Genomic DNA, 144,179 nt, shown 5'->3' with positions numbered 1-144,179 from the left:
TGTAACAAAATATATCTAGCAGTCAAGGAGATCAGCAAGAAAGGAACTAACTGATGTTGTTACTGATGGATTACTAGCTTTGAGTAGCAAGAGCCACAGATTGATACATATGCATTACATCTCTGCTATAGCTAAATTAGACTGAACAAGCCTAACAAGTAACAGATCAGCCAGACGATAAGAACAGCAACATGCCAGCAAGTTAGTACTATTAACAGCATTTCACACTCTACTCCTTCCTGAAGCCGTTTGAAAAACAAGTGATGCTGACAAATTTAAAGCAGAACAGGAGGCCAAATTAAAAACATTATGGTCAAGCAGACCTGGTATGCTTTAAAGCTTGCAAGGTGATTTTCCAAACTTCCTGGTGGCTTTGGGCTTTTCAATAGTGTGAAGACAGCTTGCTGGTCTTGAGTGCAAGTAGAAGCTCTGGATACTTTTGTAGACAAAGACTAAACCATTTTTTTTCCTCCGAATAAATAAATAAATACATAAATATATAAATACATAAATAAATTCCTCAGCCTTGGCCATTTATAAAACCAGATATGGATATAACATCAGCTATGGGGTTTAGGAGTGCATCACCCTTGTGGAACCAGTCAAACTGAAATACGAACCCAAAATCAAGTGTTTTTTTCACTGGTATACTGGAGGAAACAGAAGAAACCAGAGCTCTGTTGTTTTGAATTTCTCAGATTTTGGTTCAGACCTTTCATGTAATACAGACAATGGACTGACTTCTTATCACTCCAAAGGGCAGTGACAGGGGATCATTTTGATGTTTTACTTATCAAAGATTCTATGATTCCCACTCCCTCCTCTTTCTCTAATATCAGATAAAACCTTGAGGTCTCTCTACTCTTGTTCTTGCACAGAGTTGGGTCTCTGCTGTCACTTCCATTTTATTGATGGGCACTCAAAATACTTCGGACTTGTAGGCAATTTTGAAAGATCATGGAGCAAAACCTGCCTTGCCTGGTGTTTAGCTCAGTGAATGAGCATCCCTCTGAAAATTCATCACTTCATTCAGCCTACTCTGTGGAATGTCTTCTTATATAATTTCATCAGAGTTTTTTTACTGATAGTATTTTTACTGATTTTTACTGATATTTTCAGACACTAGAATCCATTTTTTCCAGCACTAGCTACTCCATGGGTTGAGACAAGCAGCATATCCAGGAATTCCTAGTCTCAGTGCCCTCTGACCATGTTCTCACTGAAATTCTTCTTTTTCCCCCACCTTTGAGGAGCCTTTGCATGTATTTTCTATCTTCTGGAGACTTGTGAAGGTGTGGCAGATTCAATCCCACTGGAATCAGATCTATACATGTGGAAGGGGTGTGGAAAGGAGTAGCCTGAGGGGGTTTTAGGGCTCTATTAATGCTGCAGCACAGAAAACTTGCCCAATGTCAGCTCTACTGATGTTAAATCTGGAGGTTAAAGCCTCAGGGCAGCATGACTGAGTAGACAATGACATTAGGGCGTTTCTCCTGTGAGGAAAGGTTGAGGGAGCTGGGAGTGTTCTATCTAGGGAACAGAAGGCTTAAAGAAGATCTTACCAACATATATAAAGACCTGAAGGGAGGCTGCAAAAATGTTGGAATCAGGATCTTTTCAGTGGATCCCAGTGACAGAACCAGAGGCGGTGGGTACAAACTGAAACACAGGAGGTTCTTCCTGAACATCAAGGAACCCTTTTTTGTACTGTGAGAATGACTAAGCACTGACAAAATATGTCCAGAGAGATGCTGGATCTCCTTCCTTGAAGATATTTAAAACCTATCTGGACATGATCCTGAGCAACCAGCTCTTGATGACTCTGCTTGAGAAGGAGGGTCAGGTAAGATGATCTCCGGAGCTTCCTTCCAACTTCATCAAGACTGATTCTGCATGATTTAGTGTCACTGAAATCAGTGTTTATCTTCCAGAAATACTTACTTTGCCAAAGAGGAACATAAAGAGGTTCAACAAGGATAAGTGCAGAGTCCTTCATCTGGGAAGGAATAATAAACTGCACTAGTACAGCTTAGGGGGTGATCTGCTGGAGAGCAGCCCTGTGGAGAAGGACTTGGGAGTCCTGGTGGACTACAAGTTATCCATGGGTCAGCAATGTGCCCTTGTGGCCAAGAAGGCCAATGGGTTCCTGAGGTGCATTAAGAGGAGTGTGTTCAGCAGATCGAGAGAGGTTCTCCTCCTCCTCTACTCTGCCCTTGTGAGACCTCACCCAGAATATTGCATCCAGTTTTGGGCTCCTCAGATCAAGAGGGACAGGGATCTGCTGGAGGGAATCCAATGGAGGGCTACCAGGATGATTAAGGGACTGGAACATGTGTCCTGTGAAGAGAGGCTGAGAGCCCTGGGTGTTTTTAGTCTGGAGAAGAGAAGACTGAGAGGGGATTCAATAAATGTTTATAAATACCTGAGGGCTGGGTGTCAAGAGGGAGGGGACAGGCTCTTCTCTGTTGTGCCCTGTGACAGGACAAGGGGTAATGGATATAACTACAACACAGGAGGTTCCACCTCAATATGAGGAGGAACTTCTTTAATGTGAGGGTCACAGAGCACTGGAACAGGCTGCCCAGAGAGGTTGTGGAGTCTCCTTCTCTGAAGACTTTCAAGAGCCATCTGGATGTGTTCCTGCACAACCTGTGCTAGATTCTGTGGTCATGCTTGGCAGTGGGGTTGGATTCGATCTCTGGAGGTCACTTCCAGCCCTCACATCCTGTGATCCTGTGAACTGGTATAATTATGTTATGGAAATATTTTGCCTGAAGGGTTCAGGCTGCTCTGATACCATGACATCACAAATGTAACATGTATGTATTGGTTTGAAATAGATGCTGAATTTCATCCCAAGGAAAGGACAGCACAGAAATAATTTTTAATACCTAATGCTGTAAATATATTAGTGAAGCAAAACCACTATCCTTAAAACAGATGGAATAACCCCCCAGCCATTGCCAATGTCTCTCTAAATGCATCTTTAGCAAAAAGTTAACAATTTTCTAGAATTAAGTATTTATAGACATATGGGAATACCAATATTGCCCTTCATCAATATGGTTTTGAAGAACTATTTGAGATGGCAAGTTGGTATGTAACGTTCTAGGACTCAGGAACATGAAATAACCAAATGATGTGCAACACATTTAAAATTATTGAAAGGACTTACACGTATTGCAGCATGTAATGGAGCTGTCAGGCAGACTAGATTTCTCACTTGGTTGCTACTGTTGTCTCACTGCACTTTAATATGACAAAGCTCTCTGCTTTCTCTAGGATGACTGATTGCTGCATTCTGTCCAGTTCTGTGACAAATATTACTCCTCCATTGCAAGAAATATTTAGGCAGTAGCAGGAAAAGTCTGAGTCTCAGTTAACTTGAAAGACCTACCTGACAGGGATGCAGCAGTTCAAATGATCCTGGCAACATAAGTCCTGGTAGGAAGGGCAGGCCTTTACTTTCAAAACAAAGACTTGGGTTTTTTTGTGGTTTGGTAAGATGCTGAGATTGTTTATCTAGATAGGGCTGTAGGAAAGGCTCAGACCAAGCACAGAACATTTTTTGTAGTTGTCTGTGAGTAATCTACAAAGGGTCAAGGACTGGAAGGAATGGGAAAACGTGTGCCTCAGGTCAGAAATCATCTGCTGTGAATGTGATCAGTAGACTGCAGGGCTAATAACCAAAGGAAAGAGCTGCAGTAAGCAAGCCATTCACAGTGCACAGGCTTTACTGATCCTACAGGATCCTGTGTCTGTGCTGCTATGCTTTCTGGAGCTCCGTCCATTAGGATTATTTAAGCACATGGAAGCTATAAGTGCTTTTGTAACAATGCTGTTTTTCACTGGTGCCAGGTCTAGCCACGGAGTGGACTTTCTTGTACTGTGAAGTAGTTTGATACAATGGGGCTAAGCATACTGTAAATGCCAAGACCAAGTACAGCAAAAGGAAAGGGCTGGACCATGGCCAGGAAATACATAGGTTTGCTGGGGAGCAGTGGGGCAACACTCATAGCTTCTGGCACTTTCCACACTTGTCAGAGCCCTGGGGTAGGGTGCAGCCAGTTGAGTGTGTCTCTCCTCTGTGGAATTGCTGTACTTTGCCTTTGCAGTAGTCTTCCGCAACAGTGTGCTAGCTGTGTTCCCCAGGGGCACCGCTGCATGTAGCTTCATTGAGCTTTTGCAATTCAGCATGGAGCCAAGCATTCTGTCTTGCCTCTGCCTGACACTTGATGCTGGGAACTGGGCAGCAGTGGAATTTTTCATTTCATTAAGTATTCACACTTTCTTCCCCATTCTTACTGTTGTTGTTTCTGAACATGACAAACAATAATCATAAAACAAAAGTGTTTTTGCCTGGCAAAGCAGCACTTTCACAGCCAACATCAAAGGTGGGGTTTAGCGATCATTAGTGCAATGACGCACTTCAACGTGATCAAAGCAATCAGTGTCCAGACACAATAAAGAGGATGGAGCTGTGATTCAGCTCCTCCACAAAAGGCAAAGATAAAGAGATATGGGGAGAGGGTGAGAGGTTGGTAAGTATATGAGGGCATGCAGCTGAGATATCCTTTTATATCAAAACCAATTTTCATATCCAATTATACCTCTGAGCTTTCAGCCTAACATCACTGTCATCTCTGGCTTTCAACTGACATCACAGATTTTAGAATTGAAAAAGATACCATAAAACATGTCTCACCTGAAATTTCTCCTGAAGTTTGTCACTGCAGATGGGTAACTCTTTCAGGGCTGGGATATTTGCTCTGGCTTTATTGATCCTGCTAGCCAGTCGCATTCACATTGGGTGAGGAACTCTTTAGCTGCTACCTAGTCAACAAAATAGCCTTTTAGCTTACCACCTGGTGCGGAGTGGAAATCTGAGTGTAGAGAGAATAGACTTTGTCCTGTTGGGTGTCCATAGCCAGGGAAACAAACACCACTGAAGGCGGGTGTAAAGATGTCATTCACTAGGCCTCCTTAAGGGCCTCCTTTAGGCTTTCAGATTTGTGCAGCTCAGGCTACAAAAATGCACTTGGAAAATTTCATAGGAACCCCTCACATTTTGCCTGAAATACCCAGCCCTGTCTTAAAGTCCTCCAGACGTATGGACTCTTCTATATGCCAAGGGCATTGTCCCAGTGACTAATTACATCAGTTTCATGTTCCCTCTTCTCTGAATTCAGGTTCAAACTTAGAGATTTGTGGGTGAGACATGAGGATAGGAGTTGAAGAAGGCTGGGAGAGTTTGTGGCTTGGAATTTTTGGGTGAGGGCAGGCTTTGGGAGGCAGGAGGGATTGAATTAACAAGACTTCAGATTCTGAAAGTCTGATCTTAAAGTTCACAGCCTGTGACCACAACTGAGACATTCTGTCTTCTCTTGTGTAATGTAAGAACAAAAGCTTCTTAAGCCTTTCTCTGGAAGATGGATTTTCCACACTCCAAATGTCTTGTAAAGTTTGGCTTGTAAATGTTCTAACAGGTATCTTGAGGTAGAATACAAAGAAAAGATCAAATCCAGCAAAAAGAAAGAGATTCAGTGACTTAGCAGGGCAGAACACTGTTTTTGGAAGCACCAAAGCAGAAAAAAAAAATTCTGTGTGTTGTGTCAACAGAAAAATAAATATGAGATTGTCAGCTGCTAAGGGAGTAAGAAAGGGAAGCAAATGAGTCATGTGTTGAGGAAGAGAATCCATGATATTCACAGAGGTTACATAACAATTCAGTAACAGAATGAGGATGTTTTCAAGGGGGAGGAAAATATTTTGCTTGAAAAGATGACACGAATAATAAAGATTAAGGCAGAGAGCTGTTTGTGTTGATACTGAGTGTAAAACTGATGCAGTTTCTCCTACTCTCACAAAGCTTCATCAGTGTATACAAGTGAGTAATGCAGTTCTTCTTCTGTGTCATGGAATGGACAGCATTCCTATTTTGCTTTTTTTATACATATCCACCCTCTTCTGGCTAATAGCAGCATAGGCTGTTCTACCTACTGGAAACCCTTTAATTTCACCAACCTCCTACTGTAGAAGTAAAATAGGGTTTCTTGCTCAAGAGCTCTGAAGTCATACGATGAGAGAGCATAATAGGCCTGTTGTTTTTCAGCACTGAGCAAAACACCTGCATAATTCTTGGAAAAAGCAGGGTACTCAGTACAGGATTCCTGGGGGCTAGTATGGAGAGTGGAGGATACAAATCAGCAAGCAGAGTGTGCTGGGTACAACTATAACCTGATCTGAAAAAAACCTGAGCACTTTTTGCTGCCAGAGTTTTTCTGCTCTGAGCACTCTCTCCTCTGCCAGTACTCTAGGTTCTTTCATTTGGAAACAGAAAAAAGTAAACATGCATGTTTGTGATCACTGGCCTGGTGGCCAAAGTGTCTTCCTGAGTGGCCCTGTCTTGCATTGAGAAGGAGATGACCATGCTGAACGGGGCACTGCCAGAGGTTCTGCCCTTATCTTCAAAGGTGACAGGTTTTAACATTAGTCCCACAGGTTTTAACATTAGTCCCCATCTTACCCAGACCATTTGGCACCTATGCACACCAATGTGTGCCCATACTGTGCACAGCTGGGCAACTCCTTTCTGCTTATGCCTGCAGCCACAGCTGAGGTCAGTGGGACCTATGTTGGCAAACTCTCGCAATGAAGGCAGAGTTGGACATGTGGCTCGAGCATGTGCAGCTTTCTGGGTCCTCAGCTTCAAGAGTGTGTGTGCCCTTCTCATCTTCAAAATGGAATTTTAGTGTGTAATGTTGATTGCAATTTCTGAAGAACGTAGCCCAGGCTCTCCAGTGGAGCAAACTGGCATGGCTCCCCTTATCTGTCTAGGCGCTGGCTGATCACTGTCTTTCTCCATTATTCATTGCTCAGTCCCTTTCCTGCTCTGCCCATATCTTGACTCAGTGTGCACTTGGAAGAGGGAAGTGGAATGTTCTGGTTTATAATATTTGGAATATTTTACCCAGTTTTGGGCTCCCCAGTTCAAGAGGGACAGGGATCTACTCAAGAGAGTCCAACAGACAGTTACCAGGATGATTAAGGGACCGGAGCATGTGCCCTGTGAAGAGAGGTTGAGAGCCCTGGGTGTTTTTAGTCTGGAGAAGAGAAGATAGAAAGGGGATTCAATAAATGTTTATAAATACCTGAGGGCTGGGTGTCAAGAGGGAGGGGACAGGCTCTTCTCCCTTGTGCCCTGTGATAGAACAAGGGGTAATGGATATAAACTACAGTACAGGAGGTTCCACCTCAATATGAGGAGGAACTTCTTTAATGTGAGGGTCACAGAGCACTGGAACAGGCTGCCCAGAGGGGCTGTGGAGTCTCCTTCTCTGAAGACTTTCAAGAGCCATCTGGATGTGTTCCTTTGCAACCTGTGCTAGATTCTGTGGTCCTGCTCTGGCAGGCGGGTTGGACTTGATGATCTTCGAAGGTCCCTTCCAACCCCTAACATCCTATGATCCTATGATCTTAGGATACATTGTAATGGTTTGAATCAGAACAAAACAGGTCAAACTGAACAGTGGGTTAACCTGGCTATTTTCCCAACACAGAAGTGAGGGAAAAGTCACACAGAAAAACTCAGGATTGAGCCAGAAAAAAAAAACCTAAACAACAACCAAACCCCCCCCAAAAAACCAACCAAACAAAAAAAAAAAAAAAATCCCAAAGTGAGATGAGTAGAGTTTACTGATCAAAATCAGATAAACAGAGTACAAAATGCATAATTACTTTTAATTACCTTAGCCTATTTGCAGAAAAAGCATGGCTCAAAGGAGCAGCAAGCAGAAGCAAGTGAGGCAAAAGCCCAAGCCAGAAAACTACACCCCCCCAGCCCTCCTTGTCCTGCTGTCATCCCAGCAGTAATGACCAACACCACAGAACCTGGAAGCCAGAAGCTGCAACTGGAACAGGAAGCCTCCCGTGTTGCAATCTGAACTTCAAGCTCCATGATACTTTGCTCCAGTTAGCGCTTTCATTTTTTTGAAGCTGGCATGACTGCAGCATGGTATGAATAACAGCATTAGGTTCAACTCAATCCATGACATAAGTGTAAATTAAGGCATAGAAGTACAGCTTTGAAAACAGACCCTTTCTCATTTTCCTGTGGAATAATGACTCTTCCTCAGGAATTCTGCTTGCCAGCATTGGGAAAGCAGGCTGCAGGTCACGTGGTGTGGCCCTCCAGAGTATATTTTGTTCATGCTATTAACAAGGAATTCTCTGCTCCACTCTGCTCTCCTCAAATAGACAGTGAATATTTTCATAAGATCACCTGTTACAGATATGATTATGAAAAAAATAATATGGCAAATATGATATTTGGCCCCCCTGGCCAGAGACACATTCTCTGGCCTTGGCAGTGTGCCTGCCTCTCCTGTGGTGGAGAGCCTGAGGGACCTGCCTGGTATTTGCATACAGATTCAGAGTATGAGGTATGCTTGTGTGTAACTCTGGGTGATTAGCTGGGAAAAGGCCCCAGTGAAGTGCATGTATGCGGGATGCAAAGTGCACCTGTGTGCCAAGCAGCCATACTGCAATGGGGAAATGTGGACAAGCAGCAGTATTTCTGCTGGAGAAGGAGAATATTTTCCTCACAGAGGCAGGTACTAGCTGGGAATTCCTGGGCAGCAGATGCACTGTGATGAGAGGGTGACACCACCACCCACAATCGTGCTTTATCTTTCAGACCAGTGGTTTATTTGAAACCTGTTTCCAACTGACCTGACAAATTCATTTCCAAGGAAACAACAGATGGCAGCAGACAGATGGCTCAGTAACTTCAAAGCCTCTCCAGAGAAAGGAAGTGAACTATCTTGACATTAGGAAAGAATGGGATCGTAGTATCTGCATTAGCTGAAAACAAGTTTTAGGAAGACATGTTGCAGGCAGGATTTTTTGTAGTTATGATCTCCACTGGCATAACTCCACCATTCTCAAACCCCTTTATTTTGAAATGGTATTTTGAGCCAACTTTCAAATGTCATGATTGTAGATGTTTTCTTGGCATCATCTTGGTCAAAACATGATACTGCCTGATGCTTCTGTTTCTTGTCTGCAAAACATAGACGAAACCCCTCCACTGGTCCTGTGATTTTAGGTAGAAGGCTCCTTGACAGAAAATTTTTCCATATTTTCCTTTTTCTTTCCTCAGGGTGCCAGACCCTACTCTTACTGGAACTGTACATATGTAAGAAGTAAAGTTTGAAGGTCTGGATTCTTTTTCTACAAATTGACGAATAAGAGAGTGTCAAATTAGACTTTTAGTATCTTTGTCTTGCCTCTTTTTCTTTTGCTGTTGTTGTTGTTTCTATTCTATTTATTTGATTTTCCTTGTTGCAGTTGTAATTCTGTCTGTCCCCTCAATTGAACTGATTCTTTTGATATCTTTTTTGTTGTTGTGGGTTTTTGTTTGTGTTTTGTTTTTGTTTTGTTTTATTTTTTGGGTTTGGTTGTTTGTTTTTTTTTCTCCATTTTCCCTTCCTCTTGGATATTTTAGTGCTGTAACTTTTTGGAATAATTAATTTTTTTCCCCCTCTGCATTCTTATGGTGTGGTAGAAAGCCCAGCACATGCTAGAACCTGTTCTTCAGAGTCCATACAATCTTCTGAGAAGGTGATCAAATGATCAAAAAGAACAAAAAGGCTGTCTGTCTGGTCACCTGGTGCATTCTCATTAAGCAGTCTCAGGAGAGGGAAGGCTTGTGACACAGCACAAATTCTGTTTGGAGTGAAACGGAGAGTTGAAGTCGTGTGTATAGATAAGCATTTTATTTCCCTCACCTGGGGTAAATCACAGCTCAACTCGGTCAAGCTCTGTGCTTATGAAGCTTGTGTAAGGAGAAATCAGATCAGTTTTCCTTGTTTCAAGAAGCCTAGTCCCTCTGTACTACCTGCATTTCTTCAAGAGTTAGAAGGCAGTTGGCAGTCCTGAACTACTACTTTTGCTTTGCTAGTGAGAGCAAGGTTGGCCACTTGGAGCTGCTGCAGTTACAGAGAAGTTATGCTTCTTCTGATGGTGATGGGACTAGACTGAGCTCAGCCTAACTTCATTAGTGTTTCAAATGGAGGAAGGGTATGGAGTAACAGAGTGTGGGTACTTTGCAGTCAGAGAGAAATGTATAAAATATGGGCAAAAGTGAGGTGAGAAGGTTCTCCTTGTCATTCAGCATAAAATTACATTGAACACAGAAGAAGAAAACAAACAGTGTGAGGTTTATTGTCCTGTGGGAAGACGCAAATAAAATGAGGAAAGAAACAGTCCTTAGTATGAAACCTGTGAGTTGTGACACAATGCAGACAGAGCAAGGAGTGAGTTGAGGAGCAAAACCTGTTATGCCCATTGAAATAAGCGTGCAGAAAATGACCAGATTGAACTTCAGCAGTTACCACAGGCCATTCGCTGACCAGAAATCCTTAGGTGGGTATTGCAGTGCAGGTCCCTCAGACACAATAGGGCAGACTACACTGAAAGAGAGTGTGACTAGTACCTGTAAAGGTGGGTTTGGCACAGCTGTGACCCAAAGAGACAGAAGTGTGCTAGGATGGAAATGACTGACCACTGCAGGTCTCCCATAATTTGTAAGGGGGTTCTTTGAAATACACAGGCTTGGGAAAATTCTGGCTCTGCTGGCCACTACAGAAAGTTTATACAAACTTAGAAGGCATGAGAAGATGAGAGCAAAGCCATGTTGTCCCTTTTTTTACCAAAGTATTCTTACTGTACTGATACCTATCATCATTTCTGAGCAGGACTCACCAGTAAGAGCTATCCTGCTTACAGAATGTAGCCTAAGGTCAGGTGGGGTCTGGGGACTGATGGATGTCATTACATCCCTCTAGCAGACAGATGGGCTCAGCCATACTATTGTTCATGCCAGTGATGGTTTTGATCCTGGGCTGGTTGCTGGATGATGTAGGTGAGATTCCAGCAAAAGCAGTGATGTCCCTTATACAACAGAAGCTGCCCTACTAGTAGAAGGAGGGACCTACAAAAACATGTGGTATTGACACAAGCTACTGCAGATGGAAAAGTGTCGTGGTTTACCAAGCTCCATGCAGCTCCTCACATAACTGCCCCCTCCCAACACTGTCCACTTTGCTGACAGTGGAACGGGAAGGGCAATCAGGAGAAAAAAAGGCAAAATCCCATGGACTGAAACTGGTTCTCTGGTGCAGCTGCAGCTGCTGTCGGGGTCTGAGTAGCTGCAGTGCCTGCCAGACTGTTTTTTGGCCCAGAGACCTTCCTTTCCCCCTCAGGGTGTCAAAAAGGGTTCGACAGGCCTGAGCCAGGTTCCAGCACATTTCAGTGATTTGTCTGTCTTGGGAATTGCCAGAATGACAACATATTTTTTCCAAATATTTTACTTTTTTGTCAGGATTATTCATTACCAACCTGGGTGAAAGGATAGAGTGTACCATCAACAAGTTTGCTGGTGACACAGAACTGGGAAGGGTGCCTGACACACCAAAAGGCTGTGCTGCCTTTCAGCATGACCTGGACAGGCTGGAGATCTGGGCAGAAAGGGTGCAGTTCCGCCGCTTGCCCACTAGATGGAGACTCGACAAGAGGCTTGCGGCTTGCAACTATAAACAGAGATATTTATAATGTTATCACGAGGCAAGTTAGGCTAGAAATATCACGTGGCTATGTGCGGGCGCTTTGAATAGAAGGTTACTGAATACTGAACACATGAGAGATACATTCTTTCTGTGTAGCGAGGCAAGTTGCTGGGTTACACTGGCTCGCTGCTTATCTGTCCGAGGCTGCTCATATCCGGACGGCGACTTTCTTTCTCCCTCCCGGCTCTGTGGGCAGGGGCAAGGCTTGCTTTCTCCTTCCAGTGTCTGCGGGGAGTGGCTGCTTGATTTCCGTCTCCTCCCGCGGTCTGCGGGGTTGGAGAGGTTCCCTGAACAGAGGATCGGTTCTCTGCGCAGCGGGGCCGGGTCCTTTCGGGGGTCTGCCCTCGTGATTCGAGGTGGCAGTTCCTGGTAGGTGGGTTTCGGTGGGGGGAGCGGTGTAAGCGACGCTTTCCCCCTCAGCTCGGCTCGAAGTGAGCTGACTGTGCCGGACATCGGCAACTGCTTTCCATTTAAATTACAATGCTGCAGTCTTTGCCTTTGACTTCAAAGGAGAGGCTATCTTTTGCTCTCTCTTTCCCTCGGGGAAATCCCAGGTGCTTTGCCCTGACGACACAGAGCTTGTGGAGTGGCTACAGCTCCTTTTCTGTCCCGCAAACGGCAAGGGCTACGCAAGATGTGTTTCTGCTTATGGCGGCTTATGGCTACTTAATTAGCTTGCAGCAGATCTGGACTGCCTGGCTCGGGCTAGTCTTTTCCCTTTTGGGTTACAGCTTACCCTTTCTCTTGGGGCTTCCTCAGTCCTTTCGACTGGGCTTGATCTCACCCTCTCTTGGGCGTATGATGCTGAGATTCTGCCTCAGCGAAGGGGTCATCCTGTTTGCTGGTTCCTCGAGCAGCTCGGTGAGCTGGCTTCTGTCCGTATGCAGACACTTCTAGTGCGCTTGCGTGTGGGATTGAGAAGACGTGGGGTTTGCCGAGCTTCTGTGGCTCAGCCAAAGCGAGAGAAAGCAAAAGGAGAGAGCAAAGTAGTAAACAAATGGACTAATACTTATAGATTCCTCGAGGCTGGATCTGGCCAATGGGCACACTCGTCAACAACCTGCTTCAACCTATAGAAAGGGTGAAGCTAGAATTATGCCCTTAGATGGCAAGAGCATGAGCATGCCATGAGATGTGTGCCTGCAGTTGTTTACCCCTTAGGAGACAGGTTGGCGTCTGCTGCCTTTGTCCTCCTCTCCTGAAAGGAGGGTGGAAGGGGGGACTTACCAGAACATGTTTGGACAAGTTTGCTGGTACCTGGAGGCATAATTCTGGGTATGTGGTCCCTTCACCACAGACATTTACTGAAAAGCTTCTTCCAGAAGTCTGTCTCCAGTCAGGAGCCTTTTCTCAGCACACAGGGAGCAGGACCTGGTTTCAGCAGGCACCTGGCTGTTAGGGCTATTGAGCAGTGCAGCAGAGCAATTTGGGGAGTCCAGTACTCCAGGTCTTTAAAATGAGAGTCAACACTTAAAGAAAAAAAAAATTAAAAACCAGCTGCAATCTAGCTAGTAAGAAAAATGCTGTTGCTGAACAGAACTTTTTTCTGGATGTGTAAGAGGCAAGGTGGTATAGCAAACATGTAATATCTACTGTCCACAGGGGTTTTGATAAACCTCAACCATGTTCTTGGAGGTCTGGTGATAAGAACAGGAAGGAAAGGGAATTCACGTCATATGCCACTCACATTCTGCTATTAAAGCTTTCTTAGAGCTCATTAACACTTTCTTGGAGAAATCTTGGAAGTTTTCAGGTGCAAGAGAGAAAGTCAGACAAAATCTGGACTTTGTGAGACCCTTCCTATGCACTTAACAGAGGTCATCAGTGGTCCCACACACAAACAAGTCATGAGCTCTTTCTACCTGGTAAAGGGAAAATAGCTCTCTTCCTTCCCTGTTAAAGAAGGCAATTTTTTGGTAGTATGTTTTGACTATATGTTCAGAACTTAGCATCAGTCTTGTAAGTTTGCCTTTTGTCTCTGACAAGACAGGATCAGATAAATAATTGGAAGAGGAATTGGCATTGGAATGGCACATGTTTGGGAATTTTTATGGTACCCCTCAAGGTGAATCACCACATGCACAGACTGGCTGTGACATGCCAGGTACCCCCACCTCTGACCCCTGTGGTGTAAAATGGCACTGACATGAGCCTCAGTGAGCGCATTGCCAAAGGTTGCACAGAATGTGTGCCTAAGTGGAAATGGTGCCCTCATCCCCTGGGACACCTTATCTCAACAGTAACAGCCTTCCTGCTACCCTTAGTCAGGTTTTTCTCTGCTTCAACACTAGCTCATGTTCCTATTTCCCCTATTTCATGTTCCCCAATTAGCAGGAAATAATCTATTCTCTGAGAAAAAAAAATCTTTCTCACCTTGCCATGTGTTTAGACAACTGTCAGACAACTGTCAGTCTCCTGAATAAATTGATATGTGCTGAATTTTAAAATCCTTTTGGAAAACAACCATTACAGTTTTTATGTTTGTGTGTACACTTATTAACTCAGAGAAGAAGGGAACTGTTAGCTGTGAAGAGGCATCGAACTTCCAGCCTGTGAGAGACAAGGCTGCTGGTGCTTTGCTGGCATAGTGCATTTATCTTCTACTTTACACTCAAGGAAATTCTGCTATTGAGTATGCTGTCTTTCACTGCCAGGGCCTGTGATCTCATCCTCCTATGGGCAGGGGAAATGCAGCCCATGGTGCCCCCAAGCAAGGAACTTATCTGCAAGCGTGTTTGAAGAGCTTAGGGCAGGGCCTTGCCCATGCTGCTATCCCTGTCCTACTCAAAGGGCATCTGCCCTTAAATCATAAAATCATAGAATGCTAGAGGTTGGAAGGAACCTTCAGAGATCCAACCCCCCTGCAAAACACGACCATTTAGGGCATGTGACCCATTAATGCATCCAGCCATGTTTTGAAGAACCCTAGAGAAGGAGATTCCACAACCTCTGGGGGCAGTCTGTTCCAGTGCTCCACCCACCCTCACAGCAAAAAAAGTTTTTTCTCACGTTGTGATGGAATTTCCTGTGATTGAGTTTACATCCACTGCCCCTTGTCCTGTCAGTGGAAATCACTGAAAAGAGACTGCCTCCGTTCTTCTGACAATCACCCTTCAGATATTTATAGACATTGATAAAGTCTCCTTTCAACCTTCTCTTCCCCAGATAAAAAAGCCCAAGTCTCTCAGTCTTTCCCCATGAGAGAGATGCTCCAGTCTTAATCATCCTTGTAACCCTCTCCAGTAGTTCCCTGTCCCTTCTGAACTGGGGATCCCAAAACTGCACACAATATTCCAGTTGTGGTCTAAGTAGGGCTGAGTAGAGGGAGAGGAGAATCTTCCTCAACTTTATGACATTTTCTTCTTTATGGCTGTGCTGGTACATCATTGTTCTTTCAAAGGTGCAGTATCCCAGTGTTGACCTGTGTTTGCCCTCACATCAATCTTCAGTGAAGGCTGGAGGTTATAGCTTCTAGAACCACTAAGCTCAGTTGCCTGTAAGCTGCTGTTGCACTAACCACAAAAATTCAGTGAAACAGGTGGTTCCATCTACTGGAATTGAGATTTTCACTTCTGCTTGATTAGAATCATAGAATCAAATAATGGTCTGGGTTGGAAGCGACCATCAAAGGTCATCTAGTCCAACCCTCTCTGCAGTAAGCAGACGCATCCTCAACTAGATCAGGTTGCCCAGAGCCCTGTCGAGCCTTACCTTGAATATCTCCAGGAATAGGGCCTCAACCACCTCTCTGGGCAACCTGTTCCAGTATTCCACTACCCTCATGGTAAAGAACTTGTTCCTAACATCCAATCTAAATATACTCTTCAGTTTGAAGCCATTGCCCCTTGTCCTATCACTACAGGCCTTTGTAAACAGTCTCTCTACATCCTTCCCACAGTGTCCCTCCAAACACTGGAAGGTCGTTATTAGGTGTCTCCAGAGCATTCTCTTCTCCAGGCTGAACAATCTCAGTTCCCTCATCCTGTCTTTGTAGCAGAGGTGCTCCAACCCCCTGATCATTTTTGTGGCCCTCCTCTGGACCCACTCCGTCAGGTCCATGTCCTTCCTGGGTTGAAGGCTCCAGAGCTGGATGGATTACTCCAGGTGAGGTCTCAGCTGAGCAGAGTAAAGTGGCAGAATCATCTTTCTGGATCTGCTGGCCACACATCTTTTGATGCAGTCCAGGATGAAATTGATCTTCTGTGCTGCAAGCACACATTGCCTGCTCATGTCCAGCTTCTCATCCATCAGCACCCCCAAATCCTTTTCCACAGGGCTGCTTTCTAACACCTCATCTCCCAGCCTGTATTGATAGTGAGGATTGTTCTGGCCCAGGTACAGGACCCTGCGCTTGCTCTTGTTGAACCTCACAAGGTTCACCTGGGCCCACCTCTCCAGCTTGTCCAGGTCCCTCTGGATGACATCCTGTCCCTTTGGTGTATTGACAGCTTGGTGTCATCTGCAAACTTGCTGATGGTGTACTCAATCTCGCTGTCTATGTCACTGATAAACATTAAATAGTACAGGTCCCAGTATGAACTCCTGAAAGACACCACCTGTCATTGCTCTCCATTTGGACTTTGAGCCATTGAGCTCTACCTTCTGGATGTGACCATCCAGCCAATTCCTTATCCACTGAACAGTCCACCCATCAAATATGTATCTCTCCAACTTGGTGAGTAGGACATTGTGGGGGACTGTGCCAAAGGCCTTGCAGAAGTCCAGGTAGATCACATCCATAGGTTGTCCCTTGTCAGCTGATAGAGTTGCTCTGTCGTAGAAAGCCACTAGGTTGGTCAGGCAGGATTTGCACTTAGTAAAGCCATGCTGGCTGTCTTTAATCACCTCCCTGTCCTCCATGTGCCTCAGCATGGCATCTAGGAGGATCTGTTCTATGATCTTCCCAGGCACAAAGAAGAAACTGACAGGTCAGTAGTTCCCAGAGTCTTCCTTTCTACCCTTTTTGAAAAGTGGGTGTTTCCCTTCTTCCAGTCACCAGGGACTTTACCTGACTGCCAGGACTTTTCAAATATCATGGAGAATGGCTTCGCAACTACATCACCTACTTCCCTCAGGACTCTGGGATGCATCTCTTCAGGTCCCATAGACCATTTGAGGTCTTTGCCTTCCTGACCTCGTCCCTACATAACTGGGCAACATACCTATACTCTTCCGAGGATGCCTGTCCATTCTTCCAGTTCCTGTGTGGTCCCATCTTGCCCTTTAATTTGCCTTCTTTGCCCAATTTCTTACACCTGGGGATTGAGAATCACAAACAAGTCCATGGAATCTAATGTAATGTCATCAGTCAGACTCTCTTCAGGCTTTATATGGCATCTTTAAGCAAGATGCTCATGGCCAGGAGGCAAAAAAACCCAAATATTTCTACTGGCAACATTATAAGTTGGGATCTGAATTCAGTCTGTCTACATAGAAATTTCTGTGGGGGTCTGTTGAGGCCTCTCTCCACCACAAATTAATGATGTAAGGATACATGAAGGGGCCAGACAGAACTGTTTCTGGCTTTCTAACCTGGCAGGAGAAAATATTCATCTTGCTGTGTCAGAGTGGAGATTAAGAACCCTGCAGCTGCAAGAAATAGAGGCAGGGTGTTATGGAGGCCTGGTAGCACTGAGCTTGCACTGAGCTTGCACAAGAGTGTTTGGAGATTATGTTGTGTTTTTACGAAAGGTTGGGGAGGCTTTCTGAGTCCTTCAATCCAGACACTTGGAATATTTGATGTGGCCGTGGTTTTGGTTATGAAACAGATTGGTTCATACTGTTCAGCAGGCCCTGTGTCCTTTGAACAGCAGTTTATCTTTGCTGTGCAATTCCATTCTATAATACACATAGTCAAACACTGTGTCAAACTCTGCTACAGCACACTGCCATTTTGTCAGATCCCTGGGTAGACACAAACTTTAGCAAACCATTTTCTGCTGGCCTAAGTCACAGAATCACGGAATCAATAAGGTTGGAAAAGACCTCAAGGATCATCAAAGTCCAACCTGTCACCCCAGACCTCATGACTACTAAACCATGTCACCAAGTGCCACGTCCAATCCCCTCTTGAACACTTCCAGGGATGGTGACTCCACCACCTCCCAGGGCAGCACATTCCAACGTCTAACAGCTCTCTCTGTGAAGAACTTTCTCCTCACCTCCAGCCTAAACCTCCCCGGCACAGCTTGAGACTGTGTCCTCTTGTTCTGGTGCTGGTTGCCTGGGAGAAGAGACCAAACCCCTCCTGGCTACAACCTCCCTTCAGTAGTTGTAGACAGCAATGAGGTCACCCCTGAGCCTCCTCTTCTCCAGGCTAAACAACTCCATCTCCCTCAGCCTCTCCTCATAGGGTTTGTGCTTGAGACCTCTCCCCAGCCTCGTTGCCCTTCTCTGGACACGTTCAAGTATCTCAATGTCCTTCTTAAACTGAGGGGCCCAGAACTGGACACAGTACTCAAGGTGTGGCCTAACTACTGCTGAGTACAGGGGCACAATGACTTCCCTGTTCCTGCATGGGGTTGTTGTGGCCAAAGTGCAGCCCCCGGCATTTGGACTTGTTAAATGCCATCATGTTGGACTCTGCCCATCGGTACGTGGGAACTGCCAGTTCCTTTGCCTTCAAGAGCTCCTGCTTGAAGTAGGTCCAACTGTCCTGGATCCCTGGTACAGTCCCTTCTGGACTGTGACTTTCTCCCTTCATAATGTTTGGAGCTTCCTTGCCTGCCTTCGTGTATTACAACTTTTGTCTAACAAGTGAGAAAACGCTTAATTAATAACATTTTAAATACTGTCACCAGAAGTTATTTTAGATGATATTTGCTGTATTAGAGCTGCAGACCTCTGTTTTGCTCTATAAAAAGTTGAAAATTAAGCACAAAAATTAATCTGGGTCATGCCAGTGCTTAAATGTCCTGCCAAAGAGACTTGAGATACTTTCAGAACAACATATTAATACATGGTTTGGATCCTGACTAGGTCTGCAAAAGCAAATATAGCATGGAAATACACAGGTGCACTCTAAACCCTAGTCTAGCAAATTTACGTGTGTACTTTAAGAAAGTTTAAATGTCCCTTTAAAAGGGACATTTAGAAGCTGGGGGAAAATATTTGGAGAAGAAATGAAATGCTTAGGAAGTGGAAATTTACTGCTTTTCTGAAAATCATGCATAAGAGGGTGAGGAGGCAGAGGCTGGAGCAAGTCAAAGGGATGAGAAGGCTAGAAAACGCAAGTGTGAACATAACACTTAAAATTATTTCCTGCTTAACCATGATGTTATTCTGTGTCCCACAAAGCTTTTTTAGATTGATTTTTAAGTGAAAACATGACTGAATGATTCTGTGTGCTTTCTTTTAAGAGGAAAAGTGTTCTCAATAAAAACCTTTTCTTTCTGCTAGAACTGGTTCATTTTCAAGCCATGTGGCCTGATGCCATTCTCATTCATGTAGCTTTCACATTCATAAAAATAGTTTCACTGTCTGATTTGCACCAGTGTCCAGCGCCCAGCCTAAAGGAGAGTAAGAAGACATAGATCACAGTAGTGGCAAAAGCCCACTGTGTCCAACAGGAATGTCCTCATAGGCTTCAGAGATGAAGATTAAAGCAATGTAAAGCATTGCACAAAGCATATTGCATGCTTTGTGACCCTGTGACCTCAGAAACTCCACTTTATACACCTTTGGTTTTCATTTGCTATAATGAAAGAGAAAAGATTGTTGTGGTCCATTAACATGAAGGCTGTGCATTCAAATGGTTCTAGGAAGATTTATAACCATAGAGCTTTCTTTACAAATAGGCCTTGAAAGGGAGGGGAGAAGTCAAACTCTTCTCTAATACCAGATGGAATAAGCAGATGAGATTCTTTTTTTTTTCCCCCTCTCTTTTTGTGATCCAAGTAGAGTAGAGTTGGACTGCAAACAAGGGTCAAAGCAGGGAAAAGCTGTAGGAATACTGTCTGGATGCAGATCACCTTGTGATTGTATCAAGAAGGATAACATTGCTCACCAGACTGCAGCTGCCCTGGAAGGCCAGAGGATGGTGGAAAGAAGCAAAAGAAATGTTTAGTGGGCAGACGTCACTGGTACCAACTCTCTGGAAAGTGCACAGACAAGATCATCTCTACCCATCAGCTACCCTGGAAAGCAGGGATGGTGAAAAGGCTTCTAGACTATACGATGGATTCACCACCTGGCACGATAAGCCCCTGATATGTATTGTGTGTATGGGCAAGTAAAAGGTGAATGAGGAGGCGGAGACCCCCCTTCCACCAGATCCCTGTAAGCACACAAGGAATACACAGGAAAATTCCCTGGGGACAATACCTGGACACATACCTAAAGAATTGTGACTTGAAAACTGTATAAAAGACCTAAGTGATGCCTACTTAGGAGGAGGAGAAGAAGACGATGACATCACATGCTGAAAATATCACAGGACAACACAAACTGAAAAGGACTTGGACTTTGAAAACTCTCCCTCTCCCCACCTCTGGCTGATGGCAATACAATCCCTTCCCTGTTCTCTCTTGCTCTCTCTCTTTCTCCATTTTCCCTCTCTCTCTCTCTCCCTTTTGTTCCATCCACATTATTCTGTTAATAAATAGCCTCACTTTTGATATTTGGCCTCATTTGTGCCTTTAATTTCTCAACATGGGAATGTTCAAAAAAGAACTGAGTCTCTCTCTGCCTCTGGACTGAGACAACAGCCAAAGGGCTCTCTGTGCTTTTCATATCTAACAGATAAAGAGTTCACATTTCTCTTTGGAATAGCAGCTCCATGCTTTCAGAGTTCTTCGTGGCACATGTCTGCTACCAAGTGCAACAATTTGGAAATGGATCTTACTGTGGAGGTGATACTCCTCAGACACTAAACCCCATGTTTTGAGTTCTGCAAGGGCCTGTTGAAGTGGCACAGGCTGGAAGGACCTGGTGGGGACAATCCTGCAGGGATGCATTTTCTTGTGTTTGTTTTTTTCGTTTTTGCTCAGAAATCATAGGTGTGTGTGTAAGTAAGAAGGTGCCTTCCTATTTTTGTCTGGTCCTATATGTCTTTACTACCTAATGAACTTCTTGTGATCTTTGTCTCTGTGGATACACTGTCACAGGGCAGACTTAAATAGAAATTACTTAAAAGGAATTTCATGTGATGATGTGATGAAGACCTAATTGCTTATCACCATGCATTGAGTATGTTCCATAAGGAAGGAGTTTGAGTGCTTTACCTGACCTTAGAGACATTTCTCTAATAAAGTCAGATGGTCAATAAGTGTTTGAATGCTGTTGACAAGTCCAGAAAAAAAGAGATCAGATTACTTTATCTGGCAAAAGGCAATTTTTCAGCAGTTCTCAGAAATTCTTTAGTTTCTACATAGTTGCATGGTCCAGGCTGTGCATGGCTGATGATTAACTTCCTTTCAACTGATGGTGGCCTTTGCTATGTTCAGACAGGGCAGGTTTGTCTCTGAGAGGTATCTGTCTGAAATGAATATACTCCATGTTTGAAGGAGAAAGGGCAAGGGCAAGAAGGATCACTTCTCTAAAGGACACACTAGCTATTTCAATGAGGATGAACACTGCCTGGTTTTGACTTTTGCAAGGCAGGAAAGGCACAAGTGGAATATACATATTTCTGAGTCTGCTATCTGAGTGTCATGGGTGAAGGAAAGGCCAGCAGGCTACCACTCAGATGTGCAAACAATGCAGGAGGCTTATGGGGCACAGACCATGCCAGAAGCTGTTATCACTGTTCCTTCCCACAGGAAAAGAGTTTTCGTGATGTTTTCCTGCCTTTAGAAGATTATTTGGTGTAGACATCAATTGCTACCCTGGAGGTTATTAGGACTTTGCATACTTAGTCTGCATATATTTCCACAGGCAAATAGAAGTGGCTTCCAGGTCACAAGCCCTGGTCCTCATGGGTGACTTCAACCACCCTGACATCTGCTGGAGGGACAACACAGCAAGGCACCAGCAATCCAGGATGTTCCTGGATTGCATAGGTGACAACTTCCTCCTCCAAATGGTAGAGGAACCAAGAAGAAAAGGTGCTATGCTGGACCTTGTTCTCACCAACAGGGAAGGGCTGGTAACCAATGTGAGGCTCAGAGACAGCCTTGGCTGCAGTGACCATGAAGCAGCTGAATTCAAGATCCTCAGGGCAACCAGGAGGACGTACTCTAAGCTTACGACCCTGGACTTTAGGCATGCAGACTTTGATCACTTCAGGGATCTGCTGGCCAAAGTGTCATGGGACAAAGCCCTAGAGGGAAGAGGGTCCCAGGACAGCTGGTCAGTATTCAAGGACCACCTCCTCTGTGTCCAGGAGCAATGTATAGCAACAAAGAGAAAAGCAGGGAAGAATGCTAGGAGGCCTGCCTGGATGAGCAAGGAGCTGCTGGACACACTATCACTTGAAAGGAAACACTACAAGGAGTGGAGGAAAGGACAGCTAGAATGGGGGTATATAAGGAAGCTGACCAAGCAGCAAGAGACCTGGTTAGGAAAGCCAAAGCACAGTTTGAATTGAATCTAGCCAGGGAGGTTAAAGGGAACACTAAGAATTTCTACAGGTGTACTAAAGGTTATAAGAAGACTAGGGAAGGTGTGGGTCCCCTCAGAAACGAAACAGGTGAAACAGTCAGAAGTGACGTGGTAAAGGCTGAGGTTCTCAATGACTTCTTTACCTCAGTCTTCACTGCAAGAGCCTCCAGCCACACTCCTGGAATAGTCATGGAAGCTAACGGCAAGAACCAGAAGGAAGAACTGCCCATCATAAGTGAAGATCAGGTTCGTGATCACCTGAAGACCTGAAAGTGTTCAAGTCCATGGGGTACTAAGAGAACTTGCAGATGAGGTTGCTAAACCCCTCTCTAGTATATTCCAAAAGTCCTGGCAGTCTGGGGAAGTCCCCACTGACTGGAAAAGGGGAAACATTACTCCCATTTTCAAAAAGGGGAAGAAGGAAGAACCAGGGAACTACAGGCCAGTCAGTCTCACCTCTGTGCCTGGTAAGATCATGGAGCAGATTCTCCTGGAGGCACTACTGAGACAGAAGAATAGTGAAGAGGTGATGGGTACAGTCAGCATGGCTTCACCAAGGGCAAATCCTGCCTGACAGACCTGGTGGCCTTCTATGAACAGGTCACAACCTTCATAGATGAGGGGCGAGCAACTGATGTCATTTACCGGGACCTCAGCAAAGCCTTTGACACTGTCCTGCACCACGTCCTGGTCTCCAAATTGGTGACACATGGGTTTGATGGGTGGACCACAAGATGGATAAAGAACTGGCTTGATGGCCACACCCAAAGAGTGGCTAGCAATGGCTCCATGTCCCAGTGGAGGCCAGTGACAAGTGGAGGCCCTCAGGGATCAGTCCTGGGACCAGTCTTGTTCAACATCTTTGTCGGTGACATGGACAGTGGCATTGAGTGCACCCTCAGCAAGTTTGCTGATGACACCAAGCTGTGTGGTGCAGCAGACACAGTGGAGAGAAGGGATGCCATCCAGAGGGCCCTTGACAGGCTGGAGAGGTAGGCACAAGCCAACCTCATGAGGTTCAACAAGACCAAGTGCAGGGTCCTGAATCTGGGTCGAGGCAATCCCAAGCACAAATCCAGGCTGGGCAGTGACTGGCTGGAAAGCAGCCCTGAGGAGAGGGACTTGGGGGTGCTGGTGGATGAGAAGCTCAACATGAGCTGTCAGTGTGCACTTGCAGTCCAGAAAGCCAACCAGATCCTGGGCTGCATCAAGAGAAGTGTGGCCAGCAGGTGGAGGGAGGTGATTCTCTCCCTCTACTCAGCTCTGGTGAGACCAAACCTGGAGTACTGCATCCAGTTCTGGAGCCCCTATTGCAAGAGGGATCTGGACATGCTGGAACGTGTCCAGAGAAGGGCCACCAGGATGATCAGAGGGCTGGAGCACCTCTCCTATGAGGACAGACTGAGAGAGTTGGGGCTGTTCAGTCTGGAGAAGAGAAGGCTCCGAGGTGACCTTATTGTGGCCTTGCAGTATCTGAAGGGGGCCTACAAGAAAGCTGGGGAGGGACTTTTTAGGCTATCAGGTAGTGATAGGACTAGGGGGAATGGAATAAAGCTGGAAGTGGGGAGATTCAGGCTGGATGTTAGGAAGAAGTTCTTCCCCATGAGAGTGGTGAAGCCTGGAATGGGTTGTCCAGGGAGGTAGTTGATGTCCCATCCCTGGAGGTGTTTAAGGCCAGGCTGGATGAGGCTCTGGCCAGCCTGCTCTAGTGTGAGGTGTCCCTGCCCATGGCAGGGGGGTTGGAACTAGATGATCCTTGTAGTCCCTTCCAACCCTGACTGATTCTATGATTCTATGATTCTATTTTGTCTTCCCAAGCCCAAAGTCACATGGTCCTCGAAGACAATGACAGTTTTCACAAAGCAGGCACTGATAACAGCTGTGACCATGAAGAAGAAGGTGAAAATTGGATTCATCAAAAACATACAAAACAAATTCCAACTTCACTTACTTTTCTATCTGATATCATTAAACCTCTCACATGTCTTTTCAGGAATCAGAAGTGATGGTGCAGATACGTCAATGAAAAAGTTCAGTGCTTTTTGTATTGCTGTCAGGCAGTTGGTGTGTGCCATCTTAGCTGCAAGACTAAGTGCAGCTTCCCGCTTGACTCCTCAACCCGTTGGACATGCTCTCCAATGCTTGAATGTCGCCAATGTATGAAGAAGCCAGTTTAGCAGCTGTAACTTTGATTTCAAGCACAGCCCTCAGTGCTGACAGTAGTCGAAGATGTCTTGAACATCTAAAACAAAGTTTCCAGTCTTTCAGAAATGGCTTCAGAGATTTTCCATTCAAAGGAGCAACATGTACAATGCAGCCAACTGCAAAATTCCACCATTATAGCTGAGAGTCCTACTCTGCATTCTATAGGATACTGCCACTGTGGCTGACCAAGAGTAAAACATTTTTTTATTATTTTTTTTTTTCAATGGAAGGAGTAATTTCTGTCTTTTATGCAAATGACCAACATCAGGAGTCTGGATAGCTACCAAATCCAAGTTGAACCATCTGTGTGTCAGATGTCAGCATCACTGCTGATCCATCCACAAGACAGATGTCAGCATCACTGCTGATCCATCCACAAGAGAGATCAGATGGCTGTTGATTGACGTGCTCTTGATTGGGCTAGGTAACCAACCAGTAGGAAAAGTGAAACAGCATGGTGAGAGTTGTTGCTCTTCATCCCTTGTTCTTTTTAGATTTACATTCTTGTTTCTTTACATTTTTGAAGTTGTTTTCCTTATATAGTGTAGTTATGGTGTTGAATATAGGTAGGAGAGTAAAACCCCACATTTCACAAAGAAAGGAACACAGATGTCCCTGGCAAAAGCAACTGTATCTGTGATTATATTGATGCCAAACCCAAAACTAAGAGCAGGACATCTATTGTTTTGTGTTAAGTCAATCCTGTCTAGTCTAAACTGTATTTAGGGACATGTAACAAAGGGTAGGTAGTTAACAATGAAGTAAACCAATAGTGTAATAAAACCAAATAGCCAAAAGAAGTCCATATATGGAAGAAGTAGAAAAGGTTGCCTGAAGTCTTCTGTAACACTGAGGGCCATGACCACCTGAGGCCACCTGAGATGACCACAATGACTTCTGAAGATGAAAAGAGTGCGTGCATGGAGAAGGAGATTTATGCAAAGTGACTCTTGCAAATGATTTGCATAGAACAGGAAATCTAATGAACATGTAATAATTTGATGTATATAATCAGAAGCTGACACTTGCTACACATGCAAGGTGAAGCTATCCCCTGTGCATCTTGGTGCCAGAATAAAAGAATGCCTGCTCATTAACATACACCCAGCATTAAAGGGCTTAATTCCCTATTTCAGTGACACCAGCACCAAAAACATTAGTTAAACATGTCATAAAATCTTCCAGAAGCTGTTTGGGATCTCATTGGGAGCACTGAGAGGGATTTGGCCTGTTTCTATAACAGAGACTTGGTTACTTCTGGGTCACTTCTCCTTTGGCTTTTACATCACAGAAACATAGAATTTTAGGATTTAAAAGACACCTCCAGAGATCATTGAGTCCAGCCCCCCAGTCAAAGCAGGATCACTTAGGTCAGGCTGCACAGGCTGCATCCAAATGGGTTTCGAAAGTCTCCAGAGAAGGAGACTCCACAACATCTCTTTTCCAGTGTTCCGCTACCCTCACCATAAGAAAATGTCTCCTCATGTTGAAGGGGATCCTCCTTTGGTCTAGCTTGTACCCATTGTTCCTTGTCCTATCACTGGGCACCATCAAAAAGAGATCATTACCTCCATCTTGACATCCACTCCTCAGATCTTTATAGATGTTGATAAGGTCCCCTCTCAGCCTTCCTTTCTCCAGACAAAACAGACCCAGGTCTCTCAGACTTTCTTCACAGGAGAGATGTTCAAGTCCTACAACCATCCTCGTAGCTCTTCCTTGGACTCTCTCCAATGTCTCTCTTGAACTGGGGAGTCCAAAACTGGACACAGTAGTCCAGGTGTGGTCTCACCAGGACAGAGTAAAGGGGAAGAAGAACCTCTCTAGACCTGCTGGACACACTTTTCTTAATACACCCCAAGATGTCATTGGCTCTCTTGGCCACAAGGGCACGTTGCTGTCCCATGGATAGCTTACTGTCCACTAGGACTCCAAGGTCTTTCTCCATGGAGCTGCCTTCCAGCAAGATGACCCCTACCCTCTGCTGGTGCCTGATGTTATTCCTCCTCAGATGCAGGACTCTGCATTTGTCCTTACTGAACTTCATGAGATTCACCTTTGCCCAGCCTTCCAGCCTGCCCAGATCTCGTTGGATGGCAACACAGCCTGACCAGGTGTCAGTTACCTCCCCAGTTTCGTATCATCACTGAAGTTTCTGAGGGTACATTCAATAACTCATTCAGGTTATTGATGAAGATATTGAACAAAACTGGACCAAATACTGATCCCTGGGGAACACCACTGTCCACAGGCTTCCAAATGGACTCCAAGCCACTGATCACAACACTCTTGATTCTGTTGAGCCAGTTACCAATCCACCTCATGGTCCAATCATCTAACCCACTTGTCTTGAGTTTACCTAGGAGAATGTTATGGGAGATGGTATCAAAAGCCTTGCTGAAGTGAAGGTAGACAGTTTCCACTGCTCTCCCTTTACGTGTCATGTCTTTGTAGTAGGCTATCAGATCAGTCAAGCAAAATTTCCCCTTAACATATCCATGTTGGCTACTCTTGATAACCCTCTTTTCTTTCATGTTGTTAGAGATGGTCTCCAGAATGAGCTGCTCCATCACCTTTCCAGGGATGGAGGTGAGCCTGACTGGTTTGTAGTTGCCTGTGTCTTCCTTCTTGCCCTTTTAGGAGACTGGAGTGACACTGGCCTTCTTCCAGCCCTCAGACATCTCCCCTGTTCTCCATGATCTCTCAAAAATGATAGAGAGTGGTACAGCATAATGGTGAAGATGACTCATTGTTAGTTTAATGTGATGTCTAAGGCAGTGTGGCCTGGGTTTTTCTGTCATAGCAAGTGCTGTATCACTTAGTACTGCAAAGTCAGTCTGGACCTGAGGCTTATCTCTTGATTACCTCTACATTCTGTATCGCTGTGGGAAGTGACAGCAGCATGTTGCTGTGAAGTCTTCAGGCAGATGTGATCACCCAGACATGACACAAGCAGCAGACAGTAATTTAGAACCTGCCAGCTTTATGTGGACATCTTTATAACCCTGAATTTTGTTGACATGCCAGCAGCCAAATCCTCTGCTGAGATCATGTCATGCTCTTCTTCCTTATGCTGCTCTGAGAGCAATGCGAAAAGAGCCTTTCTGTACAGGCAGCAGTGGTAAAAATTGCTGAGACAGAGAGAGATGAAGGCTTACTTTAACAGTTTTACAGGACTCTGTGGCTATTATAGGTGACAAAAGAGACACACCACACAGTTTAAAATTAGAGCCACCATCCCTTAATGATCTTCCCTCTGCAATTCAAGGATTTCTTGCTAGCACACCAGTTCAAACTTCCCTCTATGATTGTGATACCCGGCTAAGTGCTTTGCAGACTGTGCTTTAATCCAGGTAGAAGCGCAGTTATTCAGCAACTGGCTGGCCTAGCAGATAAATCCTCTCTTTTATAAGTGTCCCCTGTATGAGATCACAGATGTCTACACTGGAAAGGAAATCTTCTCATCAAAGGCTGTGGCTCAGGTAAATGAGCCAGGTAAGTGAGCCAAAGGTGTTTTATATGCACCATGTCAGCTGAAGGAAGAAATCTTCTTTGGAGGAAAGATCTTTCTACATCAAAGAACCCAACAGGAAAACACAAGTGGTGATCTCATCAATGTGTATAAACACCTGAAGGGAGGGCAAAAATAAGTCAGATATATTATTTTCTCAGTGCTGCCAAGTGAAAGCTCCTGAGGCAGAGGTAGTGCCAGAATATGATTCCTTTCAGCCAAATATTTATTCCTGAAAAAAAGGAATTTCTTCTCAGTTCTTGTCCCTGCTAAGAGGAATGGACATTACTGGCTCCAGGAAAAACTATATGAGCTCCAACAGACCTACAGTCTCCTCTTCCTAGCTAAGTTTTCCTGAAGAAATGCTTAGATTAGGTCAGAGAGTTTTCTTACGTAGGTGTGAAGAAAGCGTCAGGCAGTCTCCGGGGAAGGAAAAAATTATGGTCTAAATTTGCTGTAAAAATGCATTTTCTTTGAATTGGGATCATGGGATCATAGAATCATAGAATTGTTAGGGTTGGAAGGGACCTCAAGGATCATCTAGTTCTAACACCCTAGCAATGGGCAGGGACACCTCACACTAGATCAGGTTGCCCAGAACAACATCCAACCTGGCCTTAAAAACCTTCAGGGATAGGGCTTTTACCATCTCCCTGGGCAACCTGTTCCAGTGTCTCACCACCCTCATGGTGAAGAATTTCTTACTAACATCCAAACTGAATCCAAACCGGTTTTGCTCCCTTCCCCCTGGTCCTATCACTACCTGACGCCCTAAAAAGTCCCTCCCCAGCTTTCTTGTAGGCCCCCTTCAGATACTGGAAGGCCACAATTAGGTCTCCTCAGAGCTTTCTTTTCTTGAGACTGAACAGCCCCAACTCTTTCAGTCTGTCCTCATAGGAGAGGTGCTCCAGCCCTCTGATCACCCTGGTGGCCCTTCTCTGGACATGTTCCAGCATGTCCAGATCCTTCCTGTAATAGGGGCTCCAGAACTGGACACAGTACTCCAGGTGTGGTCTCACCAGAGCTGAGTAGAGGGGGAGAATCACCTCCCTCCACCTGCTGGCCACAATTCTCTTGATGCAGTCCAGGATGTGATTGGCTTTCTGGGCTGCAAGTGCACACTGGTGGCTCATGTTGAGCTTCTCATCCACCAGCACCCCCAAGTCCCTTTCTTCAGGGCTGCTCTCAAGCCACTCACTGCCCAGCCTACATCGGTGCTTAGGATTGCCTCGACCCAGATGCTGGACCCTGCACTTTGTCTTGTTGAACCTCATGAGGTTGGCTTGTGCCCACCTCTCCAGCCTGTCAAGGTCCCTCTGGATGCCATCCCTTCCCTCCATTGTGTCTGCTGCACCACACAGCTTGGTGTCGTCAGCAAACTTGCTGAGGGTGCACTCAATGCCACTGTCCATGTCACCAACAAAGATGTTGAACAAGACTGGTCCCAGGACTGATCTCTGAGGGACTCCACTTGTCCCTGGCCTCCACTGGGACATGGACCCATTGACAGCCACTCTTTGGGTGAGGCCATTAAGCCAGTTCTTTATCCATCTTGTGGTCCACCCATCAAACCCATGTGTCACCAGTTTGGAGACCAGGATGTGGTGTGGGACAGTGTCGAAGGTTTTGCTCAGGTCCAGGTAAATGACGTCAGTTGTTTGACCTTCATCTATTAATATTGTGACCCTGTCATAGAAGGCCACCAGGTTTGTCAGGTAGGATTTGCCCTTGGTGAAGCTGTGTTGATTATACCAAATCACCTCTTCATTATTCTTCTGCCTCAGCAGTGCCTCTAGGAGGATCTGCCCCATGATCTTACCATGATCACCATGATCAGGCTCAGAGGTGAGACTGACTGGTCTATAGTTCCCTGGGTCATACTTTCCCTTTTTGAAAACGGAGTCTATGTTTCCCCTTTTCTGGTCAGTGAGGACTTCCCTGGACTGCCACAACTTTTGGAATATAGAGAGTGGTTTAGCAACCTCATCCACCAGTTCCCTCAGCACCTGTTGGTGTATCTCATCAGGTCCCATGGACTTGAGCACTTTCAGGTTCTTCAGGTGGTCAAAAACTTGACCTTCATTCACAATGGGCACTTCCTTCTTCCAGTCCCTGACATTATCTTCTGTGATTTTGGGAGTGTGACTGGAGCCCTTGCAGTGAAGACTGAGGTAAAGAAGTCATTGAAAAGCTCAGCCTTCTCCATGTCACTTGTCACCACTTCACCTCTTTCCTTTCTGAGAAGGCCCACACCTTCCCTAGCCTCCTTTTTACCATTAATATACCTACAGAATTTTTTCCTGTTCCCCTTGATCTCCCTGGATAGATTTAATTCTAACTGAGCTATAGCTTTTCACACCAGATCTCTTGCTCCTCGGGCAGCTTCCCTATATGTCCCCATTCTAGCTGTCCTTTCTTCCACTCCTTATAGAGTTCCTTCTTGTGTGACAGTGTGTCCAGAAGCTCCTTGCTCATCCAGGAATGTCTCCTAGTATTCTTTCCTGCTTTCTTCTTTGTGGGTATACTTTTCTCCTGGGCACAGAGAAGGTGATCCTTGAACACTGAGCAGCTGTCCTGCTGGGCCCCTCTTCCCTCTAGGGCTTTGTCCCATGGTACTTTAGCCAGCAGAGATAACAAGGCAATGCAAAGACTGGGGGCACAGCAAATGCAGTAAGGCACACCAGTTGAGAGGAAAAGAGCTTTTGTGACATGCAGCAAAGCTTCTTGCACCCTAGTCTCAAAATGCAGGTTGGATATGTTGGGCTCTTTCACCTTTCCTCATTGGAAAGTATAATTCTGCCATGGTGCATTTGGGTCATTCAGGCAAAAGCCATACACATGTATGCAGCTGTATATGGCTTTTAGAGTCTGTCCTGCTTTGCAGGACAGGTAATGTAAATGTTTTTCAGTTTTAAAGACTTTTTCAGTTAAACATTTAGAAAAAATGATGCAACATCTTCCTGCCCTTGCTTCCCCATCTATCCAATCTTTTCACAGAATCACAGAATATTAGGGGTTGGAATGGACCTTGATAGATCATCTAGTCCAACCCCACTGCAGAGCAGGATCACCTATACCAGATCACACAGGAATACATCCAAGAGAGTTTGGAATACCTCCAGAGAGGGAGACTCCACAACCCCCCTGGACAGCCTGTTCCAGTGTTCTGTCACCATCACAGTGAAATAATTTTTTGTCATGTTTATGTGGAATTTCGTGTGCCTCAGCTTCCACCCATTGCCCCTTGCCCTGTCATTGGGCATTGCCAAGAAGAGTCTGGCTCCATCCTCTTGGCACTCATCCTTTACATGTTTATAAACATTAATGAGGTCACCCCTTAGCCTTCTCCAAAGTAAAAAGATGTTCCACTCTCATAAATATTGTTGTGGCTCTGTGCTGGACTCTTCCAAGCAGTTCCCTATCTTTGAACTGAGGGGCCCAGAACTGGACACAATATTTAAGATGCAGCCTCACCAGGGCAGAGTAGAGAGGGAGAATAACCTCTCTTGACCTACTAACCATACCCCTTCTAATGCACCCCAGAATGGCATTGGCCTTCTTGGCCACAAGAGCATAATGCTGGCTCATGGTCAACCTTCCATCAACCAGGACCCCAGGATCTTTTCCCCTTCACTGCTCTCCAACAGGTCAGTCCCCAACCTCTAGTGTACCCCAGAATTGCAATGGCCTTCTTGGCCACAAGAGCATAATGCTGGCTCATGGTCAACCTTCCATCAACCAGGACCCCAGAATCTTTTCCCCTTCACTGCTCTCCAACAGGTCAGTCCCCAACCTCCACTGATACATGAGTTTGTTCTTTCCCAGGTGCAAGACTCTACACTTGCCCTTGTTGAATTTCATTAAATTACTCCCTGTCCGACTCTCCAGCCCAGAATGACCAGAACATAGGCTGTAAGACTTGATATTAATCTGAAAATATTTAATTACATTTTTAGACAGTTTGGAAATACTGTTGTCTTTGATGCCATTTCTAAAAAATAAAATAAAACAACTTGCCATCTTTGGAATGCAGTCTCTATATTGCTGGTACTAAAACATTTTCTGTCCACTTCAGTTACACGAACGCCACTCCATCTTGTTGCTATACTTGTCCAGAAGCAGCCTGAAACATCTAGACACTGCTCAGTCTTCATCTTTTTGCCATATTGCTTGATAATGGAAAGAAGCACAATCAAGTAGAGAGTAGAGAAAAAAAAAATTCTCTACCTGGATTTAAAATGCTCTCTCTAAGTTTTCTTAATGCTCTTATACTGAACTTTCTGGCATTTATAAATCAGACCTATAGGACCAGCATCTAGACAAACTGGCTCAACAACAGAGTTCAGAGGGTTGTCATCAATGGCACAGAGTCAGATTGGAGACCGGTGGCCAGTGGTGTTCCCCAGGGATCAGTACTGGGTCCAGTTTTATTCAATATCTTTATCAACGACCTGGATGAGGGCATTGAGAGTACCCTCAGCAAGTTGCTGATGATACAAAACTGGGGGGGTTGGCTGACACCCCATCAGGCTGTGCAGCCATCCAACGTGACCTGGACAGAGCTGGGTGCAGGCAAACCTCATGAAGGTCAACAAGGGCAAGTGCAGGGTCCTACATTTGGGGAGGAATAACAACAGGCACCAGTACAAGTTAGGGGTTGCCCTGATGGAAAGCAGCTCCACAGAGAAAGACCTCAGGGTGCTGGTGGACAGCAAGTTCTCCATGGGACAGCAAGGTGCCCTTGTGGCCAAGAGAGCCACTGGTATCCTGGGGTTCATCAAGAAAGCTGTGTCCAGCAGGTCTAGGGATGTTCTTCTCATCTACTCTGCCCTCGTGAGACTACACCTGGGATACTGTGTCTGGTTTTGGGTTCCCCAGTTCAAGAGAGAAAGAGGCATGCTGGAGAGAATCCAACAGAGAGCCATAAGGATGATTAGGGGACTTGAGCACGTCCCCTATGAAGAGAGACTGAGAGACCTGGGGCTGTTAAATCTTGAAAAGACTGAGAGGAGATCTGGTCAATGAGTATAAATATCTGAGGGGTGGGTGTCAAGTGGAGGGGGCCAATCTCCTTTCAGTGGTGCACAATAATAAGACAAGAAACAATGGGTTCAAACTTGAACATTGAAGATTTCACCTCAACATGAGGAGAAACTTATTTAGAGAGCACTGGAACAGGCTGCCCAGATAGGTTGTGGAGTCTCCTTCCCTGAACACATTCAAAACCTGTCTGGATGAATTCCTATGCAGACAACACTGCTTTGGCAGGGGGATTGGACCTGATGATCTCTGGAGATTGCTTTCAACCTCTAAGGTACTGTGATACTGCGATACTGTAAATATAACACCTCCTCCTGGCAGAAATCATAAAGATTGCTTCCTGTGCTGAACCCAGCTGGCTTTATCTGAGCATACAACCCTCTTGCTTTCTGTGCAGAGCTATGAGAACTGGGTCACCATGGTGCTGATTACTTGGTACCAGTCTGCATGTTTTGTGTGGTCTCTCTACATTGCCCTGTCTGTGTTGGTAGCTATTGAACCAGAGGACCCAGAGGCAGATTGTTCATGTTTAACAGATACTGAGACAACTATAGAGGCCTGAAGCCTGCTAAAGTGGTCTGAATCTCATAAAGATGGGTAAGGAGGAAGAGACCAGCCAAGCAGAATATGGTCCCATCCTGTAACATGCACCTGCAGAAATCATGATGCCATCTTGTGGTCAGAATGTCTTTGTAAATCAGAAGAGGAGTGGGGGCAAAGAACAATGTATACCAAACCTGCAGAGAAAGAATACTGGAGTCAATGTTGAGTGGTCTTCAAAATTCCACCCCTCCACCTACAGCACACACACACTGCCCCCCTCCTAGGTATCTTGTGCAATCTGAGTTAGGAAAATAGCTCTGGTCCTTGGTGTGAAGTTTCAAAAAAGAAGATGACATAAGCATGTGTGTGTACTTCTGTCACTGTAAAAAAACCAAATGCATGGCCTAGGGAGAACAAGGGAGTAGCAGCTAACTACTTTTCGCTGTGGGGATGAAGATAGCTAGAAGATTCATGCAAGTCCTGCTTCAGACCTTGCATTTTAGAGCTATTGGAAAAGAGTGTCTGTCAGGCTGAAGGGAAGCTAGAAAAGATCCACACCTCTTTCTGCTTCACATGTTAGAATTAGGCTTTTCCACCCAGAATGAAACCAGGAAATGTTCTTGCAATTCTGATCTAGCTCTTTCCTGTCACCAGGTACAGCCACGTCTAAGCATGTGGAAAAAAGTTGCTTTACAAGCCGCACAGAGACAAACAAAAGCATTGGGGGCTAACATGTGAAGGAAATCCCCTAGCACCAAATTTCTTTTTCCATTTGGTCTCTTTTGAGGAGGAAGTCTACATGGATGTTGCAATTCTGGCCTAGCTCTTTCCTGTCACCAGTTACAGCCATGTCTAAGCAGGTGGAAAAAAGCTGCTTTACAAGCCGCACAGAGACAAAGAAAAGCATGGGGGCTAACACATCAAGGGAACATCCTAGCACCAAATTTCTTTTGCCATTTGGTCTCTCTTGAGGAGAGAGACCAAATGGAGCTTGCAATTCTGGCCTAGCTCTTTCCTGTCAGCAATTACAGCCATGTCTAAGCATGTGGAAAAAAGGTGCTTTACAAGCCGCACAAACAAAAGCGTTGGAGGCTATCACATGAAGGGAATCTCCTAGCACCAAATTTCTTTTTCCATTTGGTCTCTTTTGAGGAGAAAGTCTACATGGAGCTTGCAATTCTGCGCTAGCTCTTTCCTGTCACCAGGTACAGCCATCTCCAATCATGTGGAAAAATGTTGCTTTACAAGCTGCACAGAGACAAACAAAAGATAGGGGGCTAGCATGTGAAGGAAATCTCCCAGCACCAAATTTCTTTTTCCATTTGGTCTCTTTTGAGGAGAAAGTCTACATGGAGCTTGCAGTTCTGCGCTAGCTCTTTCCTGTCACCAGTTACAGCCATGTCTAAGCATGTTTGGGTTAGGGTTAGGGTTTGGGTTAGGGATTGGGTTGGTGTTAGGGGTAGGGTTTAGGGTTAGGGTTAGGATTCGGGGTAGGGTTAGGGTTAGGCTTAGGGTTTCGGTTAGGGTTTGGGTAAGTGGTTAGGTGTAGGCTTAGCGTTTGGGGTTAGGGGTAGGGTTATGGTTTAGAGTAAGGGTTTGGGTTAGGGGTTAGGGATAGGGGTAGGGTTAGGAGTTAGGGTTAGGGTTAGGGTTAGGGTTAGGATTTAGGGTTAGGACTAGGGTTAGGATTAGGCTTAGGGTTTGGGTTAGGGGTTAGGGTTTGGGTTAGGCTTAGGGGTTAGGGGTAGGGTTAGGGTTAGGCTTAGGGTTTGGGTTAGGGGTAGGGGTTAGGATTAGGGTTTGGATTAGGTTTAGGGCTACGGTTAGGGTTAGGGTTTGGGTTAGGGGTTAGGGGTAGGGTTAGGAATAGGCTTAGGGTTTGGGTTAGGGTTAGGAGTTAGGGATAGGGTTTGGGGTAGGGGTTAGGGTTAGGGGTTTGGGGTTAGGGTTTGGGTTAGGGTTAGGGTTTGGGTTAGGGTTAGGCGTTTGGGGTTAGGGTTTGGGTTAGGGTTTGGGGTAGGGGTGAGGGTTAGGGTCAGGGTTAGGGGATTAGGGTTGAGTTAGGGTTAGGGTTAACGTTAGGGGTTAGGGTTAGGGTTAGGGGTTAGGGGTAGGGTTAGTGTTTAGGGTTAGGGGTTAGGGGTAGGCTTAGGGTTTGAGTTAGGGGTTAAGGGTAGGCTTAGGGTTTAAGTTAGGGTTTAGGGTAGGCTTAGGGTTTGGGTTAGCGGTTAGGGGTAGGCTTAGGGTTTGAGTTAGGGGTTAGGGGTAGGGTTAGGGTTTGAGTTAGGGGTTAGGGGTAGGGTTAGGGTTTGAGTTAGGGGTTAGGGGTAGGGTTAGGGTTTCGTTAGGGTTAGGGTAGGGTTTATGGTTAGGGGTAGGGGTTAGGGTTTGGGGTAGGGTTAGGATTATGGTTTGGGGTTAGGGTTTAGGGGTAGGGGTTAGGGTTAGGGTTTGGGTTAGGGGTAAGATTAGGGTAAGGCTTAGGGGTAGGGTTTGGGTTAGGGTTAGGAGTTAGGGTTTGGGTTAGGGTTAGGGATGGGGTAGGGTTAGGAGTTCAGGTTAGGGTTTGGGTTAGGGTTTGGGTTAGGGGTTCGGGGTAGGGTTAGGGTTTAGGGGTAGTGTTAGGGTTAGGCTTAAGGTTTGGGTTAGAGGTTAGGCTTAGGGTTAGGCTTAGGGTTTGGGTTAGGGTTAGGGTTAGGCTTAGGGTTTGGGTTAGGGTTAGGGGTTAGGGTTTGGGTTAGGGTTTGGATTAGGGTTAGGGTTTGGGTTAGGGTTAGGCATAGTGATAGAGTTAGGGGTTAGGGTTTGGGGTAGGGTTAGGGTTAGGCTTAGGGTTAGGGTTAGGCTTAGGGTTTGGGTTAGGGGTTTGGGTTTCGGTTAGGGTTAGGGTTAGGTTTTGGGTTAGGGTTTGGGTTAGAGTTAGGGTTAGGGGTAGCGTTTAGGAGTTAGGGTTAGGGGTAGGGTTAGGGTTAGGTTTTGGGCTTAGGGTTTTGGTTAGGGGTAGGAGTGGGTTAGGGGTAGGGTTAGGGGTTTGGGGTGGGGTTTGGGTTACGCATAGCGTTTGGCTTAGGGGTTCGGGGTAGGGTTAGGGTTAGGGTTAGGGGTTAGGGTTTGGGTTAGGGTTAAGAGTAGGGTTAGGGTATGTTTTAGGGTTGGGGTTAGGGTTTAGGGATAGGGTTAGGGTTAGGGTTTGGGTTAGGGTTAGGGTTTGGGTTACGCTTAGGGTTAGGAGCAGGGCTAGGGTTTGGGTTATGGTTAGGAATAGGGTTTAGGGTTAGGGTTTAGGGTTAGGCGTAGGGTTAGGGTTAGGCTTAGGGTTTGGATTAGGGGTTAGGGTTAGGAGTTAGGGTTAGGGTTTGGGTTAGTGTTAGGGGTAGGGTTTAGGGTTAGGGTTTTGGTTAGGTGTTAGGGATAGGGGTTAGGGGTAGGGTTAGGGTTTGGGTTTGGGTTAGTGTTAGGGTTAGCGTTAGAGTTTGGGTTAGAGCTTAGGGTTAGGAGTTAGCGTTAGGGTTAGGGGTTAAGGGTAGGGTTAGGGTTAGGCTTAGGGTTTGGGTTAGGGTTAGTGGTTAGGGTTTGGGTTAGGCTTAGGGGTTAGGGGTACGGTTAGGGTTAGGCTTAGGGTTTGGGTTAGGGGTAGGGGTTAGGGTTAGGGTTTGGATTAGGTTTAGGGCTACGGTTTGGGTTAGTTTTTGGGTTAGGGTTAGGATTTAGGGATAGGGTTTGGGTTACGGTTTGGATTAGGGGTAGGGGTTAGGGTTTCGGTTAGGGTTAGAGTTAGGGGTTGGGTTAGGGATTGGGTTAGGGGTTAGGGTTAGGGTTTGGGGTTAGGGTTTGGGTTAGGGATTGGGTTATGTGTTAGGGTTTGGGTTAGGGTTTGGGTTAGGGTTTGGGGTAGGGGTGAGGGTTAGGATCAGGGTTAGGGTTGAGTTAGGGTTAGGGTTAACGTTAGGGTTAGCATTAGGGTTAGGGTTAGGGGTTAGGGTTAGGGTTAGGGGTTAGGGTTAGGCTTAGGGTTTGGGTTAGGGTTAGGGTTTGGGGTAAGGTTAGGTGTTAAGGTTAGGGTTTGGGTTAGGGGTTAGGGTTAGGGTTAGGGTTTCGTTAGGGTTAGGGTAGGGTTTAGGGTTGGGGGTAGGGGTTAGGGTTTGGGGTAGGGTTAGGATTATGGTTTGAGGTTAGGGTTTAGGGGTAGGGTTAGGGTTAGGGTTTGGGTTAGGGTTAGGGTTAGGGTTAGGGGTAGGGTTTGGGTTAGGGTTAGGGTTTGGGGTAAGGTTAGGGTTAAGGTTAGGGTTTGGGTTAGGGTTTGGTTTAGGGGTTCGGGGTAGGGTTAGGATTTAGGGGTAGTGTTAGGGTTAGGCTTAGGGTTTCGGTTAGAGGTTAGACTTAGGAGTTAGGGTTAGGGTTTGGGTTAGCCTTAGGAGTTAGGCTTAGGGTTTGGGTTAGCCTTAGGTGTTAGGGTTTGGGTTAGGGTTAGGAGTTAGGAGTTACGGTTAGGGTTTGGGTTAGGGTTTGGATTAGGGTTAGGGGTAGGGTTTAGGGTTAGAGTTTGGGTTAGGTGTTAGGCATAGGGATAGAGTTAGGGGTTAGGGTTAGGGTTTGGGGTAGGGTTAGGGTTAGGTTTAGGGTTTGGGTTAGGGGTTTGGGTTTCGGTTAGGGTTAGGTTTTGGGTTAGGGTTTGGGTTAGAGTTAGGGTTAGGGGTAGCATTTAGGAGTTAGGGGTAGGGTTAGGGTTAGGAGTTAGGGTTAGGGTTAGGGTTAGGGTTTGGGGTTAGTGTTTTGGTTAGGGGTAGGAGTGGGGTTAGGGGTAGGGTTAGGGGTTTGGTGTGGGGTTTGGGTTAGTCTTAGCGTTTGGCTTAGGGGTTCGGGGTAGGGGTAGGGTTAGGGTTAGGGTTTGGGTTAGGGGTTAGGGTTTGGGTTAGAGGTTAAGAGTAGGGTTAGGGTATGGTTTAGGGTTGGGGTTAGGGGTTAGGGATAGCGTTAGGGTTAGGGTTAGGGTTAGGGTTTGGGGTACGCTTAGGGTTAGGAGTAGGGCTAGAGTTAGGGTTAGGGTTAGGAGTAGGATTTAGGGTTAGGGTTTAAGGTTAGGCGTAGGGTTAGGGTTAGGCTTAGGGTTTGGGTTAGTGTTAGGGGTATGGTTTAGGGTTTGGGTTAGTGTTAGGGGTAGGGTTTAGGGTTAGGGTTTTGGTTAGGTGTTAGGGATAGGGGTTAGGGGTAGGGTTAGGGTTTGGGTTTGGGTTAGTGTTAGGGGTAGGCGTTTGGGTTAGTGATAGGGTTTGGGTTTGTGTTAGGAGTTAGGGTTAGGGTTTGGGTTAGGGTTAGGAGTTTGGGTTAGGGTTTGTGTTAGGGTTATGGGTAGAGTTTAGGGTTAGGGTTTGCGTCAGTCGTTAGGGTTTGGGTTAGGGGTTAGGGCTTGTTTTAGGGTTAGAGGTAGGGTTAGGGTTTGGGTTAGGGATTGGGTTAGGGTTTAGGGGTAGGGGTTAAGGTTTGGATTAGGGTTTAGGGTTGGGGTTTAGGGTTGGGGGTTAGGGTTTAGGGTTAGGGTTTAGGGTTAGGGTTATCGTTTGCGTTAGGGTTAGGGTTGGGGTTAGCGTTAGGGTTTGATTTAGGGGTTAAGGTTAGGGTTAGGGTTAGAGTTAGAGGTAGGGTTAGGGTTTGAGTTAGGAATTGGGTTAGGGGTTAGGATTAGAGTTACGGTTCAGGGTTAGGGGTAAGGGTTAGGGGTTAGGGTTTGGGGTAGGGTTAGGGGTTAGGGGTAGGGTTAGAGTTTGGGTTAGGGTTTGGGTTTGGGGGTGGGGGTAGGGTTAGGGTTTGGGTTAGGGTTAGGGATTGGGGTAGGGTTTAGGGTTAGGGGTAGTGGTTAGGGTTTGGGTTAGGGTTTCGTTTAGGGTTAGGAGTTAGGGTTTGGGTTAGGGGTTAGGGTTTAGGGTTAGGGTTTGGGTTAGGGGTTAGGGGTAGGGGTAGCGTTTAGGGTTAGGGTTAGGGTTAGGCTTAAGGTTAGGGTTAGGGATTGGGTTAGGGTTTAGGGGTAGGGGTTAAAGTTTGGGTTTGGGTTAGCGTTTGGGTTATGGTTTAGCGTTAGGGTTTGGGTTAGGGGTAGGGTTTAGAGGTAGGGTTAGGGCTAGGGTTAGGGTTTGGGTTAGGGTTAGGTGTTAGGGTTTGGGTTAGGGTTTGGGTTATGGGTTAGGGGTAGGTGTAGCGTTTAGGGTAAGGTGTTAGGGGTAGGGTTAGGGTTAGGCTTAGGGTTTGGGTTAGGGATTAGGGTTAGGGTTAGGGTTTGGGTTAGGGTTAGGAGTTAGGGTTAGGGTTTGGGTTAGGGTTTAATGTTAGCGGTAAGGTTAGCATTTAGGGTTAGGGTTTGGGTTAGGGGTCAGGGTTAGGTGTAAGGGTTAGGGGTTAGGGTTAGGGTTTGGGTTAGGGTTTAATGTTAGGGGTAAGGTTAGCATTTAGGGTTAGGGGTTAGGGTTAGGGCTAGGTTTAGGGTTAGGGTTTGGGTTAGGTTTGGGTTTTGGGTTAGGGATTGGGTTAGGGTTTAGGATTAGGGGTAGAGTTAGGGTTTAGGGGTAGGGGTTAGGGTTTGGGTTAGGGTTAGGGTTTGGGTTAGGGATTGGGTTGGTTTTAGGGGTAGGGTTTAAGGTTAGGGTTTGAGGTAGGGTTAGGGTTCAGGGTTAGGTGTAAGGGTTAGGGGTTAGGGTTAGGGTTTAATGTTAGGGGTAAGGTTAGCATTTAGGGTTAGGGGTTAGGGCTAGGTTTAGGGTTAGGGTTTGGGTTAGGTTTGGGTTAGGGATTGGGTTAGGGTTTAGGATTAGGGGTAGACGTTAGGGTTTAGGGGTAGGGGTTAGGGTTTGGGTTAGGGTTAGGGTTTGGGTTAGGGATTGGGTTGGTTTTAGGGGTAGGGTTTAAGGTTAGGGTTTGAGGTAGGGTTAGGGTTCAGGGTTAGGTGTAAGGGTTAGGGGTTAGGGTTAGGGTTTGGGTTAGGGTTTAATGTTAGGGGTAAGGTTAGCATTTAGGGTTAGGGTTTGGGTTAGGGGTTAGGGTTAGGGCTAGGTTTAGGGTTAGGGTTTGGGTTAGGGATTGGGTTGGTGTTAGGGGTAGGGTTTAGGGTTAGGGTTTGAGGTAGGGTTAGGGTTCAGGGTTAGGTGTAAGGGTTAGGGGTTAGGGTTAGGGTTTGGGTTAGGGTTTAATGTTAGGGGTAAGGTTAGCATTTAGGGTTAGGGTTTGGGTTAGGGGTTAGGGTTAGGGCTAGGTTTAGGGTTAGGGTTTGGGTTAGGGATTGGGTTGGTGTTAGGGGTAGGGTTTAGGGTTAGGGTTTGAGGTAGGGTTAGGGTTCAGGGTTAGGTGTAAGGGTTAGGGGTTAAGGTTTTGGTTAGGGTTTGGGTTAGGGTTTGGGGTAGGGGTTAGGGTTTGGGTTAGTGTTAGGTTTGGGTTAGGGATTAGGGTCAGGGCAAGAGTTACTGTTAGGGGTTAGGGTTAGGCAGTTAGGGTTAGGGTTAGCGTTAGGGATTAGGATTAGGGTTAGGATTCGGGGGTTAAGGTTAGGGTTAAGATTAGGTTTAGGGTTAGGGGTTAGGGTTATGGTTAAGGTTAGGGTTAGGATTAGGGTTAGTGGTTAGGGTTAGTGGTTAGGGTTAGCGGTTAGGGGTTATGGTTATGGTTAGGGTTGGGTTAGGGTTAGGGGTTGGGGTTGGGGTTAGGGTTAGGGTTAAGGTTAGGGTTAGGATTAGGGTTAGGGTTAGGGTTGGGTTAGGGTTTAGGGGTTAGGGTTAGTGTTAGGGTTAGGGTTTAGTGTTAGGGGGTTAAGGTTATGGTTAGGGATTAGGGTTAGAGTTAGGGTTTAGGGTTAGGGTTAGATTTAGGGTTAAGGTTAGGGTTTAGCGTTAGGGTAGGGGTTAGTGTTAGGGGTTAGGTTAGGGTTAGGGTTAGGGATTAGGGTTAGGGTTACTTTTAGACTGGTTAAAGGGGTTGGTAAGCTTTTAACTCTTTCCAGCCTGGCTTCAAACAATGCTCTCATTTCTGAAGTGCTGGGGCCTAGCGTATATCAGAGTTCCCTGTTCTGGTCATGTACTTTCTCTTCACATCCTCTCAAGGCCAAAGGGATTTATTTTTGTTTGTCTTTCTCTCTCTATTCAAATTGAGATTACTTTTATTAAAATGCATTAAGAGAACAGAATTCCACTATCTACTCTGTATTTTTGGCTTCTGGCTGACTATGCTCGATAATTGAATTTAACCACTTCACTTTGTAATATATCCCTGTATTTCCCTTCCAGCTGACCTAACACTTTCATACAGTAACATGCTAAAAAGTTCACTAACCCTTTTTATCTACAGGGATAATGGGGGCTCTACATTCCTGAACCTCTGAAGTCCACATCAATCCTTTTAAACAAACTTCCTTTCAAATGCAGATAAGAGTACCTTTTCTTAACCTGATGAAGAAAGCTCCTTTCCCTCCTTTATTATCTGCTTTATGATCTCTGTTTCATAATTTTAAACAGTGGGAAATCCTCATGCTTAATTTTCATGGTTTTTTAAAATCTATGTTGAATTCATAGTGGATGAATTACAGCTGACCTGCCTGCTAATGAGGTTTGGATATAATTCTGTCCCGAAGTCTGTGCAAATCTCTTTTGTGGCAGCTTCTATCACTCAGGGCTCACTGTGTTTGGCTGTATGGGGTGGCATTCTTTCCCATTGTGTGTTAAGATTAGGTTACAAAGGCACAAGCACAAGCTGAAGGTCTGTCAGGTGTGTGTGCTGTCTGTGCACTGTGCTGCATGTGCACACAGATGCATGTTATCTACATTAGGAAGTGCAGGAGTTCTGAACTGTGACCCTCTGCAGTTCTGTCAGCAATAACACCCTCTTGAGGAGGAGTCTTTTGCCTCTGACAGTGTTGAAGTCATTTCCATATAGTTGCTCCTATGGCCTGGGAAACTGACTCAAATAAAATAAATAAACACCAAAAGTGGCCATTTTCCACACACAGCCCAGGTCACTACTTGGGCTTCACCTACACGCATACCTAAAAGCGTGGGATGTGTAAATAACTGCCCATGTATCACAGATGCTTAAACTCTGCTGTAGTAAGAGACACGGCTGTAGAGCCCACCTCTTCGGTTACCTCAGATTAACTACCACTGTAGAACTCGGGTCATGGACTCTCTGTAGTCTAAGGCAATGTTTCAGAAAAGCCTTTAAGTTTGTGCTTCATTTCACACTTTCTCAGCACATGCTGAAATCCTATTGAAATAATTTTGCAAGGGATGGGAATAAACAAACCCCAACCACTCTACAGACAGAATTTTATTAGATGGCTTATCTCCTAAATTTCTGTTAATAGGTCTAGGATGCAGCTTTCTACTGAAATGTTGCGGTCAAAGTCTAAATTACTTCAAAAGTCTCTACTAAATGTTCCCTTTGTCCTTCCTTGTTCCCTATTTCCATTAGCAATTCACCACAAAGAATGTATTTTCTACCAATTCAAAAGTAAAGCCAAGCAGCATCTTAATCTGCAATGCCTGAATGCCTGTGACCTGCATATTTCAAAAAGTATTATGTATTTTGCTACTTCAGAATCAAAAGCAACTAAAAATGGTCACAGAGGCTCTAATTCAGTCTGGCAGCACAGGTCTGTGCCATGAAGGATATTTTTGTAATCTATAGCTTGATGTAGGTTACTCTATGAATGCTATATGTCTTCCAGGCCCAGAAATAAATACAACTAAATGTGGGTGTGGTTTAATGCATTCCAGGGCAGAAAAAAAAGTGTTGCTGCTGTATTTTACACCTGGCTGATAAAAGCAACATTTGTATGCAAAAGCTGGTAAACTGACTGCTTGGCAAACTCACTATTTGAACCCACATCACCTATTCTGTGATTTTTGTAGTTGTTGGTTTGTTTGGGGTTTTTTGTGTGTGTGGTGTTTTTTTTTTTCCTGTTGTTTTGTTGTGTTTTTTTTTTTTTTTTTTTTTTTTTGTGGTTTTATTAATTTGCTTGTTGTGGTTAGGGTTTCTTTGAGAGAATGATCAAGGAAGATCCTTACTTCTCTGATAGGTACAGAAGTATCTGGAGCACTTGCAAATATCAATGTGATAAAAAAGGAATACCTGAAATAGTAACGGATTGTAACTGCTCTATAACAATGCCATATTCTTTGACAATGCTTTTTGTTGGCATGTGCTAGCAAAAGAAGATGCATTTAATATATTACCAATATCTTTCTCACATAACAGAAGGCAAGACAACGAAGGCTTTTGGCTCCAACTACCTTTTTGTGAAGTAGTTACTTTGTACCACAAAGCCAGGCTCTCCTAGCAAAAGTAAAGAATAGCACCTTTGTTTTTTCTGAGTTGGTGGGAAGTTTGCCATTGACTTTGAATCAGAATTTAACCTTAGGAAGAGAGATGTGGATGTCTAGGATTGAGAAAGATGAGTTAAAAAGTAACAACAGGGTTAAGCTAAAGAAACAATTAATACCCGAGTCTTCAAAGAGCCTGAAACAGTTGGTCTGCAGCTTGCCTGTTGCTTTGGCGGGGTACAAATAGGTGCAGAAGGAATGACCAACAGTACCAAAAAAGTTAAAATAGGCATCATTGTGCATCCAGTGCACCCAGCCTAGGGGCAAGTCAGGTCTACCAGCAAATTTGCTGCTGGGCTGCCTGAGGATTTGGGAAGATGCGGGGGGCGCGGGCCTTTTTATTGCTGGCTTCTGCTGCTGCTTCAGCTTTTGCATTTCTGTGAAACAGCTACAGTAATTGCACATGGTATTATTTCCATTAAATTTCTTATCTCAACTGCAGGGCTTTTTTTTTTTTTTCTTAAGTGTGTTACTTCTCCTCATGATCTTTGGGGTGGGGGGCCTTGCTTGAGACCAGACTGTGTTAAACCAGTACAATAGAGTGGCATGATTTTCACCTCCCCTTCATTTGACCTCTACTGTCATTTTATCTACAGCTTCAACAGATTTTGGCTCTGCTGGGAAGTTCTTAAAATGACTGGAGATAGCGCAGGAGGGAATGCACCATACAAGAGTACAATGTACCATCCTGGGCAATAGAGTTAGTATTCTAACTGTAAAGATTTTCTTAGCTAAACCCCTAAAAGCGGTAACAATTTTGCTATATGTGAATCACATATCAAGAGTAACAGGAAAACCCTATTATGAATATTTTCAAAGCTATTAAAGTTATTTTTTTTTTATTTGCATCTGACTAAAACCTGGCATATTTCTGGCTTTGCTCATTATTTTTAAGACTCTGGTTAATAGCATTATGTACTTTTACAAAGTTTTAAATTTCAGTCTCCTCAGCAAACATGGCTGGATTTTACAATTACAGATGGTAAGATGTTCTTCAGTGCCCTTTTGATCTTAAGCAGATCACACTGCTTGCACCGATGTCCTGAAAGAAAAAATAAAAAACACGAATGAATCAAAATACTTCCTCAATTTGCAGCTGATGGACAGTAAAGAGACTTGAGGTGGATCACAATTTTATACGCAGTGCAGGAGAGCTGTAAACTGGGCAGAGACATACCGGCAGAGCAGGAATCAGGCAGGAGCAGGGAAGTAGAGGCAGGAAGGGCAGAGCAGGGCCCGTCAAGGCAGAGAGCAGACAGGGATGGACAGGGCCGGCCGGCTTACGGCGCCCGCCCGTCCTGTTGCCCTGTGTGTCAGACAGGCGGCAGCGGAGAGCGGAGGGTCAACTCCGCTGCTGCCCCTTCGCCCAGGGGGACGTCCCTGTTGCCGCCCCATCGCCCGCCCCCAGTGCGTGGGCTCCGCGGGCTTCACGCCCTCCCCCGTTTCCAGACGCCCCCGGCCGGCACCGGACCCTTTAAGAAGAAGGGGCAGAGGCTGAAGGGATTGGCTAAGGGATGGTACCGCTCCCGCAAGAGTTTCAGGATTGGATCGAGTCGCAAAAAAAAAAAAACAAAACCCAAAAACCCAAACACAAACCAAACAAAAACCCGACGTGTGGGGGGAAGACAAAAGAGAGGGAATTGAAAAGAAAAATTAAAAAGGGAGGCCTAGAAGCAGGAGAAGAGAGGGGGAAAGTAGGTAAAAAAAAAGGAAGGCTTCACCGAATTGTGCCTAGTCTGGAAGCAAGCAGGGATGGTGCACCCCTGCTGGCTTTGCCTGCTGCAAGGCTCTCTCCTCTTGCTGGCCAGAGCTCGGCAGAGCCGCGACCCCGCCGGCCCCTGCCCGCTCCGCGGAAAGGTAAGCGCCGCTGCGAATGAGCTTTGTCGTCTACCGCGGCGAAATGCACTGTCCACCGGGGCTGGCAGCGGCCCTGCAGGTGTTGGGTGCATCAGGATCACGGCACCGCGGTCTCCTTCTCCCGTGATGAGAGGGTGGGGTGCGTGGGGCTGCCCCGGCTTCTCCCGGGGTGTGGAATTCGGGCAAGCAGCGGCCCGGTCGAGGGTGGTTGCTGGAGTGGGGTGGGGGAGAATTGTTTCCTGGAGCCGTGCGCCAAACTGGGAGGACTACCGGCGGGTGTTGAGGGAAGAGCGTGAGAGATCGCAGGACAAGCCTCAGCAGGGCATTTTACCTGTGCGAGCCACACTGCTCGCTGCAGGGCAAAGTTGCTTGGAGAGACTTGCTGCCAACAACCCTTCCTGGGGGGGTGGAGGGGTAGTGTGGGGGAGCAGAGTCAGACCAACAAATGTCTGTGCCCTGAAAGCGTAAACGTCGTTCTGAGTTGTATTAGGATTTGCTCGTCCTCTGACCTCGTCATTCTGACTATAGTAACTGGGAGCGGCGTGGGCTAACCTGGCTCTCGTAGGTGCGAAGTGCGGCTGAGGGCCTCTGCTGCAAGTTAGGGATAATGTTCTGGCCAGTGCAAAGTTTGTGAGCAGGGTGAAAGAAGACATTCATAAAAAGTAGTTCTCACTGAAGTGAGATGAATGTACCAAAAACCATGTAGGAAAACACTTTCTGAACTTTGTGTTAAGGCATCTGTTGGTATTAACAAACCACCTGTGCTGTCCATTGGCAGCCACTTGGACCTGGAAGTAGCCTGACTGGAAGAGCTGTGCATCTGAGACGCTCTTGGGACATGTCTCACCATTTCATTTCATCTCCTGCCCCAGGCAGGATTACCTCCAGCACAGCTGTTCAGGGAACTGGAAACCTTTAGAAGCAATTGCGGAAGTGCTGCACTGGGGAGGTGCCAAAGCCCCAGTGGGCTGACTGCAGGATATATGCAAGAGTAAGTGTGAGAAAGCTCTGCACAGGTGAAGTAGGTCTTTGCTGTGACCTTTCTGTTTTTTCTCACCTGCACATGCACATGTAACCCCTGGTCAAGGGACCTTGTTGCTTTGACCTGAGTATGCTGGCCTCCCAGCAGCCATAGAGGCTAAGATGTCTGCTGGGATTTAGGGCACTGTTCATTCAACCATGTGGCAAGCTATGTGTGCCTCAATGGAGATGCCTGTCTGAGCTTGGGTTAGAGCTTAATCCTATGTTGGAAGACAGTGCCTTACCAACTGGCTCACGCCTGGAACCAGTTCATCAACTGGATATATAGGTAGCCATCCATAAGCCTTTGATGTGGTACCCCCTTCCCACTGAGGGCATGAAGGGCAAAAGCTGTGGGCTGGCATGAATCTACTGCAAGGAGCTAATGAGAGGAACAAGAAGGAAGGGGTTAGCCCTTGAGAGCCTGAGCAGCAAAACTCCTACTTGTGGGAATGGGTAATTCACTGACTTGGTGGAACACACAGAGAGCTTTCCTTAGGAGCCATTGACTGGGACTTCTGATGGTTACAAGCAAAACTGAAGATGAAATATGTTAATGGTATCTCATTATCTGCTGGTTACTCATCAAAATGTGAGAGCAACTGTAATTCTGACAGGCTGTCTTCTAGAGTCATTGCAACGGTGGCAAATTTAAAGCCAGAATGCAGTGATTAACAGCAGCATGCTTATGGCTGTAACTGGTTAATATTTTGTACTGTGTTGTTCCTGGTAGGAGGCAAATTAATTGAAATAGCTACCTTCTCCTATATATTCACTTCAGAAGAGTAAATAATCTATGTTCTGAAGTCTTGGCTTTTTAGTTAAAAAACAAACAAACCAACCAAACATTTTTTTCCCCCCATTTCTGACAAATGGAGACTGGACGTGTGTTATTTTAAGAGTTGTAGCCAGTGCAGTGTTTATCCCCAGGCAAGTTCTTCTTACAGTCTTAAGATGAGTTTAAAAGTGTCAGTAGTGTAGGTGGGCAGAATTTCAAGAGAATAACTATTAAAAATGTGCCTAGCATTTCTGTGTGCACTACCATAGATGCATGGGGCACTTCGCATCGTGGCTAAAGGCACAGGTTTTGCCTCAGCTGGGTATGAATGAACATGACAAGATATGACACCAGGGTAGATAAGAGGGACAGAGAAAGCCATGCGGTGAGGGTTGTGAGGCTGGAGCCACGGAGGGCACCTACCCGCACAGCAAGTTATGCACTTTGTGCTGGAAAACGTAGTCTCCACAGATGAGACAGAAGGTAGAAGAAGGAAGAAGTGATGTAGAAGGAAGCAGACCAGATGTGGATTTGTAGGTCTCTCATGCCTAGACTTCCCATCCAGTTCCTCAGTTTTAGACAGTAGTTTTCCTTCCCCTGTGAGCCATTGTCCCCTATATAACCACAACCTTCTCTCTTGATTTACTCCCATGCTTTCCTTCTAGATGTTCAGAGCACTGCCATTCCTCCTGGTTTTTGCTGCCTTATTTTCTGGATGTTTACCATGATTTTACTCAACAGTCGGTACATCATATGGCCAAATCTGAGCTGGTTTCTCAGACGAAAGGTGAAACTTCCTCTCATCCTCTTTGGGACTACTCTTCCAGCAGAATCAGTGCTGCTTCATCTGAAATGATGTCTGAAGTCTGACAAATAGAGTAGTATTTGTGTACACTATACACTATAATGTGTATAAATATTGCTGGAAAAGCAAACTGCTTTTAAATTGAACAGAATCTGAGGCCTGGGTTATTTAAATCTTAAAAGAAGAAACCTATTGGAAAGACAATGAAAATATCTCTTGGTCTGAGCTGGTGTGCTACTGAGGCAGATAGAAGGAAGGCAGGTGGTCATGAGAGTTTCCAGTGCCATGTGTTGGCAGCCAGTTATGTGATTAGTGGACAGATGTTGGGATGTGGCACTAACATGCTTTGTATTCAGTTACTCATCTGCAATATGTCACTCTATTCTGCCTTTCTTCAAGAATTTTTTTTTTTTCTTGCCTGGACCCTCTGTCATCTTCTGAGGAAAAAAAACCACAAACCTTGATATGTACTGTGCTTTCCCAGGATTTCTGCAATGCCCGACACTGTTATCTCCTCATTTTGTGTTTTCTGGCCTTAAGTTATCCTGCCCCTTACATCTCATGGTGGGCAATGGAGTTTGTCCTCTGTGGAGCCCTCATTGGAAAGGGAGGCTTTTTCAGATTCATGGTAGAGAATGGATCCCATAGGTCCCATAGTCTCTGATAGTGTCACCCTGAGGACCTCATTTTCCTTCTCTCTCATGCTCTTCCTGGCTGCTAAAAGCCTTTCTCTCTCCTTTTTTGTTCCAAGCAAGTTTTTTTGTCTGTGTTGATACCCTGAATTGGTTCACAGCCACCAGTTTTTCACCTGGGGAGGTGAGGTAGGGAAGAAGGTACTGTACCATAGTGCTGAGCATTCAGAACTACCTTAGCCTGGAACTGTGTAGTGGGAAGATAAACTTGAAGTACAGAGAAGTTGTGGTATTGGTAGTGGTGATGCTGTCTCAGGTCTTGATGTGGCAGCAAATTGGGGGGCCTTGTTCTCATGACTGCTCTCTTCCTTACATTTCCCCTCCATTTTTAACCCTTGCTCCTAGTTGTTGCCATCATGAGTAACGCATTAAGTAATACCTCCAGGTTGGAGACAGGAGACAGAAATGTGCATCTTGGTCTATACATTGTTGTTACAGTACTAAAATGGCATTCCTGTAGTTATACAACCCAGCTCTCTTAAGTCTCCAGGATGCCACTTTTGACTGCAATTTATTCTGTTTTTAAAGCTCCCTTTTCTGTGCTAACAGCTATTTAGAGAATCCTAGCACAAAGGAAAATTTGGTTGTAGCACATTTATCTACTGAATGCTCTCGAGGAAGTGAGGTGAGAGAGAGGCACTGCCAGTGACAGAATATACTGTGATGCTGAATAAGATTTGGCACTGCTGTGCTATCTCACAGCCACACAAAGTAGTAGTGGGCTGTTTACAGGGGTCCAGTGTGGAGCAGCATTGTGCTGGGACTTCAGCCTCCACCTCCTGAGAAAAGGAGATGCTAAAGGTGTGAGGCCCTAGCATGTCCTGAGCAGCCATAATGCCACCTGTTAGAGGGAAAATGAGCTTTGTGACCTCCCACTGAAGCATCATCTGGTAATGATACCTAACTGCTGGTGCTGGAAACTGGCTCTGCAGGGTCTGGGGAGATTTCACATCAGTGGTGAGAAAGTGAGGCCTCTCACACTGGCTCCAAGCAGTTCTGAGAAGGGAAGCCTAAATGGTTCTTGGGGTGTATTGCCAAGTTCATGACTACTCCAGTTGATGTGAAAGTACCAGAAAGAGTGCCCGGTTACTTTGTAAGGTCTCAGTCTTTAAGACTATGTGAGAAGCTTTGCTTCTGCTTGTGCTGCAGGATCTTTAAAGGATGACTTTATTTACTCTGAACCTGATGGCTCAGTGTGATTTCTTTAGTGATATCACTAATAACTGGTGGCATGTCTCTGCTTACAATATCTGATTGTGGAAGCTAGGGAGATTTGCAGAAGCAAACAAGTGAGAATGCAATGCCAAACACCTTTCTAGCAGGGCTGTGTGCAGTATTCAGGAGCAGTCCTGATCATCCACATTAAAGCCTGGTACCATCCATCTGGACCCGAGCCTTCTAGCTGAGTTTATTTGGAAGCTGACTGGTGAGCACTTGTTTCTTACAATTCCTTGGAGTTTTGGTTGTTCTTGTGCGATGCCATTTGCATGACTGACTTGTGAAAGTGAAGGAGTGTTTACCTCCCAACCTTGTGCCTGTCCTGGGTGCCTCTTCAGTCTTTTCACTTTCTTGTAGATAGAAAGCAGTACTTCTGGTCCATCATCCTTGCTGGCTGACAATTACCTCCAGTTATTTTCTTGCCACGGTGATGTATCTTTCTATTTTTCCTTCCTGGTTAATGACAGGAGGGAACCCCATCAGAGTTTTCCTCTTGTTTCACTTTGTGTGTTAATTTTGCAGTGTTCTTCCTGGGTCTGTGTCAGATTTGTATTTGCCTATTGTCCTGCATCTTCTTTACCTCTTGGTGCTGTATCATGTTTGTTCTCTGCTTTTCTCATGGTCTTCAGAAGAGTTTTTATGGTCTGTGAGTCAGGAGTGCATTCCAGGACTGTTCTATAGGGTCTGGAGTTGTAGCATGATGTTCCAAGGTCTGAGTTATCCTTCAGACTCTTGACATACTACAGAACTGTCTGAAGATCTTTTTGGAATATGCTTTGTTGCACCAGTAAGATGAGCTGGTGGCACTGCATGATCTGTGGCCTGGGTTTGATGCAGATTGCCGCTGGAGAAGGTTTTCTGGGATGAGCCATTGCAGAAGAGTCTGATCCTAAGTCTTTAGTATGAGAAATTTGTAAGCAATGTGCTTCTCGTAAAATCTTCCAAGCAGCCTGTTCTGCATTTGGCAGTCAGGCATCTTCGATCAGCACAGATACATGCTTAGCCTGAGCTGAGGTTAGAGTTATCTGCTGATAAAGCCTGACCAGATGTTGGAGTGTATCTGAAAGCTGGTCTTACTAGACAAGTAAAGGCTACCTCTTCCTGTCTGCAAAGACAGATAGAAACTGTTTGTATTCATTAAGTGGTCCAGTAAGGACCACTGCACTAGCAAGCTGCATGCTGTAGGTAATGGCACTCATGCCTGTTTTTGGTGTAAAGTGACTTGACATGATCCAAGCAGGATTCGTTTTGCCACATCTGCTTTCCTGTTCTGTGGGATTGCTTAGGGTTTGAGTACAGCACTGTATTCATATTCCTGGGTATGCTGTGAGGCACATTTTCAAGTGTAACACACTTACAGTCTGATTCTGACTTCCTGGTGGGTGTGGGTTTTGAGAGTTTTTAAAAGCTAGTCTAAAGAAAGACACGTTTTACTCCTCTGTTTGAGTATGCCCTGACATTACAGGCAGAGTTTGGCCTGCAGAATCTCTTGCTGTATTTTCCAAGGTATTCCCTTGCAGTTCTCTACTACTTAAGAAAAGAAGATGCCTGGGCCATGAGGGATCTTGACCATGAGTCTATCTGCCATGTGCTGCATCTCTGTAAAACTGTATTTCCACTTGCTTTGGCAAGTCTGCCTGCCAGCTGTGTTTTGTGTTACTCATTTATTTAGCATCTTACTCAGTGCAGAAAGTTCTCTTGAGAGGCTGTGGCATCCTCTGACAAAGTGTCCCAGCAGTTTTTTTGATGAAAGCTGTCTTAGTGTAGTGAAGTTAGAGGAGTAAAGATGAAGGTGATTGAAACCCTGATGTCCTACTTTTCTTCAGAGAAGTGATTTCTTACTTGGTAAAAGGTAAAAGCTGGATAAGTATCTTGCCTGTACCACAGGCTGCTCGGACTGTTCTCTGCTGCTGGCTTTGGCAGCAGAGATGGCTTATGAGCCAGAGTGGTTTTTGGCAGCAGATACCCAGCTTATGAGCCAGGGTGGTGTTTCTCTTGAGAAGACCCTAATGTTACCATTCAGGAGGTGAAAGCCAAGGCCAATCTGCCTGTGTTTAACATTAATAAAAATTAGATTTTGACCTCAAGGCCTGAGAAAAAGAATAGTCAAAGAGGACTCTGAGCAAAGCCACTTTAGGAAAAGTCCATGCTGGCAAGCTGCTGAGCCATGTGACCTGCTGGCTTTGCACCATGTTGTCCTTAAGCCCTGTACTACAGTGGCCCAGCATAAATGTCTGTACTTACTCAATTGTCTCTCCCTCAGCAAAGCGATCTGAACTCCTTCCTATGGACCATCAAGAGAGATCCCCCGTCTTACTTCTTTGGCACCATCCACGTCCCATACACACGTGTCTGGGATTTTGTCCCAGAGAACTCCAAGAAGGCCTTTCATCAGAGCCACATTGTGTACTTTGAGCTGGACCTCACTGACCCCTACACCATCTCAGCTCTCACCAGCTGTCAGCTCCTGCCACAGGGGAAAAACCTTCAGGATGTGCTGCCCCATGACATATACCGCCGGCTCAAGCAGCACCTGGAGTATGTCAAGCTCATGATGCCATCTTGGATGACCCCAGACCAGCAGGGCAAAGGGCTGTATGCAGACTATCTCTTCAATGCCATTGCTGGCAACTGGGAACGGAAGAGGCCAGTGTGGGTGATGCTGATGGTGAACTCTCTGACGGAGGTAGACATCAAGTCACGAGGCGTGCCTGTCCTAGATTTGTACCTGGCCCAGGAAGCGGAGCGGCTGAGGAAGCCAACAGGGGCTGTGGAGAAAGTAGAGGAGCAGTGCCACCCGCTCAATGGGCTGAACTTCTCCCAGGTGAGATGGAGCGGTGTGCAGGGTGCCAGGCTGTCTGCTTGGGTTGATATTGCACGAGCAAGAGCACGAGCCAGGGTGTGGGGTAAGTGCTCTTGCTCTATAGTCAGAAATTCATGTTTGCTCCCAACAGCCTGTGCCTTGGCCTATGCTGTCAGTAGAGTTTGCTAGCTGTAGGAGTTTGGGCCATGTCCTAAATTAATTTAGATCTAGCCTGAGGAAACCCCTGTCCTCTTCCTTGGGTAGCTTTGAGACACTGGACCTTGGGTTTCTGCTCTCTGGCCCTATCTAAGTTGCCCTGCAGGGGCTGAGGGCAGGATGGGACTTGGTATCAAAACCTTAAGTAATAGCCAATTAAGAAGAAAGGTTTGATCACTTGGGAGAAGTAGGAGTACTGTCAGTAAAGCTGAGAAGTAACTACTGGCTGGAGAAGTATCCCAATGGACCTCTCAGTGCCCTCAGAAGTAGGAGCCTGTCCTCTAAATTGGGAAAAGTGGCCGTTTGTTTTTGTTTTCCTTCCTTTGAGACCAGAGGAGGGTCAGTACAACGGCAGGTTCCTGCAGGGAGCTCTTGTGCAAGTGCCTTTGCAAACCAGGTTGAGTTTAGCACTTGTTCATGCAGTGTCACACCAGGCAAGTAGAAAGACCTCCATGATGTCCATGTGTTGAACAGATCCATCGTGGTCTCTCCTCTCTGAACTAAGTACATCAGGAAGCACCATCTATCACCGTCTCTGCCAGGTAGGATCACAAGCAAGCATAAGGTTACTCTGTGGTCTAGGGCAGTGCTAGCTTGGGGAGAAGTGGTGTTTGCTTAGGAATAGGTAAGACTTGATGTTGCATCGTGGCCTGGTAGCCCAAGGTGGGGAGACCTTTGGTCATGGGGCTGGGGAGTTTTGGCTGATGCCTGAATCTTTCCTTTGCATCCTGAAGGGTGCAACCTGTCCCAGCACTGATGCAGTTTCATATGCTGGAAGAGAAGGAGCAGAATCAGAGGTACATCCCACCCAGGGCAGGGACATTGATTTGGAGCAGAAGCCAGAAGTGCTGCTACCCAGTCTTGGTAGGGTTCCACAGTGGAGGGAATAGCACTGTAGCCCAGGGTGTCCTTAACAGGTGTACCTGTACCATTGTTAACTGCATTCAGGGCTTCTGCACTTTCCTCTTCCCACACTTGGAACTGGGCACCCTCATTCACATCTCCAGTCTTTGCTCAACTCTGCTTAGAATCCTTACGCTGTCGCTGTTTGCTCACAGCAACCCTAGGAATGGGTTGGAAAGTCCTTTCTCTTCCACCTTGTACCTGGTTGAGGCTTTATTAACATTGCCAGCATTTTTCTTTTGCTGATACTGCCTCTCTGGTTTAGCATGATAGAAGGAAGGTGCTGGGATGGCAGTGGCAGGTGCGTGTGCTGTCTCCACTGCCTCATAAGAAGAGTGGGGAAGCTGAGAAATACAGATTGCAAATCATGTCCCTGTTAAGCTCATGCAGTGGTTGGCACCTTCTTTAGGCCTTCACACAACTTTCTTCAAATGGAGGCAGTGGGTGTGCTGTTTCCCAGGTGGAGTAAATACCACATGAGCTGGGAAACTGCATATCGTTGGGACACAGAGCTGCAAGATCCAGAGTTGCCCCAGCTGGGGACATTTCTTGTGAGAGTCCAACTGAGAGGGTCATGGTAACCAGAACTGCATAAGAATTTTAACTCTACATGGGAAATCATAGCCTGTGATTACCATATGATGGATAGAGATGTGAGCTGTGGCTCCTCCCATGTCTGCTCACATCCAGGGGGAAGGAGCACAGTGTCCCTCATGGGAGCAGATCTGGACCAGGTATTGCAGCACAAATTCACATGCTCTCTTCTGCCCTACTACACTTCCAATACAAGGCAACTTGAGGAAAAGAACCAGAGGTGGATGATTTTTACATTTCTAAGCTAATTTTGTAGGCATTTCAGAACCTGACCTGTGAACCCTCATGGTTAGCAAGTCTACAAATCTTTCATTTCAGAGCTTTCTTCTCAGTTTGTTCAGGCAATTGAGTGAATTATGTCTAATACAAGCCAAAGACTTTGAAACAGGCTCTTTGAAAATTAATTTCTTTGGATTGTGCTGCTATCTGTGAACCCCCAGTATTAGGGCACTTGTCTTCAAGTCTTGTCTTCAAGTGAGTGAACACACAGGGATAACTCAGAAATTTAAACAGGGAAAAATAAGGACATAAACCCATAAGGAATGGTCTAATCCTGTGCAAGAAGAGAGGATTCACTTAGCAGAGAAGCAAGTTTAGTGCTCTCAGTTTGTTTCTGTGTAGAGTTTGCTCTTTCTTTCACTTAAAACACAGAATAGTAGAACTGTTTTGGTTGGAGGAGACTTCTAAGATCAAGTCGAGCTGTTGACTTGACACGATCTTGGCCATTCAACAATGTATCTCATGTGCCATGTCTCTATGTTTTTTGAACACCATCGGGGACAGTGACTCCACCTCCCTGGGCAGGCAGTTCCAATACCTGACCACTCTTTCAGACTCCAGAGGCAACTTCTATCAGGTGTGAAGAATAGGTATCTCTTCAAGAAAGATACGTGTCACCCAGGAAAGTGAACCACCACAGAGAAAACTTCCAGTGGATGAGGGAATATATAATTATATAAATGATGAGCAGCTGCTTTAGAGACAGAAGACGTTGAACAGTTATCCACTTTGCTTGGTCTCTCAGAGGATCCTTCTGTGGTGGGGCTGCTAAACGTCATAGAACAGTACGTGCCAAACGCTGCCACAACAATACACTGACAGCAGTATCACACCAGCTGAGATTCCCTGACCCCTGTTCATGAGCTAATTCAACAATTGGAGAGCCAAGGCAAACTGGAGATGAGCAAAACTTGGTCACCCTGTAACAGCCCCTTATGGCCAGTGCAGAGATCTAATGGTGAGTGGAGACCATCAGTGTACTACTTGGCCTGAATGAAGTTCACCGAAATGGGTGCTGCTGTGCCAGAGTTTCTGGAGCTTCAGTATCACTGGGCTAACAGACAGCCAACTGGTATGTCACAACTGACATCACTGATGCTACAAAGGATCTGAGGACAGCTACGCTCACTCTGATTGAAAATGATATATTGGCAACATAGGGAGCTTGAGCTGCCTCAGAAGTGGTTGGTACTAAAGCACAGTTCTTCCTGGCACCCTGACGGCTGGTTCTGGGCTGAATGTTCAAAGGGTCTTCTCTGCCCAGTCATCATACAGCTGATGTCAAGTGGAGTAAGTGGGTTGCACTGATAACACAAGGGGCTTGAACAGGGAACCCTAGCCACCCAGGAATCTTTGAAGTCATCAGAAACTTGCCAGAGGGCAAATATTGTGGGATGGCACTGGAGGAGGCACCACTATACCACAAATTTCCAGATAATGAAAAGCAATATGCCCTGTTCACTCATCGGTCCTGTTGCATTGTGGGAAGACAATGAAGGTGGAAGGCTGTTGTGTGGAGTCCTCCTACATGACAGGTTGCAGAAGATGCTGAGAGAAAAGGTGAATTGAGTCAGTTTGCAGAGGCGAAAGCCATCCAGCTGTCTTTAGATATGGGTGATCAAGAAAAGTGGCCAGTGCTTTGTCTCTATACTGACCTGTGAATGGTGACAAACACTCTGTGGAGTTGGCTACAGCAGTGGCTAAAGCAACTGGCAGCACAGAGAGAAACCCATCTGGGCTGTTGAATTATGGCAAAATATTGCTGCTTGGGTAAAGAACCTGGTAGTGAAAGTACATCACATAGATACCCTCTTACCCAAGAGTTGGACCACTGAAGAACATTGACCAGCAGGTGGACCAGGCTGCTAGCGTTGAAGTGGCTCAGGTGGATTTGAACTGGCAATGTAAGACTGAATTATTTGTAGCTCATTGGGCCCATGACACCTCAGGTCATAATGAAAGGGATGGAACATATGGATGGGCTTGTGACTGAGTGGTGGGTTTGGCCACGGATGTGATTGCACAGTTTATCTGTGAATGTGAAATACGTGCTGCAATCAAGCAAGCCAAGTGGTTAAAGCCTCTGTGGCATGGAAGAGGATGGCTGAAATAGAAGTGTAGGGAAGTCTGGCAGATTAATTACATCACTCTGCCACAAACTGTCCAAGGCAAGTGCCACAATGTATTCACAGTGGTGGAAGCAGCCTTTGAATGGCTGGAAACATGTCCTGTGCCCAATGCTATCACCCAGAACATCATCTTGGGCCTTGAAAAACAAGTCCTGTGGTGACAGTCAGATAACGAAACTAATTTTCAAAACAATCTTATAGACGGCTGGGCTAAGGAGCATGGTATTGGGTGGGTGTATCACATCCCCTATCATGCACCAGCTGCTGGGTGGGTCAAATGCTACAATGGACTGCTTAAAGCTACACTGAAAGCAATGAGAGGATTTGGGATGCACATTTAGCACTGGCTGCCTGGCTAATTAACACCAGAGGATCCAACAACTGAGCTGGCCCTGCCTGGTCCAAACTTCTACAGAAGGAGATAAAGTCCCTGTAGTGCACATGAAGAATATACTAGGGCAGACGGTCAGGGTTAGTCCTGCTTCAGAAAAAGGCAAACCCATCCATGGGATTGCTTTTACCTAGGGACCAGGGTGGACCTGGTGGGTGGTGTGGGAGGATGGAGAAGTCTGTTATGTAACAACCAAGTGATCTCATTTTGAGTGATAAAAGACAGAGAATGTTTTAAGTCATACAAAATATGTTATATGATTAATTAGTTGTTGCAGAGCATGGCCTAAATGGTATAGAATAAGGGGTGGATAATGTCTGGGGTTTGACTGGCAAGGGGTGGTAGGTCTTGGAGCTGGGACTGACCTGTGACATGAGATGCTTCCTATTTCTGATTCTCTCTCTCTTCTGGGTTTTCTTTCTGGGTTCCTTTCTCCAGTTATCCCTGGGTGATACAGTAGGGTTTTAGGCAGCTGCAGTATTTCTTTGTATTATTCTATTAAACGATAGAACAGTGTGGTCAGGGTGCAGTTTTGGGAGGCTGTATGCAGACTCAGCTGCTGGTTGAGTCTAAACCACAGCAGTATGTTAATTGCAGGTGAAGAGCTGAAACAGTTTATCTCCATGGGGCTGCACATCATTTTGTAGCTGTGAAGTGCAAATAAACCCAAGTTAGAACCTTCCTTCTTGTTGTGAGAAGAGAAAGGGAAAAAGTAGATGAAAACCCCTCATACATACAACCATTAATACTGCCTGTCATGGGGCTCTGTTTCTTTAGCTGTGATTGTTCCAGTTTTCTTGTTATCTTTTGTTTTATGGCTCTCTTATTTTACCTGCTGAGTCTCTCTGGTTTTGGTCTACTCAGGCCAGCTGCCCACATAGCCATAAAAGCATTATTTCTATACAGTGTACACAGTCTGTACATCAGTACAGATGTATACACAGTCTGTGAAATACCTTACTGCTTCCTCAATCCTCCTTTCTTATTCCAAAATCTGTGCCACTTCAGGCAGTATGGAAGGATTAGTCTATCTCCATGTCAGGACCACGGTGTTTATTTTTCTGTTTCATGCTGTTTCTGTCCTAATTTATCTTAAAGACTTTTTTTTTCCCACCCCATCTTCTTTCATGGTTAATGCTTCTCTGGTTGTAATACCCTGTAACACTGCAGGCACCGTTTTTAGCAGCTACCTGGGTTTCTAGAAGATTTGTAGCTTTACTGCCACTATTTACTTCCAGCTCTGAAGGGAGTGCCTTGGACCTCCCAGTTGTTCCTTTCAAGTTATGCGTATGCTTATGTGTTGGTTTGTAGACATTAGTGCTCCAACCTAAAGCCCATGCAGCTTTGCTCTTGGCTCCAGCTGCAGTGTCGTGAACATTAGTTTGCTGTTGGCTCAGAAAATGATTGGACCTTGGCCTGTGTCATGCACTTGTAAACAGGCTTGCTTTAACACACTAGGGTGATGTGCAGCCTTTATTTCTTGGAGATCACTTTGAGCTTGAACACAAGAAGTTTGGACTTGTGTCTATCCTCTGTTTAGGACCAAGCCTTAAGCACTTGGCTGTTTGGCTGTCACCACTTGGTAGCCACTTGACCCTGGCCAGATTGGCTTCTCCAAGTCTGGGACACTTAATGGAAGGCTTTCCCTGTCAGCTGTTCCTGATTTGAGAATTGCTTTTCCCACTTGGTTTTCCTATGTCCAGACCTTGTCCCAGCACTCTCTTTCTGCCTGAGTGTCTGAATACATAGGTACATCTTCAGTAATAGCTTTCAAAGCTGCTGTGTTAGCAATAGAAACAGAGGCACTCAGGACTGGCTCTTGAAATCCTGGCTCCAGTTCTGGGACTGAACTGTCTTTTGCGTCTTTCATCCACTTCCTCATACAATTAGTTGCAAATAGAAAATGAAGCAAAGGCTTTTAGGAGTGATCATTTTGCATTAGTTACAACATTGATCTTGTTTCTTCTCAAGGAACAACCTCTACAAGCAACAAAGTGCTGAGACATTGCTGCTTTTCTCTGAAGGGTTCCCAGATCTTCCAAGGTCTGAACCACTCTACGACTCTATGAAAGCTGTAGACTACTGCTTAGTAAATTTAACCCTCCTGACATAATAGCAACATCAGTTTTCTTGCTTAATCTAGGAAGCTGCTTGAGTAAAAGGGGCACCCTCCATAATCCCTGGTTTAAACCTGTTATTTAGAATCAGTCCACATCTGTGGAAAATGTAGGAAACCAAGGCACCACTGAATTGTTGCATATGGAGGCTGAATTTTGTTGGTTTGGGTTTTTTTACTTCTTCTAAAGGAGTCAGAGAAATAGCAATGACGGCTTAAAATTAGACCCAAAAGGTATGACAAGAAGTTGGAGAGAATTGTGCTGGTCTCTGAGTTTCACAGGACTTTTTTTTTCTTTTTTTTTTGCTATGTTGACTTGTAATAACATAGCAATATTTGTATTTAACTTCTGGGGTGATGATGTCAGATCTAGCAGCAGTTCCATTCACAGGACCATGGTTCAGGTTCACCTTCAACAACAGCAGGAGCAGAGAACCTCAAGAAAGAAAGAGCAAGAGAGCTTTGCAAGGAGTAGTTCAGATCCAGATTTGGAGCAAACTGAAGAGCAGTTGCTTGATGAAAAAGCTGAGCAAGTTGGATGCGATGCTGCTTGTGCTAACCTGATTGCATCTTCTGCCCTGAGAGTCTAACTTCATGATGTATTTTCAGGAACAGCCCTCCCCCCTCAGGGGATGGTAACATTAGGGTTTTCTACACATGAAACAGAGCTGGAACAACTATATTGATCCTATTTGCATCTTTGCTACAATTTCTGAGCTGGGTTTGGTTTTGTTCTCACTTTGTGTTTTGACAATGGATCCAGAGGGCTCACTACTTACTGCCCATTACTAAACCCTAAGTGTGGGACTGCAGCTGCCAGCTTTTCCATTGGCCAGCAAGGCTGCAACCAGTCTGGACAGCCTAAAGCCTACAGCCTAAAGCCTACAGCATGGCAGAAGAACTGGATTGCGTTACTATCACTCTCCCATCCAGCACTCCAAGTACTGCAACCGTAATGAGTGTAATCAGAATATTAATGTTCTTTTTGTAAAATAAAGCAAAGGGAAGTCACTGAACTTTCCCTGTGGGGGCATGCTTTCTTCATATTAATTATTCCCCCATCTCCTCCCAGGCCTTGCAGTGTCTCTTGTATCACGGCAGTCATACATGTGCTTGGAGCAGTGGTATTTCACTGTCCTCATCTTTCCTTATTCATTTGTCTGTGGTTCTTGCCTGCATATTGCTTTTTTCAGGGCTCATACTTGGGACATTAAGTCCTTTATGCTCTCACTGCTTCCCAGGAAAGAGAGAGCATTACCCTGGTTTTTGTGGTCCAGTCCTTGTCTATGCTGTGGACAAGATGAACTGCAACTCAGCAGACAATGTTTGTTCTAACAAAAGATCAGATTTCACAGCACCTTTGCCCTCTTCCCTGAAATGTTTTGCTCCCCTGTCCTTTGTTTTATCTGCAAAATCCATTAATGATAGAGTTGGGGTTTGTTGGAGTGTTGGGGTTTTTATGCTCTCTGTTTTGTTTATGCGTACATTGAATGCTGTAGGGCAAGGAGCTTCCCCTGCGGAGGTCTTCAGTAACTTACCTAGTTGTTTCTCTTCTGTGTTTACATTTTCAGGTCTACTAATCATTATTTGTTTGCCACGTCTTCAGTGTGTGGTGTATTGATTTTGTATTTCTCTAAATTCCTCCTGCATTCAGAGGTCTGTGCACTGATGCTGTTGCCTTTACAGAGTAAACTTGAAAGCTGTACAGCTTGTCCCAGTTTTTTTTCTAATATCCAAGCTAAATCTTCCCTGGCATAGCTTTTGGCTATTTCCCCTTGTTCTGTCTCTTGTTACTTGGGAAAGAGACCAACTGCCACCTTACTACAACTTCCTTTCAGGTAGCTATAGAGTGATAATGTCTCCCCTCAACCTCCTCTGCTTCAGGCTAAATAACCCCTATTCCCTCACCCACTCCTCATAAGACTTTTTCTCTAGACCTCTCAACAGCTTTGTTGCCATTCTCTGGACACACTCTAGCACCTGAATCTTGTCATGGGGAGTCCAAAACTGAACACAGTATCCAAAATGCAGCCTCACCAGTACCAGTACAGAGGTTCAGTCATCTGTCTCATCCTGCTGGTCATGCTATAGAAGCCAGGATGCTGTTGATCTTCTTGGCCACATGGGCACACTGCTGGCTCATGTTCTGCCAACTGCTGGCCAATATCTTCTGGTGCTTTTCTGGTGGGTAGCTTTCTAGCCACTCTTGCCTAAGTCTGTAGTGGTGCATGGAGTAGTTGTGACTCAAGTATAGGACCTGGTACTTAACCTAGTTGAACTTCCTACCCTTGACCTCAGCCTGTGCTTATCCAGATCTCTTCAAAAAGATTTCGTCTCCTGAAACAGGTCACTGTTCTTGCCCAACTCGGTGTTGTCTGCAGACTCACTGAGGGTGCGCTCAATCTCCTTGTCCAGATCATTGATGAAGATATTAAAGACATCTGGCCCCAAAAATGAGCCCTGAGGAATACCACTTTTGATTGGCCACAAATGGATTTAATTCCATCCACTTGTAGTTTTCCAGATCCTCCTAAGCCTCCATATAGTCACATTTGCTAACTTCCAGCAAGTGGGACCTCCTTGATTAGCCAGGATTGAGAGTGGCTTGGTGAGCACTGTCACCTGCTCCTGCAGTAGCCTTAGATGGATTGCATCACACACACTTGTGTGTTTCTAAGTGGTATAGTAGATCACTGACTGATTCCTCTAAGATTATGAGGGTTTCATTCTCCCCATCCCACTGGGCAGATGGAGGAAGTACATTCCCAAATCATAACTGAATTGAATTTGTCATAGGGGTGGCCCAAGTGAGTGGCTGAAGGAAAGGGTATAACTTCTTTCTGAAGATGATGAGCTATACCAGCAGTGCTGATAGGGACAGAGAGTATATATCTACCATGGCTTGGCTAGGTGCCCTATGCAGGACTCTCCTGATTGCAGTCTACCTTTGCTTGTTCCCAAGCAGATGACGGGAACCGTCTGTGAACAAAGCATGTTTCTTTGCATCATCAGACAGATCACTGTAAGGAGGAGCTTCCTCAGCACGAGTTACTTTCTCCTCTGGAGGTTTTGCACAGCTTGTGCCTTCTGGCCAGTTTGTGATCACCTCCACCAAACCAGGCCTTTCAAGATTTCCAATTCGAGCTCTCTGTGTTGTCAGAGCCATCCACTTAGACCAGGTAGCATCTGTAGACAATCGCACCGATAACAGAGGAAATAAAATTACTCAGATTCCAAAACAGCTTCATTTTGCTTCCTAATCTGAGCAGAAATAAATCATACAAGCAATCTCCCTGTGTTGGAGCGCCAAAAAAAAAAAATGTGTCAGTGTGATCTGAAATTCCCCCCACAGCAGCAGTAACCAGGCTAGCTCAGTCTGGAAGCGAATGAAAGCTGTATTTACAAGCGAGATCTACAATCTATGATGAAATGCAATGAATATGTACCAATATACAAAATTCACAACATTTACAAATATATACAATCAACAGAAAAGCACAACCAAGCTCCCTTTGCTTCCTCTCAAAGGGGACCTTTCCTAAGGGGCCTCTCTCCCAGGGACCTGCTTGAACTTTGCGAAGAAAAATTAAAAAGACATTTTCAAACCACCACACAGTCTCTGCTGAGAGCACTGATAGCTGACTGCTCTCCTTTCTTCTGGCTGTCCTGCTCACTTTCGGGAGAGATGCCAGGACACACTGGGCTGCTAGGCTAGTGTGGCTTTCATGCCTGTGTGTGCTGCACTCTCAAATTCAGCCACTCTTCCAGTGGCTGAGCTGCTGAGTTTGCACACTATCAAAATCAATATAATTGACTTCTGGTGAAGGCAATTTGCCAGTTGAAAAGATTTCTCTAGGACCTGGTGGAATTGTCATCATTCAGGCTTTAAATTGCTGCCAACTAGCTCTCTGAAATAGAAAAGATTGCTAGGTAGCGTTCAAGGGCTGCTAATTCACACATTGAATCAATGTACATTTTGTTCTGTCTTGTAAAATACCAATTTAGAGCAGTTTCAAGATTTTTTCTTTTTTTTATATAGATGTTTTCTGTAGGTCAGGTTGAAGTTTCATTAAGTTTGTTGTCAGTGTCAATGTGACTTTCTTTATGCTAATTTGAAACCAGACTTCTCTATTGACTATGAGACATAGGACAAGAAAAAGGTATTGTGACAGGGATAGGCGGGAATAGGAGAGCAGCTGCAGGTCAAAGCTTTGTGCTTTCTGTTGCACATCCTTTCTAAATGATCTAGCCTTTTAGTAGTTGAGGAACACCGCTACCAAATAGAGGGGACTGTTGCGTGCTTGAGGAGTTACTGGAGGGGTTTGCTAGCCAGTTCCAAATGCCCTCAATGCATCAGGCAAACGCATGTATATGTGTGAGAGGGACCAAAGGACTTGTAGGATTGTATTCAACACTACAATACCTGCAGAGGAAGATTCCTAAGGAGCAGGTGCTAGCTCTTCTGGGTTTGGCTTACCTGCTTAACAAGAAATGTAAATGGAACCGTAAGTCATAATCATGCCTGGAAGCCACATTCCTGCTCAGGCCAGTCAGGGGTTCAGTGCCTTCTTCATCTCACAAAGCCTCAGTCTTAAGCTTCATGATTTAAATCTGTTCCAGGAGACTGTAAAGGGCAAGGAATTGTATCCAGGACACGTCTGCTGTGGGGATGCATGGCAGGTGGGCACTGAGCACCCTGTCTTGCAAGTGTACAGTACAGCATGTACTCCCCTCATATTTACATATACCCTTACTGTACCCTGTGCTGTCAAATGGAGGGCTAGGGTTTGGGTAAGTGATGACAGCCCTTGCCATTGGTTTCATCAGCTTGCTCCTGATTTGTGGCGCTGAGCACAAGGAGCACCCGGAAAATGAAGAGCAATTTAAATAGCACTTTTGTGGCTAGAGCCCTTTAGTCCAATGCTATCCTGGAACACAAGACTCTTTCTTGAGTGCTCCTTCAGTGGGGATTGGGAATCTGGCCAAATGCAACATGCTTGGCAATTATCAGACTCATAGTGTTTCCATGTCCTTACAGTGTTTTGGAGACCTGTCTTGAAGGTAATCCATTCCCTGTTATGGTGGATTAGGGAAGCCAGGTGATCTGCATAGCAGCTCATTGCCTGTGGCTTCCAGAAGTCCTCTTTTTCCGGTGCCATCATGTGTGACTGCACACGCAGTAGCTAAATTTGGAGTAAGCTGTATCTTTTAGTAGCTCAGGAGCCTAATCAAATCGGAGGCAGTATGACTGTGCATCAGGAGGAACAGAGGTGTTTCTAAATACTGTTTTTGTTAAGAGATGCGTTCTGGTCCGTAACTGATATTTCTGTGTCTGGATAGATCCACCCTGCAGTTTCTTTGCTGAGCTCAGTGCTGGTGACAGTGTTTTTGAAGGAGGTGTGCTGTCATAGAACAGGTTCGCAGGCAATTCAGTGGAGTGGTTATGGCATCTGCCTAGTCTATACAGCTGTGATCCCAGGTGCTGCATGTTCTTCTGTTCTTGCTCGAAAGAGCTGCTGGAGATCTCTTGAGAGGCTATATATCCACATCTGTATGAAATGATCGAGTGCCAGTAGAGCTGATTCATATTGCTAGATTTTCCTAAACAGGTGGGTTTGCCTGTGATGTAGAGGTGGAGTGGTGGATCCAAAATGCATCCCCCAAGTCAGAACGGGCTTGACTTAGGAAAGACTGTGAAGAGGAGTCCTACAGCTCTTGGGTAGTCCTCAACAGGCCCTGTATGGCTACCTGAATTTTGCAGAGAAGCTGCCCTAGCCTGTGATGCCGTTTTACTTTTCTTCCTCTGTGACTAGCTTTGGCGAAGCTTGGTCTGGCAAAGAGCTCTCTTTGCGCGCAAGCAAAGTTGGCCAAGGGTGAAGCAGGTAGACAGTGGAAATTGGAAAGATACCAATAGTCTTTTCTTAGTGCGTTTTGTAAAAGGTCAGCTGCTGTTTCTTGATGCAAAGCTTGTGTAAGTCAGGAAAGCATCTCTGCAGATGTTAGTGGATTTATACTTGTCTCTTTAGAAGCAATGGGAAAAGTCCTAGGAATAGGTTCTGATGTTAATCCCTTTGTATAAATATGGGACCTATTGGCCTCGTAGAGAATATCTCTCCCAGGAAAACACAGCTGGTGTACACTGAGTTTACAGCTGCTCCTCTGTTCAGGTGGTGGGGCTGATATTCACTTTTTATCCCTCCCTGCACACTGCTTTTTTGAGATATGTTCCACCAAGGAAAGCACCGATTTCCTGTATCAAGGACATTTATGTAGAGTAATATTGCAGAGTGCTAGTTCTGTAATCACATGCCTTAGCCACTCTGGCTTATATCTTGGAAGTTGCCTACTTGTTCAAATGCTGAATGATTGCAAATCAGCATTGATTTATTGCCTTTATTAGAAATAAACAAGTTTTTCACACCAAACTCTCTCTTTTTAGTGTTGATATGGGTACCCATGCATACATGAGGAATGAGCAGTGCACTGGAACCAGCACAGATGATCAGCTCACTAGGAAACTGTTGCAAGTGGCCTTCCTGTCTTCCTGCTGGTTTAGGTCATAGAATGCTAGGGGTTGGAAGGAACGTCCAGAGATCCGAGTTCAACTCTGCTTTAAAGCAGGACCGGTTAGGGCAGGTCGCACAGGAACATATCCAGGTAGGTTTTGAAGATCTCCAGAGAAGGAGACTCCACAACCTCTCTGGGCAGCCTGTTCCAGTGCTCCATCACCCTCACAACATAGAAGTTTTTTCTCATATTGAGGTGGAATTTCCTATGATTGAGTTCACATCCATTGCCCCTTGTCCTATCACTGGGTATCACTGCTAAGAGACTGTCTCCATCCTGCTGATAGCCACCCTTCAAATATTTGTAGACACTGATGAAGTCCCCTCTCAGTCTTCTCTTCTCAAAGTGCAGAGCTGAGGGCAGCAGATCTCCCCAATGTGCTCCTGCCTTCAGTCTGCATGCACCTCAGTCTGCATGCACCTGCCAAGATGTGTCTGAGAAGAATGCCCAAATTCCTGCCAGTCTGCGTGTCTTGGTGCACGCTACATGGAAAACATCCTCTGGCCTGTATTTTTGCACAAGTTCATAGAACTGCATACTCTGCAGGTTGCATAGCCAGAGCTGCAGGGAGTCATCAAGAGCATACAGGGAGTGGTGAAATAAGGCTTAGGTTTCCACTCACGGAGGAGGTGAGGTATACCACCTGGTGAGGTAAAAAGGAATGGTTTTGCCTCCAGCTGGGAATTAGAGAACAGAGCATATGCAAGAGAAGTGGGCTTACTAGGGCATTTGCTGTACATGGACAATGCTATCCACAGAGAGTTAAAAGAACTTCCCAGGGCCTAGAGTGGTGGGAGCTGCACTGATACGTATCACTGATATGTATGATACATAGAGAGCTAAACCGTAGCATTGCAAGCTGGGAACAAGGCAGTTGGTCTGGTGCTGCTGTATGCGCTTTGCATTTCCTGCCCAGCTGAGGTTCCTGGTTTCTGTGCTACCTTTCTCAAGCACTTCTCCAATGAACCAGCGGTTGTTCACATGTCTTTTTCTCCCAGGAGCAATGCAGTGCTTCTACTCAGAACCTGTCTATAGAGTTTTGATTAAAAAAAAGAAAGCAAAAACAAACACTTTTCTTGCTGCCTTCTTTCTTGTCTCAGCCATGCCATGCAGAGGTGCTGCAATGCTAAATTAGGGGAACATTGTGCTTTGAAGTTAGAAATTCACATTTGACTGAGCAGGATCCTGTTCAGTCTCTCTGACAGACTCTCTGCTTTTAAATGCCTGTCTCTGCGCTTCCAGACTGTGAGGGTACACTTTTACACTGCTGTTCTGCTTCAATTCCAATTTGCTTCTGTTTTTGCTGCATCTTAATCCAGCATAGATTCCCTAAAAATGAGTAAATTTATCATCCAGTGTCTAGCCACAGGTCATGTAATGGAAATCTGAAGGCCCAGCAATGTTTGAGTTCGCCTTAGGTATTGTAGTTATTATGCTAAGCTTTCAAACATCTTGTAGATAACTTACTCTGTTTCTAATTGCATTTGCTCTGGATGATAATATTTCCCTAGAGGAGAGTACTAGTACTTTAGTTAGCTGATAACAAGAACTTTATCTTGGTCACAGAAGGTTCCAGCAGAGGATTTTGTTGATGGACTTTCATAGCTGAGAGTTAATGCCATTGGGAAAGCACCCTTCTGAAAGCTGTGCTGCATTTACATTTAATGAGTGCAGAAGCTGTACTTGCTCCAGAGTGATGTGAGTAGGAGCAGTTGTCCCTTATCTCTGCTGTGATTTCTAATAAGAGTGGTACGGCAAAACTATCTTCTTGATAAGACTCGCATGGAATGAAAATAGTCTCTAGGTCTCATAGAGGTACCTGAGCCAGTCCATTTCTCAGCCTTGGCTTCTTCCAGGAAGATGACATGTTTTCAATCACATGCCATTTTACTTATTGAGGAGCAGGAGAACTCTCGTAGGAAACAGCTATGTCCCTGCCTGAGTCAAACAGCAAAGGGATTGCTGGGTTGGGCTTCAAAATTGCACAGCATGAGCAGCCATGGGAAGGTGGGTTTTGTAATGGAAAGCCAGATTTCCTAAGGACAGAAACTGCTGAGGTACTGGCTACTCAGAAGTATTACAGAACCATCTGCAAGTGAGATAGTGTGCAGGGAAAACAGCACTAACAACCAGTTCCTAGTTTAGGCATCACTGCATTTTCTCTCTACCTCTCCAGGCTGTGCAAGTGGCAGTCACTTATCATGTAGTTTTTAGAGTGTAGAGCTCATACTGTATTTATCAGATTTTCAAGTAATATGTAACCTTGCAGAGTTTCACTGTAAGGCTTTTCAGCATGGCTGGCCTTGCCATATACCAGGCTTTGCCACTGAAATGTTGTAGAATGTGTCCCTTGTGCTATTCATCATCTGGCAGATAAAATGGTAACTAGAGAAGATAATCTTTAGCTGCAGAATTAAAGACATGGTACAGCATGTAAGATAGATGCTTGATGTCCTTCATCACCCTTCATATATCCCTTAAGGTTTCAGATGTCCAGGTCTTTTGAGGGCACCCATGGAGAGCTTCAAAACTTGTCCTAGTGAGACAGTGAGGACACCATAAGGCTTTGCTAGCCAATGGCTCCCTGTGCTAATTTCTAGCTACATAGCGCTTTTAAGATTCAATGTACCAAGACCAGGGTGCCTTGGGAAGAAACAGTTGGGTTGTTGTGTTGAGAGACAAGGCATACAGCAGAAACAGTCACAGAGGTAGCCCACTGTGGTTTGTGCAAGCTTATATTGTGGTACAGCAAGCTGTCTGTAGAGGTGTGCCAAAGATTGGCTGCTGTTGCATCAGTAATTATTAGCTTGTGGTCTAAAACAGCGAAGAGTCCTCTTACTCTCTAGTTGGCAAAAGTCTTTCTCACCTTTTCATTCTCTTGTTTTGTGTTGAAAGTTTGTCCAGCTGTTTCCTTGATTTGGCCTGCTTCTCTGTACACTCTGCTCAACTTAATGTGCAGTTCCACTCTCCATCTAATCAGATGTGGTGTCCTTGGTTTGGCTAGGTTAGGGTTTATTTTCAAAAGAAACTGTGAAAGGAGACCAAACCAACCAATGTGTTATTCAGTACCATACTGTTGTCACACTGCCCTGGGTTAACACAGCCTGCTCCACAAGTTCCCCTTCCCCAGCACAGATGTGAGGGAAAGTAACACAAAAAAAAACACTGGGCTGAGATAAGGAATTTACTAGAAATGATAAAATGTACAATTACCTTAGCTTATTTTGCAGAAAAGCACAGCAAAATTCAGAAGCAGCAGCAGAAGCCAGTGGTAAAATGATTCTCCCCACTCCAAGCCCACAGCCAGCCCAGTGGAAAAGACCAACACCCCAAAACTGGAAGCAGCAACTGGAAACAGGAAGCCTCTCATGTTACAATCCAAACTTCAGGCCTCATGATACTTTGCTGCAGCCAGCACTTGCTTTTTGAAGCTGGCATGATGTCAGGATGGTATTGAATATCCATCAGCAGATTCAGCTCAACCCATGACATAAGGCTGGCCTGAGGAAGCAGCTGTAACTTGAGGCAGTGGTGGTGGTGGTTTCCTGTTGGTGAGTAGTTATGTTGTGTATCACTCATTTAATATATTATTTCATTAGTATTATTAATAGTCCACAGTCACCACATTGATCCATTTGTTCACATGGTGGTGTTATATAAAGTCTTATGAGCAGTATATATTCCCTGTGGTGATATTTATCATCTCTGGGATCAGGACTATTATGTTGCCTGATTGGATAATGTTGAATTATGATATGATTGTACCACTGGTCATGAGGTTAAGGTGATACCTGTGTGCAGCATTGTCATTTATTACTAATCTCACTTAAGCTGTGGGTGAGACAAAAGAGGGCACTCTGTCAGCTTTTGAGAATTTTTAATATCCTTAGGATGTCGAAGCCAGCATGCTCTTGTTGCTGTCCCAGGTGTTCTTTAGGGTAACACTTTTTTATTTCCCCCCAAGAATACCACCCAAAGATCTGCTGTGAGACTAGATAGCTATGAGTGGCAGGGTGAGGGGAAGAGTATGGGCACATGGATAGAACAGTGGTCAGCTCCAGTGTTTTGGAATTCTACCCCTGAACAGGTGCAGAATAAAATATTTGGAAATAAATCTGTTGTCAGCTTGGCATTTCCTGAGAGACACAGATCACTGCCATGTGCTGTGGCCTTGCCCATGCCAATGGAGTCCATTTCAAGGGGATGCAGTGCCTTCAAGGGGAAGAGATGGTCTCTGGGCCTAGATACAGACCAATAGGTAATGCTGCTGAGCAGGAGAACCAGCCTATACTGGTATTAGTTGCCCCTGTATGGCAAAAGAAATATTAAAAAAATCTGTTTGCTAGGTGAAGGCGAACCAGGGCCATCACGAGAAGAGGAGGAAAGGCCAGGGGTAATCACGGATCCCTAACCTTAAGTGAGCTCAGCAGCACACTTCTCCTCATAGGCTCCTCCACCACTTGTGTCAAACAGCTGTCATCAAGACACTGCAGGAGCTTCCTGGACTTTGTGTGCTTTGCTGTGTTACCTTTCCTGCCAATATCACAGGTTGAAGTCACCCATGAGAGCCAGGGCCTGTGACTGTGAGACTACTTTCAACTCTGTAGAAGGCTTCGCTGACTTCCTCTTCCTCAGGTGCCCTCTAGTAAATACCCACAATGATGTTCCCCCGTCTTAGCCTTGATTCTTGCCCATAAGCTCCTGACTTGTTCTTCATCCTCCCTGAGGATGAGATTGATGCCCTCTGGTTGCCCTCTCACATAAAGAGCAACTCCACCACTTCACATTACTGGTCTGTCTTTCCTAAAAGGCACGTAGACATCCAGTCATAGAATCATAGAGTTGTTAGGGTTGGAAGGGACATCAAGGATCATCTAGTTCCAACCCCCCTGCCGTGGGCAGGGACACCTCACACTGGGTCAGGTTGCTCAAAGTCACATCCAGCCTGGCCTTAAAAACCTCCAGGGATGGGACTTCTACCACCTCCCTGGGCAACCTGTTCCAGCATCTCTCCACCCTCACAGTGAAGAACTTCTTCCTAACATCCAATCTGAATCTACCCATTTCTAGTTTTTCCCATTCCCCCATACCTGACACCCTAAAAAGTCCCTCACCAGCTTTCTTGTAGGCCCCCTTCAGATACTGGAAGGTCACAATAAGGTCTTCTCGGAGCCTTCTCTTCTCCAGACTGAACAGCCCCAACTCTCTCAGTCTGTCCTCATAGGAGAGGTGCTCCAGCCCTCTGATCATCCTCGTGGCCCTTCTCTGGACATGTTCCAGCATGTTCAGATCCTTCCTGCAATAGGGGCTCCAGAACTGGATGCAGTACTCTGGGTGAGGTCTCACCAGAGCTGAGTAGAGGGGGAGAATCACCTCCCTCCACCTGCTGGCCACACTTCTCTTGATGCAGCCCAGGATGTGATTGGCTTTCTGGGTTGCGAGAGCACACTGGTGACTCATGTTGAGCTTCTCATCCACCAGCACCCCCAAGGCCTTTTCTTCAGGGCTGCTCTCAAGCCACTCACTGCCCAGCCTATATTTGTGCTTGGGATTGCCTCGACCCAGATGCAGGACCTTGCACTTGGTCTTGTTGAACCTCATGAGGTTGGCTTGTGCCCACCTCTCCAGCCTGTCAAGGGCCCTCTGGATGCCATCCCTTCCCTCCAGCGTGTCTGCTGCACCACACAGCTTGGTGTCGTCAGCAAACTTGCTGAGGGTGCACTCAATGCCACTGTCCATGTTGGCAACAAAGATGTTGAACGACTGGTCCCAGGACTGAGCCCTGAGGGACTCCACTTGTCCCTGGCCTCCACTTGGACATGGACCCATTGACAGCCACTCTTTGGGTGAGACCATCAAGCCAGTTCTATTATCCATCTCGTGGTCCATCCATCAAACCCAGACTTTACCAGCTTGGAGACCAGGATGTGGTGTGGTACAGTGTCGAAGGTTTTGCTCAGGTCCAGATAAATGACGTCCGTTGTTTGACCTTCACCTATTAATGTTGTGACCTTGTCAGAGAAGGCCACCAGGTTTGTCAGGTAGGATTTGCCCTTGGTAAACCTGTACTGATTGTACCCGATCACCTCTTCAGTATTATTCTGCCTCAGCAGTACCTTCAGGAGGATCTGCTCCATGATCTTACTGGGCACAGAGGTGAGACTGACTGGCCTGTAGTTCCCTGGGTAATCCTTCTTCCCCTTTTTAAAAATGGGAGCTATGTTTCCCCTTTTCCAGTCAGTGAGGACTTTCTTGGACTGCCACAACTTTTGGAATCTAATAGAGAGTGGTTTAGCAACCTCATCTACCAGTCCCTCAGCACCTGTGGGTGTATCTCATCAGGTCCCATGGACTTGAACACTTTCAGGTGTTGCCCACCATCCCACCATATCTCTGTAACTTCAGTGAGATCCTGGCCTTGCAACTGGATTACAACATACATGTTTTTTTGGACATGTACAAAATCTATTCTGTAAGCAGCAACCAAATAATTGCATAGTAGAGAAGAAAGTTCCAGAATAGGGTTGTTTTACTTACTCTCTCCACTATTCTGTTAATGTATCTGTTAACCTCAGGTGATGCTGCTCTTACTTGTGATGCTTTCTGTTATAAAACAATGTCTTTCTGTTAAGTGTTTAGTGAAGATGGATTTTGTTAATTCAGATTAGCAGAGATTTTGTTAGGGTTGGCAGTGGCTTAGAATTGCGGAGGTCCAACTGTAGCATGCATTTATTGTTTCTTGCCTCTAGATCTCTGTTCCTCTAGCAAGAATTATATTGTTGTGTTTGGGAGGATTATCTTCTAAGCTATGTTTATTTTAGAGCATAGTGCTGCACTAGAAGGATTCTCTGGGGATGGAGGGTAGGTGATGTCTCAGGATTCTCTTTTCAGGGCTCTTACCAGTGTAAATTTAATTATTTTTGAGACTGGAAAAGTATGACACACTTCTGTTACCAATGAATATGTTGAAAAATAGCAGGAGGGCAAGTCCCTTTAGATTATAGTGTGTTTAGCAGATGCTCTTATATGGTCTGAACCAAATGTTTCCAAGTGCTTTGTCTCCTTGGTTAAATAAATGACAGTAGGTCATTCTAATATTTAGACCATGCCTATAAGTCATGTTCATGAGATTCTGCTTAGTACAGGGAGCAATGCCCAGTGAGTGCTAGTGCTGTAGCAGATGCAAAGCATTTGACAACATGTGCTGAACATCAGCTTGGAAATCACCACAGAAGCCTTTTGAGAAGTGCTTCTGAAATTCCTGTACACTTTGCTATATGTTTCTTGCACTGTGAAGGCAAAACTCAATCTGCTCCTGGATGTGATGTTTGCCAGATAAATAAATATGTGATGCCTGAAACAGATTTTGGAAAGTGCTAAATGGATTAGAAGAGCAGGTCCTATTAATGAGGTTGGGGGCCTGTGCCCTCTGTCAGTATCTGAAAACCTTTGTTCATTACACGTCTGGGCCAGACCAAAGTCTATATATACTAGATTTTGAAGAAGCTATTTAAAGCACTCTTGTTCTTTTCAGTGACATGGTTTATAAGAAGATGTTAGGCCTGAATCTTCTCACAGTTACTTCGCCTATGTTGTGACAGCCCCATAATCAGTGTCACTGCAGAAGTTGCTGTGAGCAAGTGCTTTTTCCGTCTGACAGGAAAGTGTAATGCATTTGCTCAGATTTCTGGGGTTGAGAAGGCTCTGCTTCTTGTTGGTTTGGCTTTGCTCTCAGCTGTGTTGCTATGTAGCAAGAATGCAAAGAAAAAGTGTCAGCATACTTTTTGGCCTGACTCCCTGGGCTTGTTCTGCTACTCTAATTTGGACTGCATCACTGCTAAGTGCATTGCCTACCGTGTCTAGGTGTCAGAAGAAAAGTGAATGTGCTGTGTACATCTCTGCTGGAGCCATCCTGTGCTAGGGAGTGGCCTCAGCTGCTCCATAACAGTGCTCTGGAATAGCAGACTTCCCTTGGTAGTAGATGTTTATGTTAATATAGAGGGTGTGTATGCACAATAGTACAATGGGAGGTCATATGTGTGAAGTGAATCTGTAAAGGACACACATTTGAGGGGCAGGATTTGGCAGAGAAATGATTTATCAGGAAGAGTTGGAGCACTGGGAAATCATATTTTTTCTTGTGAGACGTTTTCCTCCTTTCCTTTTTTTGTTTATCCCCCTGCCATAAAGACTTGTGGATGGGACCCACATGTGCCAGAGGCCTATATAGTCCCTTGGCTGTGGTGACATTCGGCAACCTTTTTGATTGGTAGAAATATGTTGTGAATCTATCTTTGCTATAGAAGCAAGTTGGGTGATCTGTGAGTTCTGTGGATGTGCATGTATGGTTTCTGTTCAGTAACTAAATTAACAACTAATTTAGCAATAACATTTGGTGTGTTAAGTAAGTTTATAAATAAACTGGTTTATTTAACTAATTGAATAAATTTGAAATTAAAGGACCTCTAGTTACCATACCTGGAATTTCTGACTGAGCTGTCACTTGCAGATCACTTCCATGGGTTCTGAGCTGATATGGTGTGGATAATTCTATTGTCATCAAGTGACATGATCCAGAGAAAATACTAATACTGCCACCACTATGTGGGCAGTCTCTAAGATGATATTATTCTGTCATATAACAAAGTTAAACATTTCTGATCTTACGGGTTTACCCAATTTAAGGAATTTACCAATGTCAAGTATGCTTTTTCATAGCTTGTCTTCTCAGAAATTAATCTTTGAGAAATTTGTTTTAGCGTTTTGGACACTGACTTTCTCTCTGCACAGTGACCCTGGAGAATCCATCCCTGCTTCATTTGTTCCCATCTTATCTTCCCCCCCATGCCTAAAACCAGCTGCTGTTTCAAGATGAACTGATGTCTTCTTGTGGTCCACAGTTTGGAGATCACAACTAGATGGCCTCTTCCTTTGTTAACCACCTTTTGTAGGCAGAGTGAACTGCGGAGATGCTTTTCTCGTTCCTCTGGCTTCTTATTGCTGAATAAAGACAGTTTTTTAGTCCTTTCCTGTAGCTTATATTTCCAGGCCTCTGAACAGTCTTCTCTGGATTCTCAATTTGTTTCTGTCACAGCAGCGTTCCAAACTGAATGCAAGAGTCTGGTAGAGGGCTGGATAGTACAAGGTTAATTACATCCTGGTGTTTGCACATTACTCTGTTGGAAACTGCCTTTTACAAAAGCAACATGTTTCTGATTGAACAATGAGTCAGTTGACCGAATATAAGTCAGCAGTGTACCCAGGTGGGCAAGAAAGTCGAAGGCATCCTGGCTTGTATTAGAAACACTGTGGTCAGCAGGAACAGAGAGGTGGTCGTCCCTCTGTACTCAGCACTGGTGAGGCCACACCTTGAGTACTATGTTCAATTCTGGGCCCCTGGCTATAGGAAGGACACTGAGGTGCTGGAGTGTGTCCAGAGAAGGGCAATGAGACTTGTGAAGGGCCTGAAGCATATGACCTATGAGGAGTGTCTGAGGGAGCTGGGATGGTTCAGTCTGGAGAAGAAGAGGCTGAAAGAAAACCTCACTGCTCTCTACAACTACCTGAAAGGAGGTTGGAGCAAGGAGGGGGGCAGCCTCTTCTTGATGACAGGCAACGGGACTAGAGGAAATGGTATCAACCTGTGCCAGGGGATGTTTAGACAGAATGCTAGGAAATATTTCTTCAGTATTTCACTGTGCAGCTTCTGCAGATAGGCTAAGCTAAGGTAATCATGCATTGTATTATTAGATTAATTAGATTATTAGCTAAGGTAATTATGCATTGTTATTATGATATGTTATATTAAACTCTTATGTCTTTATCTCAACCCTGAATTGTGTGTGTTACTTTTCCCCTCACTTTTGTGTTGGGGGTGCAGGGAGGTTAGCCCTTCTGCTAAACTGTTATAGAGATACAGGAGTTCACATTCAGTTATGTCCTTAGCGTTTTACAGAAAGAGACATTCTCTTTGCAGTGAGAGCCTCTGTCCTGGGATGACCTGATGTATTAGCTTGCTTAAACATATTGCCTGTTTGCAATTATGAAAAGTCCTTTGAATTCAGTGCCCTCTTTCTGTTTAGAAATTCAAGCAATGAGACAGATTGAGGTAAAAAAATTGTCAGAAATGGTGCAAATGAGTTGTAGTTACACATTCATTTCATTAATGTAGTAAAACCCACAAGCTTTCGCTGTATAGGAAGTATTTATCAAATAGTGTTAGAACTTACGGAAAATAAAATAAAATGTGTAAGGATTATGATGTTTTAGTGCACTCAGCTATACTAATTTGTGCAGTGACCCTGAACAAGGTGCTTGGATTGTGGTATCTGACTTTTTGCAGCCACTCACTGCATAGGCTATACATTGCTATGAACTCCTCGAGATGTGGTGTAGTCATGGCTAGTAACACTGTGAGGTACATGCAGTCTGGCTAAAGTGCTGTGTATTGCCATACAGGAAGAGGAGCAGCAAATGTTTTGGGAGCTCTGTCCTAAAGAGCTGTAGCAATATATCTGAGATTGTGATATTTCACAGCTGCACCACTCAAGCTCCAGAAGACAAAGATAGGGAGTGGGAAAGGGAAGATCCACCCACTAAAAGCAAAGATCAGGTTTGGAACCGTCTGAAGAACCTCAAGGTACACAAGTCCGTGGGGCCTGATAAGACTCCCCACTTGTCTTAAGGGAACTGACAGATGACCCCTGTCCATCATATTTGAAAAGTCATGGCAATCTGTTGAAGTCCCTGCTGACTGGAAAAGGGGAAACATAACTCCCATCTTCCAAAAAAGGGGAAAAAGAAGACCCACGGAAACTATAGGCCAGTCAGTTTCACCTCTATGCCTGGCAAGATCATGGTTCAGATCCTCCTGAAGGCTTTATTAAGGTTTACAAAATATGAAGAAGAGGTGATTGGTGGTAACCAAGACAGCTTCATCAAGGGCAAATCATGCCTGACAAACTTAGCTTCCTATGATGGAGTTACAGCAGAAGTGGATAAGGGAAGAGCAACTGATGTCATCTACCTAGGCTTGTGTAAAGCATTTGACTCTGTCCTGCATGACATGCTGGTTGCCAAATTAGAAAAGCGTGGACTTGAGGGGTGGACTACTTGTTGGATAAAGAATTGGCTGGATGGCTGCACTCATCGAGTGTTGTGTTCTGTGGCTCAGTGTCCAAACTGAGACCAGTGACATGGAGTCCCTCAAAGGTTTTTACTGGGACCAGTGCTGTTTAACATCTTCATCAGGGACATGGACAGTGGCATCGAGTGTACACTCAGCAAGTTTGTGGATGACACCAAGCTGTGTGGTCCAGCCAACATGCTGGAGGGAAGGGATGCCATCCAGAGGGACTGGGACAGGCTTGAGAGGTGGGCCCAAGTCAACCTCATAAAGTTCAATAAGGCCAAGTGCAAGGTCCTCCACCTTGGCTATGGCAATCCCAAGCACAAATATAGGCTGGGTGAATAGCGGCTCAAGAGCAGTCTTGAAGAGAAGGAATTGAGTGTGTTGGTTAATGAAAAACTGAACATGAGCCAGCAATGTGTGTTTGCTGCCCAGAAGCCCAACTGTATCCTGGGCTGCATCAAAAGAAGTGTGACCAGCAGGGCAAGGGAGTTGATTCGACCCCTCTACTCTGCTCTCGTGAGGCTCCATCTGGAGTATTGCATCCAGTTATGGCATCTCCAGAGGGACATCAAACTACTGGAGCTGTTCAGAGGAGGGCCACGAAGATGATCAGAGTGCTGGAGTACCTTCCCTATGAGGACAGGCTGTGAGATTTGGGGCTGTTCAGTGTGAAGAAAGGTTTGGGAACACCTTTTAGCAGCCTTCCAGTACCCGAAGTGAGCCTACAGGAAGGCTGGGGAAGGACTGTTTAGAAGGGCTTGTAGCAATAGGACAAGGGGTAATGGTTTTAAAGTGAAGCAGGGTAGATTTAGGTTGGACATAAGGAGAAAGTTCTTTGCAATGAGAGTGATAAAATACTTGAACAAGTTGCCAGGGGAGGTTGTGGATGCCCCCTTCTTGGAAGTGTTCAATGCCATGTTGGATGAGACCTGGAGTGACCTGGTGTCCCTGCCCATGGCAGGGCTGTTGGTACTAAATGATCTTTAAGGTCCCTTCCAACCCAAACCATTCTATGAATCTATGAATCTGTGTTAGAAGAATCTGATATATCACCGTCACAACTCGGAATTTGATACTGAAACATTGACAGCTATTGTCATTGAGTCTAGAAGACATGGACAGCTCGTGATTATAAAAAGCAAATGTGATGGCAGCTAGCGTATGAGATCAAGAACTGAGTTTGGAACCATCTGGAATGGACCTTACCCTTCTTTCCACCTTCAGAGCAGCAAAAAACTGGGAGTGTTAATTGAGTGAGTTGTGGCTGAGCTTGTCAGGTCTCCAGCCCACTAAGGGTACTTTCGCTGAGTCTGAGTCTTATTCGGATCATCACAAAATCAAACTAAATGGCAACAGGTCACACAGAAAGGGAAGATTAGGTCTGTACGAGGGGTCTTGGAATGGTAAAAGAAAGGAATTTATTGTGGTGGTTTGAGCTTTGACTGGAGTTTAGGAGCTCAGATGATAACAAACTGAGATTCCTCCCCCCTCCCTTTTTCCCGGCAAGGTGGAGAGGGAGGAAAGAAAAAAAAAGGGATACGGCAGAGGAGAAGTAAATTCACAAAAGAAATAGTCTGGAATCAGTTTGGAAGTAGAAGAGGTAAATTTTTTTTTTTACACCCCCCGCCCCCCAAAAATGTGTGTGTGTATATATATATATATATACACATATATATATATATCAGTAACAGGGAGGGTTCACAAAGGTGAGGAATGAGGGTAAATGGGAAAAATATAAAAAACCAAGCCTGGATGGCTTTGTATTCCCCTGGAAGCAAGTGGATTCGGTTGGAAAAAGTAGGCCCCAGCCATGTGGTCAGTGCAGGAGGCAGCAGCAGCAGCGATGTTCTTTTGAGCAGACAAGGCAGGAAAGAGAGCAAGCAGCGAGATGTCCACCTGTGATGGTTTGAAACTGTCTTTTTAATTTTTCCTTGCAAAGTTCAAGCAGAGAAAGTGAAAGAATGTAAATAAGTCACTATTGGGTGTAAGAAAGCAAAATGATTGTTCTAAACACTTCCATTGGATAGATAGAAATGTTTAAGAACTATTACTCAAAACAAAGTGGGCAGTCTGCAATCTGCAGTTGGGGCAACTTGCTGGGGTGTCTGGTTGCTGTTTCTTCTTCTCTTCTGGCTGAAGATAACACACTGACCTTGGCGAGCTAAGTTAACAACTTTTTCTGCTCTAGCTAACTCTGCTTTCTGCCAGGGGGGCCTGGGGGGAAAGCCCCTGGGAGAGAGGCCCCTTGGGAAAGGTCCCCTTTGGGGGGAAGCAAAGGGAGCTTGGTTGTGTTTTTCAGTTGATTGTATATATCTGCAAATGTTGTGAATTTTGTATATTTGTACATATTCATTGCATTTCATCATAGATTGTATATTTGCTTGTAAATACAGCTTTCATTCGCTTCCAGACTGAGCTAGCCTGGTTAGTGTCTGTGTGCAGGGAGTTTCAGCTCACACTGACACACCACCCTTTTTATAGGCTTGCTAGACAGGAAGGGGAAGTGGAATAGACCACCTTTGAGCCAGGGGGAACCCTTCTCCCGGCAGGGAAGGAACCAAGTCCCACCTGGATTCAGCTTCTTTTGTCCACCTGGGGGCTGGGTTCTTTCAGCCCCATCCAGGATGGGTGTAACCCAGCACGTTTATGTAGAGCTCAGGTTTGTGCAGTACAAAGAGGGATTTCAGCCAATGTATCAGAACTAGTTCAATGTGCTTCTGTGGTGTGAAGTGCTACTTCTGAGTTCAAGAAGAGGAGCAGGAATAATGAAGTAGGACACTAGCAGGAGTGTTACACTTAATTTGCACTACTGCTCAGATGAAAGACTGTAAGTGGTTAGAACTTAGCTTTTTGGACAGTAGTGTGTGTGCACTTGAGAAAAGGCTTTTAATGTCCTTGTGACGATTTAACCCCAGATGGCATCTAAGCACCATGCAGCCATTTACTCACTTTTCTCCTGCTCCTCCATCTGAGAAAGAAAACCTAAAAGAAGTAAAACCCACACTGAGTAGTTTAAGAATTGAAATTAAATTAAAATGTAATAATAACAACAAGAATAATAATAGTAATGAAAAGGAAGATAACAAAAAGGGAGTGAAGTAAAGCCAAGAGACAAGTGATGCATAATACAGTTGCTCACCACCCTGTGACCAAGGCTCAGTCAGTCACTGAGCAGCAATCAGTCCCCCTCAGCCAACTGGACATGATGTCATACGATATGCCATACGATGATCAGAGGGCTGGAGCACTTTTCTTATGAGGAGAGACTAAGAGAGTTGGGGCCGGTCAGTCTGGAGAAGAGAAACCTCTGAGGTGACCTTATTGTGGCCTTCCAGTATCTGAGGGCAGCCTACAGGAGAGCTGGGGAGGGACTTTTAGGGTATCAGGTAGTGACAGGACTAGGGGGAATGGAATAAAGATGGAAGTGGGGAGATTCAGACTGGACATAAGGAAGAAGTTCTTCACCATGAGAGTGGTGAGAGCCTGGAATGGGTTGTCCAGGGAGGTGGTTGAGGCCCCATTCCTGGAAGTGTTTAAGGCCAGGCTGGATGAGGCTCTGGCCAGCCTGATCTAGTGTGAGGTGTCCCTGCCCATGGCAGGGGGGTTGGAACTAGATGATCCTTGTGGTCCCTTCCAACCCTGACTGATTCTATGATTCTGTGATTCTACGATTCTATGATATGATGTATCCCTTTGGACAGTTGGGATCAGCTGTCCTGGATATTCTCCCATCTAGCTTCCTGTGCCACTCTGACCTTCTTGCTAGAAGGGCATGAGAAGCAGAAAAATCCCTGATGGCATAAATACTACTTAGTAACAGCCAAAACCATCACTGTGTTACCAACATTATTTTCATACTAAATCCAAAATCATATATGTGAATATTTTAAAATTAGAAATTGGAACTTTATGAGGAAGATACGTGGTGTATCTGAATGGATGGATAGTTTCTTTTCATTATATTCGGTGTCTTAAGCCAGAGTGAGGTAATCAGAACTCTTTTATCCTTAATCCAGTGTTAACAACGCAACACACAGCTTGTGGGCCAGCATCCCAGATTTTAATTGAGGACCCAATTGAAAGAGTTCAAGTAAATCTTCTTTAATGCAGGGAAGATACACATTAGTATTGATGCGTAAATGTGTAATGCTGCTGGAGGAAGATGTTATTCTGTAGATGTTTGAATAGTAGTAATGTAGCTTAACCTGAGACTTTTTATGTGGTGTGTTCTCACTCAAACTTCAGCTTTCAAAGTTGACTTTTTGATGTGCAGACCTCGTGCCTGTGCTTTGAAGGTTTGGTGTTCAAAGAATGGAATTAAGGCACTTGGCACTCCCTGGGAAAGCTCTCATTAGTCTGAAATACAGCTTGTCAAAATTTACCAAGTTTGGCTAGGGTGAACAGTTCAGCCACTTGAATTTTGTTGTCCTGATTTCCTCCTAATCGTTTTGTTTCTGTCACAGTTTTAACAGACATTCATCAAGCACCTGATGTTGTACAATATAGTTTGCTATTTCCAAAACTGTGTTTGGAGAATGATGATTCACATCCCATTATGCCTTTAAAACCTTTTGCACAATTTTGAGTGCACCAGAGCTTTTTGCTTTGGTGCTGAAAGTTACAGACTTAAACCAATATATTCCATTTTTCTGTTGCTGTGGTGTGGTGGGCTGAAATTCTCCTCCCACATTAGCAATAACCAGGCTGACTCAGTTTGGAAACAAATGAAGCTGTATTATACAAGCAAAACTACAGTCTATGATGAAATGCAATGAATATGTACAAATGCACACTATTCACAACATTTACAAATAGGTACAATCAACAGAAAAACACAACAAAGACCCCTGGCTCCAGAGGGGCCCTGCTTCTTTCACACACACCCAGAGCTAGCAGGCAAAGGGGAAAGAAAGCCAAAGCCAAGAAGCAGAGAGATGGTTGAACTTAGCTTGTCAAGGTCAGTATGTGTGTGTGTGTGTGTGTGTGTGTGTTATCTCCCAAATCCAGAAGACAGAAGACAGAACTGCCCAGCAGAAAAACACTGGACAGATAGTTTGAGAGACTGCCTGTACTTTGTTTTGAGTACTGACTCTTAAGCATTTCTATTTCTCCAATGGAGTGTTTAGAATAATCATTATTTTGCTTTCTTACACCCAAGAGTGATTTATTTACATTCTTTAAGCTTTCTGCTCAAATTTTGTGAATTTAAAGGCACAGCCTTAAAACTACAACATCTGTACAGGGAGTTGCTGGTTGATTTGCTACCAGTTCCACTGCAGCTTTCCCACATAGCTTCTGAAAAAGCATTGTGCTTCCTTAGACTGCCTACTTGTTCCTTTCCAAAGCTAAAGTGCGCCATGCCCTGGAGACAAGTCTTGCTATTCTCCATTCCTGTTTTAACCTCACATTTCATCGCACTCTACAGCCTCCCTGCTTATTTTAGGCCACCTCAATCTTAGCAGTGAGACTTCTGTAATCCTGGTGACTTTGTGAAAATCATGTGCTCTTGGCAGATACTTCCACATTTCTCAGGGGTCCTTGAATGTTTATCCAGGACATTTAACTTAAAAGTGAGCATGTGTGATCATGTGCTGGAACTACTGCGGGGATAGTGCCTTGCCCTAGCCTTTAAAAGACTTATTTGACTATCCAGGGCTAAAAAGCCCTAAAGAAGACCAGGTAGCTCATTGCTGGGACTTCTGTCTACCCTATACACTGAGCTGATTAATTGTTTAATCTGTTTAATTGTCTGGAGGGTATGAATTCAGACACACTTCCCAGCTTTCTTGCCTGACAAAATGTTCAGATAACTTTTCTGTGACAATTTCTTTTTTTTCCAGTCCCTTTCTAGTGGCAGTGTTGGTACATGGCTGCTACAAATGCTACTGTAATGCAGTTTGAGCTAGCACCTTTCTGAATTCATGTTTTGATGGTCTGCAGTTACTTTTTGGTGATTTGACATCTTCTTTTGAAATGTAATCATCAGAGGAAATAAAATGATAAAGACCATTGGTACACTATCATACTGATACATATTGGGGTTCAGAAGGGAAAAAAATCCTTTCTTCTGGTTTTGAATATATTGAAACTGTCACAGAAGTCCACAGATTAAAATCTTCTGTACTTTGAGAGTGACAGTTTACCTGATCTGTGAGATTTCTTGCATATCAGTTAACTTAGTCACTTAAAATTCCTGAAGGGTCCTTGCCGGCATACAGCAATCACTTTCAAGAAGAAAACAGAGAGAAAACCAAACCAACCCAAAAAACTCACATTTTTTTAGGAACAAACAGTCTGTCTTTCAGAAATGGCAAATGCCTAACAGCACTCTGATTGCGTTGGCAGCAGGTAGGCTTTCATGGGCCTGAAAATCAGACTATTTTAGTTTTTTTCCACAAACACAGTTTGGTGGGACCATTGGTCATGTCCTAATGAGGACAGCCAGGTAAGTGAGGAGAGATGCTATCTGGCAGTGGAGCCAGCTGGCTCATTCCAAAATATCCTCTCATGGGGTTCACACAACACATCTGATGGCTTATAAATTGCCAGCCAGCCTTGGGATACACTAGTTCTTCATTGTGGCTCACTATGACTATGAGTAGTGCAGCTTTAGGCCTGTGTTTCACTATATGAAACTTTTGTCAGCTATTTCTTTTGGAAAGCTTTAGCATTGAGAACCTCCAGCCTCTGATCTGTCTGAAGCCAGCTAGGGACCATTTCAGCAGTTTTTTCTTGAGATTTTTCTTTGGGTGTCTACTGATGATGTAAACTCTCCCTTTCACCTCTGTACCCTGAAAAGGAGGTCTTGCTCTGCTGTGCTCCTTTTGAAAGCCAGAAGCTTCTCTTAAAATTTCCCTGAGTTGCTTTTGGCATAAACACTTGTTCTAAATTGTTGTTGTGTTAGAACAGTAGGCAGAGTCCTGAATTAATTGTTCAATTGAGCAGAAAAATGTTTTATTAGTGTTGGGTGCTTTATATGGACCGTGCTTTTCCAGTTGGCAGAACTTCAAGGAAATCCAAAGTATCTCATTGCATGTCTGTCAAAAGGGCATACAAGAACTGTCTGAGCTTGTCCATCACATTGCAAGGCTAAATTGTTTACTCTGTTGGATTTATAGTCTTGATTACATGAATTATACAGTGAAGTACATCAGTTTGATAGAGAGGGAAAGACTCAACCCAATGAAAATTTTCTTTTTTAAATTATTGTATTCCGCTGGAAAAGGTGCACAAGAACTGCTGGGAATTGTTTCAAACTTCAGCATTCTGCATTTCTAAGATATGCTACTTCTAACAATCTTTCCAGCTGCTGTCAGATATAGTACTAAGCTTTGCATAGCCTGAGAGGACTGAGTGGAAAAATAATCACTGCAGGCAAGAGGGCACCTGTAACACTAAGTCTTTCATATGACAGAACTCCTAAGAACATTGTGGTTGAGTGAAAGAAAACTGGAGTTTGAATACCCAGATCACCAATACCATGTTTGTTTGGTTTCAGTGATTGTGTTTTAGGAAGATAAAAAGTACTGCTAAGTGTTGTCCTTGAAGCTATGGAGCTAGATTGGGCTTTGGCTGTGTTACTGTCTTACTCCTTGCAGTGGCAGACACAGTGATGTCTTAATCATTCCTACATTTTTTACAGCATTTCTACAGTGTGGAAAGCCAAATTGTTTCCTTTCCATGCAAATTTTCCTGTAAAGCTGTTTAAAAGTAAAACAAACAAACAAAAATCCACTCTGCCTTTTTAACCTCAATATTTTAGTTTTACTTTCACTACATTTAAGAGTATGCAGTGGAAAAGAAGGAAGAGAAGGTGGACTAAAGGAACTCTTATTTTAGTAGATGGGTTTATAAAATATCAGCCAAACCAAACAAAACATTAATTGCAAGCAAGAACTTTTAAAAGTATAACCAGTCTCAGATAAGGAAACCTACTTTCAGATTTTTCACTTTGCAACTGTTACTCTTTTATGACAATTTTGAGGTGTTTGTGTTAAAAGTCTTGTAAAATAAATAATTATGCAAAATAAAGAAACCCTTACTACCAGCCTACTGGTTAGATAGTCCTGTAAATTGGAAAATGAGCATACTCTAAGAGAAGCTTGGATTGTTCATAACTCTTTTTCATTTGTTTAATTATTCATAAGTCAGATCTTGGCCTGAGTTTATGAGCAATATGGCAATACTAATTCAAAGCTATCTGGACATTGCTAACTGGAGAAATGCTGAATAGGAGACAGAAAGGACCTCTACATACAATGTGTTAAAAATCCATTACTTTGCTCTGAACTTTGGTTCTGGACTGTAGAAACCTGAAAATCACACAAAGGCTAGTCCCTAGTTCTATTTGATAAAGTAAAAAGGTATCTGATGAAAGTTTGAATTGTAACAGATTTAAAAACAAACTTTGCTAATGTTTACACAAAATCCTTAGCAAAGAGGGAATTAAAATTTTAAAAAGTTTGATTCTTCTCTCGTGACATAAAAAAATGTGTCACCAATTCATTCCCAGCACAGAGCAAAGGCTTTCTGCACAAAGATGAACTTCGTGAAAGGTTAAGGCATTCCTGCAGCATTAAGAGAAACCTCAGTGAGCACTTAGCTTGAGAGCTCTCAGAGGAGGAGGGAAGCAGCAGTTTCACACAACTAGCTCTGCAGAAAGACAGGAGCAAGTCCTAGCAAGGTTGTAGAGGTGTCCAGCTGTGAGCTTCAAGCTGACCTGTGAAATGGTAACAATCTCTTTCACTGCTGGTCTTACTCTCCATTCAACATATGCTTGTTTCTGCTGCTGTAAGTGGAAACATAACAGCCTGTAAATCAGCCTAGATTTCTCGGACAAAAGGCTACATATTTGGTCTGTTACAAGTAGATGAGTTGCGCTTCTTCCAGCAGTGCTGTAAGCAGTGTTCCTCTGATTCAACATTATCTACCATCCTTCTGCATCAAGAAGAGGATGATAAATTAATTCAGTGCTTCAGAACTGCCTAATAAATTGCTGAAAGTCCCTTGTATTTATAGCTCCAAGTTGAATCATAGAATCATAGAATCAAGAAGGCTGGAAGAGACCTCAAAGATCATCGAGTCCAACCTGTCACCCTAAACCTCATGACTATCTAAACCATGGCACCAAGTGCCACGTCCAATCCCCTCTTGAACACCTCCAGGGATGGTGACTCCACCACCTCCCTGGGCAGCCCATTCCAATGGCCAACCACTCTCTCTGTGAAGAACTTTCTCCTCACCTCCAGCCTAAACCTCCCCTGGCGCAGCTTGAGACTGTGTCCTCTTGTTCTGGTGCTGGTTGCCTGGCAGAAGAGACCAAACCCCTCCTGGCTACAACCTCCCTTCAGTAGTTGTAGACAGCAATGAGGTCACCTCTGAGTCTCCTCTTCTCCAGGCTAAACAGTCCCAGCTCCCTCAGCCTCTCCTCATAGGGCTTGTGCTCAAGGCCTCTCACCAGCCTCGTTGCCCTTCTCTGGACATGCTCCAGCAATTCAACATCTTTCCTAAACTGAGGGGCCCAGAACTGGACACAGGACTCAAGGTGTGGCCTAACCAGTGCTGTGTACAGGGGTACAATGACCTCCCTGTTCCTGCTGGCCAAACTATGCCTGATGCAGGCCAGGATGCCATTGGCTCTCTTGGCCACCTGGGCACACTGCTGGCTCATGTTCAGGTGGCTGTCAACCAGTACCCCCAGGTCCCTTTCCACCTGGCTGCTCTCCAGCCACTCTGACCCCAGCCTGTAGCTCTGCATGGGGTTGTTGTGGCCAAAGTGCAGCACCTGGCACTTGGACTTGTTGAATGCCATCCTGTTGGACTCTGCCCATCTGTCCAGCCTGTCAAGGTCCCTCTGCAGATTCCTCCTCCCCTCTAACAGATCAACACCTGCTCCCAGCTTGGTGTCATCTGCAAATTTACTGATGATGGACTCAATCCCCTCATCCAGATCATCAATAAAGATATTGAACAGGATGGGGCCCAGCACTGATCCCTGGGGGACACCACTAGTGACAGGCTGCCAGCTGGCAGTGGCACCATTCACCACCACTCTCTGGGCTCGGCCCTCCAGCCAGTTCCTAACCCAGCACAGTGCTGCTGTCCAAGCCACAGGCTGACAGCTTGGCCAGGAGTTTGCTGTGGGGGACAGTGTCAAAGGCCTTGCTGAAGTCCAGGTAGACTACATCCACAGCCTTTCCTACGTCCACCAGGCTGGTCACCTGATCATAGAAGGAGATCAGGTTGGTCATGCAGGACCTGCCCTTCCTAAATCCATGTTGGCTGGGCCTTATCCCTTGGCCATCCTTCAGGTGCGCAGTGATTGCCCCCAAGACAATCTGCTCCATGATTTTCCCTGGCACTGAGGTCAGGCTGACAGGCCTGTAGTTCCCAGGTTCTTCTGTTCGTCCCTTCTTGTGGATGGGTGTCACATTGGCCAGTTTCCAGTCTTCTGGGACCTCTCCAGTGAGCCAGGACTGGTGGAAAATGATGGAAAGAGGCTTGGCCAGCTCATCTGCCAGCTCTTTCAGCACCCTAGGAGGAATCCCATCAGGTCCCATGGACTTGTGAATATCCAAGTGACTCAACAAGTCTCGAACTAATTCCACATGGGTTTCAGGAGTACAACACTGCTCCTTGACCCCATCAACCAGCAAGAATGGTTAGCTTGTGTTTTCCCATATAAATTGCAGATAACAACCAAAAACTTTGGAGTGTAATTTTGTTCAGTTCTTGAAAAACATAGATGTGCCAGGTCAAGTTTGCTGTCAACATACCAAAGATCAAATTCTTCATTGGTTTAACCTATGTTGGCATGGGTGGGTCTGATTTGAGGCAAACATTGTGTCATCTAAGTGCCTTGGATGATCATGCCAGCGAAGAAGTGCACTTTGCTTACCATGAAAGAGCAGGGTAATGGCAACAAGCGCCGTGCATAAAACCAAACCCATGGAAAACTGGTAGCTTATAGGTATCCTAGAACAGTTTCCATTTTCTTTTGCTTCAGTGACTTGTATTGCTTGTCTCTTGTCCTCTGGGTGAGTCTCTGTCTCTTAGAATTATAGAATTGTTGAGGTTAAAAGAGACCTTTGAGATCATCAAGTACAATAGCTCACCTTGAGCTCACAATCTCCTCACTATTGCTAAGGCACTATCACTAAACCATGTCCCTAAGCACCACATCCATACATCTTATACACATCTCCAGGGTTAGTAACTCTACCACATCCCTTGGCAGCCTGTTTCAATGCTCGATAATCCTTTCTGTGCAGAACTTGTTCCTAATATCCACCCTAAACGTCCTCTGGCACAATCTGAGGCCGCTTCCTTCTGTCACTTGCTGCATATAAGAGACTGACCCCCCCACCTTATTCCAACCTCCTTTGGGGTAATTGTAGAGGGTGATGAGGTCTCCTCTCAGCCTCCTCCTCTGAAGGCTAAACAACTCTGGTTCCCTAATTTGTTCCTCCTAAAGCCTGTATTTGAGACCCCTCAACAGCATTGTTTCTGTTTCTTGGACACACTCCATCAATGTTCTTTTTTTAGTGAGTGGCCCAAAAGTGAACAGAGTACTCAAAGTGTGGCCTCACCAATGCTAAGTACAGGGGCACAATCACTTCCCTAGACTACTCCTGATACAGGCCAGGATGCCATTGGCCTTCTTGTCCATCTCAGCACACTGATGACTCTGTTCAGCCAGCTGTCAAACAATACCCTCAGGTCCTTCTTTGCCAGGCAACTCTCCAGCTACTCTTCCCCAAGCCCATAATGTTGAATGCAGTTTTGTGGCCCAAGTGCAGCACTCAGCACTTGACCTTGTTGAATCTCAAGCCATTGGCCTCATCCCATCTATTCAGCTTGTCCAAATCTCTCAGCAGAGTCTTCCTATCCTCCAGCAGATCAACACTCCCCACTCAGTGTGGTGTTGTCTGCAAACTTACTGAGGATGCACTCAATCCCCTCATCTAAATCTCTGATAAAGATGTTAAACAGAACTGCCACTAGTACTGAGCCTTGGGGAACACCACTTTTAACTGGACACCAACTGAATTTAACTCCATTTGCTGTAACTTTCTGGGCCCAGCCATTCAGCCAGATTTTTACCCAACAAAGCTTGCACCCATCCATGCCATGAGCAGATAGTTTCTCCTGGAGGATGCTGTGGGAAGCTGTGTTGAAGGCCTTAAAGTCCAGCCTATCCCTCATCCACCAGACAGGTCACCTGAGATCAGATTGGTTAAACAAGTCTTGCCCTTCATAAACCCATGTTGACTGGGCCAAATCATCTTCTTGTACTATGCATGATGCATGATGTCATTCATGATAATCTGTTCCATGACTTTCCCTGGCACCAAGGTCAGGGTGACAGGCCTGTAGTTTCCCAGATCCTCCTTCCAGTCCTTCTTGTAGATGGGTGTCACATTTGCTAACCTTCAGTACCTCACCAGTTAGACAGGACTGCTGAAAAATGATGGAGAGTGTCTTGGCTAGTGCTTCTGCCAGCTCCTTCAATGCCTTTGAGTAGATCCCACCCAGTCCCATGGGTCTGTGTGTAGCAGGTCACAAACCATTTCTCCTTGGAGCTTGGGGGGCCCTTATTCCTTTATGCTTCCCTGTCTAACAGCTCAAGGGGGTGGGTACACAGAGAATACTCCTACTACTAAAGACCAAGGCAGAAAAGGCACTCAGCCTTTTCTTCATCCTTTGTCATTTTGTTTCCTCTTGCATCCACTAACAGATGGAGATTCTCCTCTGCTCTTCTTCTGCTGTTGAGTTATTTATAGAAACATTTTTCATTATCCTTCACAGTAGTAGACAGATGAAGTTTAAGCTGGGCTTTGGCTCTTCTAATTTTCTCCCTACAGTTTCACCACATCTTTATAGTCCATGCCCCCTCTTCCACAGCTGATAAACTCAGTTCCTGTTCCTGAGCTCCAGCTGAGGCTCTCTATTCTTCTAGCTACCTGAATACAATCTTTCTCAGAAAAGTAGTCTATGTTTGTGAAGTTGCTTCCTTTTCCTCTATTCTTTATCAATCTTCTTGCAAAGACCACAGGGAGCATCTCATCTGATGCAACAACCCTGAAAGTCAAGTAGGTTCCCCTGGAGGTTGCAGATGGTGGGTTAAATTTCCCATTGATTTCCTCAGCTTCTTCCAAAATCAGACTTCTGTCTGTATGTGCAGGCTGGTGTTTGCAGGCCTTCACAAAGCAGTTGTGTTCAGGTTTTCCAGGCTCTGAGAATGCCTTGAAGGCAGCTGAGAGGGGCATGGGCAACAGACGTCTAAGAAGCTGCATCAGATTGGAGTGGGAATCCTGCTTTCTTCTCAGGACTTGGCCTACTGGACCATTACTATGACTTTCATAGTAACAATGCCTTTGTGATTTGGGGCAGTAGTGTTTGCTGGGCCACGGAAGCAATGATCTTCTCCAGGTGAAGAGCAAGGATAGGAGCACACTTTGGAAAAGGGCAAGGAAGAATTGACTGAAGAGTCTGAATGGAATCTGTAATAGATGCAGTTGGTCCATGGAAGGGCCTAAAAAAGCAGCCCTTGATCCGTTAGTGCAATCTGTTAATAGAAGCAAATTGCCCGGCTGAACAATCCCAGAGCAAGGGAGATGCTCCACCAGCCATAATTCAAGGGGTGAATGGCCCTCAAAAAATGAGAGTGGAGAGAAAAAAACAGAAGATGAGGCAAATGATGGAACAGATGTGAGTGCTTTTGTTGAGAAGACTTGGAGGCTAGGGGGATGAAGATAGGCTAATTTGAGGCAGATATTGCCAAGTTCCTTTCATATGCAGAATAGCACTTTGATCCAATGTGGATGAAAGTACTGAAAAGTGGAGAGGATGGCAGGGGGTCTTTTGTCTTTGACAAAAAAAGGGCATCTGCTAGGCTCTAGCCACCTCTTCCCCACCCCCTTAGCCTAGGAGGCCATTGCAACAATGCTAGCAAAGGGGACAAGTGTCTCCTGACAGCTGAAGAAACCTCCAGGAGGAGAATGAGGCTTGCAGCAATATATATGTCACAGAGCATAATCGATTTTTTCCACAGTACAAAGAGGGAGAAGATTGAGGGAATACAGAGAGATCACAGTAGAAGTGGGAGATGGGTCAAAAAAAAAAAATCCCTTTCTAATAAACTTGTTACTTTTGTTCTTTGAATACGTCTTTTCAGGAGATGCTTTGATGCTAGTATGAATACACTTAATAGAGCAGAGTAGGGCAGAGTTTCTAAGGGGGAGGTGTGAAGAAACGAAGAACAGTTTTGTGAGGAGGGTGAATGTGAAGTTATTTACATGGATTACAGCACAGGAAAGATTTCGGAATTAGTAAAACAGTGCAATGCAAGAGATACTTGGAAGACATGTATATACTTTCTATACCACCTCTTGAAGCAGCACAGCTTAACACAAATTCTTAGGTCTCATTTCCAAGCAAAACTGAAAATTTCTATTTAATTTGTACTTCTTTTTTTTTTTGACTTCTTGACTCCTTACACTTACTAGAAATTAAACTGGCAAAGGAAGTAAAAGAGAACAAGAAGGGCTTCCTCAAATATATCAGTAAGAAAAGGAAGAATAGGGAAGGTGTGGGCCCACTGCTGAATGAGGAGGCAGCCCTGATAATTGAGGATGCAGGGAAGGCAGAGTTACTAAATATCTTTATTCCTAGGACTGAACTCCCCTATGAACTCCAGACCCTGGATGAAGGAGAGAAAGCCTGGAGGAGGGAAGACTCTCCACTAGTCAATGAAGACTGAGTTAGGGATCAGTTACAAAAATTGAATATTCACCAGTCCTTGGGGCCTGATGAGATGCACCCAAGAGTGTCAAGAAAGGTGGCTGATGTTGTTGCTCTACTACTCTCCATCATTTTGCGAAAACCTGGCAAACAGGAGAGTTGCCTGAGGACTGGAGGAAAGCCAATGTCACTCCAGTCTTCAAAAAGGGAAAGAATGAGGTTCCAGGAAACTGTAGACCAGTCAGCCTCATCCCTGGAAAAACAATGGAGCACCTCTTTCTGGAGGTTATCTCTAGGCACTTGGAAGAGAAGAAGATGGTCAGGAGCAGTCAGCATGGATTTACCAAGGGGAAGTCATGCTTGACTAATCTGATAGCCTTCTATGATGCTGTAACTGAATGGGTAGATGTGGTTTTCTTGAGCAAATTGAGCGATATGTTGATCCTGGCCCTGCCAGTCTCAACACAGAGAGCAGAAATACAAGCTGATAGACCAGCTGCAAGGAAGTGACCAGGGTGGGCAGGGTTTCTCCAAATGGAGAAAGATGTTCATCATGGGAAATTCTGAGCTGTAGTCTTCCATGCCAATGAAAAGCAGCCCATGCAGTGCCACACAAATCCACCAGCTAGGCTGTGGGGTCTGTGGCAGCCTGCTGGATGCTCTGTGTCCAGGCAGTTTTGGTCATAATGGAGTGTCAGAATCTTGGGCAGTGAGCTTGTTTGTTGTTTGTTTTTTGAAGTGAAGCATGAACCACATCATTGCAAAAGGTCTTTTGTGCTTTCCCAGCTGGGAAGGCATGCCCTTGAACTGCTGCCATCATGAGTTTTCTTAATGTGTTCAATGTAAATTCTCCCACGTCCACACCAGAAAGATGTATTCTTACCAGATATTGGAGAGCTGCCAAATCTGCCTCAGCAGGATGGCATTGTGTCATGTCAGTGGTAAGGTCAGAGGTATGGAGGGAGGCAAGGTGGGTTGCCTCTACAGCAGGTAGACATTGCAGTTTTAGACCATACTCCTGAGACAGATTTAACTGTTGGAAGTTCACTGCATGTGAGTTTCATGAGGGCATGAGGAAAAGAGGATGCTCTTGTGGCTCAACCTGTCTGCTGCAGTGGTGGCCAGGTCTGTTATGAGGAGAGACTGCATATGTTTCACCTACAGCACACTGCAGAGCAAAGAGGGAAGCAATGTGCATTGAGGGAAGGACAGCATGCAGAACAAGTGACAGCAGGAGTGCAGGCTGTGGAAGTACAGTAGACAGACAAATACTTGCTTTGTTCTCATGTCTTGCCCCACCAGCTGCTGTTTTCTGTACAGAAGCTGGTTACCCTCTGCTGGTTCGTGTTCAGGTGAAAATCAAAGAGTAAAGATTGGAAAACCTTTTTGATGTGCTTGCTCTATATTTGAGACCCAGCTCCCTGAGCAGGTTAGGAGACTGTCACAGGTTTTATTCCAACTCTGTGGACAGAAACTGTCTAGTCATTGTTTCAGAGGCTGCAGAGTCTGGAAAGGGCCATATCACTTCAATGGTAAATTGATCAAGTGGATGCCACTGTGGTAGTGAAATAACTTAAAAAAGAAGCTGTTCCCATGGATGTGTTTTTGTCTGGACCAGTTGTACATACTAGAATTTCCTGGCATGGCCTAGCAGTCCTGGCTGTAGAAATCCCTCATTTTCAGCATAGATTTGGCTTGTCTCTCAGTGATTCTCGCCTGGTCATTAATAACCATTAGGCCTTCTCTGTGTGGTGAGTGAAGACAATCAAATGGAAATCAATGGCTTCGGAGTGTAATGCACACTTTTGTTCAGACATATAGTGTTTTTACTTGGTTTTGTTTAATTTACCTCCAAATTAAACAGAGGTCTGACGCAAGGTAGCTATTGGTTAGTGTGATGTAACTTTCTTGAGTGTTGACCTGCAGATATTCTTTTAATCAAGTGCAGTTTATACCAAAAAAAGTGAATCCTGCCCTTTCTTCAAAACATAAGATGGGAGTGAATGTTACTATTCATGAATGCCCCTTCAGAACTGATGCTAAATTATATGTTTTCATATTTGGTTAAATATACAGGGGTTTGGATCCAGATGGGCAGCTGTAGGTGTAGCGGGGACAGTGTGATTTCAAGGTTGGTGGGAACTGCAACTTTCTGTAGAAAATGGATCGTTGTGTTAGGGGAAGGCAAATTGCACCTGTTTGTTCCCACACCTGTCCTGTAGTCCCAAGATTTGGTTCACATAATCATTAAAAGTGTGCTTAATCACGTGTGAGTTCAATGGTTTAGTGATACCTTCAGTTCCAGAGTGTAAAAGCACTCTTCTTCTTCTTCGGGATAACAAATGGGTTAATTAGGAGATGACTGAATTCGAGAAACAGTGTCTTATAAAAATAAATTGTGAAACACATCTCTGTATGCAGTTTCATCTCTACATGCAGCTATGAATGTTTCAGCATGCCTAGTGCTTTATTTGTTTATGTACTGCTTTATTGTCCCAAGTTACCTAAACTTCAGAAAATTTTAGCTGCAAGTCTGAATCATGTGCTTCTGTAAGTGGAAAAAAAGATCTGTAACGTTTGACCTCCTTTATATTTCTAAATTATGCTAGAATCAAACCAATTGTGTAAAGAAAAAAAAATTGTTTTAAATTATGCCTTTGTGTTTGAAGCAAATATCCAAGATGAATTAATTACATACAGCCCTCATCTGGCTGCAGAGTCACAACAGTTTGAAAAATAGCCCTCCAAAGACTAACTTTTGAAATGTTTTCAAGACTTCAGCAATATCCCTCACTTACTTCCTTTAGAAATAAATAATAATAATAATAATAAACTTTAAAAAAATAAAAAGAAGAAGAGAAAGCCAGTAGGCGGTAGGAAAGTTTGTTACGTTTGTCTAGTCTTGGTGTCCAAACCAGCAGTAGCTTGAGTAAGTGTTGTGTTCATGAAGCATGGCAGTGTTTTTCTTCTTATATGCTGATGGAGAGCTGCTGTCTGTGTGGACAAGTAGCCAGCTCCACAGTCCACTAGTGTGCCCATTGTCATTCCATGCTTTGCCTGGGAAGTTTCTAACCCAAGTCCTTTCTTGGCTCCCTGCCTTTCCAGGGCTCTGTGGCTGCCTGCTGCAGCATCTGAAGCAGTGAGGCAGAGGTAGAGAGGGCATCTGTTTTGGTTCCAGAGACAAACTGCTCTTTTGTGTCTTTTAAGTGGCAGTCATCCTCATGCAGTGTACATTCCCCCGGGTGAGAAGCAGCTGGAGCAGCAGCTCTCTGGCCAGGCACTGAAGCCAGCACCCTGGAAGAGCCATAGTGTGATGGAGGTGTGCAACACTTGGAGTGTCCTCTGCTGATCCTTCTCTCTTTTGTGTCACGGAAGAGGTTCACTGAGAATAGAAATGTGGATGAGAAAGAAGGGGCAAACAAGGAGAAGCCATGCTTAATTTAAGAAGGTGGCTGAGGAGCTGTGGAGCTAGAAACCAGTCAGGCCCTAGGACTCCATAGTGGTCAGGCAAACTGCTGCTTAGGACAACAAGATTTGCCCTATTTAAGTTTGCACCTTTCTGTCTCCTGTATTATTCATTTCATGGACAAAACCTCCTAAGTTATGTGTGGTGAATCAGTTCCCTATGAACCAGCCCATGGAACCTGAGGCAGACCTGGCAGAAGCACGGGTTGATGACATGTGGACTGGTGTACTTGGAGCTAGAGCAGCTTCAGAGAACCCTTAGCAGGTGGCTGTATGTCTATGTACTTCTCAAGGGGCAAGATGAGAACTCACTGGGAACTCTGTCTTTTCCTCCCTCTCCCCCTCCCTCAGGTGGTCTTTGCTTTGAATCAGACTCTCTTGCAGCAGGAGAGCCTACGAGCAGGCAGTTTCCAGATCCCCTATACGGCAGAAGACCTTATCAAGCATTACAGCTGTGGGAACCTGAGCTCCATCATCTTCAACCATGATACTTCTCAAGTGAGTCTTGCCACTGTAGCCCTTGCACTATGTACGTATCCCCATAGCGCTAACCTCTGTCTCACCCATGCTTGTCTCTCCTCAGGCAGAGTCTTTGCAGGTGAGGGCCAAGGACATGCTGCTGGCTGCTTTCCTGCGCTTCTTGTCCCAAGAATCTGCACCTCCTCAGCCCTGTCTTGATGCACACAAGCAGCAAAGGTGCACCTGACAGCCTTTTCATAAATACCATATTTGCTTTAGTGTCAAAGATGTATGAGTTAATCCTTTATTTTCCTGCAGAATTGCACTATCTTAGGTATGAGCTAATTTATCATGAGCAGAAAGCAGCAGCGGGCTCTTTTGTGCAATAGCAACAACAGCACTGTGAAATGCACTTGTGACTTGGATGCCTGTGTGAGGCTGGGCAAGTTTCAAGCTTTTTACGTTCACTCTTGGTATGACTGTGTACTGTGGGCAAGGCCCAAGGAAGAGAAATGGACTGAAACAAAGAAAAGGTAGATTTAGGCAAATATTAAGGAAAAGAAAATCTTCTGAGCCCTCAGAGTCTAGGTTTATGGAAATGGTTTCCTAAGCAGAAGAGTGGAATGCAATGTTCTGATCCTTAAACATGGAGAAAATGCCCATCAGGAACCTGTTTGTGCTGTTAGATAGCTACCCACAGACTGAGGTGTCAGGCCTCTCTTTTTTCATCTGTGCCAGGCAATGTGGTACATCAGTGAGAACCTAGGCTGTAGCTTTACTGTACTGAACAAATGGGTGTGTTGATACCTGGGATTTCCCTGCTGAATGAGCATTTTCCTATGGCCTTTTGGTGCAGTGCTGCAGGGTGTTTCCAAATACTGTCATACTAACCCTTGCTTCTCTGGTACTGACCTTTGTGTACATGTTGTTACCTTCCTGTCCTGCACCCACTCTAGCCTGCAGGTGACCTGGTTGTTAACACTGCTTAGCTATTACACAGTGCACTTCATCTTCAAGGGCTTCTCAAAAGAGGCCAGCACTGTAAGAGCATACAGATACTGCATTGTTAGTCTGCTGAGGTCCTTGGAGAGAACAGCTTTTGCCAAAGCACGCACATCACCCAGGGAGCAACTGCCCTTTACTTACATGTCGGGCTCTACTGCAGGGTACAGTGCAGCTGAGTAGTCTGCAACATTATCAGCTTCTGGTTATAAGCACCTCAGAGCTTCTCCATAAATTCTGTTTGACTCCTGTGCTTGCCTGGCAATGTCCCACTGTGGTCTAAGAACCCTTTGGATACAGTTGGTGATAGTCTCTGAGTGGCTTCAAAACTTCTTCAACTGTTGAGCCTTGCAAGGGAAAGCATCTGGCTTAGTGGCTATGCTCCCACAAAGCGACCACTTGAAGGCTCTCCAGTCCCTGTAGCTGCAATGCCCAATGCTACTTGCCAAGAACCCAGGATGGCTGCAACTCCAGCCTGGTATTTGTCTCGACTAACAAGAGGTCAGAGCATTGTGCAGCCACAGCTGCCCTTGGGGTCCTCATGGGTGGAAGGTAGTATTTGAAAACGTACCTTGAGGACAAGGGAGCTGGACATAGTAATAATTTCCTTCCATGACAAAATCTAGTCCTCTTTCTTTTGGGATGCTTGTGGATGGTTTTGTTAATTAGTTCAAACTGCACAGTTGTCCTGAGGGCTTTGATACCAGTCAAACTCTTGCAGAAGAGTGTAGTTATGTCATAGCTATGGCAATGTAAGGAAGAGGCGTGTAGCTAAAGATATTTTCTTTAGCCAAGCTACTAGGATCTAGAATCTATTGTTTGGCATATTGAAATTATTTGTTGACTTTACATTAAAAAAAAATAATCTGGCTGGCTTGTGGCACTACATGTTGAGAAAAATGAAGCACTATGCTTTATTAGAAGTTTTCTGATCAATTTTTTTGATTGAAGGTCCCACATTCAGTGATGAAGCAAGATGTCCTGTCCATAATGGCTGCCCATGAAATAAATTCCCCTTTCATGAAGACCTTTTTTTTTCCTGCCTTAGGTCCCAAATTTCATTAATACTACACTTCTGGCCCATGAACTGGTTACTGCCCAAGAGATAGACAGCTACTTCCGCCAGGAGCTCATCTACAAGCGAAATGAGCGAATGGGCAGGAGGGTGAAGGACCTGCTGGAAGAGTATCCAGACAAGAGTTTCTTCTTTGCATTTGGAGCTGGTATGTGACTGAGGTGCCTTTCAACCTGAACACATTTTTCCTGTGTCTATTAGAAGCTTTTTACAAGTGCTTGCCTCAGTTTAAAGCGGTGTCAGTAATTTTACCACGATGAACAAAGAATGCAGCTCTGCCCTGACAGTTGTACCCTAAGAAGGAAACTTTTTCAGTGTAGGAAATTGTTGCAGGATGCAAAGAGCTTACAGTGTGTGCATTGACTGCAATGTTAGTTACTTACAGACTTACTTTTTATGTGAATAGCCAAAGTTACCGAACCATCTATGGTGCACCACAAGAAGAAAAGCTCTGTTTGTGTTTATGGTCTGACCAGGAAGCAAGGTAGAAGAAATAGAGAGCTGAGCTGAAAGGTAGCAAGCAAAAAGTTGCACCTGTGCTTGAATTAACCTTTCAAGCAGACATCCAAAAGAATAACATGCCAAATTGTGTGAATCTAAGGGGTCCAATAACTGTAAGGAGGAGAGATAAGGCATGCTTTTCACCTTGATTTTTCTGCTGCATCTCCTCACCTCTTTCACTGTGCTTCCACAACCACAATGAAATCGTGTCTGCCACTATTTTGCATCAGAGCTTGAGGCTCAACTGGGGAAAATACTCTGTCTCTTGGTAGCCAGCATGTATTTATTAGGCACACCCAGAAGCAAATTCAACTCAGTGAGGTTAACATTCATACTTCAGACTGGGACAAGATTGGTTTGCCATGACTCCCATCCTTTGTTTTAGATCCAGGGAAGGGAATAAGTGAGAACTGGTGGTAATTCCCAGAGAAGTAGTGCATTCCCACCACCACAAACAGTATGGACCTTGGGAAAGGGTAAGAACTTAAATTTAGTGTCAGGTAGTGAAAGGTGGCTGATCATATGTGTTCAGGCACGTGTGCAGATTGTAACATTCTGTCTTCCTGCAGTAACAGTGCTCTGTTCAACCCCCTGTTATAATGGACAGAGGTTATGTAGATTCTGGTCATTTCTGTCATAAGCTAAGACAAGGTCCCATTGGTGATGCTCTGATTGCACTCGTCCCTGCTAAACTGATGTTCCTGACCAACACATAAGTCAGCCCTGAGTGCCACTTGCATCAGTTGATCTCCAAGCACTGGGCACGCTCTTCTTGTGCTTTTCCATCATATTTTGGAATCCAGGCAGGTTTCTGATCATATCTAAGGACTCTGGATTGACTTTGAAATTGTCTCTAATTATACTCTGGCTTTGATGCCAGTTCAGCCTCTGTCTCATCTGCTCTTCAGAAGTTCTGCTCAACAGTGTCACCTCCCACTTTTAGCCATTGTTTGACTGCATGAGGATTTCTTTTATTTATTTCATATTAATTATCTAAATGAGAAGTAACATTACAAGATACAATACAGAAAGCATATCCATTTCTACAGAGCTCTGAGGTTTTTTTGAATCCGCATTACAAATGCGTTTGCAGTCTTTTTGTTTTCCAGAAAGCTAATTTAGGCTTTTGCTTATCCAGATTGCTGTACGTGACAATAATTATGCAAAAGATTTTATTTATCCAGCAAGCAGCAAAGGTAGACAAATGTCATGTGTTCAGTTTTGAGCATTGTTTGCATATTATATTGTTGTTAATTACTGAAAAAGCGTTCCAGGAAAGTGCTTGCACAAGGCGGGTTAGAATGAGCTGTAGAAGAAGAGAAAAAGAAGGGCTATAGAACTGGGACAAAGTCACAGAATATATACAATTGGAAGAGACCTCAAAGATCATCCTGTCCAACCCTCAACCCAGCACTGAAGGGTCAACACTAAACCATATTCCTAAATGCCAGGTCTGCATACCACTTGAACACCCCAGGGATGGTGACTCCACCACTGGTCTGGGCAGACCATTCCAATGTTTGATAACCCTTCAGTTAAGAAATATCTCCTAATATCCCACCTAAACCCACCCTAGTGCAGCTTGGTACCATTTTTCTAGTCCTGTTGCTTACCACCAAGGAGAAGAGGCTGGCCCCCTCCTCACTCCAACTTCCTTTCAGGTAGTTACAGAGAGTGATCATGTCTCCCCTCAGCATCCTCTTTTCCAGACTGAATGACCCCAGCTCCCTCAACTACTCCTTATGGGCCATGTGCTCCAGGCCCTTCACAAGCATTGTTCTTCTTCTCTGGACACACTCCAGCACCTCAATGTCCTTCCTGTAGTGAGGGGCCCAGAACTGAACATAGTACTCAAGATGTGGCCTCACCAGTACAGAGGGATGACCACCTCCCTGTTCCTGCCAGCCACAGTGTTTCCAGTACAAGTCAGGATGCCATTGGTTTTCTTGGCCACCTGGGCACACTGCTGACTCATCTTCAGTCAACTGTCAACCAGTACTGCCAGGTCCCTCTCCAAGTCACAGCTTTCCAACCACACATCCCCAAGTCTGTAGCTTACAATACAGTTATTGTGGTCCAAGTGCAGGCCTGGTGCTTGGCATTGTTGAATTTCATACAATTAACTTTGGTCTATCAGTCTAACCTGTCTAGATCCCACTGCAAAGCTTCCCTGCCCTCTAGCAGATTGACACAGCCGCCTAACTTGGTGTCATCTGCAAATTTACTGAGGGTGCACTGAATGCCCTCATCCAGATCATTAACAAAGGTATTAAAGAGAACAGGCCCCAGTACTGAACCCTGGGAGACACAGATTGTGACCAGACACCAGCCAGATTTAACTCCATTCACCAGCACTCTTTGGGCCTGGCCCTCCAGACAGTTTTTTATCCAGTGCAGAGTGCACTTATCCAAGCCTTGTGCTATAAGTTTCTGAAGGAGAATGCTGTGGGAGACAGTGTCAAAGGCTTTACTGAAGTCTGGGTAGATAATGTCCATGGCGCTTCCTTCATCCACTATGCAGATCATCTGATTGTCAAAGATCAGGTCAGGCAGGACCTGCCTTTCATAAACCCGTGCTGACTGGGTGTGATGATCTGGTTGTCTTGTAAGTGCCATGTGATGGCACTCAGGATGACCTGCTCCATAACCTTTCCTGGCTCTGGGGTCAAACTGCCATGCCTGTAGTTCCCTGGATCATCCTTCTGGCCCTTCTTGTAGATAGGCATCACATTTACTAGCCTCCAGTTGAATGGCACCTTCCTGGTTAGCCTGGACTGTTGACAGATAATGGTGAGTGGCTTGGTGATCACATCTGCTAGCTCCTTAAGTACCCTTGGGTGCATCCCATAGACTTGTGCATATCTAAGTGGCACAACAGGTCATTGATCATTTCCTCCTGCATTGCAGAGGCTGCTTTCTGCTCTCCATCCTTGTCTTGCAGCTCCAGGGGCTGAGCTGTCATGGAGCAACTGGTGTCACTGACAAATATTGAGGCAAAGTAGCCACTCAGCAGCTCAGCCTTTTCCTTGTCTTTGGTCACCAGGTTCCCTCCTACATTGGTGGAGGTTCTCCCTAGCTCTTCTTTTACTGTTAACACAGTTATAAAAGCTTTTTTTATTGTCTTTAATGACACAGGCCAGATTGAGTTCTAACTCCAGCCTTTCTCATTTTCTCCCCGTATATCCTTGCAAGAGCCTTGTATTCTTCCTGAGTTGCCTGCCCCTCCTTCCATAGCCAGTAGACTTTTCTTTTCTTTCTGAGTTCTACTCTGTCTACTTAGCCAGGCAGGTCTTCTGATGCCTGTAAGGCTTTAATTAAGTCTCTAAGCAATTTAGTATTCGAATGATCTCTTTCATTTAATATTTAACACAACAATGCTTGCCTTTTTTCCAACTTTTTTCATTACTGTATTGTATGTTCAGTGGATAAGGAATTGGCTGGATGGTCCCATCCAGAGGGTGGTGCTCAATGGCTTGAAGTCCAGATAGAGAGCAGTGACAAGTGGTGTCCCTCAGGGGTCTGTACTGGGACCTGTACTGTTTAATATTTTTATCAGTGTCATCAACAGTGAGATTGAATGCACCATCAGCAAGTTTACAGATGACACCAATCTGTGTGGTGTTGCCAATACACCAGAGGGACAGGATGTCATCCAGAGGGACCTGGACAAGTTGGAGAGGCGGGTCCAGGTGAAGCTTGTAAGGTTCAACAAGAGCAAGTGCAGAGTTCTGCACCTGGGCCAGAACAATCCTTGCTATCAATACAGACTGGGGGATGAGTCCTGAGGAAAAAGATTTGGGAGTGCTGGTGGATAGGAAGCTGGACATGAGCAGGCAGTGTGTGCTTGCAGCACAGAAGGCAAATCACATCCTGGGCTGCATCATAAGATATGTGGCCAGCAGATCCAGAGAGGTGATTCTGCCAGAGGCGATTCTGCCACTTTGCTCTGCACTGGTGTACTGGTGTCACCTGGAGTACTGTGTCCATGTCTGGAGCCCTCAATATAGGAAGGAGATGGACCTGATGGAGTGGGTCCAGAGGAGGGCCACAAAAATGATCAGGGGGAAGGAGCACCTCTGCTATACAGACTTGCTGAGGGAGCTGGGGTTGTTCACCCTGGAGGAAGCTCCAGGGAGACCTAATAGCAGCCTTCCAGTACCTGAAGGGAGCCTACAAGAAGGATGGAGAGAGACTGTTTACAAAGACCTGTAGTGATAGGACGAGGGGCAATGGCTTCAAACTAGAGAAGGGCAGATTTAGATTGGATATCAGGAACAAGTTCTTTCCTGTGAGGGGGGTGGAACGGTGGAACACTGAAACAGGTTGCCCAGGGAGGTGGTTGGGGCCCCTTCCTTGGAGATATTCAAGGTGAGGCTCGACAAGGCCCTAAGCAGCCTGGTCTAGTTGAGGATATCCCTGCTGACTGAGGGGAGGTCAGACTAGATGACCTTTGGAGGTCCCTTCCATCCCAGACCATTCTATGATTCTGTGACCTCCAGAGATCATCAGGTCCAATCGGCTTGCCAAAGCAGGATCACCTACAGCAGGCCATTCTGGAACATGTCCAGGTTGGCTTTGGAAGCCTCCAAAGAAGGACACTCCACAACCTCTCTGGGCAGTCTGTTCCAGTGCTCTGTCACCCTCACAATAATGAAATTTCTCCTCTTGGTGAGGTGGAACTTCCTGTCTTCTAGCTTATATCCATTATTCCTTGTCCTGCTACCAGGTGCCACTGAAAAGAGCCTCTTCCCTTCCTCTTGACACCGACTCCTCAGACATTTGTTGACGTGAACAAGATCCCCTCTCAACCTTCTCTTCTCCAGACTAAACAGTCCCAGTTCTCTCAGTGTTTCCTCATAGGAGAGGTGTCAAGCCTGTGAATCATCCTCCTACCTCTTTGTTGGACTCTCTCCAGCAGATCCCTATCTTTCTTGAAGTGGGAAGCCCAAAAATGGATAGAGTATTCCAGGTGTGGTCTCATCAGGGCAGAGTAAAGGGGGGAGGAGAACCTCCCTGGACCTGCTTTTACTAATACACCCCAATACTAATACTTTTACTAGTGCACCCCAGGATTCCATTTGGCTTCTTGACCACAAGGGCACATTGCTGTCCCATAGATAACTTACTGTCCACTAGGACTCCAAGGTCTTTCTCTTTGGAGCTGCTTTCCAGCAGGATGACCCCTAACCTGCATCAGTTGCTTGATGTTATTTCTCCTGAGGTGCAGCAATCTACACTTGTCTTTTTTGAACATCATGGGATAATCGAGTGTCCTTGCAGTGTTATTAACAGGATTCCACAGTTTCTTTAGGTGTATCCTATCACAACTTCAGAGTATCACAGTACTTTAGAGGTTGTAAGGGACCTCAAGAGATCATTGGGTCCAACCTCTCTGCCAAAGCAGCATCACTTAGGGTAGTCTGCACAGGAATGCATCCAGGCAGGTTTTAAAAGTCTCCAGAGAAGGAGACTCCACAACCTCTCTGGGCAGCCTGTTCCAGTGCTCCAACACCCTCACTGTAAAGAAGTTTCTCCTCATGTTGAGGTGAAACCTTCTATGTTCAAGCCTGTACCTGTTGTTTCTTGTCTTATTATGTTCCATAACCTGACTCTTCACTCAGGGTGAATTTTCTTTGTTCTGAACTTTCTCTCTAGTTACAGGAGTGTGTGATTCCTGAGGGCTGGTTTTACCAATAAAGAAAGTGGCAATGGCACTGAGCACATTGGTCTCTTCCATGTGCTTTGTCATGTTGTCTCCTGAACCCTTCAGCACTGAGATAACATTCATCTAGTCAACATTTTACTGCTGAAGTATCAGTAGAAGCATTCCTTATTAGATGGACTTTTCTTATGCATGCTCACTTATACTCCAGGCTTACTTGTGGTTCCTGCTGAAGGGGGCTAAATAATAAGAAAGGCAAAAAGAAAAAAAAAAAAAGAAAAAAAGAAAAGAGAAGTGGTGGCTTTTTTTATGTAGGAGGAAGCATACTTATTGGCTTGAGATCCTGACTTTATTATGACAGAGAAGGCCTCAGGTGAAGCCAGATTTTCTGGGAACGAAAGTTTACTTCCCTCCAGTCTTTCCTGCCTCTTTGAACAGCTGAGAAACCCCAGAAGAGCCAGCTCATGAATAAGAAATACAGAGGGATCCAAGATGCCCTGTGTCCCTGTGGATGAAATGACTGACATCAGTGAGAGATGCTGACTGATGCGACAACTTCAGAAGTTGGTCTTCTTAATCTTGTAAACACTAGAAAATTCCTTTTTCTGTCAGAGCTCTTTTTTCTTTGCTGCTCCTGAAGGAGACTTTAAAGTATAGGAGATGTTAGCAACCCACCATTAACACTAAGAAAACAAGGATGATGGTGAAAACTTCAGCTACCATTTCTTTTATTTACTAAAGGAATAATTAATGTGTTAATTTGGCATTTCTCAGGCTGTATGGATTCAAACATCCATGGACTAGCTGTTTTCTTCCTAGTCTTCCCTCTGCCATCCCTCCCATTAATAAAAGAATTATCATGAGTAGATGGATGAATGAATATCCAAATTATCAATACAGCTCCAGGTCTTTCCTGAGCAGCTGAGTCAACTAATACTCCTTAAACTAAAATTGGTTCCTGAATGTTTGATGTGTGATCCAAAATCACACAGAATGGTTTGGACATCATTGTAGAAATGTAAGAGACTCTGTCTAAGTGTGCAACCTATCCTATTAGCCAGCTGGATGAGAGAACGAAGGAACAGCCACTGAGAGTTCTCCAAAGTGAGTTTACTGAAGTCCATTAAGTCCTAGAATGTCTTTGTCCAACTACCCTAGGTTTTGATGAGGGTCTTTGGATGTGAGGGATTGGTCAGTTCTGTGTCAGGTGCTAAGTGCACACACAGCCATGTCTGGTGTCCTTTTTTTTCCCCCTCATGTCATAAACTTCCAGGGGAAACTAAGTTTCCCAGGTGAGACTCTGTCCTGAACAGTGTATTAGATAGTGGCGTTTCCATGTAGACGCGTTTGCTGTTACTTCTTAAAATTTGCTGTTCCACCTGGTATTTTTTGATAGGAAATTATGCAAGAGGAATAAGATTTACTATCCCTGGAAAAGAATAGAGAAAGGACCTGTCACCAGTGTTTGTAAAAATAATCAACATCACTAAGCCGAGGATGTCTATGTCCATCTTGTGTGGATGTTTATACCTGTAAAACCAAACTGAACAAAAATCTGCCAAAGTTGCTCAGGAGGAATTCAGAACCCATCATGGAAACTTTGAACCTGCCACCCATTTGGGACTGGAGATGTGAATGTGCACAGGAAACATAATTTTATGCATGTCTTATACAAAGGATTCAAAATGTATAATGAGGAAGTTCATGAAAAACTTCAGCCAGATCCTGGAAGAGGACAAAAATTGGGGGATTGTGGGGGAGTGCAAGAAGATAAAGTAGTGATGGAACAGATTACATGAGTCTTTTGGGGCTACTGCACTTCTGCCTGGGCACAAAGGGTTTGCTGATTTCCCGCTTCCGCTTCTGTCCCTGGAAAGCAGCATCATTTTAGCTGCTTCAGTGGGAAGAAAGGCTGAGTCTCTGAAGAGTCTCTCTGTAATCAGAGAATGCCAGATAAAACCCATCACTTTTGAGGTTGTTTTCCTTAGTAGTCTTTTTGAGTCTTCAGAATGCTAATGAGAGAGTTTATTAGAACAAACCCTCAAGGGGTTAGATAATGTTGTGTGGAGGCAGGACCCACATCCAAAGTCCCAAGGTTCACGTGAAGGACACTCCTCCTGGCATCTCTGGCAGTTGAAATCAGGAAACCTTTGCATTTCAGCATTAGAGCAGAAATCTCTGTTCCAATGTATTAGTGCAACTTTCAAAATCAGCCTATTTCTATTTCTGTGCTATTTCTGCTTAGACTGCTGACAGTCTGGTGACTATTAGCTTAGTATCAGTGCTGGGATTTACCCATTGCTACTTTTATTGGGAAACTACTGTAGGAAAATTTTCATCTTGTAGTGTATATTAAGCTAGTAGGATTTCAAGTCCTTAATACTTTTTTTTACCTTCCGCCCCCCCCACAAAAGGAAGCAGTGCTATGGAATGGGAGGAGGTCCAGCAGCAGAGATAGCTGTGAATTCTGCAGCTCAGACATAGCACTGTTATTTCCTTCCCTTACTGGTAACACAGGGCTGGGTGCTACCATAGTCATCTGTGTGAGTCTTCTTACCTAATGAACAGAGTTCTTCAACAGGGAAAAACTCTCAGTAAATTCCAGTGCAGATGCAACTCCAATAGCTAAATCTGCCTGAACAGAAACTGTTTTTTTTAAACTCAGCTTTTACAAAGTAAGCAATACAGGGTAGTAAACTTTTCCCTTATGTTAACTTTGATGTAAGTCTGGCTTTATAACCAGTCAAAACCTGTTTCTAACTTCAGTTTTTGTAGTTATCAGGACATATGACTTTGCCTAAATGTAAAAATTGGAATCCCTGGAACTGAAAATACTCAGGTCATACATTTAAGAGACCTAGTTTTTGACAGAACCTCATCTTGTTGTCTTTCACAAGAAAAATGCTTTTGTCTTGGTCATGGGAATTATAACTTCAGATTGCTCTTTTCAATCATACTGTGCAGTTTTTTCCATGTTGGGCAAGCCTTCATCATAATTTTTTGAGATGGGTTTCATATTTACATGATTCTGTTACAAACAAATGTTGAAAATTAATCTCAGTAATTCAATATATGTGAGTTAATTAGCAAAACATACAACTTTTAAAGGAATGGAAGGTTATGCTTTATATACTCCTGAGTGAATGCAGTTTTGAGACACTTTCTTCAAGTTTCTCCATGTCTAGTGAAAATACTTTTTTGAACATAAAGAATACCAATGTTCCACAGTCCTGCCCACCAGATTTTATATTAAAAAGAGATTTTAAGGAAATAATGGGTTTGACCTCCACGGAGTAAAAACCTCAAGTTCCATGTTCATGGAGTAATATTTCATTAATATTTCTTCTTACAGGTAATCATAGGAAGGAGTATGTTGGGAAGTCTTCACTATAAAAAAGATTGAAGGGCAAGGGAGGGCTACTTGCTAATTGCTTAAGTATTGTAATGCTTGTGCTTACTGTATTACTACTGCTACTACTATTGCTACTACTACTACTACTACTACTACTACTACTACTTATTGTAATCCTTCTTCTCCTGCACTTAATATGAACTGGGGAAATCTAAGCTGACTTTCAGTACCTCTAGGGCTGCCCCAGTCCCCTTGAATTTTTGTCATTTCCTTCTTCTGGCACCATTAAATCTGTAAGAGTACCATGCTCTCAGGCCTTAGGTTTGTGTTCTGGTACCTGAGTTTTTCATGACTTGGAAATACTGTTAGAGACAAGAAGATTTTACTGGATTTAGTGGGCCATATTTTGTGTTTGAAAAACTGTTTCACCCTGGGTGGCAAATCAGGAACCCCAGTTACTTTATCAGTGACCCCTATTTTCTATGTGTTGTTTGGATTATCTACTGTAGCTGCACAGGACTTTCTCTGGTTCTGGGAGAAGTGAAGTGCAGGCTCACCTCATCTGGGAGCACAGTGCTCATACTTGAATGCAATGTCTTCCTCTTGAGCAGTGTGTATAGAAAGCATGCATCTAAGATAAATTCATCTGTCACTTAGCTCATCACATCACCAACTTTCCTCTTTAAATCACATTAAATATTTTATTTTAAAAAATGTTATAATTTTACTTAACGGAGTTAAAATACTTCCATGTTCTGCATCCCAACATGTACTTAAAAAATACAACCATTCTCACATGTGGCAGTCACGACATTTGCACCTGGATTTCTGAGCACCAGCTACAGTTTTTTCAAGAGCGCTTAGCTTGGGATGTTTGATGCTGCCAGTGGTGTCAAACCATATAGAATAATAGAATCAGTCAGGGTTGGAAAGGACCACAGGGATCATCTAGTTCCAACCCCCTGCCATGGGCAGGGACACCTCACACTAGATCAGGAAGTCTCCTGCAATTTTGTACAAGCTCTTTTACAGATAAAGTATGATGGTGCGATGTGAGCAGCTATTTAATGGCTCACTCTTGAAATACATGAGACTGAGCTCTTTAAATTGGTGCAAGGAAGATTACTTACTGCTATAGATTGCTGCCTTCATGCCGTGTCCCTTGGACTTGGATTAGGAAACGATGAGTTCAGAGACTCATCACTGCATCTCGCTGCTGAGGATGGGATTCAGCTCCTCTAGCATTGCCTGCATGAGATGGATATCTTGTCTCAACTTGCTGTGTCCACTGCACTATCTTCATCAACAGAAATGCACTTCTCTAGTAGTCTTAAGTTGTCCTACCTCACTCTCACAAGAGGTGAGTCATCCTTTGGAAGTGCCCCCTTTCTGCTGCCTGGAATCAGGGGCAGAGGAGCAAATCACCTTGCCCTTTGCCTCTACACATACCTCTCTGTGTTAAAGGTGAGAGATGGGAACTAAGTCAGCACCTTCTATGCTGTCCTTCAAGTGACTAATTTTATTCAGTTATAATGTTTAATTACAGCAATTCCTGTTCCCTGCTTGTGGCAGTTCAGGCTGGGTGCCTTCTGTTACTGCCACATAAGCTACACCTCTGGTGTCCGAATGGCCAACGCAATAAGGTGGACACAGGAAATGGCGTATTTCTACCCATAAATCCTGCCCCCTATAAATCCATCTGCAAAGTCTCTTTCTTCTCTCTCTGCCCCCGTGGGAGATACTCTCTATTGGGTAACGGTGGGGGAGTATCTTAAGGCCTCTTAGGTCTGTCTGGGCCTAATACCAGGAGGAGAAAGGATGGGGGGGGGCAGTCTCAGACCTGTCCAGCCTGAGATTAGCCTAGCAGTGGGAGGGGGGAAGAAAGAGCCCTGGGAGGTTTGAGTAGACCCTCATGTAGGGAGGAGGGAAATGTTGGGAGGCCTTTGTGTTTTGTGTAAGGGACTCTTGTATGCTTTGGGACTCTTTGCCACTATGCTTTGTAGTTTTTTTGTAGTTTCCCCAATTGCTTTTCCATTTAAACTTTCCATCACTCTTCAATCCGTTCGTGTGAGTGTCATTCTTTTGTCCCTCTCGGAGCAAGAGAGGATCTGTCTGGCCTTAAACCAGGACACTGCTGCATCTGGTCTTTTTGCTGACATGAAATTCTCATTTAACTACACCTGAGGCTGAACTAGTGGCAAGCAACAGATAGCAGCAGTATTAGGTTTTCTCCATGTAATGGCACATCAGCTGTAGTTTTTCTGAAGGCAAAAGTCTAATGACTAGGTGAGAAAATATGGTACCAATGGGGTTGCACTGCAGTGTTTGACGAAGAAGTTTCATTTGACCTATAGATCTGTTTGTGTTCTTAGCCTCCAGGAGAAAATTTCATCTTGATAAGTATCTGTGTTCAAATGATACCATCCAACTGTCATGCCTTAAGATAGTAGTTCATGAGACCTTTGCTGTTGTGATAAGAGAAACTGAATTTGTTCTTCAATTCAGTGAATCCATTTTGCAGTGAAAAATCATAAATCTCTTGGGTTTAGTCCCCTGTTAATCCCATTGTTGTTGCATTCCCTTTCTATCTTCTTGTTTTCCCTGACAACTAGAATCATTCTGGTTGTTTTATTGTCATGTATTTATGAAGAATATTACCAGAAAACAGTTTTTCTGAAGTTATCCATTTGAATAATGCATATATTGCAGAAGCAAGGGAGCGCTCTAGTAAGTCATTTGCTCAAGCCTAATTTTAGTTAATGCAGGCTGTTGAATGAAAAGTATTTTCAAGAAGGCTAGATCTGTGAGGGACTGTGCAAGGCCTCTGTTGCTTCTCAACAACCTTATCTAATGAGGTGTTAAAGTGATGATGTCAGCGTACAGAGTGTACAGTCCTTCAGGAAAAACTCCTGCATGACTTAAATACTCATTTATTCAATTTGATGCCAAATTGCAGGCTAACTGGCCACCACATTCTATCTGAAAATAGAATGAAGGCGTAAATCACAGAATTAGGGCACAGTTACTGGAGTCCTTCTGAAACATTTGTCAGCATCACTGAAGTAGAGTTTCTATCCCTGGTGGCTAATACTGAAGGAATTAAAGGGGTCGATTTAAGTCACTGGCTTTTAAAGCTATTTTCTGTTCTGTGCAGTTGGATGATTCTTAATCATTACAAAATTGTGTTGATTGACACCTCAGATAGTGCCTTTATGAAGCCAGACGACGCTAAAATGATGTACACACTGCACCAGATTCTGACCTGCACTGCATCACTGCCAGCTGTAGATTTGGTACTGCTCCTGAACAGGTGTTTCATGGCTTCAAGTCTCATTGCCCCAAGAAATTCACAGTGGCCTAATAATGCAACAGCCTGTGAGACCACAGCAATTTCAATCACATCTGCATTATAGAAAAGCAGAATGTGGTAACTGAAGTGACCTTGGGAAAGCTCAGTAATCATTCATTAGAGATCCTGTGTTTCTGGTGCATGCTGATGGGGAGTGATAAAGCACTGCCTGCTCTGAGTTGTGGCACACCTCCTGTCATAAGGAAGGACTTTGTTGTTCTTCTCTTTCTTTGCTTGTGCTCATTGAATAGCCATGTCATTTTTCTCTTAACTGCAGGTCACTTCATGGGCAACAACACAGTGATTGATGTTTTGAGGAGAGAAGGGTACGAGGTAGAACACACTCCAGCTGGACAAGCCATCAACAAGTAATGCATGCTTTTATCTAGCAGAGCAGCCCCATTGGGAGGATGGGTTTGTAAACAATCATGAAGAGGTAGGGGCAGCTGGAAATACATCTAACAGTGAGCTAGGCTCCCTCTGCCCTTCCCAGATGTTTGCTTTTGTCTTCCATCAGCCGGTTTGGAAACAAGATTTTATTTGATTTGATTTTGTTTGAAAATTTGTTGTTTGCTTGTCTTTTGTTTTGGGTTTTTAAAATAAAATAAATATATTCCTTCCCTGCTAAGTCTTTAAAATGCCAGCCAAAACACACAATCTGGATTCGTCAGGTCTGGATGCTACCTTATACCACATGGGCTTTCAGGCTCCTCCTTCCTCCCTTTAAGTGTTTGACTTCCTTGTCTTTTAACACTCTTCTCTTACACTTCTATTTTTGATTCTTTCTCTTTATCTCAGCCTGGAATCTGACTACTCGGATTCCATGCAACCTCTTTGCGAGCTGTCTCCATGACTGATTGATTTCATGTTCCCTTCTCTCTTTGGCATTTTTAAGCTGAGGTACTTGCTGTTCTGGTTCATCTTGCAGCTGTCCATCAGGATATACTCTCACTACCTCTTTTTGTCTCTCACATGGTGCCTTTATCCATCTCCATGATTTCAGTAACTGCAGAATGCCAAATAATCTCCTCCTCCACATGCTGCCAAGAGTTACATGTGTTCTTGGCTCACCTCTTTTTGCACTTTGTGCCACCAGCTTAGAGTCTACAGTCTTGTCTCCCCCTTCTCCAGACTCCTGCCAAAAATGGGGTCTTACGTCTCTCAGATATCTCCACTCTTCCTTAGTCACTGCTAAAAAACCACAGGCAGGAAAAAGGCTCTGAATCAAATTATGGTACTGTTTTATGCTCTGTGCCAGGGATATTGTCCCTCAATGTTTACATATCTGTTCCTCCTCCCCTAATATTTCTGGGGTGGGTGTTTCAGGCAGGATGGTTACCTTTTGTGCAGGGGACACAGTGCAGAGTCTTGATCTTTGCCATGGGCTTCGCAGATGTGGTACAAAGTAATGACAGATGTATTTCTCATACTCTGGTTGCTTCACCTTTCTCTTTGCACTCTTTTTCTTAGTAAGTTTGCAGACAACAGCAAGCTGGGTGGAAGTGTTAATTTACTTGAGAGTAGAGAGGCTCTACCGAGAGATCCAGGCAGGCTGGCTCAATGGGCCAAGACCAGTCGTATGTCTTTCAATAAGGCAACATTGCAAGACTTATTGAATGTTGCAATAAGGCAAGATTCCAGGTTCTGTACTTCGGAAATAACAACCCTTGACAGCACTACAGGCATGACAAAGAGCGTTTAGAAAGCTGCTTAGCAGGGAGGGACCTGGGGATGTTGATCAGAAGCCAGGTGAATATGAGCCAACAGTGTGCCCTAGTGGCCAAGAAGGCCAATGGCAACCTGGCCTGTATCAGGAATAGTGTGGCCAGTAGGACCAAGGAAGTGGTTTTACCCCTGAATACAGTATCTCGAATAGTGTGTACAGTTTTGGGCCCCTCACTACAAGAAGGACGTTGAAGTACTAGAGTATGTGCAAAGAAGGGCAACAAAGGTGGTGAGGAGGCTAGAGAACAAGTCTTATGAGGAGCAGCTGAGGGAACTGGTCTTGTTTGGTCTGAAGAAAAGGAGGTTAAGGCAAGACCTTATCACTCCCTATAGAGAGGTGGGGTTCCATCTGTTCAACTGAGTAACATGACGGAATGAGAGCAAATGGCCACAAGTTGCACCAAGGGAAGTTTATATTGGATATTAGGATGAATTTCTTTATGGAAAAGGTTATCAGGCATTGCAACAGCTTTGTCCAGCACAGTTGTGGAGTCCTGTGATGGTTTGAAACTGTCTTTTTAATTTTTCCTTGCAAAGTTCAGAACAGAGAAAGTGAAAGAGTGTAAATAAGTCACTATTGGGTGTAAGAAAGCAAAATACTGATTGTTCTGAACACTTCCATTGGATTGATAGAAATGTTTAAGAGCTATTACCCAAAACAAAGTGGGCATTCTGCACATTCTGCGTTCGGCAGTGGGGGCAGTTGCTGGGCTTTCTGGCTGCTGTTTCTTCTTCTTCTCTTCTGGTTGAAGATAACACACTGACCTTGGCAGCTAAGTTAACTTTCTGCTCTAGCTAACTCTGCTTTCTGTCCCAGGGGGGTCTGGGGGGAAGCTCCTGGGAGAGGGAGGCCCCTTTGGGAAGGGTCCCCTTTGGGGGGAAGCAAAGGGAGATCGGTTGTGATTTTCTGTTGATTGTATATATTTGTAAATGTTGTGAATTTTGTATATTTGTACATATTCATTGCATTTCATCATAGATTGTAGATTCTGCTTTGTAAATACAGCTTTCATTTGCTTCCAGACTGGGCTAGCCTGGTTATTGTCGGTGGGGGGGGGGGAATTTCAGCTCACACTGACACAAGTCCCCATCCCCGAAGGTGTAGATGTAGTGCTTAGGGATGTTGTTTAATCAGGGACTTGTCAGGCTAATGATTGGACATGATCCTCTTAGAGGTCTTTTCCAGTCTCAGTAATTCTCTCAGACAGGTAGTCTGTCATGGAGAAGGCTTCCCCACAAAGCTTAATGATCCTGTAACACTAAAGTCATCCTGTGTGTCAGTGTTTACAAGTATAGTAAAAAACCTGTTTGCACTGAAATTTTTGTGGTTTCGTTGTTTTGTCCTTTCCCCTAGATCATGCTTGGCATACATATTCCTAAAACTGGTCATAACCTCTTCGTAAAGGTTAAAGAAAGAGACCTTAATATGTATTTGAGAGTACAAAAAATTCCAGTAGTGCTCTCTAAAGGTGTAAGTGTAAGGAAATCAAAGGCAGACAAACTGTGGAAAGGAAGGCTACATTTTCAGCCAACAAGAAGGTCAGCATCAGTGATAGTCAGGGCAGCATCAGTGATAGGGCAGCACCAGTGATAGTCAGGGCAGCTTGGCACCCAGTTCTCTGGCCACATTATGGAATTCACTGGCCAGCCAATGGCACTTTGAGGGCTTTTGAAAGCCCTCAGTTTGGCATTGTTTGCACCTCTAACTTTTCATTAGGACCACTGGACGGAGCATCTTTCCTTGAGTCTTGATTTTAAAGCTAAGTGAAGCTAAAGAAGACGGCACTTTAGTGTTATGTTTGGCAAAAGGTGTTAAAGTGACTTGGGAATAGATTTGACAGTATGAAACAAATTCAAGAAAAATGTGAGTTCTGAAGGAGAAGAGCATTTGAGATGAGGGAAAAACCTATTCCAAGAGTATGTCAGATAGGGCAGGCTGTGTCAATGTGTCCAGCCCATGCATATGTGGAACAGTGTCCTAGATAGCAGTGGTGTACATAGTCAGGTTGAAAAAACTGGCAAGTGGTTGAACTGAGACAGAGCATTCAAATAGTTGTTTTACTGTTAGATGGGTCTGACTGGTTCTAGATCAAGAGAATGAAGAAGTCTGCGGTTGTCTACCTTTCATGCAACATGGCATTGTGCAGTAGCAGCACACTCTTCTGCTTCCTGTGTTCTGACTAAACAGAAAGTCTCTTCTGAAGTACCCTGTGGATATCTTTGTGTAGGAACACAAAAAGACATGAGATGTTCTTGTAACAGGAAAACTACTGGGTGCAGTTAAACATTTCACCTGCAGACAGGACTGCCTGAGGTGTCCTTCCTATCTACAGGATGTAAGAGATGAATGCCTGTGGTGGAGCATGGAGGCAGGAGAGCTCCTTGTTCATGTTGTCACCAAAGTGAGGAAGGCAAAAGAGGTGCTCCAACCACACAGCAGCACAAAGGACAGTGTATAGATAGTGCCACAAGTTCAATCAAACTCTTACCATCTAATTTTGAGCCTTAACTGTGTTTCTTGATTATAGAATGCATATATATATATACATGTATGTATAAATATTCATCACATAATCACAGCTGTAATTGAAGTGCTTCCTGACTCCTCTCTTAGCTGCTGTAATGGTGGAGGGAGCTGGCCTTGGGGAGGAAGGATGTGCTTTTGCAAATGTGCCTTTTCCAGTGGTAGTTTTAATTGGTTCCTGGAAGAATTACCTGCAGGAAGTGTTGCAGAGGACATTATGTGTTATGTGCTTGTTGTTAATAGTGTTCTTGAGGCTGCAGGTATCAGAAAAATAGCTGGCCATGTAGAATGGAGGTCCTCCTGGCTCTGCCTATAGCTGTGCTGAGCTCCAGCAAGTTATAGTCATGAGTTTGGTAGGGGAGGCTGCTGGCAGTAAGGCTGGCAGGAGACTTTCAGAAAGATCAAATCAGATCATTGGAGGCAACTGGGGGAAGGATCACTTTGTATGGCTAAGTGGGTGATATGAAGATATTGTGGAGAAGAATAAAAGGGACTGTGACACTTCAGAAGTGATAAAGTGACAGTTAGGAGAATTTTGAAAGAGATTGATAGCAGGTGCTCTGCACCAGTCTCTATCACATAAAGTTCATCACATGATCAGTCTGTGATTTTTCTTGCAGGAAATTAGCTGAAATTCTCTTAATTTGCCATCTACCCTTTCCCTCATGTTCCACTTGATAATTTAATTCTTTATTCTCTATCAGTAATTTGCCCATAGTGATGGGCTAGCTTGAAAACTGCAACCACACCAACACATCTCCTTCTGCACCTCTTTTTTTTTTTTTTTTTTTTTGATGGCATTGCAAGACAGAAAGGAAACTTCTGGAGAAGTTTCACTGATTGAAGCTTGCTTCTGCACAGTGATCTGTGTACTTCTCTTACCTTTCTCAATTTCAACCCAAGCCAGTCTCCAATTTTTTCCTGTTACAGAGGACTGCTGCATCTCTTCATGACGTATTCATAAAGATATGTGTTGTGCTCTGCGTACCCACAGAGGGGACTGAGCTCATCCAAGATGCTCATGAACAAGTAAAACTGGGAAACTGCTTTGTTTCAAACAACAAAGAGAGCATGGGCCTGCAAAGCCATGAGTGGATAGGGCACTGTAGATTGCCTACCTTGGTGTATAGATGAGGAGGGGTTGCATGCTTAATTATGATGAAACAGAGCTTGAGTACTCAAGGTTGAGCAGATGGTTTGATTCTTCAGTGTAACACCTTCACAGGAAGCTGGGTAAAAGTAGCCCTCAGTCTGGCCTCCAGATAAACCTCTGAGTGGTCATTTGGGCTTCCAGGATTTGCCTGGTAAGAGAATTTGTACATAGTACATAGTCTCACTGCAGTGTCTCACTTGCTAGAGCGGCTTTGGAATTCCAGATAATACTGCCAAGTCTAATACTGCAGCCAGACAACTGAAGACCTGACTCTGCTCTCTCATTAATTGCTACAAATGTGAGCAAAGCTCACTTCTGCACTTTAGGAGAGCTGTGATTGATCAGCCTCCTCCCCTCCATGCAGTCCACTATACTTGTCTCATGCAATCCTTTGAAGCCACTATTTCATGCTCCATGGTATGCTTGTCTGAGTGGCAGGACACCATTATCTCCTTTTGCAGATCATCATGGAGATGATAAACTCTTGCACTAGAGTTCAGCACTGCAGTAGAGAGTTGAGCTCTGGTCTCATGTGTCACATATATCCCCTGACCAGGTGTTTTATAAATGCTGTGTATTCACTGCTCAGTGCAAGCTGGCTTCATGAGAGAGAAAATGAGATGAGGATGAGGTTGCCACTGTTGCAGCTTGTCTGTTTCCAATTGCTTCAGACTAGACAGCCCAAATGATTGCTTGTTGGTATATTAAGCCATATGACAATGATTTGCAAGACCAATCTGTGAAGTAATTAATTACTTGCCTTCTCCAGCAGGAGGAGTTCTTGATCTAGGATGGGCTCCTTCTGCTAGTGAAGTTAGTCATCCTATCCCTGCCCCTTTCCCCTGCCGCTTGTTAGTTGGTTCTGAGTAGGAACTGCTGAAGGAATAATCTAGTCTTTGTTCTGCAGTAGTTAGATTAGAGGAATGTGATTTGACCTTATCTTACTTTGAAGACAATTCTTTCTTCATCTCTTCCTAGATGCACAAGGTTGTTTCCAAGAGACATTCCACTCTGAGGCAGACTGAATTCTTTTATTGGTTCCAGGTGACCTCTTTTGCAAAGCTTCTTTTCATTAAAGAGAACTGTTTTGATCAGAATATTGACTTAAGGAAGAGGGAGTAGGAATACAAGGCAGAGAAATTCACCAAATCCATCCATCAAATATGTCAGAGAGAAATACCTCTTTTTTATGTGTCTTGGTACTATCTGTGCCAAGATTCTGCCTGAAAGCCCTTTCAACTGTTATCTGTGTTCCCTCCTTCTTCCACCAGAAACCCCCCACAAACCTTGTTAGCCTTTTCATCATCATCACTGGCACACAGCTCCTCTGTCTCATCTCAGGAACTCCAGCTGCCGTTGCGCCCCCAGAAGGAGGAGAAAGAAGAGCTCTTGCCTCACCTGCAACTCCCTTATAGCATCGATGTGCTGGAGAAGGTAGACAGGAAGTATAAAAAGAAGAAGCAGCAGCAGAAGAAGCGAAGACTGCGGCAGTTTAATGACCTCTGGGTTCGTCTTGAAGAAAGGTAGCTAATGCTTCGTGAGGGAGGAGGGTTTGTCCTGCAGTTTGGACTTAGACTGATTAGCACACCAAACTTCTGCAGGGGCTGAGGGTAGGACCTGACCTTCTCCCTCACTGTGCTCTTGCTGAAATATTGACTCAGGGCTGCATGTGTTAGGTTTGTGGAAAATAAGGCATAATACAAGTGGAAGCCTTGTCTAGACCATTTTGCATTTGATCTTGATTGTGAGCATGTACCAGTCCTCATCACAGAAGGCTGAGTCCAATGGTACATGATACAGATCAAAGCCTTGGACTTTGTATGTATATGGAAACTGTTGTATCTGGCATATGTACTGCTTGCATTTGGGCATTGTTTATGCAGAATTCCCACTGTCTGTATTCTTCTGGTCTTTAAAAGTGCCTGAGCTTCATGACATTATTGGAGATCTGGAAAGGAGGACAACAGCCTAATGGATTTAATACAAAAATGGAGTATTGTGGGGCAAAGGTTCACACATATCCTCCAGTTTTCATCCAAAAGAGCTTACTCACCTACAAGAATTACAACAGCCTGCAAAATAACTCCAAACTTCTCCCTGACAAGCTATAATGTGACCTGTGGCTTAGTGTTTCTTTCCTGTCAGGTAACACATAGACCTGGGTCTGCTGCTGTCTTTTATACTGCAAGCAGGTGCAGCCACTGTTGCTCTGTTCCAAGCACTGAGCCATTGTGATACTTTTAGACCAGGTTCCCTTTTCCTCTTTTCTAGAATAGTTTTGTGCCCTCTCTCTGCTCCTCCCTCCAGCCTGAGTAGTTTGGAGAGAAGGGGAGACAAAAACACTTGAAGAAATTATGTCTCACTGACAGTCAGTCCAAGATTCACAAGTACAACAAATTCTTATATTGATTACATCTAATTTTTGCTCTTTTAGTGTATCATTTGCATTCTATTAATGCAGCTGATACCGGCTGTTTGTGGGCGGGTTTTTGGAGCTTCTGTTGACAGTCCCTTTAGTTGAAATGCTAAGGAACTGATTTGGAAAGTTTGTGATCCTAAGCTCCCACCCTGCCTGCATGCTGACTTGTTCAGTTTTTCACACACATCTGTTCCTGTCGAGCTCAGGGAATTCAGTGGGCATACAGATGTGAGATGCACCTGCAGCATCAGTGCCATCAGAAGAGGGAAGATGGGAGGATGTGCTACTGTGAATAAACTGGAGGTACACTAGGGCTACATGCTAGATCGAAGATACTGCAAGGCAATAGTGAGCTAAAAGCAAAGGTAAAGATAACAGCTTAGGAAACTTCTCCATAAATATCAAAGCGGAAAACACCTTCTTTCCTTTTCTTCTTTTGTAAGGTTTCCTTTCTTCCCCTACTAATTAAGTCATCCTTTGTGCTAGAAAATTATGCAGGTGCTAGGTGACAAATTCTTTGTAGGTGTCAGTCTTTAGTAGCAAAGAACCTGAGCACGCAGCAATAGAGCTGTTGCACTGGGAAAGTCTAATAATGCTTACTGCTGCCTGGGAGATTGCAGCACCCTTACTACAGAGGGAAAGCCACAAGTGTCACAGAGGCAGCTGTCATTCAAGCACTGCATGCAACTGTGCTCAGTCCCCAACCACACTCGGGGTTTAGTTTGTGTAAAGAGGGAATCCCCACCCTCTCTGCCACTATACATGCCTATGCAAGCACTCCATGCCTCTGTGGGCTGCCTGAACACACATGGTCTGAGGTCACAGCCCCACCTCGTGGCACAGCCACTGTGTGTCCCCACAGAAATCCAGCCCCTTTGGGCTCAACATCACCTGTGAGCAAGGCACATTTCCCTGGGAGCCTCAGACCTTGCTATAAGGATTCTTCAGAGCGCTCAGACACAGGGTTCTTATTAAAGCTATTGGGTTTCATATGCATGGGCCTTTCACAGCTTTCCTCCTGTGAGCCTGTAGATGTGAAAGACACAGCTCAAATGATCTAACACAATCTTGTAGTCAGCTTAGTGGAATTGCTTTGTTGGGTGCTCTTGCACGGTGTTAGCAGCCTGGCAACAAATTTCTGTCCTCCATCATGTGTTACCATAATATGAATTCAGCATCATGTAGGCTCTTACTCAGCTCTTTTTCACCACCTCAGAGTCCTTAATACCACTGGCAGTATTGTCTTTTCCCAGGGATTCTAGGGCACATTTCTGAAGTGGCTCTTCTCCTATAAACCCTGTGGGAGGGAACATGCAGTACAGGAAAAAGATTGGCCCATGTTAAGATGAATGTACAGAAGCATGGCTGGGGAAGATGGATTCAGCTGAATTGCCTCACTCCTGCTGTGTTCACTGTAGTGTCACTCCTCTACAAGAAAGCTAGTTTTGTTCTTTTTACATATTTTTCTGCTTAGCTGAAAGTTCAAGGAACATGGACATCTTACCCTCCTGACCGAGTATGTTGGAGCAATGGGTAGGCTGGCTGAGTAGATCTTAGTATAGGGCAGGTTTTTTGGTGCTGTCTCCATCTGTCTCAATCTCTTCCCTAGTCCACCTCAAGACTGCATTGCAGTTCAGCTGGGCAGTGCCATCATCCTTGGAGCTGTCCACACCTGTGAGGAAGGGACAAAGCAGTGCTCTGCTGTTAAGAGACACAGTCCTCACAGCATGGAATCAGTACTGGAGACCCTACTTAGAAGCCTGGAAGACTGATAGTGGGCTTCAGAGGTTGATCACCTCCTGTTTTGCAGGCATCAGGCAGTTCTGGGCTGGGTCTGGTCTGACATTCTTCTTTTGCCTTGCAGTGCTACTGACCTTCCTCCCCAGATCCGCATCATTAATGGCTACATCACAGTCGAACCCCGCCCCCGGGGCCACGGATGGTTCAGTCACACGCATGCAGACACTGGCAGCGCTCACCACCTTTCCTGTTCTTTCTCCCTCCTGCCTTTGACTTTGGTTATGATAACACTGCATTGAAACACAAGGACAGCCACACTGCAGGGCTCTCACCTTAAAAAGTAAAAAAGAAGATTATGTGAAAAAAACAAAAATAGAAGACTGAGTGGGACACCTGTTCTTTGGGGTGTTTTTAAACAGCCTCCTTTTCCTGGATCTGGATCGTTAACGCTATTAACTGGTTTGACCCACCCAATACAGGGGAAGATATTTTAATCAAGCTGTAATTTATCCTTCTCTTGCAGAAGAATGATTTCATGTTATTCCATAATACTTTGGGGAGATGATAATGTTGCTATAACATAGTTGTTTAACTGTATTAACCCAACTAAATTTATTCACCTTCAGTGCCTTGTAAAATGATTTACACACCATTAACTTATTTATTAGAACAGAATAATTTGGTCATCTAAACACGTCTGGGAAAGAGAAGTTGGTATTTTATGTCTATACTGGTAATGTTTTTCATTGTTGCCTGTCAGGGCTTCAGGTTACATATAAAGATTCATGACAATACTTTCTACAATAGAAAAAAAGCAGTAAAGACTTGTAAACAGAATGTTTCTACCCCCTGTTTGATGCTGTTTAAGATGGGTACACTTGAATATCCAGTGGTTTTGTAAACACAGGTCTTGTAAACACAAACTAAGGTACATTTAGGAAAATAAAGTGTCTGAGAAGCTTCACAATCATGTTGTTGGATGCTTCCAAAACAAGAATTTCCCAAACAGTGATTTGAGAATACCAAATTCAGGTTTCTCCTCTTTCTAAATCACAAATATATTGTTGTCTTTTAGCTAGATTCACTTCTAGGAAGAAAGGTCTTTCTTTTCCTTTCCTGCACAGGAAATCCTTGCAAGTTTTCAGCTGATTTCAGTAGAAATTCTCATACAATCTAAACTGTTTCAAGTTCTTCACCACCTACTTAAAATGAACATGGTATTGACTGTTGCATGCGGGAAGCATGAGAGGGGTGATGAATGATTTCCTGTGTCTGCACAGGACATCCTCCTATGATTACAGTGGCTCCTCTTGTGATCAGCATATCCCTCTCTCCATTTAGGAGGGTTTCATCGCATGGGAAGGTATAATCAAATTCATCAATGGGACGGATCAGAGCCAGTGTGCTGAGCCACTTGGAAAGACAGCAGTCACCTGTCCCCTGAGTGTCAGAATGTCCTGACACCTGCTAGCTTATGCATTGGTATTGCTTCTCCTCCCCATGTCCTCTGTCCTTCAGAAGTGCATGACTCATCATCATGTGTGTGACCTGTGTGTGGCACAGGTCCAGAGGGCTCTGGAAGATCTGGGAGAAGGGACTGAGACAGACATTCCATTTCTTTTTCTATTACAAGACAAAGACTGCTGTGTGAAATAACTCCAGGATGACCTTTCTTTTTGTTTCCTCCTCTATGGTTGTTCCTGAGCTTCCTCTCTGTGAGGGGAGCTGAGACAATTGGATCAACCACCAATGTTTTTCTTAGGCAGGTATGAGGGAAGAATAATTATAAAACATTCAGGAAAAACAGAGACCTGAAGTAGCACTATGAATAATTCAGTTCTGGTGGTGTAATTCATTATGTAGCCTGTTTGCAACTGCCTGATTGTGTCAGGAAACGGCGACGTACTTAAACTCTGATGGATTGTCTGCCTACAGAGGCTGCATCCTGGGAGTCTTGGTGGAAAGTAATCAAATTCTTTCAAGGTATTTTTGAGGATTTCATGGGCTTGGCTTGATGCCTGTGAACTCAACTACTGGTTTTTACCCTTCACTTCTTCTTCCAGACCAGTCATGTCTGACCAGCGATGGGACACCAAATCTTTGAAATTATGATTTGAAATGATCTTTGAAACTATGGAGAGCATAGCCTTACTCCAGCTGCATATGCTACTCAGCTGTTTACAGAGACCACTGCAGGGTTCTAGGTTTGGATCAAGTTGTTTCTCCCTAGTTCCAGAGAACAAGAAAAGTTTGTCAGAATTGGAACAGCCCAAGAAGCCATTCTAATGGCCAAGATCTGCTCAGATGCCACACTTCTCTGTACCAGAGATCACCATGAAAGCAGACATTCCCGCCATGTGCCCATAAGACTTCATTGTCCCTCTATCTGTCCCTCCCAAACAGCTGAGGTAACTTTAGTTGCCTTCCAACTGAGATTCAGTCAGGCTTGTAATAAGTAGCAAACTTGATTCTGAAATCACTGAAGGTGCTCAGTGCAGAGGCTGAATTCTCCTCAGCTAGGTGCCTCCCCATCCTTTTAAGCGCTGTAACAGTGTGTCATATCCGAGGAACCTGATCTCCCTTTTCCATTTCTTTCCTATGTATATACTAATTCATTTGTGCACTTTGCTGTTCCCCTCCTGGCTAAAATTGTTGTCATAAATCATCTCTCCAATGTTCACTGTGAACAGAACCATTCTGAGATGAGAAGGGACTCTTACCATAGTTACTGTGGTCAAGATTCCTCTTTCTCTGTTGGGAGGCTGATAACTGAAAAGTTATTCACAGTAATTGAAAACCTACCTACTTTACAATGAACTGGTTTGGTAATGTCACACACTCTTTGGATTAAATAATAATGTTGGACAACATAGGTTCAGCAGTGTATCGTGAATTCCTCTGATTATTTGTTGTTTGACTGAGCTGGGCTAATGGACTACTGTTCTGACATATGTGCTTTTCAATTATTATAAAACTTCACAATTATGTATACAGCTAGGGAAAAAAACACAGACAAACATCCTCCTTGGCAAAAGGGCTTGCTCCTAAATTCCTCTTTTTTGAAATAGTGAGCACTTGCACTTTATTTCTGTTTGCTGATAAATGAACCAGACATCACACATCATTTACCTTCAACTACGGTGACCTTCTAACAGCTGCCTCCTGTAATTTCACAGCTTTTCCTTTCTGCTGCTAATGTCTTTTAATGCATTGAAGCTACACTTTCTGAGATCATATTGGGTTAGAAACTAGGTTTTCTTGTGAAGCATTGCAGGAGGCAGGACTTCACTCAGTGTGCTTTCATATACACTAATGTGCTCTTATCTGTCACAGCTTTTCTGAGAAATGTGAACACCTCTTAGCAAGCTGGGGATCCAGAGCCGGTTTACTTTCAAACCTTTTCAGGTTAAGATGTGAAAAGTAAAAATACTGAAAGAAAAAGGGAATTCCTATTCTTCAAATGAGGCCTAAAAAAATACACATCCCTCCTAGGTAATAATTGTAACAACATGAAAAGGGAAGCATAAACTGAACAGATTACCTCACTCCAGCCTCTGGCATGCCTTAAGAACCTTGCATGATTTTGTTATTTTAAGGGTTAGCATAAAAGGACACAGAGTAATACACATTGTGATTCAGATTTCTTTATTTTCACTTTGAAACTTTGGAAAGGAGGTTACTTTGCTGTTTTTAACCATTCATATAGCAAAATTATAATTCTAAAACAGATAAGAGAGAAAAAGTGGAGGAGTTACAGAAGGCAGGTAAATAAACAGAAATCAAGAAATCTAAGCATTTTATTTCTGTTTTAACTCTGTGGTCCTCTGCAAGAAGGCTCCAGGGAAAAATATAGTGCTCTTCAACTGAGGGAAAAAGAGCCAGGCACTGAAAGAAGAGAGTCCTTTCTAAAAACACCAGGGTAATCTTGTGGCTGTTCTTTTTCTCTTCCTGGTAGAGCTGAAGCTGCAGTTACTTTGTAAATAGGATAAAAGGCTGATACAGTTTGGTAAATTACTATGGCCCCTTTTGATCAGCTCTATGAAACACTGTGACACAGTCAGTATGTAAAAATCAGGATAAAATCTCTCACTTATGTAAGTAGGGAATATGCTTTAGAAGATGTATTTTTCCAGTGCCTTGCTATGTGAAAAATGTGGACAAAACATGTCATTTACCCTTTATTACAAAAAATAAAATCTAAGGCATGAAAATTAATAAAAGGTGGTCTTACTCTATCTGTGTTGAAACTGATTATTGTTTTAGAATAGAATCATAGAATCAGTCAGGGTTAGAAGGGACTACAAGGATCATCTAGTTCCAACCCCCCTGCCATGGGCAGGGACACCTCACACTACATCAGGCTGGCCAGAGCCTCATCCAGCCTGGCCTTAAACACCTCCAAGGATGGGGCCTCAACCACCTCCCTGGACAACCCATTCCAGGCTCTCACCACTCTCATGGGGAAGAACTTCTTCCTCACGTCCAGCTTGAACCTCCCCACTTCCAGCTTTATTCCATTCCCCCTTGTCCTATCACTACCTGATATCCTAAAAAGTCCCTCCCCAGCTTTCTTGTAGGCCCCCTTCAGATACTGCAAGGCCACAATAAGGTCACCTCGGAGCCTTCTCTTCTCCAGACTGAACAGCCCCAACTCTTTCAGTCTGTCCTCATAGGAGAGGTGCTCCAGCCCTCTGATCATCCTGGTGGCCCTCCTCTGGACACGTTCCAGGATGTCCATATCCCTCTTGTAATAGGGGCTCCAGAACTGGACGCAGTACTCCAGGTGGGGTCTCACCAGAGCTGAGTAGAGGGAGAGAATCACCTCCCTTGACCTGCTGGCCAAACTTCTCTTGATGCAGCCCAGGATCTGGTTGGCTTTCTGGGCTGCAAGTGCACACTGACAGCTCATGTTGAGCTTCTCATCCACCAGCACCCCCAAATCCCTCTCCTCAGGGCTGCTTTCCAGCCAGTCACTGCCCAGCCTATATTTGTGCTTGGGATTGCCTCGATCCAGATGCAGGACCTTGCACATGGTCTTGTTGAACCTCATGAGGTTGGCTTGTGCCCACCTCTCCAGCCTGTCAAGGTCCCTCTGGATGCCATCCCTTCCCTCCAGCGTGTCTGCTGCACCACACAGCTTGGTGTCATCAGCAAACTTGCTGAGGGTGCACTCAATGCCACTGTCCATGACACCAACAAAGATGTTGAACAAGACTGGTCCCAGGATTGATCCCTGAGGGACTCCACTTGTCACTGGCATCCAGTTGGACATGGAGCCATTGACAGCCACTCTTTGGGTGTGGCCATCAAGCCAGTTCTTTATCCATCTCATGGTCCACCCATCAAACCCATGTGTCACCAGTTTGGAGACCAGGATGTGGTGTGGGACAGTGTCAAAGGCTTTTTCTACTGTTCTGTTCTCATTCATCCAGAGTGCTTTCCCATATCACCAATGAATGCACATGATGTTTATTCAGGGCAGCTCTCACACCGAAATTAATTTCTCTTTCAAGAGTACAGTCCTTTTATGCTGTAGGTTTATCCTTATTGAGAGGACCATATGTATCAGTAGCGGCTGGAAAGTCTCTATCACAACACGTTAATACTCCTGACTGCAAACATGTCACAGCTAAACTGAGTGGCTTGAGTGAAATAAAATTAGAAGCACACAGTGCTTCAAGATAGTTAATGGCCAACCAGCATTCGTACTCCAAAGACTGCTCTGAAGATACCTATTGTTGAGTCAGAGAATTGAGGCACCTGCCTTTGGTCCACTGAATCCTTTTCCATATTTCCAGTAGTGTTCAGCTATACATTATCCAAGATCTATGTTTTCCAGTACTCAATCAACCAGCTATTTTCTATTGATGTCCAGGGATCTGGCCATCAAACAGTTCAGAAAACCTCCACCCCTCAAACATTCTATTTGACCATGGCTAAGTTATCTCTGATCATACATCTTTTCACAGCCCCACAGTAAGCTACAGACTTGGTGATGTGCGGTTGGAAAGCTGTTACTTGGAGAGGGACCTGGCAGTACTGGTTAATCATTGACTAAAGATGAGTCAGCAGTGTGCCCAAGTGGCCGAGAAAGCCAATGGCATCCTGACTTGTACTGGAAACACTTCGGCCAGCAGGAGAAGGGAAGTGATCATCCCTCTGTACTCAGCACTAGTGAGGCCACACCTCAAGTACTGTGTCCAGTTCTGGGTCCCTCACCACAGGAAGGATATTGAGGTGCTGGAGCATGTCCAGAGAAGGGCAACAAGGCTTATGAAGGGCCTGGGGCACATGGCCTATGAGGATTGTCTGAGGGAGCTGGGGTTGTTCAGTCTGGAGAAGAGGAGGCTGAGGGGAGACCTCATTGCTCTCTACAAATGCCTGAAGAGAGGTTGGAGTGAGGAGGGGGCCAGCCTCTTCTCCTTGGTAGCAAGTGACAGGACTAGACAAAATGGCTACAAGCTGGGGAGGTTTAGGCTGGATATTAGGAAATATTTCTTTACAGAGAGAGTTATCAAATATTGGAATGGTCTGTCCGTGGCAATGGTGGAGCCTCAGTCCCTAGAAATGTTTAAGCAGTGTGGGGACGTGGTGCTTAGGGACATGGTTTAGCATTGACCCTTCAGTGCTCAGTCAAGGGTTGGACTGGATAATCTTCGAGGACTCTTCCAACCAGATTTATTCTGTGATTCTGTATCTTGAGTTACTGAATCCATCATAACACACAGAGACTGCAGAAAGTGAAAGCTTTGGATTTAAAGATGTCCTTTGTGTCTTAATATCATCAGTCTCTAGATACATAAATAATTCGATAACCAGGATGACAATTACTTTGCTGTTACAGCTCTCTGATGTTTGTTACAAATGACTGCGGGCCTTTGTGCATTTTGTCTTTTATTTAGTTTAACACTCTCCCTTCAAATCACTAGGAGTTTATCCAGCTGAAGACAAGAAACAGTCTTTTACCTTTGTTTCCTGACAAATGTTACTATCTGTGCATTGTCTCAGTTCTTTGTTCTCCTCTCTGCAGACCCCAATCTTCCTATAAATTAGTTTGTGCAATTTTAGGCAGTTCCAGCAGAAGGCCAAGAGACCTGCTTTCTGCACATAGATACCATGCGTGGGACCTGTCAAGTAGCTCTCTGGTTGAAATATTGGCTAAGACCTGTTTTGATCTCTCCCTCTGCCACAGCTCTTTCAAGTGCAGTTTAGCACCTGCTAGGAAGTTAACCAGGGGCAGACAGTTCCTCTGTGTTTAGAGAGCATGGGTAAACATGACTTGAGAGCTGATTACCAGCATCTTCCAAAGATAGCTGTGCTGTGTGCTTGATAGTCATTGGATTCAATATTCTTGGGATGTACTTGAGGTTATCAGGTGGTGGCAGAGTATGTCAAAAGATGTTCACAACACTGTTCATCAGCCCTTTGAACGATTCAAATCTTGCATACTCACAGTGTTTGTCACTGAGGGTTCCTGTACATAACACAACGTACACTGGGAATAACAAGCCTGTCCAAAAGGGACTTCTCAGTACAGCGTAGTAGGTCAGGTTGAGGCTGCTCTGATTAGCTGCTGGTGAAGCCAGAGACCTAAAGTTGTTACGTCTGGAAAAGACCTTTAATCAGGGAGAAAATTAGGAGAGCCAAAGCAGAGCTAGAGCTCAACCTAGCTACAGCTGTTAAGAATAATAAAAAATGTTTCTACAAATTCATTAACAACAAAAGGAGGACTAGGGAAAATCTCCATCCTTTCTTGGATGCAGAAGGAACCGCAGCAGAAAGGTCTGAGTTGTGTTGACCTCTTCATGCCAGCCTCAGGTGACTTCAGAATTATCTCCTCTGCAACACAACCTGGTCCCATTCTCCATCGTCCTAAAGAGCTTGTCTGGGGCATGCACATGTTCTTTTCATTCCCTGCTGGAACATCTGAGCACACTCTCTTCAGGCCCTGCTTTCTGAATTTTCTCCTACTTAATTGAGCCATCCATCCATTTCTATTCAGTAATAGCCTTGTTTCCCAGGGCAGTAATTCCCTTCTCTGGCAGGACCAGCACATTTCTACTTTCCTTGGACTGTGGTCATCATCACAGACTGATATTTGAGAAGGAAACTCTCCAAGCAGGCTTTCTAGGATTTTCAGGTTAAATGACAGTGGGACCTTTGCAATTCATTTTACCTAGTCCAACCTAGTCCACATCCACTCATATGTTTAAGAAACTTGTTCTTTTAAAACACATCACTTCAGAGCAGATAGTATTCCTTTAACCTGCTTTCCCAAGGCTCCAAACTGTTTATTTATTAGTAAGCCTAAATAGGATTCCAACAGAATTGACTACTAACAGCATTCAGGCACAGAGAAAAAGCAAGCAAATCCATGATGTGTGCCTCTTGTTGTAATGTCTGGCTGATCTCTGGGATACATCATCTTGACCTGAGGCAAGACGACCTGTTTTTCATAGAAACTCTTGTATAGTCACTGATTCGTGATGCTGGAATGTGCAATATTCCTTAGCTAACACTAGATGTTGCCCATGCACTGTAGAAAATGATACCATAAAAAAGGAAGCAAAGCTTGCTTGAGTGCTTTAGAACAGCTAAGATGGGTACAAGCTATGGGCATCTTGTTGCAGAATTATTCCAGTCAGCAGTACAAATATCTCTCTGCCTCACTTTACCTGGCAGTTATTTCTTCTTATTTTTCTCACTACTCTTCAGGCCTGGCTAGTTGATTTAGAAGTAAGCTCTTAATTGCCTTAATATATCTTCTTATTTTTCTCTTATTATTCTCACTACTTTTCTTATTTCTTTTTATTTTTTCTCTTTCTTCTTATTTTTCTTCTTATTTTTCTCACTACTCTTCAGGCCTGGCTAGTTGATTTAGAAGTAAGCTCTTAATTGCCTTAATATATCTACTCTGGTCTTTATTGCCTCTGTAGAATCAGTACTACCCTGAGTGAACATATGTGCACTCCAGGTGAACATGACAAAGTTGTTACTAAGCCTCCAAAATATCATCGCTATTATCTATACCATGCAGAGCATCTTTGTGCTAGGTCTGTAGTTCTGTTTGACATGTTTTTCTCTCTGGGACAAGAAAATGTTTGTGGTTAAAGCACTGAAATGGAATTGGAAGACTGTTCAGATCCCTTGCTCAAGTATTCTGACTTGAATGCATAGTTTTACTCTAATTGTGCCTTGCTGTCCCTTTCTGTTAAGAGGAGACTTAGGGTTGCTTCTTCCCACACGAGAGTGTTATGTTCCTGAATATGTATCTAAGTGCTTCAATGGGAGTAATAAAATATCATGGAAGAAAGTACACTTAGAGATTAAAACTGTAGAGGCATCATCTGCACTAATGATAGGAAGTTTGTCTCAGTATATGCATCTCTCCAGACATCATGCATTTGGGGGAATTAATGGCCCAATGTAGTCTTGGCAGTCAGTTCCTCTGAATCCTGGCCAGACCACTGTGCTTCTTATGAGGGATACCTCAAAGTGAAGTCTTATCCATCTGCAAATCATTCAAAGTGCTTTTACCATTGCTCTTTCGTAGAAAATCAAGTCACATATGCTGTGAATTCCATCCTGAGTGATATTTTAGAAATTATGTCAGCTGAGGTTAAAAAAAAAAAAATGAAAAGCTAATTATTTACTTTGTTAATTTATTAGCCAATAAAATAAAAACTGTCTTCATATACTGTGTCACAAAGGAAATTTGCAGACAGGCTATTAGAAATGTGTAGGATACAAACTTTCAGATCATTGATGAAGTGTTCCATCTTTAAGCTGGTACGACCCTCTCAGAATAACATATTTTATTAGTGATATTGGCCCTGTTGTTAATATTCTTTACTTTTAATGAACAAGGAAGATACAACATTCACAAAATATTAAATAGACAGAAATATGTCTCTTGATAACTAACTTGGAAATTAATTTTGCCAGCTTACTCAAGGGACCAGGGGCCTGAGGAAATGTAGAAGGCTCACTGAAGTGAAAGAAGTGATGCACACTTCTTCCACATGCCTAACAAATGGTACTGTTGTTAATTATTAGACCAGAACACAAAGAGAATGCTTTGTTCATGGCCATTGGTCTCAGCTAAAACCTAACATTTCTCCTGTGCAACCTTTTCTTTTTTAATTCTGAACTTAGGCTTTGATCCTTCAAGAACACACATAAACATTTAAACATACCAGCAACTGAATTTAAAGTCACACATTGCTAGCAACATAATCACCTTGACCTCACTCAGCTCAAAAAAAACCCACGAACGAACAAACAAACCAAACCAAACCAAAACACCAAAATATTGGGAAAATGCAAGGAATGAAGAGGGAGAAATTAGATAGGGGCAGGATTCATTTAACAGGAAAACATATCTGTGTGAAAGGACCTGTGCAGTACAGTCAGAGATCATAGTTTGATGGATTTTGTTTTAAACAGGTGGTTTCTATCAGTTTAAGCAGAATTGAACTGAGTTATGCATATAGCCCAGTATCAAAACTGTATTTAATGTATCATTCTTTTTGTACTTCTTTCACACTGCTTGTACTGAGTATTGCACACTGCTTGTGGTGTCATGGTTTTACTCACACAGAATCACAGAATCATGGGATCAATAAGGTTGGAAAAGACCTCAAGGATCATCAAAGTCCAGCCTGTCACCAAAGACCTCATGACTACTAAACCATGTCACCAAGTGCCACGTCCAATCCCCTCTTGAACACCTCCAGGGATGGTGATTCCACCATCTCCCTGGGCAGCACATTCCAACGTCTAACAACTCTTTCCATGAAGAACTTTCTCCTCACCTCGAGCCTAAACTTCCCCTGGTTCAAAACATAAACATGGTCATTTACAGGATTTTATAGAAATTTTTTTTAAATGTATTTATGTTCATAAAGAAGCTCAAAAAAGCTTCCTATGTTAGTGTGCTTCAGCTTCAGATTTATTTTTAAAACATAAGTAGTAATAATTCAATGGATTAGAATGTAGATCTGGTTTGTTGTGAGCCCACTCATATTTGTGTGTCTGAATATCTCTGTGTTTGCTTCACTATAGAAATTCTTAATTGTACCATTATGTGAAAGTTGTTGAGCTGCTTTTGATTCCAGGTGCTAGAAGAATTGTGTGTTTGCTTCACATGGCAAAGTTTTGGTACTGGGGAAGCTACAGGGGTAGCTTCTGTGTGGCGCTTTTAGAAGATTTCACTCTGTACTGTGGAGCTAATTCTAGCTGGCTCCAAGATTGACCTCTTGCTGACCAATACCAAACCAACCAGTAATGGTGGTAGCACCTCTATGATAATACATGTAAGAAGGGATGGGGGGGAAGCTGAGAAACAGCAGTTCCAAACAGGAGAGAAGGATGAACTCTGAAGTCCATGAAGAATAAAGGGGAAGAGATGCTCCAGTCAACAGAAGCCAGGAACCTCCTGCAGCCCATGGTGAATCCCATGGTGAGACATGCTGTCCCCTGCAGCTCATGGAGTTTAATGGTGGGGCAAATAACCACCTGCAGCCCATGGATGCCCCTGCATGGGAAGCCCACACTTTAGCAGACTCCTGGCAGGACCTGTGGCTGTATAAAGAGAGAGAAGCCCATGGTGGAGCAGGTTTGCTGGCAAGACTTGTGACTCCAGGGGGAACCCACACTTGAGCAGGCTATTGCTGAGGGACTGCATCCTGTGGAATAGACCTATGGTAACACTGGAAGAGTGTGAGTCCTCCCAGCAAGGAGGATGGAATGGCAGAAATGGTATGTGATGAACTGACTGCATTCCCTGTCCTCCTATGTCACTCAGGAGAGGAATGAGATGATCTGACCCAGTAAGCATGGGTTCATGAAGGACAGGTCCTGCTTAATGAGCCTCATCTCATTCTATGATAAGGTGACCTGCTTGGGGGATGAAGGAAAAGCTATGGATGTTGTTTTCCTGGACTTCAGTAAAGCTTTTGATACTGTTCATCACAGCATCATCATGAAAAAGCTGGCTGCCCTAGGCCTGGATGGGCATACACTGTGCTGGGTCGAGCACTGGGTGGATGACTGGGCCCAGGGAGTGGTACAGGGAATTATATCCAGCTGGCAGACAGTCACAAGTGATGTTCCCCAGGGCTCAATGCTGGGTTACTCCTGTTTAATATCTTTATCAATGATCTTGATGAAGAGATTGAGAGCACTCTCATTTGACAGATGACACCAAGTTAATTTCAATCTGGGTAGGAAGGCTCTTCAGATAGACCTGGAAAGGCTGGATCAGTGGGCTGAGGCTAATCATATGGGCTTCAACAAGGCCAAGTGCTGAGTCCTGCACTTGGACCTCAACAACCCCAGGTAATGCTACAGGCTTGGGGCTGAGTGGCTTGAAAGCTGCTGGGCAGAAAAAGACTTGGGGGTGTTGATCAACAGATGTCTGACCATGAGACAGCAGTGTACCCAGGTGGCCAAGAAAGTCAGCAGCATCCTGGCCTGCATCAGAAATATTGTGACCAGCAGGACTACAATGGTGATTGTCTCACTGTACTGGTGAGGCCACACCTTGAGTACTGTCTTCAGTTTTGGGTGCCACAGTGTAAGAGATACATTGAGTTGCTGCAGTGGGTCCAGAGAAGGGCAAGGAAGTTTGTGAAGAGTCTTGAGAATAAGTCTTATGAAGAGTGGCTGAGGGAGCTGCAGTCCTTTAGTCTGAAGAAAAGGAGTCTCAGGGAAGACATTATTGCTCTCTACAACTACCTGAAAGGAGGCTGGGTGCGAGGTGGGTGTTGGTCTCTTCTCATAAGCCACAACTGATAGTGCAAGAGGAAATGGCATCCAATTACACCAAGGGAGTTTTAGGTCAGACATTAGGAAAAAATTCCATGCTGAAAGGGTTATCAAAGACTGGAAGAGGATGCCCAGAGAAGTGGTTGAATCGCCATACCTGGATGTATTTAAAAGCCTAGTCTAGTAGTGTCCCTCGTAGAGTTAGATAATGGTTGGACTTGATGACCTTAAAGGTCGTTTCCAGTCATCGTGATTCTGTGATTCTTTGACTTGAAAGTTTAAATATTAATCAGCTTTTTTTCTTTTTTTTTTTTTTTCCCAGAAAATATTAAATATATTTTAAATTTCTGCCTGCTTCTTGTTTGCCCCTTGGGAGACAGGCAGGCGCCTGAGCCTTTTGTCTTCCCTTCCTGAAAGGAGGGTGGAAGGGGGGACTTCCCAGAACATGTTGGGACAAGTTAGCTGGTATCAGGGGGCATAATTCTGGGCATGTGATGCCTTCACGACAATGTGTCCCTAGAGTTTTCTTGTCAAATTCTCATCCGCATGTTGGCCTTCTCATCCACATTAATCAACAATTTTAAAAACTGAAGAGAAGATAGCTATCTGGATTTCTGGATAGTAAAATTGGGGAGAATAAATTATGAAAAGTGTGTCAGAGAGTTGTAATCAGGGGCTTAGAACTGTTTGTAACTGTTAGGAAAAAGTAACATCATGGCAGAGGAAATTCAGTGTTGACACATGCAAAGCAGTGGTCTCATGGACAATTATTTCTTCTTCTTCTTGCATCTTACCCTGTGTTAGTCTGACCGTTCAAGATACATGATTTTAGGATACATCAAGAATTAAAAATGGTAAAGTAGAAGCAGCAACCAATCTCAATTTAGTTTTAAGGAGAAAATACACCTAGAGCAAGTTAATCTATTGATCTTTCTCAGCTTTATTTTCTCTGGAATGTGTGGTTTTGGTAAAAAAATATTGCTACATTTATATGGTAATTCATTGTTCTTAGGCAACAGGCATTGGAACTGCAGTGTGAAATATCCTGCATGCATTGCTTTGTGCTGCTGTGTCTTTGCAAGTTAACATGAGTAATAATATAACAGCCTGTTGTAAGATGAACCAGAAAGCTGAAGGGGTGGCACCTGTTTCACTCTTCCTGTTGAACTGTCTAGCCTATTGCATAGTGAGCTGTAATATAGATGTATGCAACTACACATCTGGAAATATGTTGTAGTTATTGCTAATAATTTTACATTTCTTTCTGATGGTCTGTAGTTGCAACAGGACATCTTAAATTCAGGATAAACCGGCTGCGTCCCAATTTATGGGCATTTCTGTTCTCAGACATTATCAAGAACCCAAACTGGAGAAGAAAACAAAATATTTGAGGTATTTTCTTAAATATTTATTTATTTATTTAAATGGCATCATTTTAAAACAATTTCTGCTGCAGATCTTCACATACCAGAGTTAGGTCCTGAGGAAGGCCACCTGGATAGTCAGGGGGGCTGGAACACTTGACGTATTAGCAAAGACTGAGAGAACAGGATTTGTAGTTTAGCTTGGGGAAGAGAAGACTCTGGATACAAAGATTCAAAGATTCACAGATTCATAAAATACCAGGTTGGAATGGATCTCAAGGATCATATAGTCCTAGCTTTCAGGGAAAAATGTAGTTTAAATGAGATGACTCAGCACCCTGTCAAGCTAGGCTTTGAAACTGTCTAATGCAGGGGAATCCAACACCTCCCTTGGAAGTTAATTCCAATGTCTAAAAGATATTTTTTTATATTTTTTTCTTACTATATGGATGAGGAAATACTGGAATAGTTTGCTCATGAACATTGTTGAGTTTCCATCTTTGCAAGTGTTCAACACTGTACTGGACAAGTAGAGAGAAATGCTTTACTAGTCAAGAAATCTAATTTGAGCAGAAACTTACTTAGAGCAGGAGGTTGAAATGCAAAATCTCTGAGGGTCCCTTTGGCCTAAATTATTTTTCTGAGTCTATGTTTCAGTGATTCCAACAACATATTATGGTGCATAGTGACTTTGAAAATTAGCTTCACAGTCAAGTTACTATTAAATTTTAACATAGCAAATGAAATTTCAGCTTTATAATTTAGCAGATGTAGTTATTTTAATTTTATAGCTGAGCACAAAATCGAGATATCTCATACTTCAAATTAATTTTAACACAGAGCTATTTATGTAAAATATTTTTTTGAATTATTGACAGTATGATCTATAAAGCAATGTTCAATCATACTCATATAGTCTGACATGCAAAACTTATTTTAGAATTATGCTACTAGTATGTTGCCTGTTAGCCAACTTACTAACAGTGACAGAAATAAACAACAGCCACATTTAACTCATATCTAGGCTTATCCCCTGCCAGTACAACAGAACAACACAACCACAGACCTTTCTACTGAGGTGTAAGCTGACTTTTAATATCCATATTTTTGTCTGCAAGGCAAATAGCCTTTTCTTCACAAAGTATATTCACTCCCTAATCCAAACAGCAAATACTCATAAAAGGCATGTTTGTGTAAAATAAGCAATAGATAAGTGACATTTTGTGGAACCAAGGGAACATGCCTAGAAAGAAATGAAAGTATATATTGATTAACTTTCTTTATGGAACTATTCAAAATCTTTCACTGGTCAGCTTGCCAAGATTTAGCAGTTCTTCTTGCTCTATATATTATTCCTCCTTTGCCAGCCCTGGTGGCAAAATGTTGAACCATAGCAACAGAGAAACACTACATATTTATTTGATTTACTTGATTTATTTCTTTCAGAAAAAAATATTTTTCAAGCGTGGTTTGCTTGGCTTTGCTAGATTACAGAAAATGGTTAAGACATCTGGTATAATAAAATGTCTTACCATGATTTGCTAGGACTGTAATCTAGAGAACGTAACAAATATTGAGGAAAATTTGTATTCATCTTGAGGTTATCTCTGATTAAGAGTGATGAATATAAATGCTTGCATTAAGTTCTTACTGCCTTTTCAGTTTCTAGATGAAATGCCATGAAAACCAAATTCTTTCTCCTATTTGTCCTTAATTTAATCTTTCTTTCAGATGCATTCTTGCCATTTATTTTGTGATTTATTTTTTTTTCTACTGAATTGGTAGGCTTTGCTCTGAAGTTTCATAGCATGAGGTGGGAATAAAAGTGCTACTTAGATGTCAGCATCATGAGAAGATTTGTGGGCTGCTATTCCTTTGAGCTAAAACTATACCATGTTGAATAATGGAAAGTTTAGAGGTCCTAAAGAGTTAAACAACTGGAACAATAATAAAGATCTTGTTCTCTCTCTCTTTTTATTTTTTTTTTCTGGTAAACAAACAGTTTTGGGACAAAATATTTAAAGTCTTACTTTTAATCTGTAATTTTAATTTCATAAATTGAAACTATAAGCAATTACATGTCTGTCTATTAATCAATTCTAATTTTTTGTTTATTTCATAAGTGCAAAAGGAAATAAAAGACATATTGTTTCTGTGGATGCTTCAAACATGCATAAATTGGGACATTATGCCTGTCACACACCTGAGCTGGTTTAACAGACTTTGGAGGTGTCTATCACAGGGATCAGCTCTTCCGGAGAAAACAAAGGGAACACGGTTTCAGTTGGAGTCTCTGGCAGGAAACATCAGGTGAAACCCAAGGTTTTGGAGTAGGGGATATCGAAAGGAAGACACCCAGTACACCCCAACCAAAAAAGGAGATACTACTACCAGCATATTTAGGAGTTTGAGCTGCTTCAGAAGTAGTGGGTACAGAAGCATCTGTCCTCTTAGCACCCTGGTTGCCTGTGCTGCACTGGATGTTCAGAGGGAATGTCCCCTCTACATCACACAAACAGGGCTACAAGGAGTAAGTACTGATTAGGCAACCAGCTTGACTGGGGAAACCCAACCACTCAGCAATTCTAGAAGAGATTATGGACTGGCCAGAAGGCAGAGTTTTCAGAGCACTGCCTGAGGACGTGGTTCATGCCCAGGAGGCACCACCATATAATGAGTTATCCAAAGATGAACGGCTTTATGCTGTGTTTACTGATGGATCCTGTTGTGTGGTAGGATACCATCAGAAGTGGAAAGCTGCTGTATGGAACCCAGTGTGAATGCAGAAATGAGAGCCATCCAACTGGCCCTAAAGATCACTGAGCAAGAAAAATGACCAATACTCTATACTGATTCCTGGATGATGGCTAATGCCCTATAGGGATGGTTACAGCAGTGGAAGAAGAGCAGCTGGCAACACAGGCGTAAGCCCATCTGGGCTGCTTCATTGTGGCAAAATATTGCCACTCAAGTAGAAAACATGGCTTTAAAGGTACATTATGTTTATGCTCGTGCACCTAAGAGCTGTGAAGAACATCAAAACAATGAGCAGGTAGATGAGGCTATTGAAGCTGATGTAGCTCAGGTCGACCTGGACTGGGAGCTTAAAGGTGACCTTTTTGTAGCTTGATGGGCACATGAAACACCAGGACATCTTGGGAGATCTGGAACATACCAATGGGCTTGTGATCAAGGGGTAGACCTGACCACGGAGGCCAAATCACACATAATTGTGAAACAGAACCACATGTGCTGCAATTGAGCACCAGAATTAACTCTCCCTGGAGCAAAGGATGGTGTCTGGGTTTTCACTATGGTGAGGCCTGGCAAACTGACCATATTGGCCCATGTCCTGGAAGTGGCATTACTGAGCCAGCTAAACTGGCCACTGCCCTTTCTCCTCCCTCCCTGTTGCCGCGGTCCAGGTTGGAGGTCGAGGAGCCAATAGGCAGGCACTGTTGAGGCTGCCTTCGGGGGGTGGAAGCTGGACCCCGTGCCTCAGGTTTCACACAGACAACTGCAGGTGTCAGAGGCTAGTCCAGAAGGCGTGTACAGCTTGCCTGCCGTACAGCACTTTGAACTGATTGGAGGTATTTGAAAAGGTAATCTGCCACTGGGCCGTTCAGTTTTCAAAAGGGGAATTTATAGGGGATGATTCGAAAGCCCACACCCTGTTGGTTAGCGAGATTCGAGACGGTGACAAGCACCCACTTCGTGCCTGTCTTCAGGGTGATTGCCTGCTTTGTCCTCATAGCAGCGTGTTGAGCTCCGAGCCACACCACAGCAGTGTGCTCTATTTCTCTCCCTCACTTCCTCCAGTTTGGGATCTGTCTTTGGATTATCCCTGCCTTTTGGACTACAGATTGCATCTCTGTCCATTTCTTCATTTGGCAAAGTTTTGGTGCCTAGAAGCTCAGCGGTTCGTGAGTAACTAAAGCTAATTTGCTTGGTTATTTCTAAAGGTCACAGACTGTTTCTCTGTGGCTTAACTCCACAGTGAGGTCAGGAGGGTCTGTCTTGCCCCTCGATGTGGCACAGCTATTTCTTTTCATGTTATGAGAGTTTCCAGTTTGTTCCTCTGTATTCCAAGTTTCTGACTTTTCTAGAATGTTATTTGATTGTTCATTAACGTCCTGTCGTGTGTAATCAACCTATCATCGACCGGGCAAATGAACCTGAATCAAAGTAACATGGAAAAATAATTTTGATATCTAATAAATCATATTCATAATTTATCATATTTCTGGCTTATAAATTTGATCATAAATCACATCAGACCACTGTCACAGACATGCCAAGACAAGTGATACATCCTCACCATGGTAGAAGCAACTACAGGTTGGTTAGAGACATACCCTGTAAACCATGCCACTGCCCAGAACACCATCTTAGGCTTTGAAAGACAAATCCTGTCATGACATGGTACTTTACAAAGGGCTGATTCAGACAATGGGACTCAATTCTGAAATAACGCCATCAGTTCCCAGGCCAAGAAATGTGACACTGAGTGGGTGTCTTATATTCCTTATCACCTACAAGCCTCTGGGAAGATTGAAAGATTTAATGAACTGTTAAAGATCATGTTGAGAGCAGAAACCACTTGGCTGGTTAACCCTAGAGGATCTGCTAACCATCTTGTTTCTGCCCAAACAGATCATCTGCACACTGAAAGAAGAGATAAGGTTCTTGTAATGCACATGGGGAAGTGGCTGGGGAAGGCAGTGTGAGTTGCTCCTCCAGTGGTGAACAGCAAACCCATTCATGGGATTGTCTTTGCTCAAGGACTTGAGTGTACTTGGTGGGTAATGAGAAAGGGTGGGAGGACTCAGTGTGTACCTCAAGGAGACTTAACACTAGGGGAAAAATAACCTGGGATGTGAGTCATATGTTGCAGGAAGTGACACAGTAAGAATGACTGGTACTGAGGAAGAGTGAGTTTGCAAAGAATGCGAATGCAACAGTGACTGAAACCAAGCTGGCTTTGGTCCCCAACAGGAGAATATCCTGCTTCTCCTGTCCTGAACAGTACAAATGGGCCTCCAAGTAACATCTGGAGGAGTGGAGGAAGCCCAGGTAATGGAAGAGTAACATCTCTCTATTAAGGGACTGGAGATAGTCATTGATCAAAATGTATAAAATCTGGTATTAAGATGGTTTAAGTATGGTTTAGGTTGTGAGTGTTAACAGGAAGGAATTTTAGTATGAGAATCAAGTGAGATGGAGATGAATTATGTGGAACTTGAGCAAGTGGTATGGAGATGGTATTTGGTTTGGCTGAGCTGAAGTTAATTCTCCCCAGAGCATCTTTCTAGTGTTGTGTCTTGCAGTGGTAGCTGGGTGTTGACATGACACCAGTGTTTTGGCTACTGCTGAGACGAGCACCCAGGCTGTGCTTTTCCAGCATTTTCCACCCCCTCCAACAGTAGGCTGAAGGATGGGCAACATCTCAAGAGGGATACAGCTGGGCCAGCTAACTCAAACTGACCAAAGGGGTATTCCATACCATATTATGTTAGCCCAGATATAAAAGTTAGCTGAAAGAAGGAAGTGTGGTGACATTCGTTAATGATGTCTGTCCTCTGGAGAAACTGCTACACAAATGGAGTCCTGCTTCCTGGGGAGTGACCAAACACCATCTGCTGATGGGAAGCAGAGAATAACATCTTTCTTTGCTTTTGCTTCTGTGCATGGCCTTTGTTTTTGCTCTTCATCCTATGAAACTTTGTCTTGACTCATGGGCCTTTGGTGGTATTTTCCCTCTCCCCTGTCCATCTAAGGGGAGTGATAGAGTGGCTTTGGTGGGTATCTGGAACCTAGCCAGGGCCAAACCACCACAACAAACTAAAACTGTTTCACTCTTCAGTGATTTTCACAGAGCAGCAGTTTAGCTTGCAAGAATGCTCAACTTGTGGTGGTTTCCTTGTCTCTTCGTGCTTTCAAGCATAGAGGAGAACCTCGTATTCATAAAAATAACAGTGTTCCAAAATCATTTGTTCAGTCCTTTGTATAGATACAATTTTGGGGAGTTAAAATTTTATAGAAATCCTCATGTAATGTTTGAAGGCTTCATTATAAAGCTCTTAAATCTATAATTCTTGTAGCATGCAGGTACTGTTTGTTGTAGTAGATATCTTACAATATGCTATAACTTTAGCATATTGTAAAACCACTGAGAGCAAAGAGTAGAAACATACAATTGCATACAACTACACCTAATCACACTGATTTTTTTTTAATTAATTTGCTTATGATGCTGAAGTCCTACCAGCCTTCATGTGAATCGTTCTTAGGATGTCTGTAACAGTTTGTATTGACCATATTCTCACTACCCTTATAGTAAAAAAATATTTTAAATCTACCCTCTTTCAGTTAGGAATGATTGTCCTGCCACTACAGGTCCACAAAACCCCCCTTTTTGTAACTTTCTCACAGGCCTCTTAAAATACTAATAATAAGAAGGTGTCTCCAGAATTTTCTTCTCTCCATCTGAGCAATCTCAATTTTCTCATCCTTTCTTTATAGGAGAGGTCTTCCAACCATCAATCATTGTCACAGCCATTCTCTGGAACTACTTGAATAAGTCCTTGTTTTTCTTGTCCTGGGGACCCTAAAGGTGGATGCAAAACTCCAAGTGGGTTCTCATGTTTGTGGAAGTTTTAGGCTGATGCCTAGGAAATTTTTCACAGATCTTGAGTAGAAAGTGGTAGAATGTAAATAAATTACCACTGGATGCAAAAGAAAAATAATGATAAGGTCTAAATAATCCCATTGGTCTGATAACTAATGTAAAGTTGCATAAACTATTCTGTCTCTTCCTTGCTTCTTCACTGTAGCTAATACTAGCTGGTTGTTTTTGCTTGGCTGTTGCTGACCTTGGCTGTGTTCTTGCTGTGGCTAAGTAATTAACAAGCTATTCTCTGTTCTTTTCTTTTCTCTTCCCTTGTATGGGGTGGGGAGGGGATGGAGGGGGGAAGCTATTTGTAACCCTCTGGTTTTGTCCAGGTGGGTTCTTGTGAGGTTTATAAATTGTAAATGTATGTAAATATTGTATATTTTGTGCATATGCGTTGCATTTCATGTTTCTAGGTTTTAGTTTGCTTGTAAATATAGCTTCATTTGCTTCCAACTGAGCTAGTCTGGCAATTTTATTCGGGGGGGTAATTCTCTCAGATTAGTTGGGGGCGTGATTTCAACCCACTACAATGTTGGTCATGCATTTTTTTAGGCAGCCTAGATTATGACTGACTTGCTGGGTTGTGAGTGTGTGACATTAGTTCCAAAGCCCCTCCCCAACCTCTCAAAGCTGGGCTGGAGGGAAAGTGGAGGGAGCCAGGGGGAGATACCTCCTCCCGCCTAGGGCTTTGGTTCAGTAGACTCATATCAGCCCTTCCCCCAAGCCATGTGCCCTGCAAGGCATGATAAGACACAGACCCCATGGTGGGGTAAGTCTGGGCAAAGGACAGATGCTTATCTCTTTCTGGCACCCACTTCTATTGTCTGAGATTTGGAAATGCTCTCCTGGTGACATGTGACAAAAATTAGATATGGTTTCATAAAAACGGGACAGTTGTGGAGTGAGTGAGCTCTTTCTCTCAAGTTTTCCCTCACTACACTCATGGACTAAGCAGCTGGAACAGTTCAGGAGAATTCTCTAATAAAAATGGATGGAAAGAGAAATTCCAACAATAAGCAAACAGTGCTGTGAGTATCAGATATATATATTCCCTTGGATATATAGTCCCTGGGAAATTCCTTCTGTTTCTCAAGTGGGGTATTACTGCTATTTTTGTGTCTGTCTTTTCCAAATACTGTTCTCAAACAATCTGCAACCATTCCTATTGTAAAGATAACCACTAACCAAACTACTGAACCTTTATAGGCCTTGTATCATAAGGGAGGCAGAGCCAAAATTATAAATAAATATATTATTATAAATTTATCTCCTTATTCCCCCTTATTCATAACAGAGTGCCTTACATGCTCATGTCCAGTCTTTCATCCACCAGTATCCCAAAGACCTCTAAAGAACTGCTCTCAACCTATTCATTTCCCAGTCTCTATCAACAGTGGGGATTGCCCTGACCCACAGGCACTTTGCCTTTCAACTTTGTGATGTTCACATGAGCCTACTCCTCAAGCCTGTCAAGGTGCCTCTGGATGACATTCCTTAAGCCTGTCATCTGCACCAATCATCTTGATGTCCTCCAGAAACTTGCCGAGAGCGCACTCAATCTCACTGTGTCATTGATGAAGAAATTAAATAGTGTTTGTCCCAGGATGGAGACCCTTGAGGGACACTATTGACATATTTGTCTTTACATGTTTGTCATCAAGCCAATTCCATATCCTTTCAACGGTATATCCACCAAACGTGTGTCTCATCAATTTAGCAGCAAAAATGCTTTGGGGAAGCTTATCAAAATTCTTTCAGAAGCCCAGGTAGATGACATCTGTAGCTCTTCCCTTGTCTACTGATGAAGTCACTCACTCATAGATGGCCACTAGAGTAGTCAGGCATAATTTCCTCTTGGAGAATCCATCCTGGCTATCTTCCCTATGTTTTGACATAATCCTGGAAGTCTGTGTTTTGTTACAATGCTTTGCTGGGCTGTGCCTTCTACCACCTTTAAAATGTAACCTGAATGTTTGTTTGGTTTTTTTTTTTCTGGACAATATCAGCTTACAATTTACCGTAAGGGGAAGAAAATTGTCTTGAAAGTACTATGTAGTATTGCAGTATAATTAAATTGTCTTTGCTTCCCTTCATCCCTCACCTTATTTTTGTTTCAACCCTTTTTTCCACATTTCCTATTTTATTCCTAATTTTTTGCTTCTTTCAGCCAAAGATATTCTGTGCTGGGTGGGAGAGAGGCATGGAAATACAGAAGAAAGCTAAGGAATTTAGTTGTATCTCTCCATTGGGTCGGTGCAGAACTCACCATGTATTTGCCTCTTCCTGGGAATGCTTCGCCTAGGTTATCTGTAAATAGACAGCTTTTCAGCTCAGAGAAGATGGAGTGCAAAGCATTTTATTAAGTGCCCTTTCCCAATACAGGCATTAGTTTGTTCCCTGCAACACAGTCTCTTTGATATGTAGATGTCTGGCTAAGAATTAGAAGACTAAGTACAGGCACCTTCCAGTTAAATACCTGAACTCAACTAAAGTACTTCTTAAATTAATACTTACATTTATTTACTAGAGTTAATATGGATGTCTTCTGTTAAACATTTCAGCTGAAGTTCATTTAAATAATGGCATGAAATTGCAGATGTTTGATGATCAAAGTAAAAGCAAATTTCCAAAATATCGGAGTATGTTTTACTACTCTTCTTTTGCTTTGCACATAGTCTATCCTGAAGGCCTTCTTGGCAGACATTGCTCAAGCAGTAAAGCAGACTTCTTTGTGGATGCTGCTGTGAAAATTTATCAAAGTGTTGGTATTGGTCTTCTCCCAGCATCAGACATATCCCATTATCTTTTTAATTCATGTGATGTGTCAAGGCGTAAGATTGTCATGGGTTTAGCCAATTGAATCTGCTGATGAATATTCAATACCATG

The 144,179-nt window shown here is 44.2% G+C and overlaps 1 protein-coding gene across 1 annotated transcript; it reads left to right on the top strand.

Annotated features, from left to right (window-relative positions):
* The first annotated feature begins 45,572 nt into the window (after window positions 1–45,572).
* On the top strand, window positions 45,573–120,786 carry TRABD2A (TraB domain containing 2A). The gene is made up of 8 exons (XM_054397606.1): window positions 45,573–45,677; window positions 52,454–53,014; window positions 95,878–96,024; window positions 98,036–98,210; window positions 111,204–111,294; window positions 111,444–111,446; window positions 117,600–117,851; window positions 120,612–120,786. Exons 1-8 carry the CDS (start codon window positions 45,573–45,575, stop codon window positions 120,784–120,786), a joined length of 1,509 nt encoding a protein of 502 aa, XP_054253581.1.
* Window positions 120,787–144,179: the final 23,393 nt, after the last annotated feature.

The sequence above is a fragment of the Indicator indicator genome, chromosome Z (assembly GCF_027791375.1).
Source record: "Indicator indicator isolate 239-I01 chromosome Z, UM_Iind_1.1, whole genome shotgun sequence".
In the NCBI taxonomy this organism is placed as follows: domain Eukaryota; kingdom Metazoa; phylum Chordata; class Aves; order Piciformes; family Indicatoridae; genus Indicator; species Indicator indicator.
This window is presented reverse-complemented; position numbering and strand designations above follow the sequence as displayed.

Coding starts and splice junctions, on each gene's coding strand:
- TRABD2A (XM_054397606.1), top strand. CDS start 45,573: ATGGTGCACCCCTGCTGGCTTTGCCTGCTGCAAGGCTCTCTCCTCTTG. Junction 53,015..95,877: donor ATGGGCTGAACTTCTCCCAG/GTGAGATGGAGC, acceptor CCCCTCCCTCAG/GTGGTCTTTGCTTTGAATCA. Junction 98,211..111,203: donor CTTCTTTGCATTTGGAGCTG/GTATGTGACTGA, acceptor TCTTAACTGCAG/GTCACTTCATGGGCAACAAC.